At 41.0% G+C, this 132,287-nt stretch overlaps 6 protein-coding genes across 9 annotated transcripts; 4 read left to right on the forward strand and 2 right to left on the reverse strand.

Moving 5' to 3' along the window:
• The first annotated feature begins 40,633 nt into the window (after positions 1-40,633).
• On the forward strand, positions 40,634-50,259 carry LOC141744469 (CUB and zona pellucida-like domain-containing protein 1). The gene is made up of 9 exons (XM_074590403.1): positions 40,634-40,715; positions 42,633-42,768; positions 42,935-43,149; positions 44,264-44,414; positions 45,692-45,915; positions 46,763-46,935; positions 47,615-48,000; positions 48,323-48,591; positions 50,087-50,259. The coding sequence occupies exons 1-9, from the start codon at positions 40,634-40,636 to the stop codon at positions 50,257-50,259; spliced, it is 1,809 nt and encodes a 602-aa protein (XP_074446504.1).
• A 1,374-nt stretch (positions 50,260-51,633) lies between these two features.
• On the reverse strand, positions 51,634-56,879 carry C6H10orf88 (chromosome 6 C10orf88 homolog). Its single transcript, XM_074590404.1, has 6 exons — positions 56,626-56,879; positions 56,287-56,490; positions 55,224-55,296; positions 54,444-54,650; positions 53,214-53,680; positions 51,634-52,186 (listed from the first exon to the last, which is right to left on the reverse strand). The coding sequence occupies exons 1-6, from the start codon at positions 56,802-56,804 to the stop codon at positions 51,958-51,960; spliced, it is 1,359 nt and encodes a 452-aa protein (XP_074446505.1). The 5' UTR covers positions 56,805-56,879; the 3' UTR covers positions 51,634-51,957.
• Positions 56,880-58,913: 2,034 nt separating this feature from the next.
• On the forward strand, positions 58,914-78,253 carry LOC141744733 (disintegrin and metalloproteinase domain-containing protein 9-like). The gene is made up of 22 exons (XM_074591336.1): positions 58,914-58,983; positions 61,737-61,834; positions 63,011-63,087; positions 63,732-63,810; positions 64,768-64,844; positions 66,514-66,733; positions 67,245-67,310; positions 67,393-67,464; positions 68,114-68,286; positions 68,782-68,866; positions 69,906-70,027; positions 70,919-71,090; positions 72,049-72,138; positions 72,654-72,849; positions 72,969-73,074; positions 73,303-73,477; positions 73,894-73,974; positions 74,602-74,707; positions 75,735-75,867; positions 76,307-76,370; positions 76,865-76,917; positions 77,245-78,253. The coding sequence occupies exons 1-22, from the start codon at positions 58,914-58,916 to the stop codon at positions 77,321-77,323; spliced, it is 2,394 nt and encodes a 797-aa protein (XP_074447437.1). The 3' UTR covers positions 77,324-78,253.
• Positions 78,254-78,755: 502 nt separating this feature from the next.
• Positions 78,756-83,671, forward strand: PSTK (phosphoseryl-tRNA kinase). The gene is made up of 7 exons (XM_074593060.1): positions 78,756-78,793; positions 80,300-80,624; positions 80,840-81,122; positions 81,970-82,168; positions 82,615-82,690; positions 83,198-83,291; positions 83,493-83,671. The coding sequence occupies exons 1-7, from the start codon at positions 78,756-78,758 to the stop codon at positions 83,666-83,668; spliced, it is 1,191 nt and encodes a 396-aa protein (XP_074449161.1). The 3' UTR covers positions 83,669-83,671.
• On the reverse strand, positions 81,596-98,356 carry IKZF5 (IKAROS family zinc finger 5). Of its 4 annotated transcripts, none has more exons than XM_074593084.1 (7): positions 98,264-98,356; positions 96,699-96,764; positions 95,726-95,808; positions 95,260-95,423; positions 94,791-94,973; positions 89,115-89,993; positions 84,806-86,710 (listed from the first exon to the last, which is right to left on the reverse strand). In XM_074593084.1, exons 4-7 carry the CDS (start codon positions 95,390-95,392, stop codon positions 86,643-86,645), a joined length of 1,263 nt encoding a protein of 420 aa, XP_074449185.1. In that variant the 5' UTR covers positions 95,393-95,423; positions 95,726-95,808; positions 96,699-96,764; positions 98,264-98,356; the 3' UTR covers positions 84,806-86,642. The 4 variants fall into 4 exon arrangements, with proteins under 4 accessions (XP_074449188.1, XP_074449185.1, XP_074449186.1 ...); XM_074593085.1 differs by lacking the exon at positions 98,264-98,356 and adding an exon at positions 97,875-98,104; XM_074593087.1 differs by lacking the exons at positions 84,806-86,710; positions 89,115-89,993 and adding an exon at positions 81,596-84,083.
• Positions 98,357-98,381: 25 nt separating this feature from the next.
• ACADSB (acyl-CoA dehydrogenase short/branched chain) lies at positions 98,382-117,808 on the forward strand. Its single transcript, XM_074593088.1, has 11 exons — positions 98,382-98,468; positions 102,879-103,038; positions 103,969-104,069; positions 104,854-105,060; positions 105,522-105,692; positions 108,006-108,131; positions 108,527-108,619; positions 111,217-111,306; positions 112,865-113,002; positions 113,686-113,785; positions 114,483-117,808. Exons 1-11 carry the CDS (start codon positions 98,421-98,423, stop codon positions 114,551-114,553), a joined length of 1,305 nt encoding a protein of 434 aa, XP_074449189.1. The 5' UTR covers positions 98,382-98,420; the 3' UTR covers positions 114,554-117,808.
• The last annotated feature ends 14,479 nt before the right edge of the window (positions 117,809-132,287 follow it).

Genomic DNA, 132,287 nt, shown 5'->3' on the forward strand with positions numbered 1-132,287 from the left:
CAGCCACCCCCGTGCCACCTCCTCCTCGGCCACGGGCACTGCCGCTCACCCAGAGCACCAAAACCATATCAGCTGGAGCTTCCCTCTGCACCACCACCTCAGCCCAACGTCTTCCCAACAGATGTTTCCCTAACTTGCCTAGGCAATCTCTTCTCATGCTTAATGAGACTCGCTACTGAAATTAGCATCACCATTGAAAAGGCTTTTCACAATGTCTATCCTCAATTTTCACTGTTGCAGGTCAAGCCCATTAGTTCTTGCCCTGTCCCTCCTGGCCACAGAGAGTCATTTTTTCCCCCTTTCTCTTCTACCTAGTTGAAGACCAACTTTTTTTCCATTAAGTTTTCATTTCTTTAGATTAAATAAATCCAAACTCAAAAGATACCGAGCTGTTACAGGTTGTTTCTTTGCAATATTTAAGGCTGAATCACACAATTTGACATAAAGGCTTGTCAAATCAATTTGAAGCCTTCCCATTGACATATCCTAAACCAGGCAAAACCGTAAATCTCCTCCAAGAGATCAAATCTCAGCCAGGAGACTCAACAAAATATCATTTAAATGTTGCAAGACATTTCATGTCTCCTTTCCAGAAGGGAGAGGTTTTTTTCCAATTTTATTACTTTTGGTTGCTGATCACAATAAAATTATTTAATTTCTTTTTTTTTTTTTTTCCCCTCATGGTTTTATGCTTTGTCATTATGAGGAGTTTGGCTTCTCAGGACTCACCCAGCCTTTCAGAGTGTGTTGTGCACATTCATAAATCAGGCTGAAATACGCTGGAAATGCAAACAGCCAAATCCCGCATAAACATTTACCGATGGTGCACGAAAACATGAAAAGTAAGATCTGGGATTTTTGCCTTTCATGTCCTAGTTGAAAACACAGAGAATTAAAGCCAAAATGTAAACTAAAAGTGTTTGTTTGGTCTTTTGTTTTTGTTTTTTTGTTTATTCGTTGGGCGTGGGATCGCTGTTATGCCAACCACGTAGCGACGCCTGGTACCTGCAAACACGGGGATGTCGAGATCCAGGAGCGCGGGGAGGCCACCGCCTTTGCTCTTTTTAAATGAGCTTTCTGGAGGCTGCAGTGAAGCTTCTGTTGTCACCTACTCCATCATCAGAGAAGACAAACCAACCATCACTGGGCAGGGTTTTGCTTTGAATAACTGTCTGACTTTTTGGTATTAGATTATTTAATTTCTTCCTAGTGTGTCTGTCACTACTCACCCATGCAGTAGGTACATGTGTACTCAGTAGTATGTACTCAACCAACAACCTCAGCATCAACCAACGATGTTGCTTGCAACATCATGCTAAAATCCTTTACCAGCGTCAACCTGCGTAGCGTGAGCTCTGTTGGCAGGGGATAATTACTGAATTACACCTCGTATGTCCTGACCACGTAGCTACAAGTGTTCATAACTCCAACGAAACTGCAAACTCCTGGAGAACTTCCCGGAAGCAGCACTTAAGAAGGTTTTTTAATGGAAAGCGAATGGATCCATAGCAATTTGGTTTCAAACACGTACACCGTTTTTAGTGAAAAAAAAATTTGTTTAGACTCTATGGGTTCCTGCCAGTTCCCGGTGTTGTCATTTGGCCAGCACTGGGGTTAAAGAAACAAAGTTCTTGTTTGCTTGTTTGTATACTGAATTTCCTGGGCTTTGGTGTCCTGTTTATCTTTCTATTCTAATTTTGGATTATGAAGGAGATAATTCAGCTCCGTAGTCCTCCTTCCCATGAAAATACTATAAAAATATTTATAACTGGGTATAAATAAACATTGTTTTGTTTCTGGATCCCATAGCTAGCAAGTAGATTCATTTTCCAGTTGTTATTAACAAATCCTCATGTTTTGTAGATTGAAAGCAAAAAAAAAAGCTAATTTGGGTTCGCAGGGTATGGGTAAGAAACACAATTTTTCTTGTTTTCATTACTTTCTCCCCATGCCTTGCCACAGAAGCCCACAGATACTCATTGGCACCAAGCTGAATTAAGCACCTTCTGCTCACAGTTCTGACTTAGGTGTCCTTTAATGCCTGAGACTGAGCACTTGCACAAAATTCCAATTAAATAACTAAATTAATATACGCTGGAGATCACTTTCACTTGGCTGATCATTTTCTTTCTTGTTTTTTTTTTTTTTTTTAAATAACTCCATCAGACTCGCCAGCCAAGGGCAAGCTGCTTTACCAGGACTGCACTAGCATCTACCTTGAACGGGAAATGAGGCAGACAGCCACCGCGGTGGGGATGCCGAATTGTCCACAATGCTCCGCAAACTCAGAGAAAACACCAAACGCATTTCTTGAGGCTGACCCACCCCCGCCCTTCCTTATCTTGACCAGTTCAAGATAAAAAGAATTGCAACCCTTTGCTCTCCAGCTTCCCTGAACCCAAGCACATTTTTGTTTTGCACAATTTCTGTCCAACGCCTTATGTTACAAGGAGAAGAGATTTTTCCTCATTTATTTGTTTTTCTTTATTTTGGTAGCTTTGTTTTCATGTTTGTTTGTTTTTTTAAAATTTAATTTTTACTCATTTTGGCAGTTTATATCTAGCTGGGAAAAACTAAAGAGATATTGAAATTCTCACAGCAGCTTCTGTATTTTAGGAGATTTTCTATCTCAGACTCAAGAACTACGACATCGAAAGCATATTTTAATGAAGTCATGCCTACCTGAGGAAACTTGTCAGTGATCCAGCTGGATCATTGGGAGTGAGATTTGTTTTCTTTTCCTAGAATAACACTTGGATCACCTCTTTTTCCCTGAATCACCTGGTACCCATCCAAGCAGATTTTTCCTTCTTCTTTATGAAATAAATGAATCAGTCACGGGCTGGAATGTAGAAATTAGTTGTACTGCTGCTCTTCTAAAGAGCCTGCCAAGTTTGAATGACCCCCATCATCTTTTTTTTGTATTTTTTTTTCCAGTTTTCAGAAACTATAGTTTCAGAAAGATGGCTTCTCTCTTTCCTCCTCCTTCTGTTTGAAGACTGTGAGGGCTGTGTTTTGTCCTCAGACACGGCCACACAAACCTGTTGAGCCCAAGGAACTTTTCCGTGGGCGTGTGAGCACGGAATATCTAAACAGAATAGATAAACTGTGGGGTTTGAACACTTGCAGTCAGATGAGTGTTGCCTGGTAGCCTTAGAGGCTGAAACCCATCTACTAGGATGGGGATGAAAGCCCAGAAGAAACCCAGCTACTGGAATGGAGATGAAGCCAGTCCCTTAACATTTTTCCATATGACTTTTTCCTTGTCTGCTTCTTTTCCTTCCTTCTCGTCCCTGCTCCTACCATGCAGATAACTTCCCAGTGCATGTCAAGACCTTGTTATTTTTTGCCTTATATCCTTCATCACTTCTGCTAATTGCTCTTTAATTTAGGCACTGAGTAAAATTGGGCACTCTGTACAAAGACTGAATTTTCTTCTGTGCCTGAGCAGTTGCTAACACAAAAGGATCCTGACTTGAGGGCTCCTGGTTTGCTGAAGTTACCTGGTCACAAAGGTTTATACACAGGTTCGGCCAGGGATGTCGAGGTGTTTCTGAAGCATTTAAGCATTTGTCGTTAATTGTCACCTTCTTCCATTGCTAATCCTGGATTCAAGCAGAGATTTTTTGCACGAGATATGATGAAAACTGAGTTATGCTGATGTGAGGGCTTTGCTTTCCCATGCAAAGAGATGGCAGGGAGCATGACTTAATATTAATGTAGCAAAGCCAGGCCTTCTTTCCAAAATGCTGGATCCTGGATCCTGCCATCCTTAGTCACGGGCTCAGAAAGCCAACCATGAAGCCCCAGTTGCAGGAGGGTGGCCAAAACCTGTTGCTTCAGTTTCTCGTAGAGCTCACGGACAGCTTGGGCCGCGCGCGTTTGGAAGCCGCACACTGTGCTTGTAGAGTAAACACTTGATCTGAGCCTTGCCAGCGCGGAACAAGCCCTCTTTGTGTCATAAAAGTTCACTGGATTTCTCTAAGGAAAGTATTGTTGAGGAAGACAAGCGGACTGCTCTCTGCCAGCGCCGCAAGGATTAATCCAGGCATCACATGAGATGCTTCCCGAAGGCTGTGAAGTGTGACAGCTGGGATGACACTTACAGACCAAGCTGAAAACTAACTGTTTGAAATACAGACTGGAATTTGTACAGTCTTGAGGGGTATTTGGCATTGCATTTTGGGGAAGGGCAGGGTGGGGGGAAAGCAGTTTGTTTCCTAGCAGATAAGGCGGTCCGTTGCCCGGTAATGCTTATATCTGCAGGTGCTGTGGTGCCCAGGGCATGGCTGTGCGAGCCTCGGGAGCGCAGGGCTAGGACCTCAGCTGGCTCGTGGTACCCCTACCCTGAGAGGTTTCCCAGACAGGGCTGTCCTTGCTGGGGCTCGCTCCGTCCATGCTCCTGGACAGCACAAGCGGGCAAATCCCTGCAGCCCTCTCAGCCCACAGAGCCACCACGATGGACCCTGAGCAGAGCCACCTCCGCGGACATGGGCTGGGGGGACTCTTCTGCGAGGGGACGGGGGAAGACAACCACCCCCAGCTCCACTTCGGGACAGTGGAGAAAATGAGGTGGAAAAATTCTGCCATCATTTTTCGCTTGGCATCACTGGTTTTCTCCCTGGCTGCATGCAGCTGGTTCCTCTCGGGCCAGTGGCTGCCATCGGATATGCCAAGGGCAGGGTTTAATCCCTGCTCCCACAGAAGAGAAGGGCTTCAAACAATAATTAAGGTAATCGAAAAATCAAGCTATTATAAACAAACTCTTGCCAAAAAAAATTAAGAGAATGTTTTTAAGAGTTAAAAGGACCTCCATTGTATGAAATCAGTAACTTAAAAAAAATAATGAGGCTGGTCAAACTGTAGAGCACACCCCTTAAATCTACATGCTTATAAATTCTGAAACATGTTTTATCAGCGTTATAGGGAGCCCAGTTAACGAGAGTCCCATGCTGACCGCTGTTTGGATGCTCCTGCTGCACGAAGGATGTCTCAGGGGTCAGGTACTGTGCCTTACGCTGCTCAGCGATACCTCCCTCTCTCTTGTGTTTTCCTCTAAAATCAATATTAGCAAATTTTGTGACCTGTATCAAAGCCCACTCAAACCAGTAGACATCGTGGGTGTTCCATAGGCTTGAAGGACTGAAGATGCCACCAAACGTTTTAATTATTTCTTCTAATGTAATGTAGAAAACAAATATATTGTATTGTATTTGAATGTATTGTATGAAAAAAATACATAATGATAACTAATGAATTTTCTTTAGCGCACTGGAGAGACTTTAGGCAAAATGACATATTGAAAGGGGACCTCAGCAAGCAGGTAAGAGCATTTGGTAAAAGCTTGGTGAGCTGCCTACATACGGCAGGTTAGACACAGCCTAGGTCAGAATTACTGCTTTGGATACACCAGCGTGAGCAGATCTGTTCCTTACAGCAAGGTGCTGGTCTGTGACCGCGTTTCTGTGCGCTTTGGCAATAATATTAATCAAGGGATGTAATAATTTGTAAGTAATTCAGAGCCAAGGAGTAACACAGTGGTCTTCACTGTGCAGATCTTCAGCTGGAACCCACGCAGTATATACGTACCCAGGGCAAAAGTAATCCCTAAGGGGCCACACGCGTTCAATTTTTACTTCAATAAATGAAATACCGAAGGCGGTGACCTTCCGCTATGCTATTCTGAGCTGGTCAGATAAAACACAAGATGACACGCTGGAGTCCCCATTAGATGACGATGGCAATTATGCCAGTGTTACTCTAATTTTATGCAACTGCCACAAGGACACTCAGACGCCTCACCCTTGGAAGCTGCTTTAAAATCAGCCCGAGAACCACAGGAATTCAAGCCTGGTGAGCAGCGCGGGTTAGAGCACACATTCCCTGCTGATGGGCTCCTTAGAAAGCTGTTGTAAAGCATTTCCTCCAACAGCCTGAGACTGCAGGGTCACTGAAAACACATCAGTCACTCTAATAGTTGATATAATTACCTTTTGTCTTCCACCGAGTTGTCCCTGAGGCTAGTGAATGGGTAGAACAGATGTTCTGCAGCTCCGGGAGACGCTCATTTTGGTGACGGCACAGGGGAAATCCTCCTGGACGAGGTGCAGTGCCGAGGGGGCGAAGCTTTCCTCTGTGCTCCCATAACGGACGGTGCATCAATCACTGTTTTCATCAGGAAGATGCCAGTGTCATCTGTGCAGATAACTTCTGGTTTATTGAATCTGATCAAGAATAATGATTTTATCGATATTTTACGGTTTATTGACGTCAGCGATCAATAGGATCTTACACACATCCACCAGACTGAGATTCCGCTGCTCAGCAAAAGGGAATCAAACTACCAAGGGAACCAAAATCATTGTCAAGTTCTTCAGAGCACCCCCAAACTATTCCCCTGAGTTTCACCAAATACTTTTTAAGAGAATACTGTAACCCATGCATTAGCCTCCACACTTAAAATCTTTAAATAATAACCTCTAAGGAACACACCAGTTACATTTCCTTTTTTTGTAGAGTATAATGCCTTTCGGAGGTTTATCCATCTAGCCATTTCCATTACTTCCTAGCTAAAGAATTAATTCTATTGGTTGTTCATAAGAATCATTGAGAAACTAACTAGCAATTTATTCATGTGATGTAGAAAAACATATTTCATGAGACATATTTTGCACATTGTATGTGCAAAATACATACCACTATGCATTTAAAAATATAAATAAGTTTATAAGGACAAAATTTCAATATACCAAGAGTTGAGTTTGTGAGATTTTTTTTTTCTGGCAGGGTGGGTAAACAGATAGTTTCTGCTCATTTTCATGTAGTGCGAGTTGTTCAAAATGTGAGCTTTGTCACTCTTCTTTCTTTTTTTTTTTCTCCAGCTCCTTTGATGTCAGAAGTTCCTGGTAATTTTCATCTCCTATGTATCTTCATTTAAAAGACCTCATTCACCAGGCGTGGTGACTCCACCACTTCCCAGTGCTTCATAACCCTTTTGATGTAGAATTTTTCCCTAATATCCAATCTAAATCTCCCCTGGCACAACTTGAAGACATTTCCTCTTGTCCTATCGCCTGTCCCTTGGGAGAAGAGACCGACCCCCCCTGGCTACCCCCTCCTTTCAGGGAGCTGTAGAGAGCGAGAAGGTCTCCCCTCAGCCCCCTTTCCTCCAGGCTGAACACCCCCAGCTCCCTCAGCCGCTCCTCACAAGACTTGTGCTCCAGACCCCTCACCAGCTCCATTGCCCTCCTCTGGACCCACTCCAGCACCTTGATGTTGGATGTGACTTCCCTTTAAAATAGGGAAGTCCAGGTAGGGACCAGTGTAGTCCAGGTACCAGATGAGCAACTTTTCTATTCTGTTAGGGCTTAACAGAGAATAAAGTCAAGAACTTCCCCAAATCACATCCATCTAAACATTAAGTTGGAATAGGTTAGGCTTTGCTTTCTGTATACGGAGTTACACAAAAGTTCACACCTAATGTTTACTTGGAGGAGTACTGGTGTGGATCCTGTGCTACAGGGGGTGAACTATTCAGGGATATCACTGTCTTGTAGGTACGTGCTTTAGGAGTATGGCCTTGCCCCAGGGACCCTGAAAAGCAGGAGCATCTAAGCAGATTGAAAAAGCATGTTCATACATAACTAGTGAAAGGAGAATGGCACAAAAGACTGTCTTATAACCTGCTTTGTACCACCCTAATTACTCCTTCACTAAGAATATCTTTAAGTATCAGCTAAGACTATGAAGTGCAGCAGTAAAGAGCCAGCTGGATAGACAACACTGCAGGAAAGGATCTGGGGTTCCTGGTGGTCAACAAGTTGACCGTGAGCCAACAATATGCCCGTTGAGCATCACCAGAGGGTCAAAAGAGGTGATCCTTCTCCTTTCCTCAGCACTGGTGAAACATTTGTAACACAGCATCCGGTACAAGAGCACCCATACAAAAGAGACAAGGGCATCCTGGAGCAAGTCCGGCAAAGGGACATCAAGATGTTCAGGGGACTGGAGTATGAGATGTACAAGGAGATGCTGACGGACTTGGGCTTGGTCAGTCTTAAGAGTGTGAAGGGGACATTTTGATGCCATCTACAGTGACCTGCTGGGAGGGTGCAGAGAAGATGGAGCCAGTCTCTTCTCAGAGGTGCACAGCAACAGGACAAGAGGCAACAGGGACAAGTCAGGACTCAGGAAATTCCACCTTGACATAGAGGAAAATATTATTTTTTTTTACCATGAGGTGGTCAAACAGTGGAACAGGGACCTGGAGAAGCTATGGGATCTCCATCCTTGGAGGTATTCAATGCTTTCATAGACATGACCCAAAACAACCTGCTCTGGACCGGCTTCAAGCAGGGGCTAGGGTAGAGATCTCTGAAGGTCCCTTTCGACCTGCATAAGTCTCTGATTTTGTCTTTCCGTGAAGTGCCCAGGTCCAGGGAAATTCTCTTTTTTCCTTTCAAAGAAATGTCAGTGAGGTTGGTGAATGGATGGAACCAATGTGAAGGGCACACTGAAATATTCCACAGAGGAACCTGGGGGACCATTTGTGATGATTTCTGGGGTATAAGTGATGCAGAAGTTGTCTGCAACCAGTAGGTTTGTGGACATGCTGTATCATCTTCAGAAGATGTCACCTTTACTCACAGCCCAAGAAAGATTGTCAAGGATGATGTGCAGTGCAGAGGGAATAAGAACTGCCTGTGGGAACCTTCTTACGAGGGGTGGTATAGAGAAGTGTGACAGCCACCATGATGCCAGTGTCATTTTCTTGTGTACACACTAATAGCCTTGCTTTATCAAGATGAGTCACAGTTAATTTTTAATTTTGTCAAATTAAAAAGTGCTCCCATGAACTAGAAAACCCTTTTCTCAACAGCATTATGGGTTTCTTGCCAGTAACAAGGCTCTTTCCTAGATAGAGAATTTATCTTTTTTTAAAAATCAATATTTGTCATTGCAAACTTCCGCTAAGATTCATAAACTTTTAGGGCATTTCAGTCTTTGTCACTCAGAGTACATCCAATGCTTTTATACTATTATCACATTATTTTAATCATCTGTAATCTGTATTAACCAACTCTATTTGCTTATTACCAAGACTAGGAAGAAGAACTAAAAAGCGATCCCAAGGTACATTCTGTCCTTACAGAACCAACAAGCTTTCACACAGGAGACTTCTCACGAATTTAAGGTCCTAATCCCACGTGCCTCACCTTGACAAAGCACGTACTGAATGCCTTAAGACTACTTATTTGAGTGAGATCATCAGGATAAAACAAATCCAAAGGTTTAGAGTCGTGACTCTTGTGCAGCCCAGGGGCAGGGAGCAAGAGAAAGAACCAGGGCTCTGGTGCCATGCTCAGACTTCTGGCCATTCTAGGTCCTCACCCAGATTTAACCCTGGCAACTTTTTTTTAATATCTGTCAGATGGTGAAAAAGTTGCAAAGTCTTATCCTGCCCTCCACTGATTTTCAAGTTGCTAGCAAGGAAAGTCAGCTCATAATCTCATGTCTCATCATTTTTGCCACCTTCAGAACACATGTATTACAAAGAGCTCAATTAGCCAGTTGTTGAGCACTTTCTGAAACTAAAATAGGTTTTGCAAAGAAAGATGAAGTACTATCATAAAATCATAGAATATCTCGAGTTGGAAGGGATCCATAAGGATCATTGAGTCCACCTCCCTGCTCCTCGCAGGGCTGCCTGAAATGAAACGCAATAACTAAGAGCCTCCTCCAGACGCTCCTTGAACTCTAACAGGCTTGGTGCCATGACCACTTCCCTGCGGACCCTCTTCCAGCGACCAACCACCCTCTCAGTGAAGAACCTGGTCTAAAAATATAGCTAACTTTACAAAAATGTGTATTTTGTCTGTTTCCTCCTCTCACAGCTTCTATGGGAACTGAAATACCTGGCAATTTAAATTTCATATTTATTTAACCATTTCTACCTTGAAATAATTTTCTCTAGCATAAGCAACTTCCTGTTTAAATTATTACCAATTTATATCTTATTTAGTTTCTTCAATAGTTTATACATGAGAAGAATGTCTTAAAATGTAGAATATTTTGACAACAATGAAAGTAGTAATACTGGTTTACATAGCTTTCATGAGGCTTACCATGGATTTTTAATCTTTAAGGAGAATTAATAAGTGAAACTGAAATATGTATCTGGTTTGCCAGAGTAGTGAAAAGATGGGACTTTTCGTCCATGAAAAATTTCTTCATTGGACCAGGTTACTAAAAGTCCAAAGTCTTAAAAAAGAAAAGGCATTGCATAAAGCAGCATTTTTTATTTTATCTGTTGGGTAGAGTTACCTTACCAAATGAAATCTAAGAGATTTTTTTTCCACTTTCTAATGAAACTCAAAGTGATATTAAAGTGCAAGGAGAAAAGCGAATTTAGTTATTAGAAAGTCATAGAATCATAGAACGGTTTAGGTTAGAAAGGACCTTAAAGTTCATCTGGTTCCAACCCCCCTGCCTTGGACACCAGACCAGGTTGCTCAAAGCCCCATCCAACCTGGCCTTGGACACCTCCAGGGATGGGGGGAACACTTGTGGTGCTTCGTCTTGATTAAACTCATCTCTTGGTCACGCTTGTCTCCATGAGTAAAACCTTGATTTTGCTCTACTAATGTTAATACTTCATTGTGAATATATCAATAGATAAATACCCACTAGCATTTATCTGACATAGGTCATTTCTTTCACTACTATTAATTTCATAACCAGTATTCAGCTGGGAATGAAAACCTGATTTAGGTAGCTGTGAACAGTGATCCCCCCCAAGCAGGGGATCTTTGGTTCAAACAACAACCCAGGAAACACCAAGTGATTACAAATCGCCCAACAGTGACAACAAGTCTGCTGGCACTAATCAAATTGCTCTCTCCACCTTCCCTGCAGGGGAAAGGCCAGGAGAGAATCCAATAGCGACCACGATATACCGGATCAGCTCCAGAACTACTCCATAATTTTAACTTAGCAGTTTGACGGCCTACAATAGCTTACCTCCTTCACTCTTCTCTTTCACAGAAGTGTCCATGAGGTTGATAAACAGTAGAAACAGATGTGAAGGTCGCGTCAAAGCTTATTACAAAGGAAGCTGGGGGACAGTCTGTGATGACTTCTGGGACATAAATGACGCGCAGATCTTTTGCAGAGAGCTGGGATGTGGAAAATCTCCCCACACTGGGAAATGCACATTTCATTCCAGGATCAAGGAACATTTTCCTAGATGATGTGCAGCACCGCGGAAATGGATCCTACCTGTGGGAATGCTCTCATACAGGATGGTCAGCACATCGCTGTGGGCACAGAGAAGATGCCAGTGCGCTTTGCTCAGCTATATTTGGTATGGTTTTATTTATGTAAAATTGTGAATTGTGTAAATTGCAAAAGCTAATCAACAGCCTGAGACATGGCTTAGAGCGACAAAGCCAGCAGAGCTGTCAGGGTGTGACACAAGAGAAGCACAGTGAAGGCAGAAGTTAATTGAGAGCCCAATTGCTTCCTTCTGCTCTCCTCCACAAGCCTCAGAGGTGGTTACTGGGAGCAAGAGGTGGCGTTGCACCTGAGGAAAGGTCTTCTGGGCTGGGATGCCCAGAAGGTGCTACTGGTGGCTAGTCAGCCACATTGACGGGAGCGTAGAAAGGAGATGCGTTATGTTTTGTGCAAGATACTGGAGGAAGGAGTGGCTTGGTAAACACTTCACACTTCGGATTTCACAGGGATGTTACTCCCATAATTATTCTAAGGAAATCAGATACCACCAGCTATAGAACAGATTTCCAGATTCCTGGGAGTGTGTTCAAACTGAGCCCTTCCTGTACCTCTGCAGAACACGATTTTTAACTAGATTTTGGGTTGTTTGGGTTTTATGTTAACTTAGAAGGCATTTCTAAAGAATAAACACTAGCTCTGGCTTTTCAACACAAGTTAAAATGTTTGTCTTGATTAAGACAGTTAAAGATGGATTATAAAGAAGGAACTTAGTTTTAGAACAAAATAAACAATACAATCCACAGCTTCTAGAGGAGGCAGAACATCTGCTAAGGCTCCTCACTACTTGCACAAAGCAGACTGAGGTACAAAGTTCTCATCAGTAACATTTTGGTACCACAAAGATCTGTTGTAGCATTTGTGCTGCTGCTGGCAATTAATTATTTTTTTTTCTGAAATACAACCAAAGCTGCTAAGATAACAATTTTCATGTTGTTCATATTTTCACATTTCTAATCTACGGCTTCTAGAGGAGACAGGACATCTCCTGAGTCCTATCATTTCCTTCACTGATTGTTCTAAAAACTGGGTATTTACTGGTAAATATGTTTTGCTTTTGTTTGACGTAAAAAGAAAAAGACAACACTTACTCAAAGAGGATGGAAAAGTGCCACGGTATAGTTCATCAAATGACATAGATGATTATAGAGGACTCAAATGCTGGGAAACCACCTTGAAAAAGGGTGCAAGGTGTGCAATTCAGAACTTCTCACTGAACGAAAATCAGACTCCCTCAGCCTACCTCACTGCCAGCAAATCCCATTGCAAACAGATGAAAATCTTGGACACACTGGCAGAAATTCACCACAGAAGGGCAAAGTGTCCCTCACACGTGCCCACTTAGACTCTCTAGAAGTGGTTCTCAGGGAACACAGCCTTCCGGAAAATGTTGTGCTACTCCAAAGATTCACTGAACCTGCATAGAGCAAATGGCCACTTCTGTCCTTCCTACAAAAATCCGGTCTCTGTACCTTATTGTTTAATTGTGGTGCAAGTACAGCGTAACATCAGAGGGATGTTTGCCTGCTCCAAGTACCACGTCAGGCCGCATGAATGGCCCTTTTCTGCAGAATAGCTGTTTCTCAAGTCTTGTCCACCTTGCAACACAGACCTGCACTTGGCAGAAGTGTAGGGTTACAGTCAGGGCAGGGTGTAATTTACTTCTGCTCTGTCTTTGCTAAAAATATCTCTGTAGCTGAAGAATGGCAGAAAGGGAAACGAGGGATGTCTTGAAACTTTTACGAAGGACACTGGGGAACAACCTGCCATGATTTCTGGGATACGAGTGATGCTCAGGTCACCTGGAGACTGCCCACCAGGAGCTGCCCAGTTTAGGGAAGGCTCTGGAGTTATTGTCCCGGACGATGTGCAGTGCTGAGGGAATGAAGTTTATCTGTGTCAATGCTCCCACAACGGATAGTCAAGACATAACTGTGGCCGCAATGAAGATGCCCATGTTGTCTGCTCAGGTACCTGCTGCTTTATTTTTTTCATTCTGAGACTTTCTCATGCCTTTTTACCTTAGCTAACAGCGCTGTTTGTTCATGTCAAAACACTCTTCAGAAAACAATATATTTATATAATCCATCTAACAATAAATCTTCCCTGCAGTAATCTCACCTTACATGCATTCTGTTGGAAATCCAGCAGTCTTCTGCTTTAATTCTCTCCTCAGGCTTGGAAACAATCGGGTATTCAAATAAACTGAAAATAAACCCGATTATAAGCAAATTGATCCAGTAGAAACATTTTCGTGACTAGAGATTCAGCCCAATTCACGCTAATACATGGAGGTAGGACAGTCAGAAATGTTTTCCATACATACCTAAGGCACATGTATTGACTGATGTGGTTGTAAAATGCCATCAATAAGTAATAAATGCTTCCATTGCGTAACATTGATTACTACTCGTCTTTCTTTTTTCCATACCAAGTCATTGACTAAAATGTTGCAGTTAAGTAGAATATTTGCTTTTTCACACAGTGCCGGTAATGCCGGTCAGAGAGCCCGGTCAGGCCTTGTCAGCCCCTCACACCCATCACCACCACCCAGCGCTGCTCCCCAGGGCAGACGGGTGCATGGGGCAGGAGAAGGTGCCCCTCCAAGGTAGAATCACAGAATCATAGAATCGTTTAGTTTGGAAGGGACCTCTAAGATCGCGGAGTCCAACCATCAACCTCACGTTGACAAAAACCACCACCAAACCACGTCCCTCAGCACCACGTCTGCCCGGCTTTTAAATACCTCCAGGGAGGGTGATTCCACCACTTCCCTGGGCAGCCTGCTCCAATGTTTGACAAACCTTTCGGTGAAGAATTTTTTCCTAATATCCTATCTAAACCTCCCCTGGTGCAACTTGAGGCCATTTCCTCTTGTCCTATGGCTTGTTACTTGGGAGAAGGGACTGACCCCACCTGGCTACACCCTCCGTTCAGGTAGTCCCACTGAAGCACTCCGTGCTGATCCCTTAGCAGCTCCCCTACCTATTGCATGTGTGTTTGCGCAGCCTTACATGTGCAAGCCTGCACTGGGAAAAATACAATAACGATCTACATCTCTCGTTTATGTGCACTTTTTTTCTCTTACATCCAAGCCACTGAGGACTCATGCAGGGAGGAAAGCTCTCCTAATTAATTGGTGTAGTTACACTGATTGTTTCTTGTTGTTTATTTTCTCTACTAATTCATCTCCCCTATTTTGTTAATTATTCATTTCATCATCTTTCACTAGTAACTAATAAAACAAAGCGAGGTCAGCATCAGCTCTATTTACCATTATTATTTCCAGTAAGTACATATCAAAATTTGATGCAGCTTTGCACCTACGCCTAGCATATTCAGTAACAACTACCTTGTGAATCAAGACCCAGAGCATTGCTACATTCATTTCCCAAGGAAAATCAAAGTGTCAGACCATTTCTTTTTGCTCCCTCAGAGGTGCCATTGATGCAGGAACCACGCAAGGGCCCTGCTGAAGTCCTTCACTAGGACTATAAAATGGCATAAAAAATCCTCGAGTCTCATGCAGGCACAATTCCCAGCGTTTTCTCCAGAGAAGCATTTGTGAACTTCCCTCATCAATTTTTTTTCCTTAATCGAATACTACTCATGAGGAGGAGTGTCAGAAGGAGTGAATAAATTGAAATCAGTGGAAACATCGTCTCAGGGTACTGCTCCTCCTCTTCCGTGATCTGAGCTTTGATGACTTTAATTTGGGAGCTGATTGAGTTGGGGTTTGACCATTTATGTGCTAGGTTTTGTGTTGTCTCTGTGCACTTAATCAGTAGTGTATTGATTATTCATGCTTAGAGAGGACTCTGAAGGAAAATCCTCAGAAATTGTTATGGTTTCCTCAAACTCTCAAGAGATAAAAGTTCTAAATAGAAATGTAGCTTTCATAAATGGATCTTATTTCTTGAATGAACCAAACTGACAAAGTTAGCATTTGGTTAGACTTCAGTCATCAATACCTGTTTCTTACTGCATTGATTCTACTATCAAAATCTAGGTAAAAGACATTTAAAGGCAGTAGGAGTCACACCTCAATCCCTAACACCCACAATGCACTAGAAGGACACTTCCATTTTTGTAATAGCAAAGGTTTAAAGGGTGCTGGAGACAGTCAGTGGCAGTCACCTTGTGTGACCCCTACCCATGGCACCTGCTGAGATTGAAGGGATTTGCTAGAAGCTGAGAAAAACCTCTTTATTAAGTCTATACCATTGTCCAGGTGAACACGAAAAGCAGGAAAAGCTGCAAGAACGCAGCAGATGCCAAGATAAGCAACCTGTGTGGACACAAAGCCTTAGCTGGGTAACAGGATGAAATGACCTGTCCTACTGTGTGCAGAGCCAAGATCACCGGTACCCATTTACAGTGGCACAGCCTTCATCTCTGACAAAGATTTTCCCTCACAAGATTCACGGGTGTGAACTGGGGCTCCCAGGGGTTGGATGGTGACATCCTTATCTCAAGGCAATTCTCCTCTGGGACCTGGAAGCACGGACCCAGGACTCAATATTCTGTTTTGTCCACAGAAGATGGCTTCACATGTAAAGTTTCCACTTTACATTACCAATATATTCGCCATAAATGTGAGGAACCTACCAGGGAGGTGATTCGTTTCACCTGGGCTTTGCCCTTTTCTCTATCCATTCTTCAGTGTGCAAAAATCCCTTTCACTTCAGAACTTATCAGGGTTGAATTTAGTGGAATGGCTGACAGAGAGAAAACATGGAAAAAGAATGAATTCAAAGAATTTAATTATAAATGAGAATACGTCTGGACAGCGAAGCAACAACTATTAGGGCCGTACACAATTTCATACCTGTGGCATGGGTAACAGCAGCAGTGACCATGCAACAACATGGGCCTTAATAGGAGCAAGGAACCAGGCACATCCCCAGGGTCTCCAAACCTCAACAGCATATTGCCTTTCCAAATGTAAATCACACACAAAGCTGTACAACAGCTGTTTGTCATCCTCTGTTGCACAGACGTTGCACCCAGCCCCCTGCTAACCCCAGGCGCACAGAGATAGGTGTGGGCACAGAAGCAAGGACTGCTGTTACGGGGTAATCTCTGCTGCCCTTCAGGCGGCAGGGGTTGGGGCTGGGAAAAGCAGAAAAAAGGTAGCCTTTGGCTCCCCTGCTTGCTCACTTTGCCTATTGCATCTTTTCTACCTTCCCACTCTTCGTCAATGTATTATTTTACCCCCACGTTCAGTCCCCCTTTTTTTTTTTTTAAAGTAGAAAAAATAAGGAACCTTCATTTATGTGTACATCTTGAAGGCCTCAAAAGTTCCTCTGAAGTTGGTCCTTCTTCTCTGCTTTTAGAAACAAAAGTTACGACTGATTAGACAATGCATGACATTTCTTCCAAAATCGATGTTTTTGGCTTGTCCTTCTTATATTTAACTCAATCATTTTTCATCATGCTTCAAAATGCACTACTTTTTAAACATCTAAGCAGGTCCTTACCAGTGGCGTTTCATGACCTGAGAGAAATATTTCCCTGCCTCCCCAGGTCAGCCAAGTTCACTTGTCTGAGGATCCACGCTGCGGCAGGCTGCTCCATCGGCCCCACCAGCTGAGAGCTGCCAGGGCTGTTTCTGCAGGGCACCGCAAACACCTTCACTATGTCAGGGCCCTAAATATGACCATTACCAGACTGTTAGGAACACAACAGGCTCTGCAAAAAACAGGATTTGTTGCATAAGAAGTGTTCTCAAAAGCGCAGTAAGGATATTTAAAGAAATAACAAATACATTATTATAGCATGGAAAAAGAAGTGCACCTTTTGGTGAGTTCACACGTTCCAGTATTTTATTTTTTTCAGGGAAGAAGAAATACAGATAGGTATTTGCATAAAAAATGCACGTACAGAAGCAAGGCAGTTGGCCCTAGTTTATTCCTTCGAAGATATTTCGATGGAGCTCTTTACAAACATTAGATATGAAAGCTATCAGGTGTCATGATTTATAACCTCATTAAGTGATAAAGAGTGAAGAACTGCAAGGGAAGATGAAATAGATGCATGCCTGAGGTGGGCCTCGCCATTTGAGCAGAGACATCTCCTCCAACCTTGGCAGAAGACATGTGAGGAATGAAAACAACTGTCCTGCTGTTTGTAGCTGTCTTATACATACGTTTGTTTCCACCTCTGCTTACTTTTAAAGGTATTTGCCAAAGTGGAGTCCTCTTTGTGGACCCTACGAAAGCGCTGTGTTAGACCATCTTACCCAGAGCCGTGCTCGCTCCCTAAGGACAGTGCCTTGCTGCCCTCCAGTGGTGGAAGCCTCCAGACCAGCCTTCCATTAGCCCATTGCTTTTAGCCCCTGAAACTACGTTAGACCCAGATCCTTATGGAAATTATAACAGTAATTTTCCATGAAAATTAGGTGTTTAAATGCCTTTGGTGAGCTTACTTTTTTTTTTGAAAATGCTGGAGGAGTTGTCCGGTCAGAGCCGCAGAGCAGCATGACTTCAGGGGAACTTGCCCCTTAGCGTAAGGTGTCCTATGGACCATATGTCAAGTATACAAATATACGTACCGCTGCGTGTACAGACCTCTGTGTGTTCATATTTCACAATACAAAAGACACACTGAAATTCCTATGCAGTTTGAAAAAGCTGTAAAAAGGTATTTCCAGGGAGGGGCAGTTTTGCCAGTGCAGCAAAACTTCACTCTGTGAAGAAAGCACAAAACTATTTCATTACAGACAAACGCTGTTTGTTTTCCGTGAGCGAATTTCGGTAGATTTGTTTCAGAAGATGTTCTGGGAAACAGTTTTGCTAGTCCAAGGACATAAAGGTCAGTCCTACTGTCTTCACTGCTGCTAGAATAGAGCTATTTGGACAGAAATATATTGATAAGGATCTACCATAAATCCACTTAGTCACTTCAGTAAATGACATTGAATTAAAGTAATCCACACACGGAACTAGGAGTTTAGATACTTGACATGACTGGTTTTGCTCAAGAGGTTATTGTGAAGGTAAGAGCATGGATATCTAGACAGGTATCACGCATCGTAGTGTGTTAAGAAAATAAGAAAAGCATTTATGTTCATTTCTAAATCAGCTAAGAAAATTTAGCTTTGCTTTTTTTCTCTCTCTAGTTGAGACCCATCTTCTCTAAGGATCTCTATACCTGCCAGTATAGAGAGTCAGGGAGAGCTGGAGGCATCCTTTGGGGTGTCGACACCACCACCCCATGCCAGGGAGAAACTTGTGTGGCTGAAGGCATCCTGATGGATCCGTGGCTTTGCTGGAGGCAAATCTTTTCCACTTGTATACCACGGCCTTTCTAGATGGGATCCCCTTTTTTCATGCAAGTCATCTGAACTGAAAAGATACCACAAAGACAGGTGGCAAAGGACAATCTCCAGCATGACCTGTTGTATATTTCCTCTTCACGATGACTTTTTTTCATGCTTTCTCCTAGACCTTTATTAATTTGTATTTATACTGACACTACAATATCTTCTGCCTCTCATCCTGTGATCACATATCTCTTAGCACTAGAATAAAAATCTGTTTCTTGTTTTTCCCCTTCACCTCAAAAAGTATGCTGTGCCTCGATCTTTTGGTGTAATATCTCACAGATCCAAAAGCATGTCTCATAGGTCCTGACAGACAAAGGCTCCCCTTCCTTAGGCTCTGTGCAGTCTATGTTTATGAGGGATGTAACCCACAGGACTTGCAGAGAGCATGTGCGATTGTCCTTTGGAGACAAGGGGAAAATCTCAGCCTACTTTGGTCAGAAACAGACCAGCTGTGAAACTGGTAGATGGAGAGCAGGACTGTGGAGTCTTCATCTTGTTCAGCATTTATAGTACTGTAACAAGGGGACTAAATCCCTTTGGCAACCTCGTGGCTCGTAAGGATCATTTAGATTTTCCCTACCGTGCTCCATCAGTGCTCACCATTATTCTTGGGGATTACAGCAAATCAGCGTAGATGACTGCACAGGGCCCCATGACTTCATGCTATACTGGACTTCTCCAGAACAGGGCACGGTAGCTGGTCATGCCCCTCTGTTTTAACATACAGATTCCTTGACTTGCACAGTTTTAGGTTAATTTAGCACCTCCTGGCACTATCTTGCTCCATTTCCTCGGTTGCTGTAGTTCAGCAACCTGAACTTACTTATTATAGTCCCCACTTATTTATCCCCACATCAGTTCTTCTTACCCAACCACGCCTTGGCCAATATCTCTTACAGCTGTTTTATTGCTCTGCAAGTGAGAGAGAGACAACTGCAGATCTGAAACCTGCTGGAGGGATCTCGTCCCAGGTTAAAGAGGGGTCAGAGAAATATGAAAAAGCATAGAAACTGCTTCTTACAGGAGTAATTCCTAGCACACAGAGAGAATTTGGTTGAGACTTTCCTGACACTTTTAGGATGCTAATCTTCTTTTGGCACAACTCTCTCACCAATTTAATCTGGTTTAGTATGGCTGTAAATTGGAAACGAACTTAACTGGTGGTATGACAGTCCTTACCAAACAGCCTAATCTCCAAAAGTAAATCTCTGCTTCCTGGAACAACCACATCATCAACACAAAGGTGCCTGGGGAGTGTTTGGGAAGATCTTGGTAGCCAGTCCGGAACAGCGCTGTGATCTGGATCTACTTATCCGGATGTCTGGATGTACCCAGAGAAATGAAAATAGTCAGTAAATCACTTCCTTGGCATTGATCTGGAAGTTCAGGAAGAAAGATCAAATTGCACAGCACACACCTTTGCTGTAGACCACAACTCATTGAGTATAAATTCTGAAAGCACATTGGGTTAGAACAGACAACCCCAATGAAAATGGACCTTCGAGTGAGTCTCACCTGGCTGCTTCTCTTAAGTACCTCTCTTCTATCCGAACCAGGTACTGTATCTAAATTTTTTTCATGCTCGCAGGGAAACGTTACAGACAGAATTAGTTACTAATACGGACCAGCTTGCTGGGAAGTGGTGCCAAAGAGTCTCCTAGAATATTGCTGACCAGCTTTGTACCATAAAATTGATGGTTTAATTTGTCTGCTAATTCAAAGATTCAGATCAAATCCACGGGTTATATTTCAAAATATAAGCTAGGAAGGTTATAGGCTAAAGAAGGCTGAAGAATATTTTCTTTGTTTCTCTTTTGTGAGTGGAATAGTTTGGGGAAGTTGTTCTCCAAACGTTCTTATTCTAATATTCTAGTTTTGAATTTAAATCATTCTATACTGTACATTTGAAAATGTAAAGAGAGAAAAAGAAACACAGAGCAGCCTGCCAGACGCAGGTGGAACTATACTGCAGTGCCATGTTCCTTTGAATGTCAAAAAACAATAACGCCAAACCTTCCTTATAATCTTACTAGTTTGAATGAGATAACTTTGATCTTTAATTATCAGCGTGGGCACCATGAATAAAGTCTTGTCAATCCCTTACAAAACGAGATAATTTCATAGAGTGTAGATTAAGGGGTTGGCTATATTGAATTATTTATAAGACAAGAGCAAAAGGCAGCCCAGAGGGAAGTTCAGCATCAAAGAGGACTAAGCTGCATTTCAAGAAGGTGGTCAAATCCCAGCACTTCAGCGACCCTATAAACTTTGTTCTTATTCAATAGCTTCACTGTTGTATTTGATTTGACCTGATGTACGCTAGATTAACTTTGACCGGAAAAATCACTTAAGATCCTGTCTTGCAAACCCAAGACTTCAGTATCACTAGAGTAAAAATCTGTGAAAGTGTGTGTCTGAAGATCAAATGCCAATTTGAAAAAGGAAAAAAAATCCCCAAATGAAATTTCTCCTGATTTTAGTAATTGAAGCAGGCACAGCTCTTCAGAGCATGCCCATTCTGAAAGAGCAAGATATTCTTTTTAAAAGCTGCCATTTGAAAACATTGCTTTGACCCCTTGGCAGCATAAATCGTTTTTTTTTCCTTTCAGTGAATATAAGTAGATTTTCAAAGGTATTTGTGTGACTAAAACTACACTTTATCAAAAACCACACGACCAGCCCGCAGGTTTGTATCCTGTTTTGAAAGACCATTTCATCCCACGGTATTTGAACCATGATGCCGTGGTCTGCTTTAATCAAACATACATTTTTAATTACCTTAAACAGCATATAGTACATTCTTCGCTGTCAGACAAAGTTGGGGTTCCCAGGCAGACCGGAGCAGGCATTTGCAAAGATTTAAATTAATGTGCTGGGCTGCCAGCCAAAACAGCTGCCATGGTCTGCACAGACAAATGGTCCACAGCCTCCCCTGCTATTGTGGTCATCATGTACGGCAAAGGTAATTAACCATTTCCACTGCCCCGGTGAAACCGGGCAGAGCTCTGCTCCCGGAAGCCCGTGTCTTCACCGGAGGTGGGTGTCCGTGAGGATTTATGAGGTCAGATCCCTTTGCTCTTTGTGCTGCCATGAAATAAGGCCCTCCACGGTCATCTTCCACTGAACTGTGAGGGAATGAACACGTCATTCCAGGCACAGGGAGGAACCGCAGAATTGCTTTGAAAATACACCACGTACCGACACTTACTGTATTTAACTCTGTATCAGCACATAGCTAAACATAAAATATACCTAAGATTGGTTATGTTACACTCATGCTAATATCTTTTCTCATCTGCCACAGCAAATGGTTTCTGGTGGAACTCATCGGGAGGCTGGAACAAATTTACAGACTGGATAAAAGACATATTTAGACCCAAAGGTAAGACGGTGAGACATGCTCCTGAGCAAGAACATGCCTGGCAGACCTGTAGAATTACACGAGCCAGCTCTGGATGAGCTGGTTGTCTCACCAGCACAGCCAACGATAACCTACCGTGACAGATCAGGTCCTGCACGCAGCAGAGCCACGTGAACAGGCCTGAATTAACCACACCAATTTGGTTAACCATGTGGTTAACCACGGATTAACGGTTCAGCTCCCTGACCTGTGCTGCTTTGCGCACTGCAGGCGTTCCCCAGTAAGCCCTGGGTACTGGGGACACAGGAACAGCGGGCAGCCCACCCCTGCACAGGTGGGGATGCAACTTTAGAGGTAGGAACTTTAGATATCCTGGGAACAAACAAACTGAGACATTTACCTGTCAACTTTTGCTTTTGTTCCAGAAAATCCACAACTGCGACTGGCGTCTGGAGGGGACCGATGCTCTGGGAGGGTTGAAGTGTACCATGAAGGCAAATGGGGGACGGTCTGCGACGATCACTTCGATCTGAACAGCGGCACTGTTGTATGCAGACAACTAGACTGTGGTCAAGTTGTTTCTGTCTTGGGATGGTCTTACTTTGGCTTTGGCAGAGGAAACATCCACCTGGATGATGTGAGGTGTAAAGGAACTGAATCTTACCTGTGGGACTGTCCGCACAGCGGCTGGGGCAAACATAACTGTGGACACAATGAGGACGTAGGCGTCATCTGTTCAGGTAAAAAAAAAAAAAAAAAAAAAGTTATGCACTCTTAAAAATCTCTTTGGATTTACCTGTTGACCATAAATGCAAGAAACAAGAGAGTAGAGGCTGGAAGTCAGACTAGAGCTGAAATGCGTGCACGTGGAGGCTCCTTGTGTTTTGGCTGGTCTGCGTGACCGAGGAGCAAAAGGACCTCCTGGACAAAATACCAAGATCGGTAGCAGCAAGCGCCGAGTATGAAAATGGTGAAAAGAAGGTAGTTCAGGACCACTTTAGTCAACATCTGAGTACAGCCCATTCCCAAGATAAGAAAGGCAGTCATTTAAGAGGAGAGAGAGACACACCCAGATGTGAACCAGGCATGTCTGAACTGAAAATAAAAATTAATACTCTTGTCATAAACATAACCGAAATCAAAGATTGCACGGCTAGAAGCAGCCTATTTTGAAGCAATATAAATAACTGCACAATAAACGTAAATTTTTGCTTTTTTTTTAATGTTCACAAGTGTGGCACGCTCCATGGTAGCACCGACCGGTAAGGCAGGGCTTTTGACACATAAGTCCATTAGCTCTTCACAGTCTCAGAGACTAATTTTTAACTCAAAAATCATGTGATTACAGTTCCTTGGCAGACTATTCTAGAACGATGCATGCTCTGAATTACCAGTTATTGCTCCAAATTACAATTTAATTATCCACTGTAACATTATTTCTGCTCTTTGGATTGCTCCCAGGAATTGTATTTGCCACTCACCTACTAATAATTAGAGAAAACATAAGGTGAGCCTTAACACTCCGGGTCTAAGTTTCTGACTCCTGGTTTTTTTACTATTCCTGAAATAATCACCGCATCCCAGAAATCTTAAAGTATGGACATTGCTCATGTTTCCTGGGGTTTTTAAGTGTTGAGTTAATTACTAACGCTCTTCATAATACACAGCCACAGAGCAGCAGAGGCAAAAATGCAGTTTTCAATCATATGCAGCCTAGAAGTTCTCTAATAATTTATTTCCTCTAACTTCCAGAATCCTCAATGAATGTCAAAACTACTACTGCATCAACACTCTCCACAGACAGCACTGTTGTGACATCTACCACAGAACCCACGACTTCTGCTGACAAAGGCAAGGGGAAAAAAACACTGCAAATGTCACGTGTGGAAATTTTGAGCAATATATGCAATTTGTTTCGAGCAGACAGGAGGAACACCGGGAATTCAGTAAAAATATTTAATAACTCTGCATGTAATTAGCCTTGGAAGAGCCAATGGCCAACACCATCTTCATTTCCATAGGAAAATGTGGTTGGAGGGAAAATGGGCATGTGATTAAGTCTTCCTGCATATACAATTACCAAGACTGCGTGTATGTATGGTGAGATCTTTACAATCACAGCTCACTGAGGTGCTCTTACCTGGATATGTTCTTCACCTCCAATTCTTTTCATAATCTTGCTTGATTTTTACTGGTTCTTAAGTTAGTCCAAAGGTAGAATGGACGTAAGGTGCGTTTACACCCTTCTGAGAGGTACACCGGTTGCACCAGTCTCCCAAGTTCACTTATAATTACTAATTGGAAGATGTTCTTCCGAGCCACGTTACTGAAAGTTGAAGTCCAAAGACCTGACTTCCTTTTCCATGAAGCCTGAAGTATTAATGATTTCACGGATCCTTGAAATGTCATTTCTTTTCCGTGGTGGTGATTCTGTTTAGTAACATATTTCCCCACCCTCTAGACACCTCCGCAGACCCCTCCTCTGCACCCAGCTCCACCTCCGCAGGGATTGAGACAACGTCTGCTCAAGAGACCTTGACAACCCTCGAGGACAGTGAGTCACTTCCAAAGCCTAAGAAAAATCTCATTCTTTATTTCCCCTACGAACGGTCACTTTGCATCTTTCCAAATGACTAATGCATCTCTAGTAGAAAAAGAATGCAGACAGAAATATCTATTATCATTATCATTAAATATTAAATGAAGGTGAAAGTCTTTTTTTCAGCAAAAATAAAGGGCTATGCATTGACTCACTGTCCCGCAAAGCCCAAATCTACTTACTTTGATCAAGATTTCAGTTCACATGTTCACTCTCAATTGCTGCCAATCTCTCTTTTTTATTTTTTATCTTTCTCTTGGCCTCAGTTACAACCTCTGCCTCCACTATCGTCACGGAGGAAAGTGCTACATCAGCACTTTTTGCAAGTGCTATCTGAAAGAAATATTCTGTTAATTTTGCGTTTTGAGATGGATTAAGATATGACCATGCAAATCTGTAAAATATTCATAACGGACAAGTACGGATTAAACATCTCTGTGAAGGAGCAACGCCCTTACAACATCTTCACTTTAAAAATATCGAGCTGTCAGGACCTATCAGGAATATATGTATTTAATGACTAACACCTCTGAGCTTGTAGCTATAAATACTACATTCACAATTTTGTAAAGCAGAAGTGTCCAGATCATTGTGATTTTGTGTGTCCAAGATACACAAAAACTCCAGAAACATTAAGGAGCACACCTCCCTCGGCTGGACCTCTGCTTTGCCAGTTATTTAGCACACTGATAATGCAGTTTTTTATCAAGCCTGAGACCTAAAGCAAGTCACAAGCTCCTCAAATCACACTTGGGTTTTTAATTGCTACTTGCAACCATTTCATTTCTCGCCCGTACAGCCTCCTCTGGCAGCACAGATACCTCTCTTGTTACCACCACCGTCCCAGAGGAAAGCACAACGTCAGAAACCCCGACTACGCTGCAGACAGGTAAAGGGCATTTGCACGACACGCAGCATGATAGAAAAACGTGGTTATAAATTTTGGTTAGGAGGGAACATCAGTGGAGGTGCCAAGAAACGTAAAATCACCGTCTCTCGGTTCAACTAATGCTTCTCTATGAACTTGACGCGCTTGGTGCCAACAGGCTGGCTTTCTGGCAGCATGGGCAGGCTGTCGCTAACACTGCTCGGGACCTGCCAACGCTGTATGCAAAGCCTGCTTCAAGGGAAGCTGATTAGTGCAGAATTCGAACCACAGAATCTGAACAAAATCGTTACCTTTATTTTTATTTCTTTGAGGAGCCTGACTCAGGAAAAAGCCACTCAGTCCATGTTTCCCACCGTTTCTAACATCACCTAACATCTGGATTCTAAGCAACCTATAAGCCTCCAGGTTTGGGATTTCTTATCAAACCAGTCCAGGAGGAAAGGCAGGTCCTGTAGTCCCTCTTGACGATTTCTCAGCCTCTCCCAACCTGTGGCCCAGGGTGCTGGGGAGGAGAGCTGGCTCTCCCTCCTGCCTCCCTCCCCTCTTTGCCACTTGCTAATAGTGATGCTCCACAGGGCAAGGAGATCCAGCAGAAAATGGCAGGGAAAACAGATGCTGTATTTCAGTGTCAGTCCTGATGGCCTCTCCCTCCTTTCTCCAATGACTACTGTACCCCTGGGAGAAAGACTTTCAGCCAGATAAGCCAGGAACGGCCGTAATAAACCTTTCCCTCTATACAACCAGAACGCCCTTTGATATTTCCCTTTTTGAACCTCTTAATAAAGTTGACAAAACATGTCCCATTGCAGTTTCAGGAAACTATATGCCAAAAATGTTAGTGCCAAATTACGACACTCAGTTTTATTTTTGCTCCTCACGCTCTTTTTGCTTTTCTCACTCTCGGTGAGAGAAGTCTGAAACTTTTTTGATGCCCTTTTGATGCAAAGCATTAGCATGAAGATCCATGTCTGAGCCATGTCAGTGGATGTGGGAGACAGCTAATACACAGAGTCCCTTTTCTACATAGCCTGAAGGCAATTAAATTCATCAAGAGCTGAGCTCAGTCACACAGCCTTACCTGAATGCTCTTTCCCTCTCATTTCCATGTTTCTTCCTTCTCACAGCCTCTGAAAGTACTACAAAATCACGCCCTTCACCCGTTCCACTTAGAGGAGCCGGTGAAACCTCAACTACAGAAAACCCTTCCACGACTGCTAAAGGTGAGAACAGACGCTATGCCATAAAACATAATGATAATAATCTGTTTAAGTTTGTTTAAAATAGATTATATTGGAAGGATTACAATAACTGTATAAAGTTTATGATCACTCAACTGCAAAATAATTGTCTCAGTGAAGAAAGAACCCAGCTTCTAAACCCTTCATTCCTAAAATATTGGGCTGACAAAGTTCAGGAGATACGTAATCATGAACAATTTGGGGCTTTAAGCTGCTTGTACTTTTTGCATAATTTAGGCATCGGCAAAATTGCCCAAGTATCAGTGTTTTTGTCTGGGCAAAAGCGGATACTTCACAGCAGAGACCATCAATGATTAAATCAGGTTGTAAAATCTTCACCTTAAAGATTCAATAATCTTTGACAGTTCTTTCACAGTCCTAGAGACGGAGATGCCACCACCTGATCTCTGTACTTTCTTACTCATCCTTGTCGGATTCTCTCAACAAGGAGATTGACATTTCTCTCCGATAATGTATTTCCTCGACTTTTTCACAGACCCTTCAACACGCTTGTATTCCTCCTCCGCGTCCACTTCAATAAATGAAGAGACTGAGGCAGTATCTACACCGCGAATCCTAAGCACAGCTCTTTTTAGACAAAAGTTAGGGTTGCAAAATCAATTTTCAGTCTAAGTGAGCTAAGGAAAAGCCATCCACTGTATGGAAAATGTACGCAATGAAGTTTTAATAAAAAGGACTAAGAACACATTGCTTCATTCTCCAGCAGATAAAAAGCTTACAAATTCCAATTTTAAATGTTTATTTATCACGGTATTATGTGGTGATAAAGACTCAGGTAGAAGTACAAGGGATAAGTCCATGTTTGTTCTCTGAAACAAAGCTTCCTGTATTTTCACACTTTTCTAGCAAAACGACAAATCCAGATTGTTTTAACCAAAAATTTAATTCTGTTTCCTATTCATGTTTGTTCGTTATTTTTCATTTTTCCTACTGGGTTTTTCCTCAAAGCTTCAACAAATTGTTCTGTCACAGGAACAGACGACTCGACCGCATCCGCCCCGGTCACCACCAATACTGAGCCACCGACGACTTCGGCACCACTGTCTACACCGACGGACGGTAAGGAACAGTCAGACACAACCTGTGTGCTTTGTGTTGTTTAGGAGCAAAAATGTCGGTGTCCTGCATCACTGTGCAAGGCACCATTTGGAGCTCAGAAAGTCCCTGCGCTGCCAACAGGAGGTGGCAAAGAGAGAAACCTGAGCATAACTCGTATGCTTGTCCCGTTCGTGTAACTCTCCTCAGCACCTCTTTGTGGTCCCCGTTGGGGAGGGGAAATTAATTTACACAGAGCTTTGGTCCGGCCCTTCTTCAGTGCTGCTCGTGCCACACGGCGTGCGCGTACATCCCACCATTTCCCCACTGTCTTTGTCGGGGCAACTCTTATTCTGGCATCTGTTTTGTAAGACACTTTGCAAATTTTCAATGAATGAGCTGTTTTAATGAATCTATGAAATAATTTCTTAGGTATTAAAAAAATCTTAAAATCAGAATTTCACCAGATAGGGCCATTTTGCATCAGCCATCAGCTGAGCTGGGACCTTCTTATCCACCACATGCTGTCCTACCTCCTCTTCTAATGAAGCAGAAGTTGATAGCACCAGCAGGCTTTAAACCCCTATACAAATCTCCACCAGGGGAGATGACTATGTGTACTTTGCCTCTGAACTTGACAGATATTTTCAAGACACACAAAAAAATGCGTTGGACACTATAGTCAAAGTCCTTTTATTGACGGACATTTTCTGTAGTGTCTACAGTTGCTGTTTTAGCTCTCTATGGACTCTAGGGAGCAGAGGAACTGGTGGCCATCCTCTTTAGAGCTCTCTTCAGAATAGTGAAAGACACTTCCCACATAAACTAAATTCATCACTTTAAAGCTCTCCTCAGAGCTCATGATTTTCAAGCCTTCTCGAATCATTTATCCAAGCTCTCCCCATTATCTCTCTCTTTCTTAAATGTGCAATCACCAACTGAGCAGCTGAGGTCTCTTTAGCGCCGAGGAGAACAAGTAGCTCCCGTGTATCACCTGAGAACAAGACTGAGACTGGACTGTCTCACTGCAGCGTTATCATCACCAACTTCCAGTTTTCCCATGGTCCTTCCGTGCCAGCTGAAAGGATGATTTTGCTTCTGTGCCTTGGTTTTCTCTTTCCAATGAGCAGCCCATCCCACCTGCCTTTATTGATTTTCAGCTTGCTGATTTTTGACATCTACTCAGTTTATGAAGATCATTTTGAATTCTCATTGTGTCCTCCAGAGAGTGCACAGATCTTGCCTTTCCTTCTGCCGCTCTATCCGTACTGTTCCCGTTTCAGCAGCAAGGGCTGAGGATCTCATTACGGTAGGGTCGCTGTGGCTGGCTGCTTAACACCCATACCATCTGTTAGCCCAAGATGCTGCATAACATGATAAACACTTACCAAGGCAACTGATAATTCCTCTCTTTACAGCATTTTTTTTAACACCGCTTGTCTTCTACAGCCTTATCTGTGCTGTCAGAAGTTCCGAGCTGTGACTCAATGCCAGTGGTAGCAGCACTGGAAAGTGTAATACAGATTTGCTTACTGCTCCACCCATTGACCTTATTTCGAACAATATTTTCACGTTTAAGATCTAGGATCTACCCACCCTAACTTCTACAAACACCTTAGATACAAACAGACAGATCTGCAGCACAGTGAAGAAGAAATTTCAGTCAGTGTTTTTCTACCTTTTTCCTGCCAGTCATTTCACTTTCAAAAGGACAGAAATGAAAACTTTCCTATTTTGAAGAGTGTCTTACAGAGCTTTGATCAGATTTTGCTGCGTTACTTACTCAGCCTGGGCTCTACTCCAGCTGAATGAGAGAGGTCTGCACTTCTTCGCACACATCAGTGAAACGGGGCAATGAATGTGGTCCCTCAAGATTTACTTTTATTCACTTGGCTTTCGGAAGTCGAACGTGCATTTCTTAAAGGAGCGATCTGTTGACTATTATGCAGGCTTAAGGAACTTAATACATGGTGTGTATATGGTTTCCTGAAAATACCTTCATTACTTTGGAACTAGGCGCTTGTAACTATTAAGTGCTTTGCCTATGTCTACTCAACCAAGTACTGGAGCAAACAATTTCATCTTATCTATGCATGCTGTGTGTAACAGGGATGCTGTTCAGCAGTTAAAGGGGAAAAAAGGCTCCTCTATTGTTCTAACTAATAGTATCATTCCTTTCATTTGCACCAGCTGTAGGTAAACTGTTATTTGGGTTAAAAGGCCAGGAAAACTAAGCGTTCCCTAACTCCTTTGATTGTATTCTGCACTTAACTAGGCACAAAGCTTTTACATTGAAGAGACACAAGTATCGATTATTTTCTTTTATTAATTTGCTGAAAGTAAAAAGTTGCCTTTCAGCTGTCCGTAGACACGCCCACAAGAATACTTTAAAGATTATTGGGACTGTTACTTAATCAGTCCTTTATTTTCTGAAAAATTTCAGACTGATGTTTGTATTTCAGATTAATGAAATACTTAATTTACTTAGAAACTGTAATAGGAAAGATTCCTGCCTCCCAAGACAGCCGTTTTTAATATCAGCTGAATCACAACAAATTTATTTCTGCCTGTAATTTTAGTCAAGATCTGGATCTGGATATAGAACTTTTAATCTGCCTCTTTCTCACTACTCCCACCTGGATTTAGACAGCTAACGTAGTTCAGTTCTTAAACTTTTTATTTAACGCCTTACACCATCACTGGTGAATACTCAATGCCAGGATCAACAGCTTAATTATCTTTTGTCTCAACTGGTTTTTTTTCTCCTCAAAATCGCGTTTGGCAGTCTTGTAGAAGTTTAGACCTTGATCCTGGGAGGTGGGCCAAGCACACTGCTGCTGACATTTCTTTACAGCCAACTTTTGCAGAAGTAAATGGTAAGCATGGTACTCGGATGGAAGGAGCTTTGATCATGGTCAGCAAAAAGGAATTAAGGGGAAAGAGAGTCCTAGGAAACATGGCCCTCATTCTGAATGGATGTGCATTAGCTGGTTACAAATGGCTGCCAGGTGACAGCAAAATGTCCCAAAATGAAAACCTCGTAATCACTGGCCCACCAAGGAGTAAGACAGGTGTGTATACTTGGTACAGTTTATGATGGCCACAAACTAGGAGGAACTCAATTATGTTGTCGGCGGTGTCTCTGATTTCTTTCTCTGAAAGAAAAATACACTCCAGGCCCATAAAACTAATTTGGAACTTCAGATCTCTAAAAGCTTTTCTCTCTGAAAGTGAGATAAATGTGTGGAGTATTCCGTAAGTACCCAGCTCCCAGAAATGAGCCTGGGCTGTAGAAATAGCTCTGCTACTATTCTGGGGAAATGGTGCTGTGCCAACCATCTGTTATGACAGAGAGTTAGCAAGGATGGGAAAAGAACCTGAACCAGGCATTATTTAAAGGAAGAAAAAACCCCTAAGCCCCAAACCATACCCCTTAGATTGCAAGGTGTCCCAGGAAAAGGTTGGCTCTGGCTAAAACCTGCAGCTTTGTTTTCTCTCGTGTCTTGCATCATCCCCTGCAGAAAGCACGACCCCTGAAGCAGCAGGTAGGTACGACTTCAGCTTTAGTAGAACCAGTCTAAGGTTTGATCCAGGGAGTAAACTGCTGATTCCCTCCCCAGAGAGCAGCTCTGTGGGAAGAGACCTGGGAGTCCTGGTGGACAACAGGATGACCATAAGCCAGCGATGACCCTTGTGGCCAAGAAGGCCAATGGCATCCTGGGGTGCATCAAGAAGAGTGTGGTCAGCAGGTGGAGGGAGGTCATCCTCCCCCTCTACTCTGCCCTGGTGAGGCCGCACCTGGAGTGCTGTGTCCAGTTCTGGGCTCCCCGGTTCGAGAAGGACAGGGAACTGCTGGAGAGGGGACAGCAAAGGGCTACCAAGATGATGAGGGGACTGGAACACCTCTCTGATGAAGAAAGGCTGAGGGACTTGGGTCTCTTCAGTCTGGAAAAAAGACGGCTGAGGGGGGATCTTATCAATGCTTATAAATACTGAAAGGGGGGGTGTCAGGAGGATGGGGCCAGGCTCTCTTCAGTGGTGCCCAGTGACAGGACAAAAGGCAATGGGCACAAACTTGAGCATAGGAAGTTCCACCTCAACATGAGGAGGAACTTCTTTCCTGTGAGGGTGGCAGAGCCCTGGCACAGGCTGCCCAGAGAGGTGGTGGAGTCTCCGTCTCTGGAGACATTCCAAACCCGCCTGGCCGCGTTCCTGTGCCACCTGCTCTGGGTGACCCTGCTCTGGCAGGGGGGCTGGACTGGATCATCTCCAGAGGTCCCTTCTAACCTCTGCCATTCTGCGATTCTGTGAAGCAGCAGGTATGTACAACTTCAGTTTTAGTGGAACCGGTCTAAGCCTTGATCCGGGGAGTAAACTGCCGATTCCCCTCCCCACTAACAGTCCTTGCTTCGCCCACGCAGCCATGGGACAGTTACTAAAGTGTGGCTTTTACTTTCTCTTGGACAGACACGACTGAGTGCACGACGGCTGAAAAAACAGGTATTTATTTCTGATCATTTCTTGAATTGTGGTGAGTTTACTAGTTTAGCATTTTTCATGTGAGTCAAAGAATCATTTAGGTTGGAAAAGACCCTTAAGTCATCAATGTATTTAAAACGTGGACGATGTTTAATTTCATGTTTTCTCTTCTCATGGGAACAACCTCATCTGCTCCGTCAGTCTCTCCAACTACGGAAGCAGCACCCACTACCACTTGTGAGTAATGCAGCGTTACTCTGGTTTGACTCCTTACTTCTCTATCAAAGTCGTGATCTTGTTGGCAGGACTCCCTGTCTCCATGGTGTGCATAATCTCATGGAGCTAGTAGTTAACTTCAGGGATAATCCCTTTGACTTCCATATAAATCAAGGCATGGAAAATGCTCTTGGTATTGATATGGGAGAAATACCTGCACGGATGAGAGTATTGGGGAAAGGGAAACCACTGGGGCAGACACACCACACCAGTATAAATTCCAATTTGCACTGGATCATCCCATGCTGAGAAAGCCGGCCTCCCTGCACCTCCCAAAGCTGCATCCCCTTTGCTGCACAAACCGAGCTGTGCCTCCTGTGGGAAGGCCTCGTTCAATGCCCGCTGATGCGGCTGCGTCCAAATTGTTGTTTATCAAACATCCCCCGGGTCTCCAGAGCCTTTCACGCAGCAGGGCAGGAGCCTGTTGGAGGCCGTGGCAGAGGCAGCCTGCATGGGGATGCGTTTTTCCCCACTGAGGCTGCTCACCCTCCAGGCAGACTTTGCTGACGCCGGCCCTGGGCAGCGTCAGCATCTTCCAGGTGTTGTGGCTGATCAGCACTCCAATAAGACCTGCAGATGTCCTGTGCTCGCGGTCCCTCACGTCCACCCAGTGCTGGGACAACAGCTAACCTGTGCCTTTTTTTTCTCTCCTGTCTCGCAGCAGCCCCTGCAGAAAGCACGACCCCTGAAGCAGCAGGTATGTACAACTTCAGCTTTAGTAGAACCGGTCTAAGGCTTGATCCGGGGAGTAAACTGCTGATTCCCTCCCCACTAACAGTCCTTGCTTCGCCCACGCAGTCATGGGACAGTTACTAAAGTGTGGCTTTTACTTTCTCTTGGACAGACACGACTGAGTCCACGACGGCTGAAAAAACAGGTATTTATTTCTGATCATTTCTTGAACCACGGTGAGCAGCTCACTATTTTTCATGTGAGTCACCAATGTATTTAAAATGTGGACAATGTTTAATTTCATGTTTTCTCTTCTCATGGGAACAACCTCATCTGCTCCGTCAGTCTCTCCAACTACGGAAGCAGCACCCACTACCACTTGTAAGTAATGCAGCGTTACTCTGGTTTGACTCCTTACTTCTCTATCAAAGTCGTTATCTTGTTGGCAGGACTCCCTGTCTCCATGGTGTGCATAATCTCATGGAGCTAGTAGTTAACTTCAGGGATAATTCCTTTGGCTTCCATATAAATCAAGGCATGGAAAATGCTCTTGGTATTGATACAGGAGAAATGCCTCCACTGATGAAAGTACTAGGGAAAGGGAAACCACTGTGACAGAGACGCTACATCAGTATAAGTTATATTAAGTCTCACATATATCTATAAATGTGTGTGTCTATATATATATATATATATAGGAGTATAATCTCTCTCAATATAAGTCTCACTCCTAGAAAGCCAGCCTCCTGCACTTTCAAAGCTGCCTTCCCACCAGAAGCCAAGTCAGTGGAAATCTTTCTGCCGTGTTCAGTGGTATTTGGTTTGAACTTTAGTTTTCTACAACGGGATTTATCTTTTGAAAAATTTGAATTGCAAGTTCTGCTCATTAATTGAAAATATTCTGCCTCATGCGGATGCTTAGGTAACAGACTAAGATTTTCTTTTAAAGTCTGTCCCTACGAGCTACACACAGGTAAAAGGCACTCAGCTGCATCAATAAATCGTATGCCATTGTGTTGACAACATGGAGGAAACAACTTCAGATGCAAAGCACGCCTTTGAGCATGCGACTGGCTGCCGACACAACGGAATAAACAGAATTACATTGTGTTCCGGTTAATGCCAGTAACACGTCATCTTTAGTGGTCAAGCTGTACACTTTCTTTCCAATATGACCTCTTTGTCCATGACAAGTCTGTTCCTCAGAACTCTTGCTACCAACATTTCCTAGTCTTAATACATTCAGCTGATTACAATGTATATTAATTGATTATATGCAAGCACACATTTTCCTCATTCAGTCTCACACTTTTTTTTTTTTTGTTATTAAAAGACCGTACCAAACCAAAGTCAAGACCTACACCAACACCTGTACGCCCCAAACCAGGACAAGGCCAAGGTAAGGTATTCTCATTCTTTCCTCTTTTTAATGACTTCTCTTCCTAAGGGCAGTATATGCTGGGTAAGAGATGTGAGCTGGGATATCCTGGCAGCTTAGTGGCAGAGGCTCTGAGTGCAGAAGATAGTGGGGAGCAGGCAGACAGCCCGGGGACGCTGAGGCTTGCCCGGGGACCGCACATGGCTGATAGAGCGGCTGGCAGCTGGACCATCCTCAGTGGCAAGCATCAAGGCAATGAGCTGGCCTATGTCTGCAACATTTATGGAAAAAACGTGTTTAAAACATCCAGGCTGCTGGCCAGTCAGTGCCAGAAACAGCTCGATGTCATGGCAACTCACCCTCTTCCCACGAGAGAACGGACGGACGGCGCTAACTTGTGTAACCTCGGTGTTAGTTGTAGGAGGGAGTAACGAGCTTTTAGTGGCACACCATCAAAGAAAGAGAAATTCATTTCCTCTCCGCTCAGCTGCTATTTCCAGGTACAGCAGCAAGGCCCACATTTGCATTTGCAAAACATACTCTTATTTAATACATGCTGCATTTTTCTCTATGCTTACGCATGGTTTATTAACATGAAATTTCTTCTTCTCCAGTATACTATAACTATCTGCCTGAATACATGCGCTTGACGCTACTAAGATACTTGAACGGCGTGTGCGGACTGAGGAGGCCTGGAATGCCAAGGGTACAGTTACAAGGGTAAATATTTATTCATGCATGTGAGGTGTCCCAGCCAAACTGGGGCACCCCAACCGTGGTTTTACACTGGGTTCTTACACCCTTCAAATGTTCGGGTACAACGCGATTTGACTCATCGCTTGCACCCACGCTACCGATTACTAATCGTAGTAAAACTTTGCAAAACAGCTCTATTTCTGCGGCGATCTTGCTGCCTCTGTATTGACCCAGATGTCCCTGGAGTCAGTCTTACTGGAGATCTATGGTGCTGGGAGGGTTTCAAAGAGGCGTCAGAGGGGCTGGGATGCTGGCGTTGTCTTGGTTGTCTGGAGGAATCCTTCATGCACAGCTCTAAGCTTCCACAAAGTAAAGCCCTTCTTTCCAGGGCCGGGCTGTCCTTTAGTTTGTTTTAATTAAGCACGAATAGTGGAGTCTCCAGTAAAATTCCACTACCTCGTTACATTTCAGTTTATGATGTGAACTAATATATTTTAAGAAAGTTCATACACTTTCATACTCTAAAGACTGATTGAGATAAGAGTTAGGGAAGGGAATTTTCATAACAGTGACCACCCTGACAAGACTGCCAACGAGCCTTTGCTGGCCAGGCGACAGTCAGGCAGGGAAGGGTTGTTCTTCCTCCATGGCTCCTTCAAACACTCTCTCCCCCATGCTCAGCTGCCTTTCTCCATGTTTGTTTTCCCTTTAAGCCTTTCTACGCCTCTTGAGTGCATGAGCTACTAACTGAACCCTAATCAACAATAATTGATTCATCAGTAATTTCACCTCTCTTATCTTGCATGGCTCCGCAAACTTTCTCACAACTCGGCAATGTCCTCAACTGGGACCTGCGGTTGGGTCATGTTGGGTGGCCTGGGACCCTCCCAGCACATTGGCAGCTGAGCCCCATTCCCCCTTGGCTCGCCTGACTTTCTAGAGACGTTCAGGAAAAAGTTTCAGCCAAACTTTGCAGCTCTAAACTCAGAGCCTATTGAGCCATGACCTATTCCAACACAGCAGAAAGATCCATGTGGCACCTTCTACACCAGAAATACAGATTCTCTTGCCAAACCCTGACTGCAAAACACACAGGATCGCTTGGTCCTCAAATGGTACCCAGCGTTACAGAGTCTCCATACCAGGAAACTCCATGTAGATGATTTATTGCCAACTTTGCCTTTTATGATTCACCATCTTTTTCAAATTCGATGAGGGCTTCACCATATGTGGTTCAGCCAAACCAGGATTTCTTTGTTCGTGCTACCCGCTACAGCACAGAGCCAAATCTGATGCTATTTACAGACACGTGTGGTCTCTCCAAATCCTCATGACTTTACACTGTGGCATCTGATTTAGTCAGAAGAGGGTAAGGAAAATATCTCAACAACCATTTCAAAATAATTCCTTGCATGTGATTGACTTCATACGGACAACAACAAAAATATACACCAAAGATACACAGACCTGAAACACATTTGAGTTACCTGCTTGCAAGAGGCAGCAGGATTTTAAATGAAGTAGCCATTAGGACAAAACCACATAGTTTTGTTAGTTGGCTTTTTATGTTTAATTCACCATAATGTTCTGCCAGGGAGAAGAATTGGTATAAATTCTCAGAAGGTATTTCATAAAAAATATAAAAAATTTAGAGAAAAGGATGAAAGGGGTTTGGGGTAATTTGGGATATGGAATTGTTTCTTCATAGCTCTTCAAAAAATCTAATAACTTTGGAAAGATAATAGGCCTACACAGTAACTTTTTCTCACACATTTAAAATTCCATCAGATGCTTTACATTTATACATTTACATACATGTGTGATATTCATAGATGTTGTGTTACATATTATACCAACATACATATTTAACTTCCATATAGTTGCATCAGTGTTCAGGAGTTCTGTGCTGTGAACTGGGCTTAACATCACAGTCAGAAATTTCTGAAAGTTACTTGTAGTGTGAGTGACCATGTCAGTGAGTGACCATGTTACAATTTTTGTATGACAATTATATGAGGGTTTTTTTCTTTTTTCTTTTCTCAGGTGTGTAAGGGATCCAACCTGTGGGAACTACTATGTACCAAACAGGAGGATTATCCGGTTCAGGTTCGGATATTCCACATACCCAAGAGTTTGCCTACGGTGCAGAGTATTAGCGTGCAACAGATACAATTATCCTCGCTGGAGCTACCAGGGCTATACGTGGAGAGGCAAAAGAAGCGTCGAAAGTGACAGCGTCACTGTTGTTGTCGTTTCCAAATAATAACAGCTCCAACAATGCTTCTTCTAACCATAACATCATGTTGATCACTTATATACGTGATCAGTGTGTTGCACATCTGCTACTAATTTCTAAAAATACATTGTACTAGGGGGTGTAAATCCAAAGGTATTTTAATCTTAACTGTACTTGTGCTCCTTAATTTCAGATCTTTTGGGTCTATATTCCAGATTTGTAAAACCCTAAACTTCAGTAAATACTCTGTGACAAAGATTAACTGGATCAGCCGGCTGCTTTTTCTCATCAAGACTTTGCTTTCCTCTCACAGTTCTGCCAGTTCTCCCCATTACACCAAACCGCTCAAATACTGAACATTTAAGAAAGATCAACCTGCTGTACAGATGCACACACCACAGAGCTGCTTTCTGAGCTCAGAGACATAAATCAATGGATAAGCATCCCCTGTAACCAGAAATGCCTGAGCAATTACCTTAAATAGGAATTCAAAAATATTTGGAAAAAATATTGTACATGTACTGAGATATAATCTCTGCAATACCGATAAGCTATTATAATGTTTCCATATGTCAGGTTTTATTACTGGAGATTAGAACGGTAAAAAATTATACATGTAAATTTACGTGATTATAAGCATTTGCTGCATCCTTTTCCTTTCAATATCTATTCAAATGATATCACTTTGAGCCAAGAAAGTGTTTCTGTGCTTTAATGTTAAATTGTCCTACTTGGAATGACAGTGAAAAAAAAAAAAAAGGAACTTAATAATTTTCAGTTCATAATAGAGAAAAATATCTTGTCGATTGCAGAATTGTACAGGATTACAGCAGTCATCTCAGGGAAAGGGATGGATTAAATTTTGATTATCTGGTGAACTTGGCATGAGCGTGAAAAGCATCTTTAAGGCCAATATTTGGTTTCCACAGAGGGGGGAATGTGCAGATTACTCAAACTCAGCCCTCTACTGAATAAGGATGCCTAGTGTCTAGAGGCTGTGCCACACAAGACAAAAAAAATCCACTTTTTTCAGCAACTTTTCCTTTTATGCTTCATTCATTTAGAAAAGGGGCTACAGTCATTCCGAAACTCAGCTTCTCCACAAATAACTTAGCCTGCTCTCAAATGCCAAAATCACGCAGGTCTCCCAGGAAGGCTCCAGATCTAATCTCTTACCTGGTGGTTAAGCCTTGGTGTTGGCTGAGCAGGCTCACAGCCAAAGTCCTCATCCTGCAGGACCGTAATGACCATCCTGAGCCCAGAGGATTTCCTAATCATACTTAGTTCACACAAAACTCCATCACGCTCGTAACCCTGCTGGCTCTGCTTCTCACAGATAATGATTTAAAGTGCTTGAAATCGCATTTTCTCTGCTGTTGCACTCCCGGCTGCAGGCAGTGGGAGAAAGTGCCTGCAAATGGCAGTGTCACAACAGCCGAATCCTTATTCCTTTGTGCTAAAATGCACCTTAATTTATTCTGAGGATCTGCTATTGTAAAACACCTTCTGTACTCTTCCCATCTTAAAGGACTTCCATGAAGACTTGTCTGTGCAGGTGTAGCTGCCTTCCCCTCAGAAACACCGGGCCACTGCTCAGGGGTCCAGTCCCTTAATACCAGCTCCAGTGCAAGAAAATTTCCTGATCATTCATATACAAGTAATTCCAAACAGTTTGCCTACCAACCTGTAACTACCAGAGCAAATTACCAAGCTACCATAGCCATGGGCATTTTTTTCTTGGTTCTGACGGACACAGCATTGATTGGCAGGGCTCCACGCACAAGTTGACGCATTAAATGCGTACAAAACAGATGTTAGTACTCAAAAATTCCTTGCAAGTGTGCACGTGGGCTTAAGAAATGAAAGGCTAGACAGAGGAAATGCTAATTTAGCATTTCCAGGAGCTAAAGGGAATTCAAGTTCTATGCAATACCTTTATACACTTATTCAATGTTTAAAGTCAGTATAATTATGTTGTCATGGTGGAGAGAGTTGCATTCAAAATCCTTGAAGTGAGATAAAAATCATAGACAGAATTGTTTTAAAGAAGGCAAAGGTCTGAGATTATACATATAGGATCATTGCAGATGCATCATATTTCAGAAAAAAATGGGTTTGTACAAAAAAATATGTTTCTACAGAAGTAAAGTACCTGGATGTGTTTCACGAAGGTCTACGTTGCAATTTGTCTCCTCTAGTAAACTTGAAAGGAGATCTGTTTGCACAGCTGTGGGATACCTGCTCTCTGTATTGGAAAGAATCACGGAGCCAGGTTCCTGTGTGAATCCAAGCAGGTACCATGCCAAACCAAGGCCAGGGTAACAGCACATCTGTGGCACTGGCACTGGCACAGCCTCACGAAGCTGTAAAGATGGGGTATCCGCTGCTGCTGCACGAAATACTCTGGATTTATTTCAAGAGCTTTGGTCCTATGGAAAAAAGACAAAGTAGCATAAGTATATTAGAGCAGATACTCATTAGGCTTGTGCTACGAAAAATTGAGGCTCTTAGGACTCTGCTTGTCTCCTTATCTCGGGAAGTAAAGGCTGATTCTTTTTTTTTTGGAGCTGCTATTGTGGGACTAAGAAAGTTTTATCCGCAAAGTTCTTCTTTTACATCTGTGACTAATATGAATCTGGTTTTGTTCATCCAGAAACGCTTCAGCAACAGGAAATTATTATTCCTGGCAACCCTGTTGTGATAGTCGCACTCCACAACCTGAGGAATCCTAGGCAAGCACGGGGAATGATCTGCAACCCAAAGGGATAGGTGTGAAAATGAAGGTGGGAAAAACCAAAGTCCTTCTGACCAGTGCTAAGAGCAAAACTGCTGAATGTGTCTCGCGAGGGAGCCTGGCAATCCCTTCCAGAACATTCCTGCTCCTGTCAACACACCCGAACCGATGCTCAATGAAATCAGCTGAAAAATGTGCTTTCAACCCACGAGAGCGGACAAAAGCACAGTTAAACCTACTCCACATAGTACACAATAAAAAAAAAATGGGCACACCTGTTACTTTCTCATTTATATCTGGGAGATTAAGCCTTCCTTCTGTGATACCATGTAATGCAAGATGATTATGAAATAGCGGGGGGTATAAAAGTTAGAAAAGCCTAATCTCCTCAGCTGTCATCAAAATGCAGGCGCTCAGACAGTTCCTCCTCCTGCCTCTCGTAGCTGCTCTCGCTCTCGCCCAAGACAACTCAATAGAATCCACGGGTATGGAAATCTAGTCTTTTTTTTTTCATCTGTGAAATTCTATTAATTTTTGCACAATAGGTATTTCATAGGCAACCGAAGGGGAAAATGTTAAACATATCTCTAAAGGTGTATCTTATTTTAGTGTTCTGCTTCACAACAGTAACACCCACTTGTGCCAACAAGTATTAAAAATATTAAATAACAAAAAAAATATTGCAATTTATGACTCCCTATGGCCATTTTTTAAGAACTTGATTTTGAAGATATTTTACTGTGGAATGGAAATTTACATTCATAAATTAATGCTGTATTGGAGTGACAGGAATAAAGTGACTTAATTGGGAAATTGCTGCTTTTTAGAAGAGATTTGCTTATTTTTCCTTTGTTCAATCAGAAACAATAGGTAGTAATTTTTTGCTCAATTTGGGATCAGCATTCTGCGCTCAGATCAGCAATTTACCTGATTAATGGTGGGTAGCTACTGTAGGATAATGAAGTATTGCTGCTCTAGGGGTGCCTGGCTACACACCAGTCCGGAGGGATGCAGAGGGTGGGTAGGGCAAAGCTGAGCTTGTAATGGGAGGTTTCACATGTGATGAGAAAAGCCTCTCCTAAATTTTCCTTACCCTCTGGAGTTAATCAGAAAGCCTGAACTTTTACTCTGGGACTGCAAACACTATATAGGAAATTCTTCTTGTTGTTTTAGACCATTATTTTTAGATTAATATATAAGGAGATCTTATGCTCATACTGAATTATAAACTTCTTCTAAAGTTTCGTATACAATGGTCATTACCGCAACTACTTCATAACTTATTAACATTCATTAAGCGATGTTAGTGATGTCAGTCATGGTTGCTGTGTGTTTTTTTCAAAAGAGAACTGAGTCAAAGTCCAGCTAGCCCCGCATCCTCAGCCCAGTAACAGTCAGCAGAGGATGCTCAGGCAAGAATACAGACACAAGCCTGCATAATACTTCCCCAGAATGTTCTCCCGGTCACCAACAAACGTGGTTCAGGACTTCCTGAACCAGAGAGGAAGCGCTATCTTTGTCTTTAATGGTCACCAAAGGCTTTTTCTTTCATGGATTTGACCTGTTTTGATGTTTTCCTTTAAATCTACATCACCCGGCAGCAAAGATACGTATGCAAAGAGCTGGTTCCTTTCGTTTGTTTCAAAATTACAGCTTAGAGGTTTCATTCCAGGCCATTGAGCTATTCTACTGGGGGGAAAAAAATCTCATATTAATCTTCCTTCATAAATTTATAGACCTCTACCACCTCCTTTCCCTGCTAGTTATATCTTTTCTGGCCTGAAATGCTTCAGTCCATTTACTTATTCCTTGTCTGGAAGCTATTCTAAATTTTTGATCATCTTTGTTGCCACTCTCTGAAGCTTTTCCTCTTTAGCAGTATCCTTTCAGAGATGGAGGATCAGAATTGTATGCAGCAGTAAATAAAGAGTAATCCTACACATAGTCCTTTAGAAGCTCAAATCTGAAAAGCCTTTTCGATTCCCTGTCCGTAGGTTCCCAAATGCTTAAGGGTTGAAACTTACAACTGGATTCAATGATCAGTGTAGGGGGAAGACAGGAGGCTTGAGGTGCTTGTGGTGGCAAACCTTGCAAAAGAGAGTTGCTGAGGCGTCCTATATCATTTGGCATTTCCAGTTTTGCAATTGGCTTCATCTGTGATACATGTTGCCCTAGGTTCCCTTTGCTGCTAGGAAAAAGAGGATAAAAAGTATTTTCTAATATTATTTTACTATTTGATTCTTTCATAATATAAATGAAAAATAAAAAATAGTAAAACATTTTGCATGTATGCTCCATGATGTCCCAGAGTCTTTGCCTAGTGGAGGATGAAACATTATTGCAAGAGAAAACTTGAGAGAGATCTTCACAAGGTGGTTTTTGTTGTTGCTGTTCTTCAGTAGGTGGACCTCGCTGTGGTGCTTCGCTCCATGAGCAAAACAAAGCATTAAGGATTGAACTAAATGCAAATGCAAACTGCGCCTGGCAAATTCAGAGGAATACAAATCAAACAGTTAGGCTCGTTTTCTCCCATTTTAAGTAAGTATTTCTTCCAGACGCTTTTGTAACATTCCATTCCATTAGAATGCAGCACAGAAAAACATGCCTCCAAATATTTCTCTGTATTGAACCTGCGTTGTGGACTTCAAAGAGCCCGTATATCTATCAGTGAGTTTAGGTAGTTCTCACTGTGTTTTTTCAATAGATTTGCTCCTTCTTCAAGCTGTGAAACGGAAAGTATTAAAATATACGATGGTCCCTCAACTAATTCGCCTCTTCTTGGACAAGTATGTAATGACACCGATGCAGTCCCGGTACTTCAATCATCTTCTGACAGTTTAACTTTTATCATAACAACAAACTCTGTGGCTTTCACGCGAAACTTCTTTGTCTTCTACTACTACTTTTCCCCAGAAACAAGTAAGTCAGAACTTAATGCAGCCATAAAATGCCATTTGAATTGCACCATTAAAAGAAACTTTCTCATTAAGGGAAAGTATAGGACAGCAATCAGAGAGTATTAACAGGATCTTTAACCCGTCTCACTCAGTTCTTCAGCCCTTAGAAATGGTGTGGGGGAAAATCAGTGGAAGGAAAGAGGCAGCAAAACGATAGTGCGCTTGCTAGAGAGCCTAAAAAGTGTAATTTTACTCAGAAAAATGACCGCAATGAAGGCATTATGGGACTCCACTTTTACTTGCAGGCTTCTACTAAATTTACACAGCTTGCAGATATTATAGCGTTTACCCAGAAAGAGACCGTCTAGTCAGAATTTCTGCCGAGTACAGGTCGCAGAAGTCAGTCAGGTGTTTCATTCAACATTCCTTACTTTTTTTTCCTTAAAAGGTAAGAATAGCTTGGGCAAAATCAGTCTTAGCTTGTGACCAGTTCCTTTGCTTCTGCTGATCTGAGTGGCATGACATTAAGCTCCTAAAAGCCCCAATTTTACCGAGTAGTTACCACATCCTAGTTTATGCTGCTCCAGTGTTTAACTTTGCTGCTGAAAAATTGTGTCCTATTTCTAGTCTGCATTTGACTTTCTGAGGTTTCCACTGACTTGATTTTATTTTTCCTTTGTCTATCAAGTAAAATCTCTCTCAAACTTGAAGATTTTGCACTTCCACATCATGACCAAGACCTCATAGATTCCTCTAATATAAAGTCTCTCAGGGTTTCTCTTGGCTGGTATAGCATCTTCATTACCAGTTTTTCAATACGTAGCCTAATTTACCCGAAATACAGGTATAACTAAATTGCTCACAGTATCAAAGCTAACTCGTCTACAGCCATCTCAGATGTCACCACACTGTGCCCTGCAGATATACCATAGTGACAATAGGCTTCATTTTATAACACCCACCTGACCTGAAATTCTCTATAGAAGTTGGATCTTTAATACCTTTAATCATTCCCAAAGGAATGGAATCCTAAAGAAACAGCCCTGCTAGTTACGTAACTTTAGATCTCTAATTTGTTTTTTTATAGTTCGTTATATATACCATTATGTTAACAATGTATCTACTCTTCTTTTCAGGACTAGAAAATTGTGGGGGACAATTAACTGGTCCCAATGGGACATTTACCAGCCCCAACTACCCAGCAGCTTACCCTGCATTTACATACTGCGTCTGGCACATCCAAACAGCAAAAAACTCAAAGATAAAATTACAGTTTCAGGATTTGTTGTGAGTAAATGCCCTAACGCTCTACTACTCTCTTTTTTTCATTCTGTTTAAAGGCATTACTTTTAACCCAGGAAGCAGAAGTGCTTTCAAACTTTTAGAACATCTATACATTTTGTGCTCACTTTTCTGATAAAGTAACAACCATGTGTTTCGCATCACTTTGCATTACCCTGTCGCTCCTGCAGTGCCAGTCAGTGAAATGCAGATAGCATTTCAGGTGACTGGCCATGAGGTGTGAGTCCATTTTAAGCTAGCCCAAATGATCTGAATTTAAATCCATCAGTATAAATAAAGGTTTTGCTACATAAGGAACATGTTTAAACCCATCACGGTGCACTGTAATTGCAACTTAGAACTGAGGCTCAAAAGAAGAATAAAGCAAATATCGCCCAAAGTACATTTTCCTCAGTATTGCTGGCTGTTGGGCGAAGAAGATGGCTTAGGTACTTCCAAGTATAAATGCTAATGGCTGCATTGGCATAAGGAAACCAAACTGGCATGGACTTTTCTGACCCATACCGTGCTTTATCAGGGTTGGTCTCCCATACGTAGTGGGCTGGTAGCCCTTTTTTGGCTTTCCCTACATCAGTTGACACTGAGGAAAATCTCAAGATGAAGGGAACTTAAAGGGTAGTATCTTCAAGAACATTTCTTGAGATATTAAGACCGCAGAGTGCTGTGTAAGAATTCAGTATGGAACATATAGGGTTCTATAGGAAATCATCACCTTGACCATCACCCTCTGAGATGAACTCAGCACAGTGTGGTGTATGTTCTCACCAGTCCCGGACAAGATCCATCTGTTGATGGAGGAACAGAGATGTTCTGCAGGTATCCACCCACCACAGGACAGCTGGTGCTTTTCATCAAGGGTGGCAAGCACTGAGATAAGCTCTCACGCAGACGGATGAAAAGGCAAGAGCCTTCCTCTGGTGACAAACACAAGAGGTTTCAGAGACTCGCGAAAGTCAAACCTAAACTTTAAAAGCTCTTTAAAATATATGATTATTTTTATATATATCTATATATGCAATAGCAAAATGTTTGTTATTTCAATGGAAGCAGAATCACGTTCCTAAGCATTTCTTGCCTTAAAGGTTTTCCATGTTTTATTTAGTTTTAATAATGTCTATTTATGTGTTCTTTTTTTCAACGTTCTTTTATTTCAATTGACTAGAATTCATCAAACACTTCATCTGCACTGGATCCTCTATCCAGTATGAGCAATATTCTCTCTACTCAAGACTTCCCTGTAATTATTTTTTCTCTGTCTACAGCCTGGAACTAGACAAAAACTGCCAATTTGACTTCGCAGCAGTCTATGATGGCCTTACCACTAACACTGGCTTAATAGGAAAAGTATGTGGTGTTGCTCAGCCGAAATTTGAATCTTCTTCAAATGTTATGACAGTTGCGTTGTTTACAGACTATGCCAACTCCTACAGAGGATTTTCTGCTCAGTACACCAGTGTTCCACTGCCAGGTCCTGTGGAGCCCGACAGTAAGTACACTGGCTACATGAATAGGATGCTGTTTCTTATTCGCACCCATGATTCTTCCCTTATAAGTATCAAAAAGAACTGATGGTTGATACCGACGATTTAAGTCTTTTTATTGTGATTAACCCTCTTCACATACAAAAATCCCACATTTGTCTCGCCTATAGAGCGTAAGTTACTACCTGATCCATCTGCGAAAGCCTGTTCTTTAATTTTTCGGTCCTTTTTCTGGCAAGCACCACTGAAAAACCTGAGTCCTTCCTTCTTTTGGACACAGCAGGCAGTTACCATCCTAGAGATGGAAAAATAAACTTTTGGTGAATGGTTAGTTTTACTGGTTTTGTTCCCTGAGACACCACAGAAAATGGTCTGCACTGGTTAGTCAAACAGGGTTAGGTGTGTTGGAATTTCCTTTCCCCAAGAGCTGGACAATTTTCCTTATTGGCTCCATATGTTTGCATGTCCATCTCATCATTAACCCAGGTGGAAAGGGAGCCTCTAAAGCCTTGATGGCTGCCATAAATCAATTTTCTCACTCACCATTCTGCACTGGCGCTTTGACTCCTTTTCCCTTTTACAAAGGCTACAATTCATTCTATGTTAATGGGTTTAAAATTAAACTTTCAGCATGAGATTTACGTCATTTTGCTTATCTAGCATTAAGTCCTGTGTGAAATTTTGTCCCGACTACTGTACGGCCTCAAATGCGCATGAGCCATTTCAGACTCAGGCAAATCAAGAACCATGCAACAGGCTGATGGATCTAGATTGGGTGAGAAATGAATGCAGTTTGTGGTAACGTGTTTTGTTCTGTGTTTTTTTTTTTTTTAATTTCTCTTTTAACTGCAGCACTCCTTACGTGCTCTTCAGATAGCATGAAAATTGTTTTGAGCAAGTCTTATCTGGCCTCCCTTGGTTATAAAGAAACTGACCTGCAGCTGCGTGATCCATCTTGCAGTCCAGTTATAACAAATTCAGTGATCTTTTCCTTCCCATTAGCCAGCTGTGGAACAACTAAAAAGGTAAAGGGTGGAAAAAGCTCTGTGAACAAGCTAACAATAGCTTATCTATGATTCCATGGTTATGAATGATAAGAGCTTGTAAAAGCAGTTTATGAGTGGCATGTGAATAAGCTGATTTACTGTCACTTAGCTCATCCTATTGCATGTTTCCAGTGTTGAAGTAGAAAGAACACTTTCCCTCTTTAAGAACCTGATGATCAATGAGCCTTTCAAAGGAAGTCCAAGGGAGTCCACACAAACTAACCCCAAGTGTTTCATTCCCTCTCCAAACCCAGGTTATCAGAAGTAGCACAATGTTAGGTATATAACTTAAACATTCTCTGCAAGTGATAGGGCTGGCACTTATCCTGGAGTCACAAGGGGAAAACCCTAAGATATGAAGATTCCCAAGAGCTAGCTCACAGCATTATTTTGATAAAGGTGACCGACACTAACTTTGGTACTTTCCACACTCCACACAATCTTGCTTAACATTTTTGCTGCATAGGTTGGTTCAGCGTTTTGAAAAAAACAGGAGGAGGGTAGATAATGGTTTTTGGTTGCGACTTTTTTCACATTTCAAAGGTATCTTGAGCCTCTGATAAGCGTAGCTGGGCAGCTTTGTAACTTTAGTACAACTGCTTTCAACTGCACTGCTCATATAATCACAGCTGAGCACTTCATACCATTCCTTTTACAGGATGACGGTCAGAGCATCACTTACACCAACATCATCTCTCTCTCTCCAACCGGCAACATTATTACCCGCCAGAAGAGCGTACAGATTATTGCAAAATGCAAAATGGAAAACAATTCAACCTTAGAAGTCATTTACGTAACAAAAAGTAATATAGTCCAAAACACAACTGCTGTGGGAAGATACAATGTTAGCATGTCATTCTATGACTCAGACTCATTCTCCAAGCCTATACATCAGTCCCCATATTACGTAGACTTGAACCAAACTCTTTTTGCTCAAGTCAGTCTTCATTCCACCGACCCAAACCTTTCGGTGTTTGTTGATACCTGCATAGCATCTCCACAACCTGATTATGGATCGTTAACATATGACTTAATCAGAAGTGGGTAAGACTCTATTTTATGACTGCTTCCTAATATGTGAGGAAATGTAACCTAAATGTCAACCACAGTTCTTTTGTCTCTCTTCCACTTATCTTTAGTAGACTGTGGTTGGAAGCTGAATTTCATAGAAATTTAAAGGCATTACCTAAACAGAGCTAGGAAAAACAAGCACATCGCACTGGGGAGAGGAAAAAAACCACATAAATATATGCTCACATGTAAAAATAATGCCCTAGTTAAATGCTGTGGTTACAGTTAACAGTAGTTAGCAAGAATGATTATTGTTATGTGGACTACTTCAACAGCTCTGTAAATTCTGTTGCAGCTGCAATAAAGATGACACCGTGGTAACCTACCCACCACTTGAACACTACGGAAGATTCAAATTCAACGCCTTCAGGTTCCTGCAGAGATCTCCATCAGTTTATCTCCAGTGTGATATTTTAATTTGTGACAGCAAAAATGCAAACTCTCGCTGTACCGAAGGCTGTATCTCCAGACAAAAAAGAGCTATTTCTTCATACATGTGGAAAACTAAAACAGTAGTGGGTCCCATCCGCCTGAAAAGAAATCTCAGGTCTGCTCACAACTCAGGTAAGAGGAATACATAAATTAAGAACCTGATTACGCTCTTCCATGGTGCAAACCTGTTACTTTCGTTCCGCTAATGAAACAAGTGAATTACACTACTTCAAAACTAGAATGGCATGAGAGCAATGGGTTAAAAGTTTGTGCTTTGTGAGATCACAGAAGTACTTTTCAAACTGACAGACTGATGGCCTTTTGGGTGAAGGTGTGCTCTTTAAGGTAGAAAGAGCAGCGCTCGCTTCTAGTTATAGAAGCGGTGTATGCAGGAGCTGACTATGTATTCAGAAGCAGTTACAAATGGCAAGAGAGTTCAGATTTTCAAATGCAACCTTTTTTGATGAGGCATACATAGGGACCAGTGCTCATTTCTCAAAGCCACAGAGCACGTTGCAAATCATGGTCAGGCTTTGTTACAAATTTTTTTATCTTCTAACAGCACACTCAGTTTCACTCAGTTTTGTTTGCTGGTACTACAGAAAAGCTATGCCAGATGATAAACAGAGATGACTTACTCCAGAGGCTGCGTTGAATTCTCACACTGTATGTATTGCACATTAGAACAAAAATATGACAAGAACAGCCACTGGGGCAGAAATCAAAATGCTTTCAAAATTAAAGCTGCAAAGCTATTTACGAGACAAGTAAGCTTTAGTGCCCCGATCTGCCATACTCTTTAGCACAATTTGCAATCTGCTCTACAGTGGTCTTGATGAGTATTGAGAGCTAATGTAGAACAGATGGCAAAATATGGAAAAAGCTACTTTAAAGGGCTTGTATTCTAACTCCCACTACACCCATTGTTCTTTTACTGAGCATAAAGCTTCACCTGAAAAAGCACACTGTGACACATGCTTTCAGGTGTCAGATCTAAGAACTATTTAGCATTAATTATGCTCTTAATAGTAATAAAGATTTTCCTCCTTTTTAAAATAATTATTAACCTCTCTGAACTGTAGCAGCATTTTAAGCATGCTCCCATTTATTTCAATAGTGAAAGATTTAGCATCCATATGCTAGAAACTGGACACATGCATAATGTGGAAAGGATTCAGGTGCAAACAGATCACACTCGGAATATTACAAAACATAGATTAATTCTCATAGCATCTTTCATGATTTACAGAAAAATAATGAGTTTTACTAAGGACCAGCTAGTAAATCATTAAAAGGCAGAGTGTTAGAACCATCAATTTCTTTTTTGCCCAGCTTTGCTTCAGCAGTTTGCCTCCCTTCTATCTGGTTCTAAAGATAACAGCAGCACTGCTTGGCAGAAACTTGGCTGCAGTGATACCAAAGAATTTGTTAACATAGCGATGCTCTTCTGCATTATTGTTTTATTACAAATTTTTACAACTCTTCAGTACTACAGATTCAGAATTCGCAATTGGTGTGGTTACACTCCTCAGAACCAAGATATCTGAAAAAAAGCTTATTTAATCTTCATTGAAATGACATGGTATTCGAAACTTTAAATATCACACTTTGTTTTTTCTCTACACAGAATCCCTCGCTAAAGCAGATGCTGAAGACACCCCAAACCCACAACAATACAGCTTCTACACTCTTTCATTTGTGGTTTTAATTTCAAATATTATCATTGTGGTAGCTGTGATACTAAAATATCACAAACGCCAGGCAGGATATGGCTATCAAAAAATCCCAAACTCATATTAACTACTTCAGGATATTTTGAATTTGTGTTAACTTCTATTGAGATTTGTCACCCAAAGAGGGGAGAGCTAAAAAACCTAAACCAACAAAAAAAATAAAATAAAAAAATAAATCAATAAACTAACAGCCTTGGAATACAACAATGTTTGGAAGCATATTTCAACTTTTCTGTAAATAAAAAAAGCCTCTCAACCTAGTACTGTATCTTAAATTACTTAGTTGTAAAAGAATGTGTCTACCTCAGGGTGTTTCTTAGAAAGCATCTATAAAACTAACTTTACACCTGTAAAGTGACTTGTAAAGTAGAAGATACTTTAGGTCCTTTTTTCTTAGAAAAAACCCAACAAAACTCTTTTTTTATTCTTTTTGAATCACTTTGAAACTGCACCTGGCATGAGTTATGCTGAGGGACAACTGAGAGACGTCTGTTCAAATTATCCTCTCTTCAAAAATCTACTCCTCTGGGCTGCTACCATCAAGATCTGACAGTCTTCAAAAGACAGTTTTCCTGGAGAAAAAGAAAATATTAGGTAGACTAGATAGAGATACTAGCTCGTACGTGCCTATGCTGCTTGTTCTGTCAACACTTGCTTCCCCATCAACAGCTTCTGCTCAACGGATTTTAAGACAGTGAATACAACCGATGTCTGCACATCCAACTTTGGAGTTTACCATTAAGTCCTTAATACAATCCAAGTTAAACAGTGCACCGCAGAATTCAAAGAACAATAAACAGAATGAAGTATGAAGCTTGACATTCCACAGAAGAGGGACTTCAACTCACATTTCTACTTCCCCAAATGACAGCAGACCTGATCCCAACAGGTTGAAGTACATATGACGCAATAAGGCTACTCCTCTGGCCTAAGGCTGGTGAAATGCAGCAGATCCTAGGCCAGGCACGTTCTATCTGGCAACAACGTCCCCTTGAGAGGAACCATGAATGAAGTACTTCTACTTCTTACGATAATGAACCATGGTTAAGCACAAGTCTACTAAGTATATGTTCATTTCAGTTGTTCCTGAATGGCTCAATTAACGTAAAGGGGAACAAAATATGACAGCCTTGTTTTAGCTATCACTTAAGGAGCCTGGATCCCTAACTTAGGTGTCTGTACAGCCAGTAACACTTTCAAAGAACCCAGGCTGGGGTTCAAGTGAGCCTGTCTCTCTAAACCTGACTCCTTAAACAGTCTGAGTTAAGCAATGCCAGTATCACCCTTCCTCCTACAGATGGAGTAACAGATATCTTCAACAGCAATGCCATTAAAATAAACCAAAAGCACAAAGAAACTACATTCTGTTCTACTGGTAACACGTTACACATCAAAAATCAAGACAACGAAATTGAGAACTGATTACATGTAGGTAAAAAGATAAGCTGTAACTCAGTTTATTTAGAGTACTTCTCCATTGTTCAAACTGAAACTGGGAAACTGTGTTTCATACGGCTTTTAGCAATCCTCTTTAAATAAATAAGCCACAAAGGGCATACAAAATTCTTATATTTAGGAAAAAACACACATTTTAAAGATCTTTCATAAAACTAACAACTGTGTACAATAGTGGATAGAATTACAGTAACAAAATGCAAGTCAACAACACGGAAGGTCTTTACAGTTACAACTCCATAAATACTAAGCTTTGTAAAGTATAATTGCCCTTAAAGCACTTACATTGAAGTCCTATATCTATATACATCTATCTCTCTCCATTAGAGAACCCTTCGTTAGAATCATAGTGTGCTTGTGAAATTTTGTTTGGCTTTGAGTTCTGAACCAAGTCCATTAAGAGAACCATTTTATTATCTATATGTGTCTGAAGAGCCTGGATTTGGCGATCAATATAGTCCATTAGTTTTTTCTCCATCAGATCCATATTTTTTGAGATGATCTTTTCCAAATAGGAACAAATAGGCTGTTGTTCTACTCTGTGAAAAGAGCAAATATAAGAGTAAGTATAACCTATTTCTTAATGACAAGGATTAGAGATCTGGGCACTTCAACTTCATTTAAATATAAAATCTCATTTATTAGACAATAAACTTCGGAAAGTATTAGATTTTTAGCGCAAGTAAAATACCTTGCTTCCCTGCCACATTTTAAATCTCAGAAATTTTTTCTAAACATGCTAGGGTATATAGTCATCTTCTTTCAACCTTATTTTTTCAAGGGCTCAATTATGCATTAGACAGCTTTGTTATGTGTAACAAAACCCACACAACAGTATACACAGAGTTCAAATTCTGTCAGTATGGCAGGCTTTATTCTTCTCACCTAAAGTGTTTCAAGAGTTATATAAACTATGCAATTCTTTATTTTTTGCATCTGCATTCTTCAAAAATACTGCACTTTCCCAGGAGCTGGAGATATTCAGGCTCTATTAGAACCCAGAATCCTATGCAACATTCCTACCTCTCACCATTTCCACTATTGTTCCTTAGGTATCAAACTGGGTGCACTACTACTACTATTACAAAGTTTGCATTGTAAATGCCAACAAATGAGGTGGGATAGGAAAGATCGGTGGGAAGAGATACACTGAGTACAGCAGAAAGATTGCAGCACCTAATGCAAAAAGAGGAAGAGGTACGAATTTAGGAGGTAGAAGTAGTCAAAATGAAAACGTAGCAACGGATGAGTAAGAGAAACTAAATGTATAGGAAATGGGAGAAAGACCATACTTTTTTTTGAAATCATAAAAGGTGAAAGGGAGGCAAAAGATACAAGCAGTTTAGTAACAACAAATGATCCTGTGATTTCTTCTGAAAAAAATTCCTATATTCAAGCAGTTCATCTGAAAAATTCATTGCCAGTCTTCAAAACCACGTATTTTAAGATTCACTACTGCTGTTAATGAGAACAAAATGCTTACATTATGTATTCTGTTTATGTTTTAAACTTGTCAATAAATACAGTCAAACTATTATTTCAATAAGTGTACAAAATTTAACTTACCCAACACACTGAATGCCTTCCTCTTTAGTTGCTGCACTTTTACCAAAATGCCTATCGCCATCTTTTAGCCGAAGATGATTTACCTGACTACATAAGTTTTGAAGAAAAGGAAGAAGCACCTGTGGATTAGCTACGTTTGGGGTTTCGCTCGCCTGTTCCTGCGCATGCAAAGATCCCATGACTTTAAAATAATTTCTGAGGTCAACTGTATTTTGCTGGATAGTAAGTCTTTCAGAATCAAAAGTACTCCCTCTTTCAGGTACCTGCGTGTTCAGATCACGACTTTTTAAGTCTTCATATACTGTTTCACTTGTTAAATGATTTTTAGCAGACAAAGGTTCACTGGCTGATTGATCTAGTGATGTCTGAATAGCTGCACTGTGCGACCCATCTATTGCATGGTCACCTCCAAAGTCTGAATTTTTCCCAAAGATCCAATTAAGTTTGTCTCCAAGAGGTAAATTGTTCTGATGGGAAGAAAAACAATACGACTAAGTATTAAAACATACTGGAAATTATACAACAGTAACAATATTTTATAACTCAGCATTCTACTAGCGTGATGTAGAGATTTTAAAAGTAGTTCCGAATTACATTCTTAAGGAAAAGCACAGGCAAAGATTTTCCCTGCACATATTATGTGTTAATTACCTTGTTAGTCTCTAAGTAGCAGAAGTTTTACTGACTTCATTTTTACCATGCTATGTCCCCGAGACTGAGCATTAACGAAATGAGATGGATTCAGAATTCTGCTGAAATAGCCTACTTTGCAGGATTAGGATCTAAATCAAATAAATGCTCTGTAAGAGCGCATTCCCCTTAGTTGAAGGTAACGTGTTTTTAATAACCATAAAGGAGACAAACCAGCCCATCTATCTACACCCAAAACATTACAGGGAACATGCCCACCATCCTTGACAATCAGTGACAACAGAAAGAAACAAAGGAGAGTAGGGTGGCAGTGAAGTTTAAAATGATGATGATACAGGGTTCTTAACTCTGTACTTGGTGTATGCACAGTGATTCCTTGAGTACACAATCTTTATTCACTACACGCATTTAAGGGTGGAAATAGCTGAACCAGTATTAAAATGGCAGAAAATGTGGGGTTAAAAAAAGAAAAATCAAAAATCTTTTTCACCAGATCAGTTCAGAACATGCTTAACTGTTACAGAAGGTAAGCTCACAGATCAGTACTACTTATGCTTACGGAAAAGCACAGTGACTTACTTTCTGCTGACATCGGACCATGTCCATGAGTTGCTGAGCACCTGGAGACAACTTAGATCCCATAGATTCCATTATAGTTTGCACTCTGTCTAGATCTATGCTTAAGCCTAGTGAAGGAAAATCAGTTGCTAGTTTTGCAGACACTGTTTTCACTTGTACAATTATTTTACTGATGAGTACTCTTTGTTTCTCACCAATGGAGAGCAGCTATTGCAAGAGGGGAAAAAAAATATTTTGGTTAGGAAAAAAATAGTTTCATGTTTACTTTGAATGTATGGGACAATGCATTATTCTTTGAGACTTGGGAAAAACAATGATGAACTCTTTTCCAGAGAAATTCTCCTTGCTATTACTCTTCAGAAAATTCTGACTGAAACAGAGGTGCCTGCGTAACCCAAAGATAAATCAGGCCTCGATCTTCTTAACACTTAAAAGCAGTGGCCATATAGATTCTCATAAGATTATTTAACTGCATCATAGTTAGCAGTTCTAATTACATAGCGACTATTGATTATCTGCAGTTTAACTGGTTTATGAAGTTTTTTCCTCTAAGACTATGTTATATCTCTCATATAAATAAGTCTTCATAAAAAGAAAGCTGATACAAATACAAAAGGATAAACCTGCTATCAAGACACAATACCACCCAACAGACTTTTAAGTGATTATTGGTTTTATACACTTCATCACTTCATATAATTTGACTACAAGCAAGACAATTTAGTCAATTAAGTGATTAAAAAGACAATGAATAATAAAGCAATTCTGTTAACTCCCTACCTTAATTCTGCAGGAGGATGCAGGGCATTCAAACTTAAGGTATTTTCTGTATAAAGTAACCTTTTCAGTTTCACTAGAAAAATAAAATAAACAAGCAGTGACATCAGAACACAAAGTACTTTTTTTTCTTTAGTAGAAATACTCTATATCAATAAATATTTAGATAAGAAGCAAAACTGACTGGAACATATTTCTAATGTCGTATAGCAGTTTTAATGCTTATATGCAACTTGTATTGAATTTTATTTGATATATATGTAAAAAAGGATTTGTATGTGTACGTACATTATCTACTAGAGAAGCTTTTGAGGTTCAGTACGTTATTCACACATCTTCCCTGAGGCTCTGAGTCGGCTGTTTTATTTAGCTAATTAAGCAGCGGATGTGCCATGTAATGACTTAAAAACAAAAGAGAAAACATTGCTTTAATTCCCCTGGAAAAGCATGGAAGGAAGTATTGAAGGGGAAAATAAATCCTTCTTTTTTAATTTTCTCTCTTGTTCTTAAAAGTGTGAAATGACTACGTATTAAAGAGACAAGAGATCTGGTAAAGATCAGCTAAAAAAGACCTGCTGAATGAGTCGAGCAGATCTGTTGTCCAGAAAGATTAAAGGATACACAGAAAAGCTGCGCTTGTCCTAACTCCTTCTGCAGTCTTACACTACAGAATTTCAAAGTAGCACTTTATAACTTACTGAATTAAACGTTTCACTAATTCCAAAAGAACAAAAAGGTAACTAGCACAACTGCAGCCTTCTATCTTTACCAAGGAGGCAGCATTTGTGCAGGCCACCAGTAAGTGTGCGGGGAACACCAGGGCTACCCCAGGCGACTGCGGTGCCTACGCCCATCCACCAGTATCGCACAGACCTTCAGGAAACACCGAACTGGGTGGCTGGCGTGGTGCAGGCATCAGGTCTTTACAAGCAGCAGCACCTTACGGATACACAGACAGCGACGTTGCCATAAGAGAACGACCAAGCGGTGTCGGGAACCCAGGACCAAACACCCTCCCACACCCCGACACCCGCCCACTCCAGGCACCCCCGCGGCCGCCACTCACCCCGGGGCCCGGGCGGCGCCCAGGCTCTCTCCCCGGCCGGTCCCGCAGTACTCCTCGCCCACGTACACCTCCATATTCCGGGCTTCGCTCAGGATACCGACGGAGACCATCTCCCCGGCGCCGGCCGGCCGGCACTCCAGCTGCAGCATGCAGGGGGCCTGGCCCCCGCCGGCCGCCCGCCTCTCTACCACCACGGCCTCGGTGCTGCGGGTGGGAAGCGCCAGGGATGCGTTGTCTCGCCAGGCCCGCTCCCGCCCTGCCGCCCGCCCCGGCACCCCCTAACGCCTGAGGGGAGCCGGCTTGGCCCCCAGGGTCCCCCTCCACCGCCGCCGCCCTCACCTCGCCTCGCCGCCGCCCGCGTCCCCCCGCAGGCAGAGCGCCCGGGACAGGCCGTCTGGCGGCACGCAGGGCCAGGAGCACCCCACCGCCACAGTGCACGGCTCCCGCGGGCCGCCGGGCGGCTCGGCCGTCACCGCATCCTCCTCCTCCTCCGCCACCGCCGCGCAGCCACTCGCCATCGTAAGGCCGCGGGCGGGAACCGAGCGGCGGCGGCTGCCGTGCACCGCCGAGCCTCAGCGGCGCCTGCGCAAGGCGGCGGGGCGGGGGGAGCTCTGCGCATGCGCCCCGCCCTGCGGCGGGAACCCCGCCTGAGGTACCGCCTGCAGCCCGGGCCGGCGGCGGCGGGCGGCCGGTGGGTGCGCCCCGGGGTCGCTAATGGGTGTCCTCCCCCGCCCGGAGCCTGCTCTCCAGGCCCTCAGGGGTGTCAGCGGGTGCGGGCTGAGCCGATTCCCCTCGCTCACCCGCCTGCCGCGGGGAGCAAGGGCCGGCAGGGACGGGGGCGGCCAGTCATGGGGCAGCCTCATTGCTGCACAGCAGGTGTTAAAATTAACACCCACAGCGTGGGGAAATACCAGTATTGGTCCTTTTTCTAATAAAATAAAGCTCTGTCGGAGAGATGGAAGAGCCTTAAAAGCATGTCAGTGCCAGATAACTTGATGAAATAGGAAAATTGGCAGCAACGCAAGTCTCTCTTCCGAGTTAGGTTGCAAGGGACCTTTAAGATCATTGAGTCCAACCATCAACCTAACACTGACAAAACCACTAAACCATGTCCCTCAGCACCACGTCTGCCCGGCTTTTAAATACCTCCAGGGATGGTGATTCCACCACTTCCCTGGGCAGCCTGTTCCAGTGCTTGATAACCATTTTGGTGAATAAATTTTTCCCTAATATCCAATCTAAATCTCCCTTGGCACAACTGGAAGACATTTCCTCTTGTCCCATTGCCTGTTCCTTGGGAGACGAGACTGACCCCCCCTGGCTACCCCCTCCTTTCAGGGAGCTGTAGAGAGCGAGAAGGTCTCCCCTCAGCCCCCGTTTCTCCAGGCTGAACACCCCCAGCTCCCTCAGCCGCTCCTCACAAGACTTGTGCTCCGGACCCCTCGCCAGCTCCGTTGCCCTTCTCTGGACACGCTCCAGAATCCAGAGTTGCATGCTAATCGCGTACCACTTAGGAAGGTGAGAGACTATAAATAAAAGATGGGGTTCATTTAATTTTCAGTAGGATCCCAGCTTCTGGAGTCGGGGAAAGCTGCTCCTGATGCTGCGGCACCGGCGTAAACCCAGGGAACGCGGATATCGAGTTCTTCTACTTGGTGCTCAGCTAAGGAACATTAATTAGGTCTGTGAAAGTAGGAAGATGGACTTGAAAAGGCTCTGTACAAGATAATATTACAAATGCACTTTTTAATATTACAAATGCTTTTTTTCACTTAAGCCGTTATGTGATTTACTAGCAATGGAAAAATGGATTTTCTCTGTTTTACTTACTGAATTAATTAAAATTAATTAATGTAAATGTTTTAGCATAAAAAATGTGTTGTATCAGTGTCCTTTTTGAGTTTCTAAATGTGCTTGATGCTTCTGAAATGCATTGCAAATTCATCCAGTTTTAGAAACCTTTATTTTCTGCTTTTGGTGACAATGTGGTCGCATGATGCCTCGGGAAATTATTGTCATCCAGGAAGAGCGATGAGCTGCACAAAATTACGGACTTTTGGTGAGGAGAATTATCTTTACCATAGAAGGGACTGGGTAAAATCCATGTTTGGGGGATTTCCGTGTGTTCATACACATTTTTGATGTTTTTAAAGTAATGGTGAAAAAATGGAAAACTAAGAACAAGCTGAAATTTTGGAGGGTAAACTGGTTTATAGTGGAGTTTTTTACTGAGCTGACAATAGCCAGCATAAACATTCTAAACATTGTACGCGTTGGTAGCGATATTTTATGTTTCTTATCTCACATGATCTCACTGTGGTACCAAAGTCCTTTAGAATAAACCAGCTTGACCCTGGCACGGGTTGGTGCACTTTCTCCAATCAGCATTTGAGAATGTGCTGCTTTTTATTTGCGTTAAGCTGTCTAACCAGTTTTTTTGCAAGCCTAATGGATTAAATTTTACTTCCCGTTTCCTTAGCGGAGATGAAGTATCGGAGTGCTTTTTCTGTTGTTTTCCTTTGGGGCAGACGGTTCTCGTTCTTCTAGTTCTCCTGCATAGTGCAGCTAACAGCCAGGTACACAGTGTCTGCTCAGATACTGCAGCAGTTTCTCCAAGAAATCTAGTCATGTTAAAACACAACCTATTTTTCTTCACTTTTGGACTAACTTTAACTGGAAAGCCTTTTTGGATAAAAGGTAAGCTTTCAGTTTTTATTCCGTATTCAGAAAGTTTCTCCAAGTCTTCTTGTACTCTCTGGTCCTGATCGTAACGATGCACACCTTTCAAACAGAGTCACCTCTCTCCCCAGATATTAGGCTATTAGCCGACGTGCTAATTGAGAAAATCTTGTTCAAGAAAAAAAGCGTCTGGAAAAGATTACAGGTTGAAGCTTTTTATAGTTTAGCTCTTTGTAGCTTTTTTTTCTCCAGGAGGCAGCAGGTATGTAAATACATCATCTTCTGTACAGGACACTGCTTGTGACAACTGCAGTTACTGTCACTCTCATCAATCTTCAGTAACGTGAGGGAAATTCCTGCAGTTTTGTTTTAGTTCTTCATTAACTCATTTCCATTTATGATTCGGCTTCAGATTTTAGATTTAGATGTAACACCTGAAATTTTTCTTAGAAAGTGACATTTTTATGACGTGCATTAAAGATGGTTTCCTGCTTTCAGGTGTCTAAATTCTTAGAACTGCATTTCCACTGTTAGTTCAACACTTAGCTCATGAAACAGAATGGATTTTGTGATTTAGATAATAGAATTATTGGCAATTAAGAGTAAAGTCAGAAGTAGATATTGAGTGCCGATATTCTTTGCTGACCTGCTTGCTAATAGCAACTTCCACATTTTGATTGCAATGGCAGTCTTTAATGTTAAACATATGCTACCTGCACCTAGCTTTTAAAAATCCTGATGTTATCTAATAGGTAGAGATCATCATTACACTGACGAATCCTCCTCCTCGCTTTGAATGGGTGATTCCGTGGCATCTTTCCCATTCCAAATTCCTTTCACAGGAATGTGGGAGGCTGAGGGTGACGTTGTACTACTATAAATGAGAATAAATCTCTTTGTTTCCTTATGAAATAACAATTTAAGAAGGAAGAAACCACTTTCATAGTTAAAACTCATGTTATTGTCGATTCTGTAACCTGTTTAAAAGCATTGTTTGTGTCTCTGTTGACCCAAGTGAATACTGCAACCAAACTGATGGGCAGACAAGACAAAGGAAGTTGAATTCAAGTTCAGCCAATTTAAAAAAAAAATCACTGGAGATTGTTTTTGGTTTCATAAAACTGTTTGCCTGAAACCAGATACTCAACAGACTTCTTATCTTTAGCGTCCTACATTAGCATTATATTCTGGAGATTATTCTGATATATTGTAAAAGGCTACAAAACTTTTGCGAAGGTCTGACTGTTGCTGGAGCAAACAAAATGCAGCGTTAGGCAACGGCAGGAGGCAGCCGGTGAACCAAGATTACGCATGCAGCAGGTGGCAGAATTATATCCAGAGGATACAATTGTATGCATTCCGCATTCAGGGCAATTGGTAAAGGAGGAGGAGTAAAGGGATTTAAAAGGAAGGAGAGGGCTGAAGGGGGAGTTGATTTAATCAAGGAAAGGACAGAAGGAAGTGGAGACACGAGCAAGAGGGAAAAGATGAGCAAGCGCAGGACCTAACAGTACTAGCAGACAATACCACAGCAAATGGCTCTGTAACCAGTAAAAAACATTCCCCAGTGTATCAAGGGACAGAATTTATTCTTCTGGAGATACAATATTCTCCAGTTCTCTATCTAGCAAGTTCTGGAACATCCTGCCAAAGTGGGATCCACCATTCCAAATAATTGAACTACACATCCATCAGCCACTCCTAGAGAGCCCTGCTGTAGATTTACAGGTCTGTACAGCCTTCCTGGCACTGAGGAGGTGATTTCACAAAGCTTGAAGGAACTTAATCCTATTTGAGATGTTAGCATCTCTTGCACCGTTGATTTTAACTGTCCAGCTACTCCAAAAATTACTGTGAGAGGACAGATGGGTGGACAGAGAATGTAGCTGCATAGATGCTCTCTGGTATATCAGGTTAAAAGTGTAGGTCATGAAAGAAAAAATGTTTCAAAAATGATACACAAAGTTAATAATCCAGAATATGCGAGAATTAAGATTGTGTTTAGATCATTTGATAGTTTTTCTTTCTGTGCTCCAGAAAACCCGAGTGTTAATCTGAAGTTACTTTTTTTTTTAAATCAGTTTGACCATTCCTAAACTATTTCTTCATCGCTATCAAAGTATGCAGTGAATACAGAAAGGGATTTTTAAAAATCTTTTTCTTGCTCTTGGGATTCTCTATTATGTTATTGTCATATTGGTTGAGAGATTTTTTTTTTCATCAATAATTAATTTGGTTTGATATTGTCTATTTGAAGGAATGAGAAAAAATTGAGCTATTATCCCAGTTTATAAGTCAGTAGGTAAGACCAAGAGTTAAAGCCAAGATTGCCAGCCAGTTTTGGACACCCTGTTTAAGAAAACTTTTCCCTGAATTTGCAGTTTTTAGCAGTTTATATCAGTTGTGTTTGGGGTTGTGTAGTCATTAACCTTGAATACAGTCAAAACAGGATTTCTGCATGTTAAAAATATACCTGTATGTTGAAAATAAATGTATGAGGCCACATATGTGTGGTTTAAACACTCAGAAATTAAGACGTAAGTTGGCCATTAATGAAAATGTTGATTTCTGTCACTTTTCCTAGCATAATCCAAGAGCTCTGGCAGAAACAGACCAAACTGAGCGTGGGCAGTTGGGCCACGTACTGTCTGAAATTATTCTCTTTCCATTTATGGCTGGATCACCGACCTTTCGGCAATCACCACTGTGCAGACGCCAACGTAATGTCTTACTTATCCTGATTCTTTAGAAATTTCAAACTTTATTTTTAGGTGTATCTTCTGAACAGACATCCAGACTTTCTACGTTAGAAATAATTATTCCTCGAAGTCTGACAGGCAGAGAGAAACATCACCCATTCTTTCATGAGGTTTGTTATTCTATCTGATTTTTTCTTCTGGTGTTGCTGTTTTTCACAATACTGTCCTACATTACACACACACAATGTATGGTATATATGGATTATTTCTGTCATGAAAAGTGCGCCACACTATCTCTTTAGATTCTAAGTGTTTTCAACTAGTTTTGAGTAAATTTGTTGCCACAAAAGTCTGTGATTTCACTCTAAGTTAACTCCTTTCAAACTTCTAGTCCTGTTAACAGCCTTGTAAGACAGAAGTGGGAAGGAACGTGAAGATTTCCATTTCCTCCAAGTCAGATCTGATGTTGAACTCCAACTTGAACTAATGTCCATGCTGTATATGTTCTTTTTCTCATTGTACCTGGTCTTTGGACAACCAGAGGATTTCAACCATGTAGCACCTAGAGGGCTGATGCTCACTTTGTAGAAATGGTGCCACAGAGTCACACAGGTTAAATGAATGAGTTAAAAGAGAAAGATCCATGCCTTAATTCTTCAGTCCTGAGGTAACTTAGCTTTGTTCCAGATAACCGAGTTAATTACTGAAGTAACTGTTACTGAAATAGCATTAGTCATCTTTGTGCAAACTGATTAAGGAAGGAAGAATCTGTGAGTTGTTCATCCGTCTGCCGATAATTTACATAAGGAGTGTCACAAACATGATGTGATAGTTGGGCATACATGGGCTGTGCCCTTCTTGGGCAACTGAGTTTGGCCACCTTCATCCAAGCAATATCTGCCTCCTCTCCACTAGCCTCCATCTCTTCCTCAGCCTATAGAACTACAGCATGCTCGTCGAGGTTTAGCTTTACTAACGCTTCTTTTTTTGTTCTTTTAATACCACAGATTTTACGTTTTCATTTCTCTGGAGGCTTTATATCTTCTACATTCCCTCCACAAATCTGTAATGGCAGACATATTGAATTTCTTGTGTACTTTGTGTACTTTTTCATTCTGTCTTCTACATGAAAATTTTTACTTAGTAGAATTTAAACTTTCCATAGGAAGGGATATAGTGTGCGCCGCTGAGAGTTTGAAAGGCACAAGGGCTAGGAATGTGGTTTTGTAAATCTGGTATTTAAGACGTATATAGTAGTTGGACTTCTCTTGTCAAAGAAAACATGAAACTGGCACAACCAAGTACAAAATCACCTAATTAAGTGATATCTTTTACTCTGTTTTCAGGAGCATTCACATGACAACCTTTCTTACTCAATTAAAACCAGAAACGGAACATACCTCCTAAAACTGAAGAAAAATAAGTATGTGATAGAGTGTTTTAAGAAATCATTCCATCTTGGGATTTAGTTGCATATAGCATGCAGACTATAAAATACAGACAGGTATTTTTATACTGACAAAAATTCAGAAGAAACCATTTAAATGGCAGATGGCAGTAATTACAAAATGACTCTGTTAAATAGTGTCTGTTACAGTAGTAGCTTGCAAATAGAAGGGAATAATATTTTTTCTAGTTGTGCAGAAACTTTTTTTTATTTTATTAGCACTACTCAATAGTAGATTTCAGAAAATCCTTATGGAAAATTAGAATTCAGCTCAATGTTAGCTTTTTAGTAGCAAGTAGGGGAGGGTTGTTAGCTGTGTTATACTTGAAGAAATTTGTCTATTACTGTTGTTCCTCATTCCTGAGCCTGTAATAGTCCAGGCCCTGATATAAGATAGACTGCTTACGTCCTACTCTATGGATATTTTAGTTAAAATATTTCAAAATAAGTTATTTTCCAAATATCGCATCTCATTTTTGAGGTATTTTGTTTCCTATCCGTAGTTTTTAATAATAATTTAGGATGAGCGTGCTGCTAACAGAATGTAGCACTTACTAGGATTCTTCACTTCTTTCTTGCTTTATAGACTTAAAAGAGCAGTAGTTTATTTTTGTTTCCAGAAAGCTTGTTAGCGAAGACTTTGTGCTATATACATATGGGGAAAATGGGAAACTGGAGGCAACACAATCAAAAAACAAGGTATTGTACATAATAAAATTCCCCTTTCGTATAAGAGTTTCCTCAAACCAGGGAAGCCAAGCTTTATAAATTGAAGCCATACTAACAATTTGATAGAACTGAGGATGACAAGGATGTGTATTCATCTAAATATGTTTTCAAAGCAAAAGTGAATGCACAACCATTAATTCTGAGTGTCTTATCTCTACAATAGGACAGTGAAAATTGGTTACATTTTTGGCAGTGGAGGAGAAAATGCAAGTGATGCACATAAAGTATCTACAGAAAAAAGCGTTTGCTGGGAAAGAGGCTTTTGTGAATTTTCACATTTGTAGCGTTTCTGTTTAACTGTCACCACAAAACATAAGGTTCTATGTCTGCTGTGGGAGCGGGCTGTTTATGGTGATACAGCACCACTGTCTTCCAAGGTGCAAAAGGAGATGCCAGGAGATTATGCCAAGGCTGAATTTGAGCTACCTGATTAGGTCACCTTTGCATATTATGCAATTAAATGTACAGTGGCAGCATCAAAGCTCTATAGTTTTTAAGTCCTGTATCAAATAAGACTTATAAATACTTTTGAATTTAGTTTCAACTTTCAATCGCGTGTGAGCTCAGTGAGACTTAATTGGGTGCTTTGTGCATGGGAGATCTTCTCACATCAGCCTTTGAGAGGAGTCTGTTTAGGAACAGGAGGAGCAATGTAGATTACAAGATTTTGCTACAAGATGATGATGGGTTAAGCTAAAAAGCTCATTGTTTTCTAGAACCAAGAGACCAAATGCTTTTGTAAGTACTCATGTCAAGTAATAATCTACTCCAAGAAGATTGAGATTCCTTTCAGCATAGGGAACTCTATACATTTGTAACAGGCAGCCTTAATGCCATGCAAATAAAAAGGTTAGTTAGAAAATAAGTTTGCATTTGAAGGCAACAATCTTATTTTGTCATTAATTATGTGGTTTTGTTGCATTTCAGACGCACTGTTATTATTATGGCACTGTTGAAGGAATTGCTGACTCGATGCTTGCTCTTAGCACGTGCGATGGCCTTAGGTATTACCTCTTGCTCTTTACTTCATTGTGCGGTACCAAAGTAAAACAGTAAAAAATCCAGTTGCTATTCATCATACAGCTGGGGAGAAAACACCATCCTATCTTGTGGGTTATTTTTTTATATTTCGCCTTTTGATGAAGCTGAAACTCATTAGAGGTTTTATATCTTCCCTCAACTACCACTTTTTTCCCTTTTCCCAAAATTCCTTTACAGAAAAAGACAACGTGAGAGACAGCATAATCAAATATAGGCAGAACATGGGCATGAACTGAGGCCTCTGTAACTAGACGCGAATTTCTTGACCAGAGGTGCCTCTGTAGAAGAAACACACTATCTGATTAAGCTTTTGCTGAACTTCACACATTCCTGTGAACAATTCTGTCTTACGGATGGGCACGTTTCAAAAGAAAAAACATTTCTGTGGAAAAAAGTTTTGACCAAATTTGAAAAGGTTTTTTTTTTGTATTTCAAATACAAGAAAATTACATTTATTTGAGAAACATAAGAGGGCCAGATTAATGCATAAAAGAAGGTGGTGTTCTCCCCGCAGAATCAGTGCATGTGAGTTGTCAAAATGAGATGGCATGCACAGCAAATTGTGCAGATATTCAGAATGTGCTCAGAGCATGTCCGTGCTCCCCTGTGTTCACTGAGCTTGGCTCTTCAGCTGGACTTTGGATATACTTGTCGGTTGTAGTAGCCTTGTTCAGTTTGATGTTTTTTTTCACAAGCAGGGAGAGGCAAATGGGATGAAGTTCACCCGCATAGCTTTCATGTATTGTATCATGGCAGGGGGTTGGAACTAGATGATCTTTAAGGTCCCTTCTAACCCAAACCATTCTATGATTCTATGGTGAGATGCAACTCACAATAAATAATGACATTTCCTGGCATTCCTTTAAGTGAAGAATAAAATGGTCAACATACTGGTATTTCAGGTAACGCTGGATCGCACTAAGCACAACAGATATTTCATTTTGGTTGTTCCGCAAACTTACCCGGACTCAAACCCTTTGGCTACCTTGTACTCACATTTTTGAGGATCTTCTTTCACAAGATATTAACTAGACAATTCTTGTTCTAAATATAGTTTTGAGATTCTGGAGAACAAGATAACAGCTTCTGAAAGATTCTGGGACAGCAAATGGGCATGTAGCAGCTGTTTCTGAGCCATGGACAAATGCAAAATCTTTACAGTTAGCTGCACTCAGCAGTGCAATACTGCCGTTGCCCTCGTAAACACCCAGGTGATTGCTTTTAGCCTCTCTTTCTGTCTTAGAAGATATCTTTTTCTAAAATGCTAGATTACTTTAGCTGCATGGGGCAAGGACTGAGACTAGAGATAAGGACTAAAAGTGACCCTTTGCATCAGCTCTACCCACAGTCCAGACCCATTTTGTAACAATTTGGCTTTCCCGATAACTGATTCAAGGAGCCCACACTTGTGTGTGATTGACTACTTTAAATTAAAGTTCTGTTTTGTCTTTTGAGATCCTGTTGGGCATTTGAACTTACCCCCTATATTAAGATAATTTAGGATCATAATTTATTTCAATGTAGTGGTATGAAGTGTTCTAGTTTTTACGTATCCAGCTGTCATTCACTCATCTAGTCACAATCACGAGGAAAAAACTGTGGAATAATTTTTCATTCTTTTATGATTATTAGAGGAATTCTCTACATTGGTGGCAAATGGTATGGAATGGAGCCGCTCAACTCATCCAGGACATTTGAACACGTGTTCTACCAGTTAGAAGATATGCAGGGTATCCCCTTCCGTTGTGGTGTGCTGAATGGCAGCCTTCATCACGAGAAGATGTTTGTGAAGCAGTCTGTGAAATATGAGTTTTTATCAAACAGTACCTCTAGCAGGGAAAAGCTTTTGAGGGTAAATACCTTTCTGTTTCTCTCTTGAGTCCAAGCCTTCTCGTCAGCCTGTTCCAGCAGCTAAGGGTCTCCAGAGCTGTTGCTTTGGCACGGTATCATTCCAGGGCGGTTTGGCCTGGCAAGTCACTTCCTTGTTGCCTTCATTTTTCATGGCCCCCGAACTGGTGAGATTACAGCTAAGGAAACCCTGAAACAGAGGAACAGCACAATGGGAATTTAACATAGCTTGAAGCAATCCTTTAGTGGAAGAGCAGAGCTCTGCCCAAGACAGTTGTGGGTATGATGTGAAAGGCATGAAGCTGCCATTCAGCTCATGCATCCCAGAGCCTGAGCAGAAGTGAATTACTGACATACACGTATTTATCTGGAAATCTAAGGCAAATTGATAGGCCACATTAAAAAATACTTAATTGCTTTATAAATCCATGAAATGAAAATCATAAGAAAGATAATTTAAGAAACCTTGAACTCATTAGTCATTATATTAACTTACTGTGTTCTCTGATTTGCAGAAGAAGCGAGCTGTCCTGCCACAGAAAAGCTATGTGGAATTATTTGTGGTTGTGGATAACAACAGGGTAATGATTGCATCCAATGCTACATACATTTTATTAAACCATTACAATCTTTTCTCTGATATTTTCATATGATATTTTACAGTTTTTGATGAAGGAATCTGATCCTGCTGCGGTGCAAAAGGAAACAGTTGAGCTGATAAATTATGTTGATGGGGTAGGTCAGACAAGTTGCTGAGATTCAGTAGTTTTCTATTTTATCGTAGTTTTCTGTTTTATCGTAGTTTTCAAAAGAACAGCGAATGCAGTAAATCTGAATAATTATGTTTTCAAAGTATATTTGGAAGTTATACAGCAATCTGTAACACATTTAAGGCACCTCATGAATCTATGCACAAGTCTTATAGAGGTGTAGACAGAGGGAGAGATGCAAGATGTTTTTAAAGCACTACTCTGTGCTCCCAGATTTTGGCTGCTCCAGGAACGTGAGGTATCCAGTAGGTTTTACATTTCCAGGAGGAGTATTTCCTGGATGTATGTAGTTCTTTTTTATTAAGCAAACTGTCAGCGCTGTGAACAATTCCATAAGCTCTCTGATCATCTGTTCTCAATTTCTCCTCAAGACAATTAGCTAAGGAAATGAATGAACGTGGTCTTTCCAACTTCTCCAACTGAAAGATTGGTTTAGGTACCTTCATGAAGTAGATTGCCTTCAGTCATGTATTCTTTCCTCACATCAAACTGTTAATTATTCAAAGAAACTAAAGTTATATTCAGCTTAATGTTTACAGTAGTAGTGATGTAATCTTTCATAATTCAGTTGAAACAGACCGATGGACAGTAATTATCATTATATTTTTTTTCAGATGTATAGAGCATTAAACATCCAGATTGTTTTAGTTGGATTAGAGATCTGGACGGATACAAACCGCATATCTGTAATGGATGGTTCAGCTGGAGATGTACTGGGTAGATTTGTTTCTTGGAGACAGAAAAATCTTCTTAAACGATCCCGCAATGATGTTAGCCATCTCATAATGTAAGCGTTCGTTCAGTGGAAAAACTCGCCATGCCACAGCGTTGTTAATGCATATGATTTGGGGTTTGTGTATGAATGAATATATAACTAGAGTAAAATTCACTCAATTTCCAAAATGTTTTAACTTGGAAAAATGTCAAGAAAGCGTACTGAATTCTTTATAGATCATCAACTCCAGGTGGCTCTGCTTGAGTAGGGGGGTTGGTCCAGATGACCTCCAGAGGTCCCTTCCAGCCTCAACCAGTCTGTGATTCCGTGAACTCAGAAGCACTGACATAGCAGATTTAGGTCATTGGTCATTATTTTCAAGCTCTTTTATTCAGATTTCATTATTTATTACAGTGAAACCCTGACAGGACGATAAATTTCTTCTTCACTTCAAGAGACCAACTCTTGTCTTGGAGTATTTGTTTCAGACTCATCAGTGTCTTTTAGTAGAAATCATGAACTTTCAGCCCCTCTTTCACCACCACCTTCAAACTGCTTTTGTTGCAGAGGGAGAAGCTCTTATGGTGGATCCATCGGAATGGCTTTTGTAGGTACCGTCTGCTCACAAGTCCAGGGAGGATCAATCAGCACTGTAAGTACATAATGGTGGAAGAAACTAGCACTTTAGGAGCTGCTAAACTATCGTAGATAGCTGCTAGTGAGGCCAAGAGGCACCTGAACCATTGGAAGCTTTCCCCTGTGCATTTACACAACCCATTACAGAGTTGTAGCTACTCCTATTGCCAGACATTGCTTCCACAGAGGTACCTTCCAGAACATCCGAAATAAATAATGTGCAATTTGTTGACCTGTTTGCTCGAGTCACTCAGGTCTTGGAGTCGTACTGTTTTCCATGGGATTTCTGATGTAAAGACTTGCACACTTTTTTATACCTATATTAAAAATAAATTTTAAAAAGGCTTTTTTTCCAATTTCTCTCTTCATCTTGTTCCAGTCCGTTTGGCTGATTTAGTCCTGAAATAATTTTTTATCCCCTTTTAGTAATTCAGCTAGTTCAAGGTTGTATAAGAAAAGCCCATTCTTGTACCGTTAAGGTTCATACTCACAGTGGTTTTGGGATGGGAATGCAGCTACAAAATAGTGTGTATTTTTTGATTGTTTACATGGATGGACAGTGAACATAATGCACTCTATTCGAAAGTGTCTGGAATTCTCCACAATGAGGCTGTAAATGGGCAAGAATTTTAAATTTGGCAAAATTAGCCAGAAACTCGTTTTTTCTCCTTCACCCTTGGGGCAGCACCAGTATCTCCAGACGTTCCTGTCCTTACAGTCTGGGTGCCACAACATCATGGACAATCTTAAGAGGCAGATTCTTTTCTTTAAGTCTTTTTGTCTTTGAAGACTCCATTGAAATCAGTGTCATGACTGATGAACTGTGTTATTATGCAGAATGTGATGCTAATGGACGGAACAGAAAGAGTGGCTGAATCTGGCCTTACTGGAAAAACCGTGACAAATTGTCTGTTCTTGCGGCTTTCACTTGTCAATACAATTTAGTATTCTGTCTTCGTAGCCTCTGAGAGACTTGTGGCTTGAATAAATTAGTACGTAGAAACTTAGTAATGTCTTTAGTTTTATATTTTTTTAACACTGATTCTTTTTATTAGTTGAATCATAACAATGTGTTACGTCACGCTACAGTAGTTGCACATGAACTGGGGCATAATCTCGGAATGAAACATGACGATAAAAGGTGTCCTGCATCCTATATTATGCACAGCACAGATAAGTAAGATTTCCAGTTCTTTTATTTTAATAATTGTTATTTACCTGCAATGACTATGCCTTATAGGCTGTGAAACTCCCATGAATCTTGAAGAACTTTTGTGAATGGGGAGTTGTTTGAAAAACTTAATCACAGAGGTGAATTCACTGACTTAGGTCCTGATGTCATTTTAATTTATTTGAAATACTACCTGTTTTCTGATCCCGTCATTCTTTATTTGTGGCATCCCTAAAAACTTTTTTGGATTTTCTTAATTGTTATTTTTTAATGAGAGAATGTTGCTTTTTTTTGTTTTACCACCCTGAGAATGCTTTACATATATTCACTGGGTTTGTGCAAACATGCCGTCCTTCACACAGATTCTCTTAACAGTTAATTTAAACAAAAACTATCAGTCTAGATTTCTTTCAGATAATTTGTTCTTTGGCTTCCCCTTACAAGAAAAAGATCATATTATTTTATTTATCCACATTTGTATTAATAAATCAGGGCAGTTAAAGACTGGATGAAACTACTATAAGAAGCTGCGTTCCTGAGTTCTTCGGGAGTCCAAGATAAGGCAAATGTCTTTTTGGAAATTATTTTTTAAACAAGCATTTTTAGACCCAGTACAGACAAGGAGTTTCTAAGGCCTGTTTTATATAGGACGCCAGAATGGATAATCTGATGATCTCTTTTCCTTCTGAAAGTGCTTGCATTTTTGTTATATATGGTATTTTTCACTTCTAATACTGTACTCCAATGCAAAATAAAGTAAAAATCAGGTATTTCGTGATCTCCTAATGCTATGAAACACAGTCTTTATTATAGATTGACAATATTTTAAGGGCATGAGTTGTGTTTTTTCCTGTAAGCAAAGTATTTATAATAAAAAAATAATATTATGCTTTCCAGTGGATCCAGGAATTTCAGCACCTGCAGTGCTGATGATTTTGAGAACCTTATTCTAAATGGAGGTGGAAACTGCCTTAGAAATCCCCCCCAGACAAGTAACGTTTACAAGGAACCTGTCTGCGGTAATAATGTGGTCGATAACAATGAAGAATGTGACTGTGGCAAACCGCAGGTAATGAATTAAATTCAACTGGATACTTGTTGTTGTATCGTATCATATCATATATCATATCATATCATATCGTCCTATACTTGTTGTATGGCACTGGCCTTTTTGTATACCTGATTTGCATTAATAATTGAGGAGTTTTCCTTGTAATTTTACATTTTTGCAAGCAATATGAAGATCAATTTTAGAAAAAGCCTAAAATCATAACTTTGATTTTGATGTGAACTCAGTTAAGGGCTACTGGGCTTCACAAAACTTTGAGCCAATGCCTAAGAAAGAAGAGCATTTCAGTGCAGAGTATGTGGAAACACCAGTGTTTTTTGTGCTGGTTTTAGCAAAATGGATATTTCTCTTACATAAAAGAGACTACTCATCTACAGAGCACTTGCAGGTTTCCTAACTATAACTTCACCCACAACAAAGTTACTTTTGTTGGTCGTATTTGCAGTGTCAAAATGTCCCTCAAATAATGGGCTATATTGGCTCATTTCTTAGAAAATAAAGGTGTCTCAAAAAAACCACCAATAAATCGAAAGGCTGTCAGCAAACCCAGGTTCCATCATCACAGGCCGCCTCCTAAGTCATGAAAAGGTACCAACATCTCTCTACATCAGCTGCTAGTGTAGTGGAAAAATAAGATGAGGGGAGGGGTGATAAGAAGTGTTATTTAAAAAACAAAGTCTTCTGCTTCTTTTAGTGTCCTTTTAAAGCGTAAACCTAGCCTATACCCCTGTGCCACAACACATCAAACCAGATGTCTTTCTGATGACTTCTGGTAAAAAAATACAGTCAAGCTGTACGCTGGTTTCTGTGAGAGCAGAAGGTTCTCAACCTCAGAACATGCCAGACAGACGGTGTATTTCAAGTTTGGTTTGTCCGTGCGCTTGGTTTGATGATGTACTTTCCTAGCTATATACCAAAGTAAAAGCGTTGTGTCCCCTTGTCCACGGCTGCTCTTCAGGAATGTACTAACCCTTGCTGTGATGCTGCAACCTGCAAACTCACGCCTGGATCGCAATGCGCTCAAGGACTGTGCTGCAAAAATTGCAAGGTAGGCTGTGCTTTATTAAGCTAAATTGATACGATTTACTAGTATTTCTTAATGTTTGAAAAGAGCTATCATAGTACTCTTGACATGCTTTCAGATTATCAAATTACGTTCACCAGTAGAGAGCATGTAAGCAGAGAATTTGTGTCTAACAACTCTTGGCCAGCAGCTCAGAAATGCAATGTCATCCCTGCGTCACCCCTCGTAGGAGGCCAGAGCAATCAGGGGATGCAGTAGTCGTGATCTCCATTATGCAACACCAGGCTTCCCCAAAGGCTATCACACTTGGCTGCTTTTTAATTTGTGCTTGTGTACGCATTTGTACGATCTACCCAAGTGCTGTGCAGGCTCAGCTCATAAACTTTCCGCCTACACCATATGAAACTGAGGGAAGTTGCGGATATTCCTTAGATACTGATCTGAGAAACTATTTTGTCTTCTTTAAAGTCACAAAAGGTTCCCAGTTGTCATTGTTTCATGTTGCAACTGCCACTGTTCTCTGAACTCTCTGGTTCTAGTTTAAAGTGGCGGGAGCAGAATGCAGACCAAAAATGGATTTCTGTGACCTACCCGAATACTGCAATGGAAGCAACGCCTACTGTCCAGACGACGTTTACATCATGAATGGTTACCCTTGCGACAACATGAAGGCATATTGCTACTATGGAGTATGCCAGAGTTTTGATTCACAATGCGAGTCTATATATGGAAAAGGTATGTTTATAATTTAATGTTAAAAGACTTGTAGTCTCCTAATAGACATTTCAGAATTTTCTTTCTCATATTCTTAAATCACTGTAGTGGCTTACTAAGATTCACTGTTTTTCATACAGGGGCACGAAAAGCACCTGATGTGTGCTTTGAAAAAGCAAATATTAAAGGAGATAGGTTTGGAAACTGTGGGATGAGAGGCGGAGTGTACAAGAAATGTCCTGTTCAGTAAGTCACCAGCAAATAAAAGCTAACCCTAAAACCTTCATTGTAAAAAACAGAAACCTAAAATCTTCAATGTAAAAAATATATTCTGTTACAAACTCTCAGAGCACGATATTTAAAAGAATATTTCCTTGAAATGCAAGCTAAAAAGTTTGGCTGGATGGTGTATTTGCACCGATCCTGGGTTTTTTTCTGCTCACCTTGTCTGTGAGTGTCATTTGTTCAATACAGGCACAGTCTGTGCGGCAAGCTCCAGTGCACATCTGTTAGTCTCCAAAATCTTCCTGCTTGGAGTGTTGTCCATAATGCATCTGGGGTTTTATGCTGGTCTTCTGACTTTGACTTAGGATCAGATGTCCCTGATCCCGCTCAAGTTCATGATGGAACAGCCTGTGGAGAAAAGAAGGTAAGATGAATCACAGCAACATTACAGAATATATTCCACCAACTGAAAAGTTCATACCTTTCAAAAGCATTACATAGTGCTCTCATTTTTATGCCATAATATACTAAAAAATCTGCTTTTTGAGACACACACATAGAAACAATCAGCTCTTCAAAAACTGGGATGCTACAAATCAATGAACTACATTATCAGTAATCCAAATTACTCCATCAAAATGCATCCACAGACTTTAAGAAAATCTGAGACAAATACAGCTATAAAATTGTGACGTACTGAATGTTCTATCAGCCCTTTTTCTTGACACTTAAGTAAAAACTGTAGGCTTGTAAACATATACATTTATAGAGTATATTTATAAAAGGATGGGATTTTTTTTAAAGTTTTTGTGTTTGAAAGACACTAATGACTCTTTCCAGGCCTGTGTCAATTTTGAATGTATTGATGCAAGTCATCTGGGCTACAGCTGTGATGTAAAGCAGAAGTGTAACGATAACGGGGTGAGTAGATGGTGTTTTCATGCCCTGCTTCTCAAAGACAGAGGCAGGTGCAAAATCCCTGCCTAAAAGCAATAACCAGCCAGATGGCTTTGTTTTTTTCTGATCTCTATTAAAAGTTGTCAACTTTTTTATCTGTAATTCATGCTATCGGTATACTGTAAACCTCTTAGCACTAACATTGAAAGCCATTTCTTCTGAATTTCCCTAGGGAATTTTCTAATAGTACTGGGCTGTCGAGTTGCAAAAGGAAAATATTTCTCTAAGGAGGCCAGTCTAGTGATTCCTGATTTATATCTTTCTCTACGAAAAATCAAAATGGAGTCCAAAGGTTGTAAAACTGAGACGTTCTTTGGATTGCAATCTGTTGCAGGGAAATAACAAAGCAAAGGCTAACTTCTATAGAGGATGAACTTCTGGTGTCAGTAGCACTCAGTGTTTTGGGGATGTTATGGAGGGGAAAAGCTTATTCCTGATTAATACTTCATGTATTTCTATGCGATAATATGCAGTACTTCTTGTTTCCATGTGCAATGCTTAATGTGTAATCCAAATACATACCGGAGGTTGAAGTGGCCGCGTCCAGAAAGGCGTTGTTCGTTTGACTAATCCCTGTTGTATCGACTGTAGGTGTGTAACAACAACGGGAACTGCCACTGCGATTCTGGCTGGGCACCACCATTCTGTAACCAGTCGGGCTACGGCGGCAGCGTGGACAGTGGCCCAGCTCACATAGGTAGGACAGTGAAACTGGCCATCTTTTTGCCTCCCATGTCTGATAAAATAATCTACTGATAACAGGGGTTTTTTCAGTCTCTTTTCAACTGGTTTTTTTCCACTGCATGGGACACTTAATCATGGACTGACTTGAAGAACAAACATTATTATCTGATGTGTAAGTTTGCAGACAGCAAGGAAGTTGGTCCAAGGGAGAATTTGGCCTCTATTTTGTCTGAGATAAAAAGCAATACATTGAATTACTGAAATTAAAAGCAATACATAAATTACTGTTACATTTTGAAATAGATATTTACTTAGGTATTTAAAACAGAGTTCTGATAAAATGGGCATCACAGAGGAAGACTACAGCTTGAGAATTAAACCAGCAGCCTTTATATAAGGAATATATAGAATATATTTCCTTTATATAAGGAAAGGGTCTCACAGAAATGAGAGGGGTTAAGGAGGCGCATGCAGCAAGCAGCAGTTGGCTCGTGTAAGGGCCAAGAAATTCTGCAAAGGGAGAATGGAGTAGATTTTGCTGCCCTTCACACTAAAAGACCATGAAAAATATCTTCCCTCTTTGTTTACAAGCAAAGTTCATCCTCCATAGCTTTTTGAGGCAAAAAACCCAATTCATATTTTATCGCATTTTACTCAATTCATATTTTGGGAAAGGGAAAAAAATGTTTTGTATTTATTAATAGTTTAGGAAGGCAAAGAAGATGTGCAGAGCAATTGTGGGTAAGCAAATACAAAATTGTCTGCTTTAGAATTCTTGAAAAAATACATGGACAAGGACCAAGTTTGTATATAATACAACAAGGGGTGGGTAAGGCAGAAAGAACTTTGGATAACGTAAGCCCAAATCCTACTTTTCTGATCACAGCATTTTATAAATTTCAATGGAGTTACTAGTTTTAATCTATAATAATTTGAAATTGTAGTTTTTACAACAGAAAGGTGTTTTAAACAGAAAAAGTGCTGTAATATGAGGTTAAACGAGATTACTGTCTGACATGACTTCAATTCTTTTTCTCTAGATACATCACTTCGGGATGGTCTGCTTATTTTTTTCTTCCTTGTGTTGCCAATAGTAATCGTTACTGTATTAGCAGTAATTAAGCGTGATGCAATAAAAAGAAAATTTTGCAGGAAAAGTAGAAGACAACACAGGTATTTCACTTACTACAAATGCATATTTCAACACTTGAGAGCATGCTCCAGATTAATTTAGCAAGCCAGTTAGATGCTTTATCTATACAAAGAATTCCATATTTCCTAGAAGAAAAATGACTTCCCTGCTAATAGCAGTGGTAGGTGTTTAGTAGCCCGTACCCTGCTATTAGGTAGTTTAATCCAGATGCTCCAGTTGTCAGTTCTCAAGCATTTTTTCCCCCAAATACACTGCACGTTCCTAATTGTTATTGATAATTGTATTGCATGGACACAGGGGCATAGCACATCATTGAAATTATTTGCCAAGGCCAGAAAGGGGTGGAGGCAGAAACAGAATCCAGACCTCTGAACTGTGGCCTCGTCCCTTGGAAAAAACCACATCCCTGAAGGTAGATAAACCATGGGCGTTTGCCTGATGACACGCTTTTTATTTCAGGGATAACAATGTGCAGCAACCAAAGCAAAATAACACTGCGAGTCATAACACAAGAAATAATCAGGTAAGATAGATCCATACTTGCATTATTTCACGTTGAGTAATCCAAACTATACAGTGCCTTTTCTTTTAATACAGCTACTGATGACTTTGGAGCTTTTTCATACATTGAAACCATCTGAAATTTCCAAGTATTTATAACAATTTATAATGTGTTAGACGGGATTTCTCTTTGGGGAAGTAGGAGCCTCGTTGCCTGCCCTGTTGACACAGGCTGTGAGTCGTATGGGATGGAACAGGCTGCTACTTAGCAGAGCATCCAAAAATTGCTCTGAATTCTGCGGCCAAATACCAGAGAAGTTGCTTAGCCCGGCTCTGGATCTAGCGCTGACAAAACAAAATAAAAATTATCAAAACAAAATGTTGCAATAGAATACGAAGAATGTCACAGGAAATGAAAATTAGTTCTAAAATGCCACTAGCTTAATACTGGATAATCAGCCACACTTTGAAATCCGAGTTTTCTGTTAACTCAATTTTCTGCGACATCTTTTCCAGCCTGCCACGTCAAGTCCTGATTTTTTTACCATATCGCATTTCCCCAGTCCAAGGTTTGTAGTGTTTAAAAACTTCTTTACTTCATGTTTGCTACATTTCCATTGCTGTGTCATTGTAAGTGAAGTTCCTAATGCCTCATGTTCTGCTTAGGAGCATTTTTCATGCAGCATCATACGAGATAAAATAAGATTAAATGCTTGAAGGAGAAATGCTGTTTTAGTGCTTGTATAGAAAACAGCATAACGGGACATGTACATGCTATGAGGGCGAGGGAGGGGCAGAGAGTTAAATATATGTATAAATGCTAACAATTGTTTAAAAATGGTAAAGAACCCGTTGTCTCGACTCATGAAATACTTCATGTGTTTTCCACACTTCAGGCCGCCAGTACAAACCCAGTCTCCTGCAGTTCCTTCAGGACCTCAACGGCCCGCAGTGCCCCCTAGACCAGCTGTCTGAAAAGCCTCCTGGGAACCCTCACCCAATTCCGACAAGTAATTGTTCTGAAAAAAATTACAGATTGCAATCCTCCAGTCCTCTCCTTGTGCAGCCAAAATGCCTTCTGAAAGGACATACCTCCAGAAAAGACTTTATGCTAAGAGGCACTGAACACAGATTTTGTAACGTCCCATTATTCTGCTAATTGCTGCTGGCTGTATTTGTGCCTCTTCTACCTCACCTCTTGTTTTTTTTTTTTTTTTTAAATCAGAAGCCTGAAGTTTAACTCTTGTTAGATTAAACCTATAACAACATCAGAGAACAGGACTCTTCTGAAGTGCAGCCTTGCTCGCAGGCCAAAGAGAAGTGAATTCAGTTATTTACAGACATAATTTATTCACCTCTAGCCACACATGGCTCCGAAAATGAGACCGCAGACCAACCTCTTGGGCAGTCTGCAGCCTACCTCCCGGACCATCTCCTTGGTGGTGCACTGCCAGGGACCCTCCGGTGCCCGCTGAGAGCAGCCGTAGCCCACACGCCAGGCTCGCGGGTAGTCCCTGTGCCTCGCTCTGAGCCTTCTCTTCAGTGCAACACTGTCAATGCTGGGACCTTGATCCCACCTCTCATTACCTACTGGCTGCATTACCTTCCTGCTCAGGTAGTTTATAAAAGTAACCTCATACAGGGAAACTAGCAATGGAAATAATCACAGAATCACTGAATGGTTTGGGTTGGAAGGGACCTTAAAGATCACCCAGTTCCACCCCCCTGCCCTGGGCAGGGACACCTCCCACCAGCCCAGGTTGCTCCAAGCCCCGTCGAGCCTGGCCTTGAACCCCTCCAGGGATGGGGCAGCCACAGCTTCTCTGGGCAACCTGGGCCAGGGGCTCACCACCCCCACAGGAAAGAATTTCTTCCTGAATATCCAATCTAAATCTCCCCTCTTCCAGTTTGAAGCCATTACCCCTTGTCCTATCACTACATGCCCTTGTAAAAATCCCCTCTCCAGCTTTCTTGTAGGCCCCCTTCAGATACTGGAAGGCTGCTCTAAGGTCTCCCCAGAGCCTTCTCTTCTCCAGGCTGAACAACCCCAACTCTCTCAGCCTGTCCTCACAGCAGAGGGGCTCCAGCCCTCTCATCATCTTTGTGGCCCTCCTCTGGCTCCAACAGGTCTGTGTCCTGATGTTGGTGCCCCCAGCGCTGGAGGCAGCACCGCAGGGGGGTCTCCCCAGAGCGGAGCAGAGGGGCAGAATCCTCCCCTTGCCCTGCTGGCCACGCTGCCTTTGGTGCAGCCCAGGATGTGGTTGGCCTTCTGGGCTGTGAGCACCGTTGTCAGCTCACGTTGAGCTTCTCATCAACCAACACCCCCAAGTGCTTCTCCTCAGGACTGCCCTCAATACACTCTCTGCCCAGCCTGGATTTGTGCTTGGGATTGCCCAGACCCAGGTGCATGACTCTGCACTTGGCCTCTGCAGAGAATGTATCCGAGTATGAAAGAAACAGGCCATGTCTGTTGTTATAGAAAATGTGGTATATCACAACATACATTATGTAACTTAAGTGTTTTAATGTTTTGCTGGTTATTCCACCTTGAGATTTTTGCTGGAAACTGATTCCACTACAAGAGCAACAGCTAACTTCTGTCATTCTAAAGGTGACAGTTACAAAGCAGTACCGATTTAAAAGAAAATATATGAAGTTACGTAGTTTGTCAAAATGGGAACAAATGGAAAAGCAGCTGCTACGCAGAAAGAAACCCACTGGCAGGAACAAAGCTGTGGATCCTAATCTGTCTGTATGTGGGAGGATGAATCACACACTGACTGTGTCCACACCTAAACTCTGGGAATACAAACGAGCAAAAGGAGTGAATAAATTATGGAATCGCCTTGCCAAGAAAATATTTCTAATCCCTTAGATGGTCATTTCACCAAAGAGCGGGACCAAAGAACCCAAAATACATTGCAGGCAAAGATCTGCACTGGCAAGGAGTGTCTTCTGAAGAAGTGTTGTCTTTCTCAATTCCTTAGAATCCTAAATTGTCATTATGAATTAATTATTCCTATAATTTAGACCTTATTAACAAGCACATTACAATAATACAATTTAATGTAAATCATCAGGGTCAGCATGCTTGGCAGTATCCTGATTTTATGATGGAAACAAAATCCGTGGCTGGGCACACCTGTGATCATTCAGCCGGGTTCATAGAGCCATAGAATTGCCCAGGTTGGAAGGGACCTTTCAGATCATCGAGTCCAACCATCAACTAACACTGACAAAACCACCACTAAACCATGTCCCTCAGCACCACATCTGCCTGGCTTTTAAATACCTCCAGGGATGGCAATTCCTTTGCAGCCTGTTCCAATGCTCGATAACCCTTTTGGTGAATAAATTTTTCCTAATATCCAATCTAAATCTCCCCTGGCACAACTTGAAGACATTTCCTCTTGTCCCATCGCCTGTCCCTTGGGAGAAAAGACCGACCCCCCCCCGGCTACCCCCTCCTTTCAGGGAGCTGTAGAGAGCGAGAAGGTCTCCCCTCAGCCCCCTTTTCTCCAGGCTGAACACCCCCAGCTCCCTCAGCCGCTCCTCACAAGACTTGTGCTCCGGACCCCTCGCCAGCTCCGTTGCCCTTCTCTGGACACGATCCAGCACTTCCATGTCTTTTTCGTGGTGAGGGGCCCAAAAGTGAACACAACATTCGAGGTGAGGCCTCACCAGTGCCGAGCACAGGGAGACAATCGCTTCCTGCTGGCCATGCTGTTCCTGATACAGGCCAGGCTGCTGTTGGCCTTGGCCACCCGGGCACGCTGCTGGCTCATACTCAGCCGGCTGCTGACCAACACCCCCAAGGTCCTTTTCTGCCGGGCAGCTCTCCAGCCACTCTTTCCCAAGCCTGCAGCGCTGCACGGGGTTGGTATCACCCAATTGCAAGACCGAAATGCGTAACTTAATGTATCACTGAATTTATCATCCAAATAAACCCAGCAAACCCGCGCTCGCCCCGCCCGCCAGGGGACGGGCCCGCGCATGCGCACAGCCGCGGCCTGCAGCTGCAGCGGCGGCCGGCCCTCCGTCGGCGCTGGCGGCGGAGGAGGAGGGGCCGGGCGGCGGCGGGCGCGCCCGGGGGGGGCTGTGCCTGCTGTGCGGGCTGCCGGCCGCCGGCAAGTCCACGCTGGGTCGCGCTCTGCGCCGCCGCCTGCCGCGGCGCCCGGGCTGGGCCTGCGCCCTCCTCAGCTACGACGAGCTCATCCCGCCGGAGGCCTTCGGGCCCAGCGAGCCGGGGGCGGGACCGGCCGGGCCGTCCCCATTGGTCAGTGCGGCGCTCTCTTTTGCTCTCATTGGCCAGCCGAGGCGCCGCGCTTCGTAGCGTCACTGGCGGCGCCGCCGGCGTTGCTAGGCAACGCCCTGACGCGGGGCCTGGCCGCCATGTTGGTGCTGCCGCCGCGGCGGGGCCCGGGCGGGGCGGCGGGGCGGGCGGGTGCGCGGGCCCTCACCCCCTCACCCCTCCGCTGCCTCCCTCCGCAGCTGCCGCGCTGGAAGCGGAGCCGGCGGGAGCTGCTGCAGTGCCTGGAGCGGTTCCTGCAGGCGCTGGTCACCGGGGAGCCTCTGTCCGTCCCCCCCGCCGCCGGGCAGCCGGGCTGGGAGCGGTTCCTGGCCTGCTGCCGCGGGCAGGGGCTGCTCGCCCCGCAGGAACGGCACGGCGGTCCCGAGACACCCGCAGCCACCGCCGGGCCGCTCTACCTGATCTTGGATGACAATTTTTATTACCAGAGCATGAGATACGAGGTGTACCAGCTGGCTCGCAAATGTAATTACTCTTTGTTCCTACGCGGAAAAACGTTTTCACTTTTGTTGGAAATTCCGTGCGCTTTAGCTGCCTTTCTTTAAGTGATCCTGCGGAACATTTGTTATTCTTGCTTGCTCGATTCCTGCAGTATAGTAAGCATCATCTTAACTTTACTACTGTATTATTAGAAATAGCTAAGTCACTTAAAGCCTTTCTTATGCACGTTGATCTCAGAAATTATTACTTGAGCGGCCTTGAAGGTAAAATTGTATTCTCTTCAGGCTCAGAACTAGTGTAGCAGTTACTCATTCATCTAAAGCCTTTCTCATGCATGTTGCTCTCAGAAATATTTGCTTGAGTGATGTAAAGGTTAAAGTGCTTGTTGTCATGGTTTAACCCCAGCCGGCAGCCAGTTCTCCCCCTTCCCCCAGATGGGCAGGGAGAAGAGGAGGGGAAAGGGGAAAAAAACAGCCAGGTTGAGATAAACACAGTTTAACAGACCGATAATGGTAAAGGAAAATAATAATAATAATGGTAAAAAAATACACAAGACAGAAGCCACTCTCACCGCCCAGCGAATTGGTTGCCCATCCCAGGCAGCGATCGCCAATTCCCACCCCCCAGCAAACTCCCATTTATATACTGAGTATGACACCTATGGTGTGGAATATTCCAGTGGCCATTCCATCTGTCTATGCTCCTTATCAGCTTCTATGAGAAGCTGAAAAAAGTCCTTGCAAAGTATAAACATCATCTGGCAAGAGAACTAAAACAATATGCGTTATTGACATTCTGCTCACCGCAATCATTAGAAAGAAAACTGACTCTGTCCCAGCTGAAACAACGGCATCTCTTTATGTTCTTTTAGATTCCTTGAGCTTCTGCCAGTTATTTTTAGACTGTCCACTTGAATGCTGCTTGCAGAGAAATCGTCTAAGAAGTCATCCGTTACCTGACCAGACAATATGTTTAATGGCAAGAAAAATAGAAATGCCAGATCTCAAGAAAAACGCTTGGGAACAGAACAGCCTCATTCTGAAAAGTTCTGATTGCACTTTGGAGGATGAGTATGTTACCGGATCGATGCTAGAGTTTTCAATGAGTTGTGTTTTCAGAAACAGGGGGGTAGGAGCTTTTTACTGTATCTAAACAGTGTGTAAAAAATAATCAATATGGTGATTTTTGGAAGCCAGTCAATTACACGGAACAGGTGCCAGTTGTTGGGAACTCACAGCCACCATTCTTTGCAGAGGTAACCTCAAAACTAACTGCACTTCTAAACTGTTGTTGAAAATCTGTGTAAATTGTCTGAAACATTAAGACTGGAAATAATTGGCTGTAGTTTTAGTTGGAATTGTTTTTCATCTAACTTGCTGTATAAAGATTATTTCATTGATTGCCTCATAAGTTTAACTGAAAACGTGCTTTTTTTTTTTCCTGGGATGAGGTGTTGTAACAAAATGAAAGAAGGGAAACTGTGTAATGTGGTTTACTCTGTTATTTGTTTTCTTAGTGAGCAGATAATCAGTTTGCTGGCCACTGCTTTGGAAAATCCAGTCAAGCAAAATGAGGAAAACCTTGAGCAAAAGGTAGCACTGCTTGTCCCACAGTCCCTGCTCTTTCAGCTGCTGGTCAATGAGTGAGTGAGTTATTCCCGGGCTGGATTCAGAACACTGTGATGACAGAAACTGGGAAATCCCTATTGCAGTTCTTGATCGGAAAAGCATACACAGAAAAGTTAATCCTATTTGAAATGGGTACTTTTGGTACCTTATTAAGTTAAACCACTGAACTACCTTTAAGAATACTGTTACGTGTTCTACTGTAGTAAAAACAAAATACTTTTTGGAGCTCTCGCATCGCACTGAGGAATATAATGTTCGCTTCCTAAAGTCACACACACACCTGCCTCTGGCAGTCACCCAGATATACATACCGCCTCCGAATTCAAAGGAGCAGCTGCGCAATGCACCAGTTGCCGAGTTGCTGCTGCTGTGTTACTTGTTTTCAAAGAGTATTTCAAAAGTTCATGGCAGTTTAAATCAAATTTAACGTGTTTGCCTGTATTCTTCCTTTCTGTTGGTCCCCCTGGATAGGAAGCAGATCGAGCAATCTGTGCGGCGAGTACTGTCCATCAGGCTGACCAGGTTTGCAGACGCGTCATCTCTCAGGCAATGAAGGATGCCAAAGGTACGTGTAGCATATTCAAGCTGGCTGGCAACGTTACACTAAACCGATGAAAACTGGGATAAATTAAGGAACCCCAACCCTGCAGGTGCGACACAAGCAATCACCTTCAGAAGTCTGGTCAAAGTTACTTGTAGAATGTGAGCTAAAGTCTAAATTTTGTCAAACATGAAATGAAAAGTTTCAGTTTTAATTTTCTTCTAGATAAAAACATACTCCCAAGTGAGATGAAGAGTCTGGCAGAAGAACTCAACAAACTCAAAGCAGAATTTTTGGAAGACTTGCGTCAAGGAAATAATTTGAAAAGCCAAACTTGCAGCGTAACTTCTTCATTCCAACATGAGGCAACCAATGTGGTTAATAAATATATTTTTAAATAATGACATAGAGAATGTTGGTGATTTTTAAGAGTCCAGCGTCTTTAAAATGCAGTACTCCTTCAGCAGTACAGCTGGATACAGCTGAGACACAGCTTCCTTCTCCGGAGGCTTGTGCCACCTCTAACTCCTCTCCCTGTATTATGGAAGAGAAATCCAGTCTAGTGTGCTGTCACTTTGAAGGTCAAGCCAACAACCAACCCTCCTTAGATTTTAAATTTCACACCCTCACAGCAAAAGTTAGGCTGGGAAAACACCTAGAAGTCTTCTCGTCCCGTTTCCTGCTTACAGCGGGACCAACTTCAAGCTGGATCAGCTTTCTCGGAGCCTCCTGCAGCCAAGGGTTTGAAGAGCACCTTGGGTGATGACCTCTCTGCTCTGTCAAAGGGGCAGCTGGGCATTTCCAGAGAACTGGTGCCTGGGAAGGTATCAAAACACAAAGTGAGATGATGGAGGGTTGACGAACTACAGCATCCAAAGTCAGGATGTCAGCACCTGAGTTTAATCCATGTCCTGCTGCAGTTTCGTAAGTCCCTTTTTTAGATCAGGCTCTTGGCTTCTTTGCTGGTTTCCATGACAAAAACCTTGCAAAGAACAATAAATTTGAGAGGCAGTTAAATTAAGGCTCTTAAGAGTTGCATGCACGTACACGTACATGTAGGATTAACTCCCGTGTCCCAGGGAACTTAACACTCGGTGTTGCCTTCCAAGTTGCTAACAACATACATGGGAGTTCCATAGACAGTGACAACCACCTTACCGGGATAAGACCTCTCATTTCAGACGTACAGTCACCCTCAATAAGGAAACAGGAGTTTGAGGAAACAAAGAATTTGGAAAATGACCAAATATGCAAGATTAACAGCAGAAAGCAGTAACGGCGTGTCCTGGTTCAGCTCTAAAATTAAGCATTCTCAACTTAACCAGACTGAAACATAAATGCCCTCTTCTGTGCTTACCCAAAAGATAAGCTTACCTTCCATACCTTACCTAAACCACAGCACCACCTGTTGAAGCAATTAAGAATTAACAGGAGACTTAATTAGAAAGTGTTATTTTATTCGTATCTTACAAAAGCAAAGCTTCACAACATGAACTACACCAGATATAGTTATTTCGGAATTAACCTTGTCATCTGAAAACATTCACTACACAATAAATTTATTTTACAACTCTAACAGGTTTCATTTTTTATTTTGCATACAAAATATGCTCTTTACGCTGAAATACATATTATTAACAAAGCAGGTACTTAGAAGCACATACACAAAGATTGCTCAATGAAAAATGCTTCAGCAGGGAATAGATTTCCTGCAGCAGAACATCCATTTGCTGTAGATTTTCAAAGAAGCTTGAAATTAATAGAAAACTTGCCAGTGAAGACTTCTAAATTACATTCCCTTCGTCAAAAAGAAACAAAAAATAAAAATAAAAAACCCAAACAAGCAAACCCTCCCAAACATTCTGGAACAAAACAAATAGCAACGGTTCATTTTGCTAGGAAACACTCTTGGAATGTGTCTTCCAGCACTGAGTTTTCTGTTAAAATGCCAATCAACATTTTATCTCAAAATCCTTTTCACCTCAACATTGCATCTGCAAAAAAAAAACCAACCTATTATTCCCTATTAGCTGCTTCACAGTTGGTTTAAGTTATTAACCAAGATAATCGACCAAGATCTTCAGTCTGATATTTGTATGTTCATTGGAATATTCGGTCTCAAAATAATAAGCCTGTATTAAGAGGACTATAAATAGTGCATGTTAAAAATGTCAACAAATCTATAAAATCATCTATTACAATAAAAACACAAACCCCACAAAGTTAATGGTTTGCAACTACTGAACTTAAGAGAGTCAAGCTCCGGAAAAATTTCAGCTCATTCCCGAACTTCCCTGTTAACACAAGTTAAAATGCTGATCGCCACCTTATAATATAAGGATGTGAGGGGTTTTTTTAAAAAAAAAAAAACCACATAAACCCAAGTTAGTGCAGTGTAGCACGTGGAGAACTCATTATGAAAAGTCCTACTAACTGAGGACTCGATCCTATAATTCCTGACAAGTATCCCTCACCGACTCCGAGTAAGGCCTGCCCCTGCAAGGGAATCGTCAGCATCGCACTCTCAAACAGTTTTCCAGTATTAATTCCGGTCTTTAAATTATAGTAAATAGTATGTACAACATCAGGAAAAACTAATATGAAAATACACCTTCCAAACCTACTCAGTAGACAGAAGGAAATGTAGTCAGGGTACTGTTTGGCACAAGTGAACACACGGCAACAGGTTGAAAAATGAGGAATCCCAGTCCAGAGGGTGACCCTGTGCGCGGGACCAGGACGTCGGCGGGGACCCACCCCACACATCTGGCTGCAGAAGCAAGGGATGAACCCCAGAACCTGCTCCTGCCTAAGAACCCCCCTGTGAACAGGGGCCTGCGCAGGGAAAGAAGGGAAAATAGCTTTGTCACTGTTCAACAGTTTCTAGGTGTTCATCATTTTATTTTCCTTGGGTACCTCGAAGCAGAAACAATGATATTAAGCCAGCAGTATTAAAATACTTCTCAACAACTTGTAAGGTTTGGGGTTAGATTTTTTTTCATACCGAGTTCTATTATTAAGAACATACGTTCCCCGCAACAGAGGATCCCCTCCTAAATAAGGGCCGCTTTAATAAGATCGTGCAGGCTTCCTCTTGCTGCCAGCTACCCCTATTAGTGACCTAACTCTTCTGCTATTCAGGGGTGTCGTGGTTCAGAAGTCATTTTTCTAAATCACCAAATCATGAGCCAACACAAAAAGAAAAGAAATGTTTACAGGCACTGCCAACGGAAGTCCCAACGGACCAGAAACAGCGTAAATGGAACAAAAGGCTGAAATCTCCAACGTTTGGAGTTAATCTCCCTGCTTCTCCCCTCCAAGGGGGAGAAGGGCTGGAGGCCCAAACCAAGGAGAACTTGGCTGTTGTGATGGGCATCATTCAGTATTGGGTGGTGCTCCCTGGAGAACCAGCATTCCAGGAGTTTCCTTGGAGTTGATAGAGCCTGGGAACAGAAGTTCGCATCATCTATCAAAAGGCAAGGAAAATGACCTCTAAAAATTACTAATTGTAATGGTCTCTAACAGTAACATTTGTAGTTCTAATATCGTATTTTAGCCAAATTCAGATTTTGGAATGTGTCAATATAGGATCATTGTTCTTTGACTGGAAGGATCATGTTGCAAAACCCATACAGGAGCAGTAACTTCCAACTGGATTCCAGTTCAGTCAACTTTTAGTCCTTAAAATAAAGGATTGTGTATGTTTATGCATACAGAGTTGCTGTTTTGCTTATAAAATACATTTTAAAAGAATAAAGCAACAAAGGTATATTTTGGAATTACAAAGAGCGTCATTATGAAAAATGAAAGTTACATTCTGTTTTACAAATCCACTGAAATGGATTTTGACAAGGCCTGAAACCAAAAACGTTTTTAGGAGCGATAGCGTGTTATCATTCCTCTTCACTACACTGGAAATACTTCAAAGGCATATTTTTTGACCTCCTTACAACAACATGCAGCCAAGAATCCAGTTCCTTCAACTGGTTACTTCAGCACAGAAAACTCAACAGTAAGTAAGTTAGGGAGAGAGAAACATAAGCGTTCCCAAATTTCTAATTCATTTAAGTCAAAATTACTTCTAAGGATAAAATTCTCAGAAGGGTGGTTTTTCCTGCGTCAATCTTATACTGAAGTCATTGTAAGTTCTTCCATCAGCTCCAGGAAGCATAAATTTGAATAAGCCAAACATTTGCTATTCAGATTCCAACCTCTGACTTGCAGAACATTAACAAAATCTTCCTGCTTTTAACAAAACATATCTGCTGCCATATTTTGCTGACAGTAAAAGGGGAGTATGTAAGGGAAGCTTTAATTTGTCTCAAGTAAGACAAACTAAGGTAAAAGTGCATGCCTAAATATGGGAAAAGTAACAGTTCTTTACTTTTGGAAACATTACAAATTCCTGTGTAGCGTATTAAGAGCTTTTATTAATTTTGCTAGGATGTTTAATTTAGGTTTCTATTAAAGTGCCTGTCCGTTAGCCTAGGTGCTTCTAAAGTAAGATGTACAGTATAAAAAAAAACCGAAAACAAACATGTGCAACGGACTTCATGTACATCTCTAGTTACCATTTGCCACCTACAATTATTAATCACAATGACTTCAATGCAGCCAGCCAGTACCCCTTTGCCTGCCCGTCACACCCACAGCTCAGAAAACCCAGAAAACACCTCAGAAAAACCCTTCCCCTTATTTCTAGTACACCGAAAGGACAAAAATCCGGGTGAAAGGACAAGACAACCTGACTTCCAAAGTTCACAATAAACTAGATTGTACAACTTTCAAACACACAGGCAACCTATCAGTTGTAGCTCGGCCCGAGACAAAACTGAACAGATGATTTTTAATTTGTAAACCTCTAGTTTGTTTCTATTAGAACTCCCATCAGCAAGACAGAAGTCTAATTGTGCAAATTTTAAATATCTGTACAAATTAGTTTAAGGCAGTTAAAAATCTCATGGAATATATATTAGTTCTACAAGCTCTTTATTATGACTGTTTAAAAATTACCTCCTTTTTAAAAGAATGACATGTAAAATTTTGGTAAGTGTAGTTTAAAATGTGTCATTTAATTTTTCTTCTGTATAACTAGTGAGTGACGAGCTTTAAACTCTTTTTTCCTACCAGAGTTTCATTCACAATCACCTGTTATCTTCTCGTTTTGTGATGAGTTTTAAAAATAACAGTTAAATTAGTGTTTGAGCTCTAGCATGAAGAATTTAGACCATACTAAGCAAAAACTTATTATCAACCTCCACCAGATTAAAGAAAGTTTTACATCAAGTTGAATTTGTATGTGAAAGTTGCTTCTATTTGTTTTTCCAGTTTGGAGTAGCTAAGTTTTTAAGGATGTCTCCAAAATAACCGTATGTGTCATTGCATCAACCTTCCGTATTTCACGATTCATGTATTTTGTCTTGCCTAGTAAATAGTCTAATAATTGCATCCTATGTGTCAGGACATACGCTCTGCTTCTACATTTGTAGAACATTTATTGGGATTAAGTGCAAGCAACTTAAATTTAGCAATCAAAGCACGTAAATGCATTCGAATTCTTAAAGCACTCCCTCAGCTTTTTTGAAAGGCTACCTATAAAATAACCACCACATCTTACACAAAATTTCCCTGGCAAGTTTTACGACAACCTAGAAATAAATTTGCCTCCTTTGTCAAACTGATTAATGTGAATATTCCTTATGGGAACGTGCAAGCTTTCCTTCAGCAAGTATGAAAAATATACTGTAATATGTTAAAAAACTAAATGAAAGCGTGTTCTCAGTCAATGTTGACTATGTTGGCCTCTTGCAAAATGGCAAGCAAAGTCATACTTATTTTTACACTTACACCCACATATGTTGCACTGAAATGGATTTTCAAATCCATGACATCCCATGTGAATAGTATAAAGAATATTGTCCGCAAAGTACATGTCACAGTGTTGGCAGTGATGCAGAAGCTGAGGGTCCTGAACCGGAAGGGTCGGAGCTGGAGTACTTGGCTGACTGTTGCTTATGCTGGGAGTACTGGTGTGGGCACTGCGATCACTGCTGGGACCTGCCACGGGACTATAGTTCCTTTGATTGTGTGTAGGCCGAGGATCTGGGCTGGTCGGAGATGAACTTTGAGGAATATTTGCTGACACAGCTGAAACCACCGCAGGTGCGGCAGGCTGCTGTATCATGAAAGGCTTTTCATCTTGACAGGAAACAACGTCAGGAGAGGCTGGATTTTGGTTTTCAGGTGGCAAGCTAGATAACTGTCCGGCTAACGTAGAGAGCTGGTTTAAAGGATTATCTACCATGAGGTCTTGTGGATCTCTTGGCAACCCACCGCTCTGGGTTGTTTTCGTCATGCTCTCATACGCTTCAGTCTGGATATTTGGGATTTCATGAGTGAAATCATTAAGGTAGTCTGGTTTCTGAACCACCATGGAAGGCGGACTCAAATTAATTAATGCTCTTCTGCTGTACCCCAAATTACTGGTCTTCTTCTGCAAAACCCCCCACATTTTCTTGCTGCCCAGGGAAGACCTTGTACCCTTAATAGGCACCATTTTATGTTTGCGCCTGCGGTGGTGAGACAAGTTGCTTCTGTCACTGCAGCGAAAGGAACACAATTCACATTTGTATGGTTTTTCACCAGTATGCGATCGCATGTGAGCTTCCAGATGACGTTCATAAGCTGACGCAAAGGGACATAAATGGCATCTGTGCGGCTTCTCACCTGGAAAATTAAAATAGATTATACTATAGCATCTCTTGTGTGCTTGAAAAAGGCTTTTTGTGGAACAGGAAGTAGCTAACTGGGTGCTGCTAATCAAACAGTTCCGTTTCAGATTCAGTCAGGGCTAGTCGGGAGTTTAGCTGGGTATTTGGTGGAAGAGTGGAGTAAATTTAGACACCTCTGCTTCACCCAAGTGATAGAAAGCATAAGAAAAAAAACGTGACCAGAACAGGCGTAACAGATAACCTGACTAGGAACTAGAGCAATGATGGCAAGGACTTAACACAATGCTGTTTGTGTGGTGCTCTTAACTGGATCCAAACTCTACATCACCCATAAAGCACGTAAGCACTTGGCTGCAGGAATGTCCGCACCACCAAAAATTTAACTGTTCTTAACTGTAACGGTGTTTAAACACTGAGGGAGGGTATCCTTTCAATATCTTCCAAACATTCCTACTTTTAAAGATCCTGGAACTATTATCTAAAAAATCCTGTCCACACCCACCCACTCAAGAAATGAATTTTGAAAAATGATTCTGTGGGAAGAGAATTATTAAAGAAAACAAAAGCCAGCTAATCCCTGGACAGCTGCGTGCTCTCTCACATGATAGTACCAGACATTCTCCTTTCTGATAGGTAGAACTTTGTTCTTCTATTAAATGATATTTACAGACATTCACATTAACACTTTTTAAAGTACTCAGAAAGCTTTCAAACATAATGTCAGGCCAACACATCTGTAACACAATACTTTGCAACTTTTGATTTTCTTTTCATAGACTGATCTTTTAGAGTTTTTAGATCCAGGTCTCCAATGTTAGAAATGCCTAAAGGATCTGACTCATGTTCAGGTGCTGAAATGAAATATCATCTTATCTCCCCATCTAGAACGCCGGGTCAATTTCTACATCACTGTTGTGCAACTGATTGTCTTGCCACACAGCACAACAAACTCCAAAAAAACGTAAGCAAGCTCCTTCTCTTCAGCCTTTATGGGTTTTTTTTGAAGCATTTTCTACTATTTTAAATACAGGCCAATACATCTATTTTGTGGCTTTCAAAATCCACCTAGAACAACTGTAAAAGCCAGAGACTGACTGCAGCGAGGGCCACTATTACACAGTACGCAAGCACGGTACAGGCCCTGCATGATGGCACGTATCTGATACAGAAAGCCCTTCCCATGTTGAGCATCCCACAGTTTGGAATCACAACCTGGGATACTGAATAGAAGATATTATTTTTTTTCCCCATCGCTGGCTCTTCAAGAGAAACGCAAGCAATTTTTATGCTACCTTTAAGTACCTTATTTGCATCAACTGAAACCATGATTCCTCTATAGGCATATATAAGTATTCAGATTATTCTATGTGTGTAAAGGTCTGGAGCTCTGGTACGAATGAAGATGTAAAAAGACTGACAAACTCCCTGCATTCACAAAGAACTTGTCAATATGAATGGTCTTATTTAATTGTAAACTGGTTACACAGAGATAAAGAATTGCATCCCATGTTGCACACCCTTAATACGACACAGCTGGTGAACTACTAATTATACTGCTGTCAGGCTCAGCACGAAGTTAATTCTGCAGTAAGTTGCACTTAATGGTTGTGTGATCATGCCTGGGTCATAATTACTTTGGCAGATACCTGCTGCACTTGCGTGTTATGCAGGATGCATTACTTGTTTACTTACATTGCTCTGAGGCTACTAGTGAGCTATCAGTTCCCTATTTTAATGCTGATTCAGTCCCTCTGAGCCTTCATAGTCCATGAAAACCATTTCTTGGCCCTTTGCCATGCTTCCCCACCATGCTTCTGAGCAAAACAACACTCAGGTCTTGGATCTCCTTGCCCTTGAGTGAAAGAAACAAGAAAACAAAACAAAACCAACCAAACAAAAAAAAACCCTTCCTTGTTCTAGAGTCCCCTGTCTATGTACAAAGAAAGAAAGCAGAACTTTCTGAAGAGCCATTAAGGTAATGGCAAAATGGTGTTGCCGTCAGGACACCATGCAGTGCTGTATTAAGGATATGAGACGTATCATGAAAAGGCAAAGGGGAAACTACACAGAGAACAAAAAGGCCTCTGGCAGACTGAGATTCTTGTCTTTATTATAAAACTGAACATACTGGTATAGGGAAATGAACTGTTATCATTGTACAGTTACTGGTACTTCATTAGGCATCAGACATGCTTGAACCAGTAATCTGGCTATAAAGTGTTCACTCTGTGAAGGTGTGTCCGAATTGCTGAAGGTCTTTGACAGACAGTAGGCTGACACCCCCTGCATCCCTCTCTCGCTGCTAGCTAGCTTTCTGAAACAGAAATATTTCAGACTGCATGATTTTGCAGCAGAGTGATGTGTGCCTTCGATTTGGCTACCTTTTCCTAGCATCTTTGTGAAAGCTTCTTTGATCAAACGAGTCATGTATATACCCTCTGATAACAGGAATACTGAGAAAATAGTCATCCCACACGTAAAGCTCTGTTCTTCTGGTATAAGGCTGACAACATCATATACTATGACAATGAGAAACAACTCAAAATGTTAGTCAAGGGACAAACCCAAAGTATTATGCTTTGCCCTAAAAACCGAATTTGTGTTGCTCATGGAATGTTTGCTTCTGAATAATAACCATTGGGTCAGAGATTTTTGAGGACATTTCTCAGCACCCCAACTCTTGGTTGGAATCTTTCTTGCTTTTATATATATTATGCTGCAACCGTGCTGAAATCATCTTAACCTGCAGCAGGAGTTGTTCTGTTACCTCTAGCTGCTTAGTGATCTCTGCTCCCAAAAGCAGCAGCAGGATCAGAAAGCATTTTGAAAACACAAAAGAACTGTTACCTAAGATTTGAGAGTATAAAAAAGGTAGGCAACTTCCTACAGTAACAGAAGGAATGCTGATACTATACCAATATCCACATTTTAATACTTAAGGAAGATTTATTTTTTGCTCTCTAGTATGGCTAAAATTTACGATGTGATATTAAGTAACAACACATTATTTCAGTCATTCTGTCTGAGAAACCCCATGCACACCAAAGCCATCAAAAACATCTCAGGAATCAGCAAACACACAATACAAACATCTTCTAGTAGCAATTTATGTCCCCCATCGCAGCTCTAGCAGTCCATCTGCTCGTGTTGACAACTGGCCAACAGTAGCTGTGGGCTTGGGGATGCAAGTTTTTAGATGGCAATAGCTATATGCTGCTGAAAAGACACGGAGTTTTAAAGTTGATGTTATTTCTGCATCTTTAAGTACCATTTAAAAATGAACTGTGTAAATCTGCAACACTGTTTGTCCCACTACATGACCCTCATTTCACAGGCTCAGAAATAGCACTGCAGAGTAAAGCTGTTAAAAGAAAAATATCTCTCCTTGTCCACATGCCATGAGGCAAATAGTAGGTGAAGCTGTAACTGCTTTATAAAAAATTAGACAAAAAAAATGCTCCAAAACACATTGCTGCTTTGCAGTTCTGCAGCAAGCCATAGCATTAATGTAGTGTCAACTGCAGGTACACAAGCCACAGCATTTTATACATTATTGAAACTTCACAAAATTTCCACTGGGAATATGAAAACAGCAACAGCTACACACAGAGGTAGCTCACGGTATCACAAGAGAAGAATTTACAAAATCTTCAGAGTCTAAACCTCAGAACTCTTTGATTTCTAGTTGGATGCCATTTACGATCCCATTACACCTCGTTGAAACAAGCCAACACTGCGGGGCCAGTGCAAGGAGCACTGACTCCCTCAAAAGACATCCTGGGAGTTACTATGTAGAATTCACAGTTCACAGCAAAGTGAGAATCTTGACCAACAATAAACATACCCAAGGAGAGTTACAATCATGTCCAAATTACAACAATGTGTTTGCTTTGAAGTGAGTCCCAGAATGCCACCTACCCAAGACCACTGAAATGACAGACTTAAAGTCTTGGGACAATCTGTACCAGACTGGAAACCTGTAAAAACTTCTATTCCTTGCAGAACACAATTGGTTTTCTTATTACTCTAGTTAATAGCCATAAAGTCTTCTGTATCGGTGTAACATACTCAGCATGCAGCAAAGTCAGACTTCACAAGGACCTTTCGTTTGTTTTCTCTCATTTACTCAGAAGTTGGAGCTGACTCCACGAACGATTTAGGATATTCTAATCTTTATTGCAAGTTTTGCTTTTCAGCTTTATAAACCCAACAGTGGTAAATACTCTTAAACAAGCCACAGTAAGTATTCTTTATTTTCATTACTGTTATTAATCACTTATTTGATGATATGCCCTCATGTTTGAATATTCTACCAATAAGAAACCTTTATTCTTATTACTATGTTTTGTACAACATTCTACCTGTGGAAGTACAAAACAGGAATATTTTCATAGCTAAACAACAGAGGAAGAAAAGGCCCTATAAATTTCCAAGTGGCAGGATGTACATTTTTCACTTTTCTGATTAGCAAGGAAAAACTATAAGTTATGGTTAGGGCCCTTCAATTTACACTGATGCTTTCACGCTATATACTCCAATTTATAGTTACTTCAGACTCAGTAGTCTGCAATAAAAATATAAGTAGAAATCTGCATAATTTAAATAGGTACATGGCACACCTTTAAAAAAGTAGTCTATTAAAAAAAAACCCCACACCCAAAACTATTCAACAATTAGAACTGGCTTTTAAGAACTATCACCCTGCTTGCAGATGCTAACTTCTCACATGCAAATATAACATTGAGTTAATACCACAATGCCTCGCAGGGAAGCACTGCAGAATATTTCATACCTGTATGAATTCGGATATGCTCTATGAGCCGTGCTGTTCCTTTGCTGGCATAGTTGCAGTATCGACACTTTAACTTTCCATCAAATGTCCTTTCAAACCCATCCACTAACATTCCTGAGTTTTCATCCAGTGAAACTTCAACAGAAGGATGATCCAGACCATTCTGATCACCTTCTGTCCCAGCTGTGAATAATGCAACAGAGTTTTCAATCCATGAATAGTGGGATCCTATTGTGCTGTGAGAATATGCCAAATACCTTTTGCTTCTGTATGCCCTTGGTCTTTAAACATACAGAACTATAAGAAAAAGCCCTGGTTAAAACAAAGGTAGGTACGCATCTGTTGTGATATGAAAATGACTATCAGAAATACTTCCATACAATTATAGTAGTCCGCATAATTATCCAGAACGTCAACAGTGCAGTCATTCTCAAAAAAATAAGATTTGATAGCACTGAAATTAGCTTACCTCCTGGAAGAGTCTCTGCTTCCTTGTCTCCACTAACTGATCCAGAAATCATATTTACATGGTGAGTCTGCTGTGTAAGATATTCCTGAAAATCTTTTACAAAGTCCAAAGGTTCTGGCTTCTTTTCACCCATATTCACTCTTTATGTTTACAACCTCTTGTGCCTAGAAAGAAAAATATTTTCAAACCACAAGTGTCACTGAATTTGAATGCATTTCTAAAAACAATGGGGTTTTTGGTGTTTTTTTTTTTTTACATAAAGGATTACTTTTATCACACGACATGACTCAATGCACAAATTGACAACCATAAGAATATTTTTAGAATTTTTAATTCATTAAAGATCACCAAATACATATTACTGGGGAAACCGTTTTCAGCAACAGTAATATAACAATATCAGATCGCATAAAATGACATAATAATCAAAGTCAACATGTTTGTGGGTTTTTTTAATGGATCGTACCTGAATTTTAGTTCCCTGCTAAGTAGCAAACATACTCCAAACAGGTCGGATAGAAAGCACAGGACACAGCTTGTCCACTTTCCCTGGAAGGAAAAAAAAAAAGAAATGTAAGTCCATTATTCTTCCCAACCCCCATGAGTTTTAAAAAAGAAAGATGAAAAAATACATGTTTTGAAACAGAGGTTCTAATGCTCTACTGCTCTAAGTTTTATTAAAACAATTACACTTCCAGCAAAAGCTTTTAAAAAAACGCATCTATTCCTTCATGTATCTCACTGAAAGACACTTATGTCTTACTGATTATTTGAGTAGTTTCTCTTGTAAATACATGGCTCCAAAAAATCCCAGAGTTGGGTAAGTCACTTACAGCAACTGTAACATTGAGAAACCAACTGAATGTCACTGATTAGCAAAGATGGAAAAAGCCTTACAGAAAACAGTATTTCATAGTTCTCCCAAAATTTTCGTTTCCTATCCTGCATAAAATCTTAATCCATTTCATTATTTTGCATTGAAATAATAAAAATATTCACTAGAAGTCAGTGGTCATGCTCTTTTCTGGGACTGTAAATGACAGACTGCTAAAGTATCAATTTGCAATGAATTTGTGAAGACAGAACCTAGGATACAGTTGGAAAGAGAGCAATGAGTCAGTCACATTGTAATCTGCAGGAATAATAATAATCAGAAATAATTAATGATGCTGCATTTTCAATAAGAATTTATTTTTGTTTTCCAATAGCTACTAAACAAAACATTAGGTGTCCTACAAAAACTCAAGTCCTGAGTTCACGACCACATTTAAACATTCTCCTATATTTTTAAAGCTATTCACAAATGTTAATTAATTTTTTGGCATCCGGATGTTATTTCACATCATACCTAAGTGTGCTCAACTATTATCATTATTATCTAACTATTAACCAACATTAAGTTAGTTTTGAACACATCTTTACATATCCATTTTGCCTACCCTCTTTCAGGTGTCACCAGCCTCATGTAGGCTTAAGTTAATTTGTGTTCCATTTGTTGGTGTCTCCTGCAATGAAACAAAGATATCAGAATACGAATTAAAGATATGGAAAAGAGAAATGGGACAAGGTAATATAGAGTCCTAACCAGGCCAACTTTCTCCACATTATAATAAGAAATAACAATTGATGTTGAAAGGTTCAACATCAAACGTTAAAGGTCCATGTTTTCACAGAGGAATCTGTGTATCTCTCTGTTTAAGGCACAAAAAATTATTTGATTGATTACTTTTATAATGACATTTAATTTTTAGAGAAAACGACACAATATTTTAAAAATCTGACTGGGGAAAAGACATTATTTTGGGGATCAACTGCATAAAACTTCCTTTCTCTACCTCATCGGTTTAATTTGAAAACATTAATCTTTCTTTTTTTTTTTATGTCAATGTAGGTTGAGCACTGCCTCAAACCTCTACATTTGTATGCACAAAAGAACCTTTTGTGATTTTATACAGACATAAAACCAGCAGTTCTCCTTTTCAGGGAAGGACGATACAGATCAGATGCCTACTATGTCACCACTGCAAATGAGTAATTGCAATTCGAATTATCAGAAACCTGAGCAGACCCGCTCGTGTTTCCTGCTCCTGCCTGGGCTGATCACACCAGATGTCCCTCAAGTTCTACCTATACAGAACATTTTCTGCATAGACAAATATATCTTCTCCAGCTTTATACACTGACGGGTAGGAAACTGGTTATTCATTTGCGACACAGGCGCAACTGCTGGATTTAACATTAATTATGGCGCTGATGTGTACTAAGTTTGTTGTCTAAGAAGCACCACTGGATGTGCTAGGATGACAGGCGTTATAAATATTTTACCTGAAAAAATCTGCTAAAGAAAACAGTTCAGACATAGTAAAACTAAGAGTTTAATACACACAGTAAGAACTCATTACTGCAGTAATTAGAATAAAATACGACTACGAACACATGTATATATCTCGTTTTCTTTTCAGGAATCAAGGGGAAAAAACAAGGGGGGGGAGGGGGGAGAAGGGGGAGGAATCACTCTGCCCCAGTCTCATCTTTTCCCGTGCAAATGACTTAAAATCAACATCACAAAGAAGGACGGATCCCAAACTTTTATCCAAGCCCTTCCTGCTCCTTACCGAGGAGTTTTGCGCCGGGGAAGGGGAAGATCATTCGCGGCGCTGGCGGCGGCCGGGCCGAGCCCCACGACCTGTCAGCAGCCGCGGAACCCGCCGGGCGCGCCGCCGCCCCCGCTCCACGCCAGACGGTGTCAAAACCGCCTTTCCTCCACCCCTCTCCACCTTCACGCGTGGGCGAGGAGCGACACGGCCACGACAGACCTCCACCGCTGCCTCCCCTCTCCTCAGCTTGCTCCCCCACCGCCCGGCCCCCTCACGCCAAAGGGAGGCCCCAGTGGGGACAGGCGTGTCACAGCCACCGCTGCCGCCCCGGGGAGGGAGCGCGGGCCGCGCTGCCACTGAGCCCCCTCACGGCGAAGGGAGGCCGGCGGGGAGAAGACGCTACTCACCTCCGCCGCCCTGCGCCGCGACCGCCGCCCGCTGCCTCCGCCGCCGCCGCCATGTTTGTTGTCGCTCTCGCGGCCCGGCCCGGCCCACCCCGGCCTCGCGAGACCGCGCCCGGGGGGCGGTGGCTCGGGGCGGGGCCGGGAGGGGGCGGGCGTTAAGATGGCGGCGGCGGCGGCGGGGGCCGGCTGGCTGAGGAGCGGCGCGAAGGTGAAGTGGGGTGATGCAGGGAGCGGCGGGGCGGCTGAGGGAGTGTCTGGGGATCCGGCAGCGCGGGGTCCTACCTCACCTTACGCCGCCGGTTAAGGCTGCCGGGGGGGCCGCCGGGCGGGTTGTGGTGTCTGCTCGGCCGCTTCAGGTGCGAACTGTAGGGAGTGAGGGGGAGTTCGGCAATCCCTCTTCTTCTGTCTTGCGGGTTTTTTTTTGTACGGAAGGGTGGTACTGGGTAATTTCTTTCTAAGAAAAGCAAGTCTTGTGAAAGGGCTTGTAGTTGGGGCAGCCCGTGGCTGATGGGCCTGTGAGAAGGCAGCACAGCTCCAGTAGCTGAGGTGCTTGGATGTCTCCGTTACTTACCTAGACAGACTTGTGGTACTGTAGGGGTGATCAAAAGGTAAAGGAAACAAGCAGAGAATTTGGGTTTACGCCACACTCGTTTACTTGCTGTGCGGAGTGAGAAGGTGTGCTGGCCTGGGACCTTCTCGTGGCAGCTTGTGGGTGCGTTGTGACAATTGAAATAAAGAAAACCAACCCTGTAAAGGAGATCAAGCAAGTGGAACTTCTCTGCTGAGAAGTGGGAGCTGTCTGGAAGGCAGCTAGGGCAGGTTCAGGAGGGGAAGTCATCAAGGAAAGCAAAGTGAGCTTTGCAAAATATACTGCCTTGGCCTTTTTATGTTTATATCTTAGTGCTGCTGCCAGGTCCGCCAGCATTAAAAGCTCATTTTAGATTGCAAAACAAACAGACGGAAAAAGAACTAATCTTTAAAGAGCTGCGGTGGAGGTAACAATTGAGATAAACAGAAAAATCAATGTTATCAGCAACCCAGAAACTAGTTTTCAAATGCACATGTTTAGTAGGGCAAGCAGTCTGAATCTTGTAGCAGCGTAAATCATTACCTTACCTACAGAAAAAGAGGGGGAAAGAAAAAGCAGGGAAGCAGTATCAAAGCATGTGAGTAACGTACACGGACTTTAAATAACCATCTGAAAGTTAGTAATACTATATGGCTGCATGAAAAAAAATACAAACAATAATGTGGTGACTTGATTATATTCTTTTAAAAATCTAAAGGTTGAAATAAAGAATCATTTCTACACTGTGCTGTTACTCTGGCATACCTGTAGGTTGCTGCTCTGCGTGTGGGTGTTGCCAATGTAGGCCCTGGCCCTTGGGGCCATCCTACTGGTTTTAAGACTTTACAAGGTAACCTTGTTATGAATATTCCTTTTGTCCTGTAGCGCCATCTCAATCAAGTATCAGACAAACGTTTATCAAACCGTGTCTGCATAGGTATGCTGAGGGTTACCTTTGTTTCTCCTGGTGTGGTAGGACACCTTTCTCTGCTGCTCTCAAGTGGGTTGGTTACAGTGGGATATCCTTCAAGTGAAAGCTCTGGGGAGGAGGAAAGCCTGGGGTGGTTTCTACTGAGGCAAAGTGAAGGGAGAGTTACTGTGGGCACTGACTTTCTCAAAACCTTTGGCGTTGTTGCCTGCTGTAACCTGTAACAAACCCTGAGCTGTTTACCGTGTTTGAAAGCTACTTGCTAGCCAGGCAGGTCACCTCAGCCATTACAGCCCTGCACACGTGTGCTTGACCTTGCTGAGCTGCTGTTAATCAAGTTTGTCCAGCTTTCTGTTTTCATTAAAGCACATAAGAAAAATCTGTGTATTTTCTGTGGTCTACAAAATCTGTACTTCGTGCTTTGGACACAGCAGAGCTTTCTGCCTGCATTTAGTGATGTGTTCACCTACGTGGTCGATAATTCTACATCCAAGTGTCAGGTGCTATTAAACAAATGTAGAAGTGATCCCAGAGTACCACCTGTTCTTGTTTCAACAGTACTGGCTTATTGCCTACAGAGTGTACCTACTTGCAGCTTTTCCAAAAGCTTTGTGTTTTTAAAAAGGCACCATGCATTTTTCCTGACAGCTCTTGGTCAGTACTGGTGAAATATTCTCAGTGATTCATCTTTGGTTATGCCGCCATGAAAGAAAAATGCACTTTTCTTTTTACTTGGAAATAAAGTAGTGGAAGAAGCAGGATGTGTGTGTGATTTGTAATGGTATGACTACTCAGGAAGCATACTGTGTTAAATATATGTGTGTATGTATCTATATTTATGTTTTTCCTTCTCAGACCTTATTAAGAGTATGGACTTATGCAGGTGGATGTTTAGTAGTCTTGCACATCTGGGTGTTGAGTGACCCTACCATAGCTGGATGTTCTGTAAATAATCTATTCCTGACTGACAGCTTCCAGAACATGGTTGCCTTGGATTTTATCTCTATTAAAGCAACTCTTTCTTTTTTTTTTTTTCCATTAAGACCTACAGTGACTCCAGTAACTTAGTCTTCATTTGAAAGTGTTGCAGCTATTGTTGGTCATCCGAACTTTGTATTCATGAATTAGCCCCACTAGTCAGTATTTGTTTTATGTGACCAGAGGTGTTGAATGTGAGTGAACATTGAATGTTCACAGCAATATTTGTTTTCTATATTGCCACTTCTTATGATTATTATTTTTCGTTGTGCATGACCAGTTGTGCTGAAGTCGGAGTTTCCTTACCGTAATAGACTTGTGCATCTTGTCTCTAAGAGAAAAGGAGTCCATCAGTTCTTCAGCCAAGGAGATGACAGGTGTTGGAAGCCAACATGAGAGAGAGCGAATTATTAGAAGGATCAAAGGAATTTTTACTTCCTGACCCCAAAGTTTCTGCCATTTTTTGAGGAATGCTGCTATCACAGTATGCATTGCAAAATTGTCCTGCATTCTGTGAGCTAAACAGCAGCCTGGTTATGGCACAGTCAGTTGGTCTGCTCACTGTGGGGTTAGGAGTGTGTGCTGGCAAAAATGTGTGTTGGCAGGCATCTGCTCGTACATACATTATTTTTATTGCACAGCTGTGTCTCTACTGGGGGCTTCTGTCAGCAGTTGTCTCAGTAAGACATTAATATCTCCACGCTTTAGACTGACATAGCAATGGGGATGAATATCTGTAGCAAAGAACTGATCTATAGATCTTAGCCACAGAATATGTTGGAGTTTGGGAGCTGTAAGAGCAAAGCCATTTTTTTGTCTTGCCTCTTTTGAAATCAGTCAGTCAAACTATGCTTTTTTTGAATATTGCTTTTCGGGAATACGTTTTGCAGCAGTTTAGCTACTGTTAGCCTGTTACATTTTGAGCCAGATCATATTCATTATGCTAATTTTTTTAAAACCCTAAGAAATTATTCTGTGGTTAGAAGGTATATTAACTTTCAAACCAAACGTGTTCCTTTCCAACACCTGCTGTTACCTACTTGAGTAAGTCTTTGAACACTAAATACAGTTCTCCAAGGTACAAACCAAGTACTTGTCACATTATCCATGTCCACCCACCCGACAGTCACTGTGTGCAGCTTGCTCCCAAAAGCCACTGTCTGTTCTGTTAATTTTTGTGACTTTTGCCACATGTGCTTAATACCACTCCCCTATAGTAGGATGTTCCTCCACTCTCTTCGTTGGATAACTAATGCTTCTTGATGTCATTTGGAATTATTGTATGTCATGGATGAATTGGGAGATGTTAAGCATAAATTAATAAATTTTAGTTCCTTCCTGTACTTTTTTAATAAATCAACCAAATAAGATAGAGTAATTATTTGTTACGTAGTACTATCAACATACTTACTATAGGATTTAAACTAATTATATAGAAATTAACTACACAGACACAGTCAAATGCCAGGGCTTCATCTATGAAACGCGTGTTCACTCTGAAAATCATGAAGTGGTGGATAAGAACTCAGTTTGAACACAAAAATCCACAGTGCTGTTAAAGGTACACCCTTTCACAGCAAAATACCAATAATCCAGGTGAAATGCTATCAGATTGCTTTAGAATTGAGAGTTACTGGCCCCTAGAAAGTCAGGGAGAAAGCTGTCTACCATTAAAGTTGACTGTTCTTCTGTAAGAACATTTGTATGTCTATTTTACATTTACTGTTATCATATTTGTTAATGAGGAGATTAATTCTAACGAAATATACACTTACTACTATTGCAGCAGGCTTACAAAATGATCTATAAAAATAAATACTATCAGCAGGGTTTATTTGCTGTAAACACTAAAATGGACTAAAATTAATATTTCTGAATACTTTGTGAAAAAATATTGTGTTAGCAAACTTCCTGAAAGAAAATTGCTTAGGGTTAAAAGAAAAGTAATTAAAGGACATATTATTTTAGGACACTGGGAGGGTGGGTGTTATATCTTCTCAAAACCCTTCAAACTAGACATTGAATGTAAATTGTATTTCCTGTTCATTCCTGAATAAAAGCACTGGGTAATAATGTGTATTGTTGTCTGTCTACAAATGCAAGTTCTATTAACTGTTCTGATGTTCTGTGTTTATTGTCAACAGCTGAAAAGAAATTTGCCATTGTACTTGGCTCCTTGGAGGGCTTCTCCATGTGTCTTTAGATCCTCCAAATCAGAACTTAAGCCAAATCTAGCCGGTGATGGAGTTGTCTGTGCCCCGCTTCAAACATTCACCGAAGAGGAGAAAATGCTGAAAAACATGGGTACCTATTATCTGTGTGGTTAAAATTCAGAAATGTCAAACTAAAAGTGAAATTTTAGCTTAAAAATTTTCGTTCATTCTTTATTTCTAGTTAAATGTTGAGATTGCTGTGTGGGATTGTGCTTGATTTTAAAACTGCTTTAGCTCACAAGAGAGAAATGTAATGCTTTTTTTCCACGTTACCATAGCACAGTTCCACATACCACAGTCCAGTTTACTCTGCATAAATATTAGTTGTTTAAAACTGTTGCTGTCACAGAAGTGTAGTTGCCTGGCATTGACTCCTTCCCTTTCTGAAGTGTTTAGTTTGGCTACAGCTGGTTTTTGGAGATTTCAAGTATACCCAGAACAGTAACAGATGTGATGTGAGTGTCTGCCATGCAGCCAGGCCTGCATGAAGAAGACCGTGTTTCAGAAGGGATCCTCAGAGCAAAGGTGAAAGAGTGAGAAACTGCACATCTGGGAGAGAGCTTATAAAAGGCTCTGAAGAAACAGGAGCAGTCTTATAGGATTTTGTGCATTCAGAATAACACGCATTAAAGCCTGAGAACATCTTCCCAAACAAGTTTCATTTATAAAGAAATGTGATACAGCTAACCAAATAAGGGATGTATTAGAAATATTTTCTATAATTTTTTTTAGTCAACCAATGTTATGTAAGTGTTGCTGAGATGTTTTCAAAGTTTCTGAATTTATAGGAAGTATTTGTTTTGGTTTAGAGAGTTGAAGCTGAGTTCAGAAAGCAATTATAATTGAGCGTGGTGGCACATCACCTTGTTTCACTTGGGCACCAATTTGTCCTTTTATTAACTTGTCTAGGAGAGTCAGGGAATACATGTGTAACCTGTCAGAAGTACCACATGACTGTTATATTGATCTTCAAGGAGAGTATTGGAATACTTACACGTTTTCTTTCTTCTCTTCATTACAGTGACAAAATTTGCTCAGGAACGAGTTGCACCTTTGGTGCAAAAAATGGATGAGAATTCGAAAATGGAAGACTCTATAATACAGGGATTGTTTGAACAAGGGGTCTGTACACTTTTACTTAATCTTTTATTCAGAAAGTGACGTCATTTTATGAATCTCTAGCAGTGCACTTTCCAGATTTTTAGATTAAGAGATTGAGGGATATAATTTGAATGAACTAAGGAATCACTACAGCTATTGGGTTTACCAACCGCAAGGCAACTTTCTTCTCCATCTTTTACTGTAATGTTCTTTCCATCTCTCCCTCTCCCATACCACATTCTTCATCTTATCTTTGAGTTCCTTGTCTTCCTCCCCCTGCCCTTTTTTATTTTTTTTTTTAATTGGATAAGCATAATTGCATAGAATACTAGAACCAGCATCACTTTGGTAAGTGTTGCTGGAAAAGTGTATCAGGAGTCCTTTATGCCCTTACTGGCCAATCACAAGGACTTGTTTTGCAGATATCCTGTTGATCATTCCTGGCTTCAATTTTAGCCTTTCCTGCTATCAAACCTAAAGCTTGCATGTGTTTAGAATGTCATTTTATACAACAACACACTAAATACTAGAATTCTATTGAGATTGCCATGGTTCTGGAAAATGTAATTAAATTAGGGTGATGATCGGCCTGTATACTGCATGAATTCTTGCATGAATTGAGTATCAACTTCTGTGAAGAACTGTTAGTTTGTTAAGAGTATTGAAGGAAAACAAGTCTTTGGGGAAGGATATGGAAATACTTACATTCTGTCATTTTCATTTTAATCTTTTAAGTACCATCTTGAACTAAAAAGTTGTTGAAAGGAACCAGCAGATTGATATATTCGTGTGTTTTATATTGCAGCTGATGAGTATTGATCTTGGGGAAGAATATGGAGGAACTGGAGCTTCATTTTTTTCAATCATATTGGTGGTAGAAGAATTGGCCAAAGTTGATCCAGCTGTAGCTCTTCTATGTGAACTCCAAAATACACTAACAAATAAGTTGTTTACCACATATGGAACAGAAGAACAAAAGAGAACTTACTTGCCCAGAGTGGCTAAAGATACAGTGAGTCAAATTCTCACTTTACTAAACTATAATATAATTTTTAATAGTTGAGTAATGTTAGTGGTGTGGGTTTTTTTCAGTAACTAAATGGGTGGCTGCAACATTGGAAAATACGTGTGAACTTTGAAGCACTGGTTAGAGCTGAGATCTGTGGTGATATAGATATGCCCTGTCATCAGTAGCTGAGAGGTAAAAGTGGAAAGGTGCTTATTAGTTTCATTAAAATTTAATTTACTGTGGAAAAGAACTTTGGAGTAGTTGACTTTGAGAGACGTGATTACATAGCGTTTCTATTCTTCAGCTCCATATCTGAAACTTAAGTTACTTTGATGCAATCAGTTAAAATGTTTGAATTTAAGAGGCTTAAGCTTCTTTATAACTGTTTTTGTTGCAGAATTTTTTATATGTTGTGCCTATATGTACAGTAAAAATGAAAATGAATTTTTCCCTTCAATTGACAGATAGGCAGTTTCTGTCTTTCGGAGGCTGGATCTGGCAGTGATGCTTTTTCTTTGAAGACTCGGGCTGAAAAGAAAGGAGACTACTACATCATCAATGGCTCAAAGATGTGGATTAGCTTAGCAGAACACGCAGGAGTTTTCTTTGTGATGGCAAATACAGATCCGTCCTTAGTAAGTTGCTAAAGAATAGTTGCGTTTCAGTGACAGCTGATGATATATGAAACTGTTATTCTATTAATAATTTGATGTTAAAGGTTAATATTCTTTGAACTTTTTCCTAGCTGACGGCAAACCTTTAAAAATATTTCCCAACAAAATTGAGAACTTGCTGAGCAATTTAATAAATTCCTCCCACCAGGGAAAATAAAAATGTCAGCATCGTAATTGCTTAGATGAAGAGCACAGCATGCATTGGTATTATTCTGAGTAACAGAAGAACAGGTAGTCTTTCCAGCCCTTCTGGCTGAACTGACAAGTTGCTGTTGTTAAAAGGCAAAATAGAGCTTAGGCTACATGTACAGGAAAACTAAGAAGAATACATTAGCAAATTATGCTCAGGTAAAAAATACATAGCTGAATATGTGTGTTTCAAGTTTTGCCATCAATTTGCGTATAGGTAGTAGATTCAAAAAAGTCAACTGGAGGCTTTAAAATGTACTATGCCAATACAGTAGAGTGATAATCAAATACAAAACTCAATAGTTTAAAATTTTTATTTCTTTTTTTAAACTACTTCCAGTATCTCTTAAATTTTTAACTTGAAGGTATTTTTTTTTTAAATCAAAATTTCAGGTTTTGACTAAATAAGAAGAGGGGGGTTTCTTTTATTATATCAAACAGTTAAACATCATGTCACTTTCTGAATTTTTGTTAATTTCTTCACAAGCTGGTGGGTGAATTGAGCACAACATACAATGAAATATCCAAATATGTTTGATAAGCCAGTTTCTGTATTTAACTGCTGTGCTTTGCTGTGTAATCTGGAGTTGTTTCTGCGTTAGTGTAACGTTTTAGAAATATATAATACATTGTGTGCTTAAAGTTAAAAATTTGCTTTTAAATATTCAAGAAGGAGATTAAAAGTCAATGCTGCTCAAAGATTAAATAACAGTTGATGTCAGTATAAATGAGAAAACAGACCAGTGTAGAATTGTGTACTGAAATGTACGCTCTGCACTAGCAGCCCCCGTTCGGTGAGATGGGCTGTCATGGAGGTGAGATTGAAGCACCAGCCGCCTCTTCAATAAGAGGTGACTCTTCCAGAAGAATCACAGGACTCTTTCTGCCTCTCAGTCTCACCCTCTTAGTGAGAGGAGGTGCTGTGGGCGTTAGGGGCAGCAAGAGGTGGGAACATGGCCAGGAACACCTCGTGTTTCTGTCTCATGGACCTTGTAGTATGCTGCATAAGAGACACTGCTGCCGTTTTAGCTGGGGCAGCAAGAATGAGTGCTGGAAAGGAGGGAGAGCTGGGAATAAGAATTACACAGAGGGGAAAAAGAAAGTGACAGCTATCAGGAATCACCGTTCTGTACCTCAAGAATATAGTTCAAAAATTCAAAGATGTGAAGATTGTAAGCCCGTATGTAGGAGATGCCAGGATTTAGATTGGCTATACGATCTACGTGTTGTCACATGCGTTATTTAGTGTCCTGTTCAGATCATTATCTGAACACCAAATCAACTCTTTGAGCTTTTTAAGAGCAACCATCATAATGATTTCAGACTGCTTTATTAATTATATTCCCACTACCTCTCTAAAGTGATGAGGCAGTGATACCAGTGTTCTGCAAACTGGAATCAGAAGGAGAATGTGGGCACCAATTCTGGGTGTTAGATTAGGTCTGTTATAATACTTAGAGTTATGCTGCACTTCGAATATTCAAGCACAGTTCGCAGTGCTGCCAGTCTCAGTGCTCTTACTTTGGATAACCTTAAAAGGAAGAGTATATATGCAGCATTCCATGAGGAAAGGTAGCTGAAGTAATTGGGCCTGAATAAAATCCTGCATCCTATAGAATCGTCTGACAGATGGGTTTAGAATCATTATTCGTTCAACCACTTTAGTCTAAAGATACCTGGTGTCTTCTTGCAGTCCGTTGTTTGACTGGGATGTATGTTCCAACAGCAAGCAGTAACTTCACTGCACAGCAATAACTTGCTTTCCCAGTGATTTCCGGTATGGACAAGTAGCACAGTCCCGTCTGTTTCACTTACATAATACCAGTCCCCTGTCTTATCAAGAGAACTTTTAAGGTTGTTCTGATTATGTTTTCCACATGGAATATTTTAATAGAAAGATATCTCTGGCCTTTGTTAAACCATAAATAGCAGACATAGAGGGAATAGATGACGGTGCCGGTGTTTTATTTAGTAATATAATACTAAGCAGTTGTAAAGTTTCAGTATTGGAATGAGATGTTTTGACTGCCATTTGGTGATATTAGTATAAAAAACAGTTCTTGATTATTTTTTAATTCGCCCTAGGGATACAGGGGAATTACATGCTTCATAGTAGATCGTGACACAGAGGGACTACATGTAGGGAAGAAGGAGGACAAGCTTGGAATCAGAGCGTCTTCTACCTGCCCAGTAACATTTGAAAATGTTAAGGTATTATAAGTTGTTTACTTATTGAAGCATAATTTGTGTATAATTGGAACTGGACCACATATAGGGAAGGAATGTTAACTAAATTCCCATTATATTTTTCTTAGACATACTGATTGTTTGGCATATTTTAACTTTTTCCTCCCTATTCTTTCACAGAAGTCTGAGGGGGATTGGGTTTCTTGAATTTTGTTAGTTTTTCTCAGTCATCAGTTTATAATCACATGTATCAGGAAGTGATTAATCAGATATTCTAGGAATCAAATGTCTGATTTATGTTTTGTGCCTTCACTTATGAGGAACATTAAATAAAACATTTACACTGATTCACCCATGAACCCTACTAGCAGTTGCAAAGCAGAGTAGAAGAGAAATAACTGAGTGGTTTTATTCTTTAGGTTCCCGAGACCAATATCCTGGGACAGGTTGGACAAGGCTATAAGTATGCAATTGGAATGCTAAATACTGGCAGAATAGGTATTGCTGCACAGGTGGGTAACTTTGTTTAATTCTGAATACAATCAGTATACAACTTTGAATTTGGATTGAAATTCAGAAAATATTTAAAGCTAATACAAATAAACCATTTAGAAAATACTTTATTAGAACCTAAATTGCCACTAGATGTCACTATTCCTGTATCTAAGTTACAGAAAAATATTGAAACAACTGTAAATGGTAAAATTCTCCTTCAGTGACATAAGCAATAGATTTAGAAAACATTAAATGGCAATTAGTTTGTCTTTGGTGGTTAACTTATTGCTACTGAAATATATCAACATTTTTTTTCTTCTATTATGCAAATTTATTTTACAAAGAAGACTAGCTTTGGAAAATATAACACAACTGAAATGTATAATATTAATGCTTCTAACTGTGATTGTGTAGCATTGCCAAATGTGACCTTATGATAATTGATGTTTTCCCAACAACTTAAAAGTCAACTTCTTTTTAAAATAAATATGATTTTTTTTTAATAGCAGAAGTGTCCTAATTCATTGTTGCGTTTGAAAATTGGACCTTATGTCATCTTAGGGAAAAATATTTGCTGACCTTGGAGTTATTTGAGAATGTTGTATTTTGTTGTAAACTCAGTTTGGATCTCAGATTGCTGCTGATTTCAGTGGAAATCAGGATCAGCCCTATAATAAAATGACTTATGGCAAGTTTTTATCTTTTTAATTTACTTCTGAAAGTAATCTTTTCTTTGTTTCTACTTTGTTGTGGATGTAGTTATGCTGTGTAGGGTGTAATGTGTTTGTACTACTGATCTCCCTTATCATTTGCCCTAGTTGCAAACAGACCAGAAGTAATAATCCTCATGAAGTTTAGACTTTCCACATGGCAGTATACTATGCTGCTAAACGGGTTGGCTTTTCTGTCATTTCTAAATATTATCTGTGATTAAACTTTGTCTGATATGACATTTAAAAACTAGGGCTGTGGGCCCTATTTTTCCCAGAGATATAAATAATGTAAAGGCTCTGGCAGTAGAATACATGGTCTGGATTTTACTCTTAATTACTCCAAGTTACACTTATAACTTAATTAAAAGTTAAGGTCAGGTAGTTGTTACATCTTAGTTACTACTTTCTTGGCACCTTCAAATTAAGAAAAATGTACTTGAATGTACAAGAACAGCAGTTCTAAAGCCCTGTAGTATTGAATTTAGTTTTTCAGTAGTAATAGTTTTAAAAGATAATGAACATCTTATAAAGTGTTATTGTGGCTGTGAAAACAGTTTCAGATAGTTTTAGTGCAAGGTGGCTGCATATATTGCTACAGATGCTGAAGTTGGTATACTTGGTTTGTCTATGTGAGTTTATGCAAGAAGGCAACAAATTGGGGGATACAGCTGATTAGCAGCAGACTATTATTTTCTTATGTTTTTTTCCCCCCACATACTCATTTTCCTGGGTATTGTGTTTTGGTTTTTTTTCCTAGAATCTTAAATGATTAAGGAGTAGGTGTCTGAACCCAGTCAGAGTCATGTTTTTATTTTCTTGGAGCCCTTGGCTTTCAGCTTAATATGTAGGTCTATCCAAAATACCCATACGCTGTTGTACATCATTAGAAGTAGTTTGACATAAGCTGCTTGATGTGACAGCTGACTGCCACATTGTAGCAGCCCGTCTTGACTTAAAAAAGTTTTATGAGATTCTAATCTTACCATATAATGTTACCTTGCTTTTTGATAGTTCTTCAGGCCATTCATTTCCCTTTTATTCCCCCCCCGCCTTGTTTGATGCTTCCCCTAATTTAATTTCCTATCTTTATTTTTCCTAGGAAAGAAACCAGGTTGATAGAATACATTCAGATGGATGGTAGTTATATAGCGAAACGAACTGATCTTTACTAATAACTATGTATGACAAGATATATGAAAGATAGGATCCTTTCTTTAGTATCTTGTTTGGAATGGAATACACTTCTCAAAATTTGGTAGTTAAACTAACGTGAAACTAGTTTACTTTCCAAATTTCATAATGTTTCTTTAAGCTAACAAATCAGACACTAAGGTAGATTTGAGTTACTTCTTTATAAATGTTTATATGTAGTTTTCACAGATGTTATCCTCCAAGATAACAATTGTGTTTTTCTGTCCTTGCTGCCGAGTGAAAAGAATGTGTAAAAAGACAATGGATCTTCTAAAATTGTTATGTTGAGTTGTTTTTTTTCCTAGAAAATGCTGGAACAAATGTTATCTCTCCTTCCAGTATATTCATTTTCTAACTTGTGAAATAAATTGCTAGTTCTTCTATACTGCTAAGTCTTCTATAAAATTAGAAATTATTTTTATTATGAAAATAGCTTTGAATAATCATTCAAATTATTTTTCCTTTAATTGTGTAACGTAGATCTATAGATCTTTAGTTTACAGTATATTTCCTATGTAATTAAGAATTCCCAGAAACACTTAATATTTGCACAACCACAATTGACCCATAAGTTTTGTTCAAAAATTAGTGATAGTCTTTTCATACATATTTTGCCTTTAGTAAGAAAGTTTCTCCTCAAAGTTTGATTTATTTCTTCTATTTTTTTTTTTTTTGTCCTAACTCACCTCAGTATGTCTTATTTCTTACAGATGTTGGGACTGGCTCAGGGGTGTTTTGACCATACAATTCCCTATACAAAGGAGAGAGTCCAGTTTGGGAAAAGCGTATTTGATTTCCAGGTACTTGTTAATGAACACATGGGAAGTTTCCTCCAAGAAAATAGTATTCACCACAGTAGTAGTAACTACTGTGAGTAGATGATGTCAGTAAAATGAGTCATCTGATTTGCATAATTTGTGCTTCACCTTGTGTCATGTCCCTACTTCTCAATATTTGAGAATTTTTCAAAAGAATGTCAGATGAGCATTCATCTGCCATGTGAAATATATACCTTCAGTGCTATGTTCCTTTGCAAGTACCATATAAATAATTTAAAACTTCAAAACGTTATTAGCAGAACTCCTTTTGCTTGATACTGTATTCACTGCCTTTGAAAATAATACACATGGAACCCTTTCTCTTCCAATTTTAATATCATAGTATGTTGAATGTGTTTCAGTTTTTATAGCCTTTCATGAGGTGCAGGGGAAGGCCTTTTTCTGGAGACACTAGAAATTATAAAAAGATGAGGAAAACTGATTGAATTATTAGATTTCCTGTGCTATACAAAGACATTTAGTTTTCATGATAATATCTGTATCTTAAAATGAAAAAGACTGTTGCAAAAATGATGTATAGTTTAATAAGGAAGATATATAATTGTAATTACTATAGTAATTTTCTTGTTAAAAGAAACCTACATCTCGTCTGAAGAGAAGGAACATTAGTACTACTCATAATTTATACAAATTTTAGGAAGCACCCACAGATATCTAGGAAATGATTGGAACTGCGTCTTTTGAATGGGAAATGGAATTTTTAATTGCCAAATCATTTTGTTATTTTGACCTGCATATATATTTTTGCAAATTTTAGGGAGCAGTATTAGCAAACTGAAATATTTCATTGTGTTTTAGGAGCAAGTTAGGCTACTAAATGTTCATTTTCAGTCATCATAATGTTTGAGTCTCCTTAAATAAACCTATTCTTCTGTAATACCTACCATTTAGATGTGAGCTCCATCACCTTTTTCCTTCCCTTTGAATCCATTCATCAGTCATGTCCTCTATACTTCTATGCTGCTTCTAACTCTTCTCTCATGGCTACGGGGCATGGGAAGAAGTGGTTGTCACCTTGCTAGTTCTCCACTTTATTTGAGGTACTTTTTTCAAGTCTTTCTTGGTTAAGCTCATCCGGGAACTAGACTTGTTGAGTATGAATGTTCTCAATAAAGAGCTGCAAAATAAAAATACAGCTTTGACCTACCCATGTCTCTGTGGTGCTGAAGAGAACATGAAGATTTGGCTGAAACTTTCCTTGCTATTCATGGGTGCAGATAGGTTCATGTAGAACCCTCCTGTCCAGCCGATCAGGCAAATAGTTCCCCCATACTCCTGAATCCAAGAAGAGGGAAGGAGAGAATGGGACTGTGATTCCTAGAAGGACTTTGGTGGCCCAGAGGTTTTCCAATGTTGATGTCATAAAGGCAGAGATGTGCAGAAGTACTAGTCCATCTAGATGTTGTATTTTTATTTTACAGTGTAGGTATGTTCCCTGGTGAAAAGAATGGTTCTTCCTAGAAATTCCAGCTGAGTACTAGGTACTGGTTCTGCCTGACTTGCTTCGTGCGTGTTTCAGGGGATGCAACATCAGATAGCTCAGGTGGCCACGCAGCTGGAGGCGGCGAGATTGCTGACCTACAACGCAGCCCGTCTTGCGGAAACAGGAAGGCCATTCATAAAGGAGGCAAGCATGGCCAAATACTACGCTGCTGAGGTAACCCGCATCTTCTTTATGCGGTGGATCTGTTTAAATGTTTCTTCTGTTACTGAATGTATAACTTTGAATTCATGTTTTGCTGTGAGATCTGTGGAGGTACGTTGACCTAGTTTCTCGTTCTCAGTCCGTGTATAGAATGTAAAGTAGGCCATCAAAGAATATACTGTTCACACCCCTAAATAAAATTTTAAAAAACAAGCAACAACATTAAAAGAGAAAGTGAATTAGTATTTTCCCTCATCTAGAGAGATTTAACTTTCTCAGAATTCTCTTTATGTGTCTGGAGAAACGGCATGATGAGACTCCATTTGTGACCATTTCAACTCTGCTGGTCACAACTGCGAGTCTTACTATGTTTCCAAACTGGATTGCTTCTGCCCCTTGGTAGTTGCTGTCTTGCTAACCGCTGCTCGTCTTTCACAGTGCAGCATATGAACTATCGCAATAACAGTTAGTGAATTCTTGATGTCCTCTGATTTAGAAAAATGTCACTTTTATTCTAAAATAACTTGCATAAAGAAAATGAATACAAAAATATGGGTACTTCCTCTTCCCGCTTGCTCTAGTAACTGCTTTAATTACTGTTTTGTTTTCACTTTAAGTAGCTACAAAGAATAAAAGTTACAACCACCGGCATGAAGTTGAATTCTGAAATTGTAACTCTGAAACTATTCTCATAGGTTGCAACACTGACAACTAGTAAATGTATTGAATGGATGGGTGGTGTTGGATTCACAAAAAATTACCCAATAGAAAAGTACTATCGTGACTGCAAGATAGGTGAGTGGTAGTTTCTTAACAAGTATTTCTTGTAGCACTAGTAGTTGTAAAGTTTGGGGATGAATGACTGGCTTTTTTTAAATTTTTTTTAATATATTTTTTATGTGAGACCGTAATCAACACGGATTCAAAGGCTGAGATATGAAATGTAAAACTAAAACTTTTGGTATAAACACCTTTGTATGTAAGGCTAGTTAAACTGTTTCATTAGATACACCAATAAAATACAGACACACACACTGTGTCCCATTCTATTAAGAAAATTCCAGTTCAAAAAAACTGAAAATACTTTCTTTGCCTTTAAGATCTGAATCTCTGTGGAGTTTTATTTTCAGGACTTCCTTTTTCACCAGGATAATCCTTGTACCTGACAGTTTAACATTTCTAACAAATTACCCTTTGACTTTTATTGCTGATAGCATTTGTAAATACTTAATTTTTGTTGGTTATTTAGGAATTGCTTTTCAGGAAAGAGCCTTGTCATTATGTTGTAACAGCAGAAGAGTATTTTTATTGTTGCAGATAACAAAATATGAACATTTATGTAAATAATAATTCCGTTTCTAGAATTTGCTCAGTAAAGCTTCACTTCATAATTCTAAATGGTCTAACTGGACTGTTAGAATGATATCTTGGTCTCTCTTCATGTACTCGCTGTGGTTTACTAGTTCTCTGATTTATTTTCTTCTGATTTCAGGTACAATATATGAAGGAACTTCAAATATCCAGTTGAGCACCATTGCAAAAAGCTTAGCACAGGAGTACTGAAACCATAAGGACTTCTGACTGTTAACAGGAATTGTTTCACTGAACACTCATTGTGAATTACACATTTATTTATAACTGTAAAAATCATAAATAAGAATACAACATCACAGACAAAATCGTAAGGAAAACCATGAATGAATTCCCCGTTTCAGGACAGTGAGCATGCGGTTCATGTGAAATCATGAATTTCATGTTCAAATCCAAACTATGGGTTAAAAGTATCTCTTTCTGCCTGAGACACTTGTAAGCTAATGTATTGTCTGAAATTATTTTGTTGCCATAGGTTATGCAAACAGTGTATCTCCACCTTGAGATTTCAAAGTGAAAACAAAAGCAGCCAAATCCTTGGTTTGCGGGACGTGAACGGTTCTGTTAAGCCATCTGGGAGAAGGGACTCTGCCCGTGCAGCAGAACTGTTGCATGGTGTGAAGCTGCTGTTTGGTCATGATGCCCTTTATTAGCATGGGGCGCAGGAGAGGTATGTGGAAAGAGACAGAAGTGATGGTTTCCTCTCTCCCAGGTGGAGCGATGTGTGTGGAGCTGCTGTAATTGGAGTAATTTTTATAGCAGCCCTTAGTGTGTTCTTAAGTATATCTTGGTAATTAAGCCCTTCCAGCCCCAATTTGTAGTACTGAAAGGTGGATAATATCTACCTCCCTTTCTAGCCTTCTCAGCTGTTAAGGGTTTTAATCTAAGAGGCTATTTATAGTTCTCCTTTCGTAAGAGGTTGAGTTGAAATCTTTGTGAAATGGGGTTAAAAAAGCTCTAGTAGTTCTGCAAAAAGACAGAGGTACAAGCTAGGTAATAGGAATGCTGTGATACTACATCACAGTGGCCTTTCCATGTTCAGTGCATTTTACAAACTTTAATCCTCAGAGCCTTCCTGGGAGTTAGGGAGGGACTGTTAATTTGAAGCTTGGGAAACTCACTCGTGGAAGTTAGAGGTTCCCTACAAAATGAGGAAAGTTTTTCTCCTTTTGAGAGAGAGAGAGAAGGGGTGTGGGGGGGTGAGAAGTATTTGCTTTTTTATCCCTCTCTGTTTGCTTTAAAAGTAGACATTTTATTTACTGCAGAAAACTCTTCAGTGCTGGAGAACTAATTGACCAAGAATCAAGAGACTGAAAGCTTAATGTATGAAAAATTATTATAATTGCTGTAATTGGCAATTTGTTTCAAGTGGTTTTGGGAGGGAAAGATTTGGTTTCTGGTTTTGGCTGACTTAAAAGAATCTCATTTTTAAAGCTTGCTAGTCACTGATTATTCACTTTGAGTGCAGCTGAGATTGCTACAGTCTGAGACGCCTAAAGGATTTTCTAGCAAAACTAGGGTAAGTGACACTTAACAAATACAATTTTGTAAAACAAGCAGACTGCAATGCCTTATACAAAGCAACAAGCAAGGGCGAAAAGCACTATTAAAAAGTATTCTGACTTGCTGTGAGCTTCAAAGGGAAGTAACTACTTTAGTGAATGTCTCCCCCACATACATGTTTTGCCTCTTGATAGGCAAAGAATTAATGTGGTAGTTATCCTTATGCCAATAAAAAAAAGCACCTCCCTTATCAGTTTGATCAACAGCTTTGAGATTTTGAAAAATATAAGAGTAGGAGGGTAGACTAGATAATTTCTGAAGGTTTGTCATAGCTACATTATTATTGCTGCTGCTGCTGTCATTATTATTATTAGTAATGCATTTCGGGTTGCTTGCAGGCTTTTGTTTAGCTAAACTGAAACAGCTGGGGAGAGTGTTGGACTAGAATAAAGACTACAGACACCGCAACAGTTAACTACAGTTATTCTGCTCACAATAGTCTGTCATAGTCTAAAATAATCATAACCATACTACAAAATGCTTGAGTTAACATTGATGAATACGATGAGTTGTGCTTATGTGAGATGCAGTCTTTAGCTGCTGCAGTTTAGCCTGCTTTGCTAACATGAGTGTCAGCAGACATCAGGTCTTGATTCGTACTGTTTGGTAGGTCTCCTTGTTTGAGTTACTATCTTAGCTTGGCGTCTGTAGTTTCGCGAGAGGCTAAGAAGTGAATAACAAGACTTAACTGATTTAATATAGTGCTAAAAGCAAACTCCTTATGGAGGAAAGTGCAGAGCTCTTTGAAGGACTGTTAAGGGCTGGATATCCAGGATTATGTAAAAGGACTGTCTCTTTGTGTAGAATTGTGTCAGGCATCCCTTTGAAAAAATAATCAGAAAAAAAAATCAAAATAATGTGATTTCCTTCAGCCTGAACTTGGGTGCCATACTCCAGGAAACAATCTGAACGGCCTCGTCAGCTACTCAACAGTTTTTCTCAGAAAAGCAAGGTCAAGCCTTTAACTAATGTTATAGCTGTAAATATTTCACGTGTCTCAGTCCTATATGCTGTATTCTGTATGTATTGAATGTATGTATTGTATTTTTTTTTGTCGACAAAATTCTGTGGAGCAATATGCGCACAAATGAAAAATGAAACTGAGTTTCTTTCATCGTTGTTTTAAAGGGGCACGTACCGCTGTGGAGAGCATTAGGTATTCTGGTTGCTGGCTCTGGGAAGAGTTAACTTGTTTCATCCCCTTCAGTCTGATTCCATTGCTGCACTAATGCAGCCGTTGGTTTAGTAATAAAATTACCGCGCCGTTGTCCAGGAGCTCTTAAGAGCTGCCTGTGCTCTCCAGCCCCTGTTCAGTTTGGGACAGGCGTTTATGAATTGTCATAAATTGCACGTCTGCATTTGGCACTGTGGGCACAGGATTGTTGATGGTGGCTGGCCACACCAGTAGGTGTAGGGCCACAGAGCTGGCGTTGTGAACGCTGTGAGGCTTTCTGTGCTGATGACAGGACTCAAAGCTGCTTTATACACAATAAGTATTTGTATTGGTGAGTTTTCCTTTTATATGCCCTTAGTCAGACCAGTCAATCTAGTCTGAAACAGCATTTTAGGTATCAAGTGTTGCATTTGGGTTTCCCTGGTTAGAAGAAAAGACCTGTATTGAGAATGTATTAATAAGTGCCTGAGTTTAGCATTGTATCAAGTCAAATGTCAATCTTCTATATCGGGTGATGGTTCTCTAATAATCTGTCATTTAAAACTTTTCCCAGATCTTGCCATTTTTGTACTGGGAGAGAATGAGTATATCATCTGTCAAGTTTCTTCAGTATTATTCTGGTTTGTAATAAAGGTCTGAGGCAGATTTTCACAGAAAGGTTTAATTGCTACTTGGGAAATACTCAAATACAACATTTTATATGTTTTCTATGCTGTTGTTCTTTCTTTCATATTTTCTTTTCCCCATATAAAGATTGTGTTAGAAAAGGCTTATGTGAAATATACAGTAATTGTTCATTGGGAGCCTTTTGCTACGTAAAGAATTTTGTAATTAACATATTATTGCATTTCCGTTTGGAAGTTTTTTGGTGAGAGACACATTTCAAGTTATTCCTACCGAGCCAAGCTCAATTTGAAAGGCAGTCTGCTTCAAAAGCAGCTGTCTGACTTTCCTGAGCTTGCTTATTAGATACATGAAAGCTGAAGAAATGTTTTTCTTCAACGCCAGAATGTATTCAGTGTACCACGGCGATAGATCTTCTCCTAAGAGAATTACGTGAAAGTGGTTAACAGCGACCACAAATGCTTCATAAATATTTACCTGTTACATTATCACTGTGCAAACTGTTGGCGGAGGCTGACGGGCAGATGAATATGTATTGTATGATTCCCAAGAGTTTTCACACAATTTGTCATTTTATGTTTTATCGAAATACAGTCTTTGCAGAGTGTTTTGCAAGGAGTTGTCTTCTCAGAAGTGTAATGCCTTGGTCTTAGATCTAGGTGAGGAACATGGTTAGTAGCCCAGAGCTGTGTAGCATGATCGGCTATACACGCAGGGGAGAGGAAGCAAAAGTTCTTTCTGAGCCCACACCAGAGACAGTGAAACATTGGTGCATCATGAATCCAGAGTTCCAGGCTAACAAATAGGTATTACAATCATTATTTCAGTTAAATATGCCAGTCGTAAGATCAGTCGCTATAATTAACAAAGTCCAGCTTGGTGGCATTGAGGGGAATTTCTCGTTATCTGATGCTAGAGACATTATTAAGCTGCTTTGAAATCTTGGCGTTTGTTACCCTCTAAAAATATTCTGTTCATGTGCAATAACTGTCCAATGCAGGAGGTGACTGGAGCTAATCAGTGTGTTTCCTAATGGCCTTGTTTCATAGATCAGAGCATTCAAATGTTGATTTGTATTGGTGTATTAATGCTCAGAAGACATGCAATGCACAATCCAACGTTTTTTCTGATAAAATACTTTAAAATACAAATGGAAAAGAGGTAGAGTCTCAACAGGCAGCAATAGCATTTTTATATATTCTTTCAAGATCATTTACATCTTTCTGAAACTATTCTTCCTCTGTGTGTCTTACTAGCTGTAGAGCTACTTGTTCTGGAAGACTATACACAGAAAGAAATCTCACAGGTGACTTCACTAAAGAAAAAGCATGCCCCACCTGACAGAAAGATGTGTCTCAATAGCCAAGTAACCAGCACTTTCAGAGCAGGATTTATTTAATATACACAATGAGAACTTCTGAACATGCAGAAACATACGTTCATCAAACATTTTGCAGGGATCTCTGTAGAAAGGGAAGGTATTGCAAGTTGTAACCACTTTCTTACAAAAAAAAAAAAAAATCCCCCAAAATTTGAATAACAACAGGAAGACCTAAAATACAGCAATAAATCCCCACCTTCCGCATTGCAAGGTCGTGTTGTCACCTAACCAGGAAATTAGCATATGTGGACTGAAAAGTAAATTGTGCTCTCTAACCAGCCAGACCTGGAGGTCTCTTACAGCCTGAAGTGTTGCACAAACTGTTGTCACAGTTTGTGACAGCTTTAAAAACATCTGTTATCGATCACCAGATAAGGCAAGGCTGGACTGCTTTGGATGTGTGTTATAGAGGAAAGAAGTCAACTTGCAGACATTAGCAAAACTTAAAATGAGCTTTTTTCATCTGTAACGATGGCTGGAGAGCGATGGTGGGAAAGTGCTTGTCCGTGGGAAGCACCGAAATGGTGCGTTATTGCTTGTTTGGTTTGGGGCCAAATACAGGTTGGCAGATCAAGAAACGCCTTAATGTTCATGATGACTTTTTTTCCTAATATGAAGAGAACAAAGGGAAGAGTGGAGCTGAAATACGATGGGTTGTTTTTGAGTTTGTGTCCCATGCCTTTCTCAGCCCAGTGAGTTTGATTGTTCCGGTTTTGAAAAGTGTCTGTTTTGCAGAAGTACTCTGGTGGGGTCTCTCTCCACTTCGTAGGGCACAAGAAGCTCTAATACGCACCCAGAGCTGATGCTCTCCTGGTTGAGGGGTTGTTTCCTGCCTTCTCTTGTGAGCATTCAGCCAAGACTTTTAAATGATGACCCACCCAGGAGAGGAATAATTGAGAACAGAGAGGAATAGGAGAATAATTTTCTGATCATCCTTTTCATCACGTTGTTTACTGCAAGTTTCTTGTATATTTTCAGCCTGAATTATTTCCTAAAGATGCAAATTAAATGCAAATTTTTCAATATAACCAGAGCAGTCATCCAGTTTTAATTTGATACTGTGTGGCTGAGTTTGTCTGCCTTTGTTTAGATGGTACATAAAGACATGATAATTACATTTTAGAAAGACACTCACTTCTTGGGATTTTTATTATGTGTGTGTGAAAGGTTAAGAGTCGCAGAAGCTGCAAATGTTATTTATGCTAAAAAGTATTAGCCGATATAACTTTGTTTATGAGAGTCACTGTATCACGCACCCAACATCAGCTAAAGGGCCAGCTGAAGCAAAAAATCCAACTTTGAAATGATACCAAGTTGCAGGCGCTGTGTTTTACATTTTTTCTGCATTTTATCTCATACGGAACAGCTATGTGTCAGCTCTGCTAAACTGACCTAAAAAGAATTAGGGAATAATTCAGAAATTAAAGTTAAGGTTCTGGAAATTTAGTTAAATACTGAAAAGCTCCTTAGAACTGGTTTTGTTAATGGAGCCATTGAAGATACGGTTAGTACAGGGCAAATGTGTTTTAGTGGAAAAGCTGATGCTGTTTGTTTTAGGAAAGAAAATGTTAGACGTTCTGTTCCTGAGATGGAGGATGTTTACACACCAAATGCAGCATTTGCTCCAATTGTTCCCGAAAGAATTGAGGCAAAGCACTTTTTTCAGCTCAGGTACTTTTTGAACTTTGAAAATGTTTTATGACTCCCTATTATGTACTAGAAGATGGTTATATGATATGAAGGCTGTATTTACGTTCATAGTCTTGTTTTCCCCATGTTCAGAGGAAAAATCCTTATGTTCCACTGTATTACTTTTACCAAACATAAACTGTTATGCTCCCTTCTTAAATTCCAAATTACTTTGGTCTTCTCCATGTCTGTCCAACCAAGCTTTAAAGAGAAAATAATTTGCTCAGCTTAATTGCAGCAATGTCTACATTTGATTGATATGGCAGGTAATTTTGATTGTTGCTTGAATAATAAAAGGTAAATTCAGCAAGCTATTTGTCATAAAATATATTTGACTGCTGTGCAGGATTCACAGTTTCCAAGGTCCAAAGTAAGGTGCAGCAGTAGCTCTTCCATTTTATGATGGAAGTATTTTAGCTCTACTGTGCTTTGACTTCAGTGATTCAATTTGCAGAGATAAACAATTCTCTGGAGGTAATACAGCTTGTCATTATTTAATAGTTATTTAAAATGTGCCTTGTTACCCTTGTGCAAGAATCGGGGCCACAAGAGAGTTGTTGTTGTCCTCTGATTCATCAGGGTGCTGACACAGCACTGGGTTAAAGCACCCGGTGATCTGGTGTCTCAGACTATTGTAATTTAATAGCCAACCTTCTCTATACTGCTGCTTCTATTTAGAAGTGTCCAAAAATCTTTTTTTTTTAAACTGTAAAAGCCTTCTGGCACTGAATTACATCTATTTCTTGACTGAAACATATCTGCTCTATGCTAACCTCATTATCCAGGAATGATTTCTAGAAGAGGAAGTGAAGAATAATTAAATCATTCCTAACTGAAGGAAATGCTTCGCAGAACTATGCAAATTCCAATTTGGCCAAGATGCTGTGGTTTCATATTCTATTTCTGGGAAGGGCAGCAGGAGAAACTGTTATTTTTGGAGTTACAGATAACCGGGTTCTGGCTTCATTTTTCTCTCTTGCTTCGAGATCAGAGCACACTGGGACATCCCTGTTCGGGAAGGAGCACGGTACCTGCCATCGCCTGCTTCCCCGTGCCTGTCCTGCTGTAAGTGCTTCTAAATTAGACTTGCCCTGCTCGCTGCAATGTCATCTGCTTTGGTTGACGCCTGCTGAGGTCCCTGAAGTGAGGGATTTTTCCTGCGTGCAAAATTAGGGCTCAGCCCTCGTCTGAAGTAAGCGCTTCTCTGCAGTCCTGTGCAGCCCTGGCTGTCCGCACAGGGCAAAGGTACGAAGGGATGGACCCACTTCCCCTCGCTTCTCAGCCTGCAATACACTGCCCGGAAAACAAAGGGGATTGCATTTTTGAGTCAAAAAATGAGATTTCTGTGTGTACACTCAGGAGGAATGCCTAGGGGAGCCCATGGGCTGAGCACCACCCTCCCTTGGCTCCGGGGCTTACGTCTTTAGATTTTCACATTTTCCCATCTGCAAATCTCACTTTTACACGGCTTAAGGCAAAAAAGAGTGTAAAAGAAAAAAAACAACCCTCACACAACTAGCTATTTTTACATGGGAATGTTTGCAAATACATTAGTGGTGTGTAATTGAATTATTAACTGGAAAAAATATAATTAGAGTGCTGGAAGAATGGCTTTTCAGTGCTCTACAACTTTTGTCTTTCAAGGAATCAAATTGCTAAAATGAGTTATGCTCTCAAGAAATCCGCTTAGAATTAACAACATATGTCCTACTTTTCCAGCTTTGCCTTTAAAAGTTACATATTACAATAATGAAGTGTAAATAGCGAACTTCAGTGATTTGCAAAAGGTACCAGCCTTGCGACTTTTCTAAACCGGTTGATTTATGTGCTGTTTGCTGTTTTTGAGAACACAAAACAATTAATTTATGTGTGAAAAGAACAGTGAATTAATCCTAGAGAGCCCTGGAGCCTTTAAAGACCCGAATCATATGTTGAGCTCGTTTAAAACTTACATAAGAAATTAATGTAGAATAAAGCCCTTTAATTTGAAAAGTGCATCTATAGTAGGTGTCCCTAGGATATCTTCTGGATCATTATTCAGAAAGGTTAAGGAGGACTTTATTTTTTTCTTTCTTTCTTTTTTTATATTCAGTATGTATTTTCCAGTTTGCAGCTCAACATGGTGCATTTCAACTTATAAAGAGGCAGAGATTTTAAAAAGAAACGGGGAGCTTTTTATTCACCTTCCACTTAATTTCCTTGCTGCCTTGCCAGTCCCGGCTTAATGAATGTAATTGCTACCTTTGATGAAAATACTATTATCAAGATCACACATTACATTGGAAAACAGTTTTTCTTTAAACACAGCTACTGCGGTCTCTAATTATGCATGTAACAAGTGGCTCCCGAACAAAAGAGCATGTTGTCTACAATTGCTAGGAATTGGAGCAAGGCAAATTTGAACAAAGAACAGATTAGATTTGCTCCATGCTCCACAAAGCCCATTCCCCTGATTAATTTCCTGCAAAAACTAAAACAATTCTCTCTTAAAAGAAACTAACCCTCATCCCCAGAATGATCCATATGCCATTTGTGTCAATCTATATGATGATAATGGCTACAGATTTAAATTATTAACTATTAGATGTAGTAAAATAGGAAAGCTCTTTTATAAACTTACCTTTTCATATGTAAATAAGCGGTACAAGGACTTAAGGAACAAAAACCTGACTTTTCTGTGGAAACCAGGAGCAAGAAAACACCCAGTAACTGAAAGTCTGAATTGTGCATGTATAATCCAATTATTTTGTCAGTTTACTCTGCGCTCCGTATTCTGCGCAGGCACTGCAGCAGGAGTATCGGGTCTCCTAACATCGTGTTGGGTTTTCCAAGAATGACATATTTGAGGGCTGCTTCCCATGTGTGCACCTTGCGGAGAGTTATTCTGAAAAGGATTTCATTTAATTCTTAAAACAAACCATTTTGTCGACAGGATTTAATGAGCCAAAATCAGAATTGGAAATACATTTTGCTATTATTCCATGCAAAAGCAGGCAGACACTGGTAACATTAGTACTGAATACAGAATCAACCTTTGATAAAATCCTGTGATACGGATTGAATTGTTTTTTATATTACTAACACAAGGAATTAGTCATAGCGATTTAAAACACAGTGTTATTTTTCATTCTTATTTGTATTGATCTAGGATCCCTAGCTGTGGCCCATTGTACAAGATGCATATAATCCCCAGTTATCTGGGTAAAGGCAAAAAACCAAAGGAGTTCTGCTTCAAAGTGTTTACAAGCTGGGTTAGGATTGGATGTGGACTAATGTAAACTAGCGTCTAGATTATTTTTAAGAAAAATTAGCGAGCAGAAACAGTGTACTGGTAAAAAAGCATCCCTAGGCCTGCATCCTCTCGCTTGCTCTAGTGAAAACGCTTTGTTCCTGCCAGTAAAGTCAGATGAGTCGCAGCAGAACTGGTCCTGCCACTGTGGTGAATGGTGGTGTCTGCTTGGCACCACGCTCTGCCAGGTGGGATCCAAAGCTTCAGCATTTTGGAGGAAGGTGGTTTGAGTGGTGTCTTTGCCTGGCAAGGCTGTAGACACGGGCACATGTGAACTCTTCCCCTGGCCAAAGCCTTCAGTACGCTCAATACACAGGGAAGCCTATTCATGGGCTCACTGGTGCTGAAACAGGTAAAACTAAACGTATTCTCTGTCATAAGCCAGAGAATACGTTTAGTTTTACCTGTTTGAACTATATCTTAATAGGGTTGCGTTTTAATCTTGAAACTTGGATTTCTAAGCAAGACCCCGCTGAGAAATCTCCAAGCTTCACAGCTATTGCCTGCACTCCCAGTCCCTTTACATAAAGCAAGGTCGCTTCATCCGCGATGTATTTTCATGACTGCGTATCTGTGTGTCAGCCCCACCCCTGCTCTGCTCTGTGATGTCTAGTTTAAGTCCCTCTCAGACTGAGTAACTCCGGTCTGTAGTGTTATGCTTGAAACAGGCGATGCTTCCTGTGCCGGGATGACACTATAGTGCAGTGTAACGCAGGACCATAAGATGCAGCGGAAGAGAAATGATTCTAAAATTAATGATGTGCAATGGCCAATAATAGGTTCCTCACTGTGAAGCTATTTTGCAAGAGAGAATGGCAGGGAGGGGAAGGAAAAAAGATACCAATTCTATTTTTCAAATTAATATTAATTTGTGAGGATTTTTCTGAGTATCCATAGCCCTTCCTCTTCCATGGGACTCACCCTGCAAGGTCCTATGGTCTCTTGTTCTCATACAAATCCCCAGGGGATGAAGGCCATGTGGAAACTTCCAGGAACAAGTTGTCAGGGCTTTCATTAGGGGCAGACTTTGCCAGTGCTGGGGAATTCAGCATTGTTGAACCCACATTGCAGCACAATTCCAGGAGGTAAAAGCTACCTCCTGCAGCCTGCGTGCCTTCTCTTACTTCTCTTTGTGGCTACAAACTCAGGAGATCCACTTACAAGTCTGTAGGGGTAGGAAATTACAATTTTACTTTTTTAGAATACCAACTAACCATCAAAAAGTGGTGTCAGCTGGCCAAAGTCAAAGGATTTGTCCTGGTTTCAGCTGGGATATAGTTAATTTTCTTCCTAGTAGCTGGATTTAGTATGAGAATAATGTTGATAACACATATTGGTTTAGTTGTTGCTAAGTAATGTTTATATTAAATCAAGAACTCTTTCAGCTTCCCATAGAAGGACAAGCACAGACAGGACCAGCCGGCCAAAGGAATATTCCATACAATAGACACGGTCAGTGTATAAATGGGGGTTGGCCGGGGGGCAGGAATCCACGATCACTGCTCAGGACAGGCTTGTTAGAGTGACTTGTGTTGTATCACTTTATTTTATATATTCTTTTACCATTATTGTCGTTAGGGCTTGGGGTTTTTTTCCTCTTCCGTTACTGTTCTGTTAAACTGTCTTTATCTCAACCCACAACGGTTTTTTACCTTCTTCCCCTCTCCTTTTTCTCCCTCTTCTCCCTACCTTATGGGGGAGAGTGGGTGAACGGCTGCGTGGTCCTAGTTGCCAGCTGGGGTCAAACCACGACAGGATTAAAATAATCTTAAATTATTTTAGAAAACCTACAGGATTCCAGGTCTTCCAGCCTGTCATTTCAAAAGTGAGTTACGCCACGTGGGGCCTGCGTCCCACTGGATGCTGCAGAGCTCCCATCTCTCATTCAACATGCAGCAAATCCTTGGGAGCTTCTCTCCGCGAAGGAAAGATAGTAACAGACGTGTTGTGTTCGGTGCCAGCGGTGGAAGAAGGGAGGTGGCAGAGGTATGTGTATTAGCAGCATACTTTTTTCTGCGCAATAGCTTCCAGGGTCTTTGTATTCTCAAAAAGTCAATGCAGAGACTGGGGGGACAATCCTGCCTGTTATAGCTGTCATTTATCCCTTCTCAGTCACTAAAGGTGCTTTGTTGGCAGACTATCACAGTTCGTCCCAACTTGCAGTTAATACAAAATCTTTAAAATGTACCCTGCAGATAAGAAAAAAACCCACAACTCATAATTTTCCATGTGGATAGAATTAATCAAGATGTAATTATGACACCAAATGAAATTACTTCAAACATCATAAAATCCTTATTCATCTCAGCATCACTATTTAAGAAACTGAATAAAAGAAAATGTAAGTCCTTTCTGTGGAAATTAAAATAATTTTGGTTTCCAGACACTTTTTCTGCAGTGTTTCAGATCCCATGGGTGTTCTGATGGTGGGACCACTGCAGAGCCTGCACTGGTGGAAAAGAAACTGTAAATATCAGTGACAAAAAGGAACTGGATTATAATCACTACCTGGGGAAGTTGGAGAATAAAACTAATACATTGAGAAAATCCAGAATTACTTGTGGTTTAGTTCCTTGTCTTCCCTGAAACAAGTTGAAAGTAACCTCATGAGTTTAGGGAAACATATTTGTGTACTTTTCTGAAGAAGTGTTAGGCTGTGAGGTTTTCTCCTTTTAGAAAGTAATCCATTGTTCCCCGTGGTGGGTGTTAGGTTCTTGTTTTAGTGTCACATTTAATGCAGCACACTGTAAAAAGGTTGGCTGGAGAGAAGAGGTGGCACTTGGACAGCATGAATATTTATCCCTTCATCACACCATCTCTGCTTCGGTCTCGCCACAGCCAATTTCAGAAGTTTAGCACAATTACTAGCGTAACCCCCAGATCCGTAAGCGTTCTTCCAGGTGCGATGTGGCACCTAATAATGGATTTTTTTAGCATAGACATTGTCTGGAATAAGCATTAATGCACAGACACCTTCACAGCCCCTGGTACGGTAGTTGTGTGGGGATGCAGGAGAGATTTCTCTGCACGTGCTGATTGCTACGGGGGAGCTCAGCATCGGTTATTTTCTATAGGCAGATTAAAGCAGGAACTGAAGCTCAAGCCCCCAATATTGCACATGGTGCTACAATGAATGGAAAGGAACCAGCCAGGAAAGGAAACCTCTTGTTTCTGTACAAAGTCCTCCTCGGTCCCTCCCTCTGCACAGGCACATGTGGTAGCACGATGCTGTGATGACCACAAACTGGGATCCAACTATTATATAGCCAGTTGTGGGGCAGGGTGGGAGGCTCAGGATGTCCCTTCGAGGGAGAAGGGCTTGCAAACAGTGGACCATGTTGCAGACGTGGTCGTGAGGGACATGGTTTAGTGGTGGTTTTGGCAGTGTTACGTTGATAGTTGGACTCAAGGATCTTAAAGGTCCCTTCCAACCTAGGTGATTCTATGATTCTGTGACCAAAGAATGGTCAGAAATGACAAGGAGGAGGCATCTAGTGAGTTTGTCTCCAGCTCAGGCTCCTTCCCTTCTCCATCAAGCTCTTAAAACAGAGGGCAGATCTTGCATTTGCTTTTAAATAATCTCAGGGCGAATGCAAAAGGGAAAGAGTAGTCGGTGCAAGGGGCCACAGAGCTGTGGAGATCGCTTGCCTCTGCTGGACTGACGGAGCTGAGAATGGGCCAGCTCAGTGCACCTTGGCTTACACGCACCGATCGTTTATTTCACGCTCTTCTCTAGCTAGATGTATGATCTAGAAAGAAGGAAAAAGTAGTTGAGGTTTAAGCTCTTATCACTAAAGTGAGTCTCCCTCTACATTAAAAAACTATCCAGACATTGTAACAGGAATGGGTTCAGTTCTTAAGTCATAAATTTGTGTGTGTAGAAAAAAGACTTATTGGTGAATTTAGCAGTATTTTTCGTTGAACTGGCAGTTGCTAACCATTACACCAGTATTTATTTGATTCTTAAAGAGCACAAAAGCATGGACTACAAATAAAGAAGATGGAGTAATAGCTTTTGACTGGACCACTAGCTTTAAACTTGAAATGAAGTGTCCAGTTTTGAGTTACTGTGTCCAAATGCCATTTGTACAGTTTGAAAAGTGGGGGCATTTTTCCAGCTTGTCACTGTTAGCTGTAGTTCATTCCAGTGAATGATATCACTGAAGGAGCAGTTGTTCTGCTATAAGTACTTCACTCATGACTGGAATGTATTAAATGTATTAATCTGTGCCTCAGAGTGTAATTTAGGGAAGCCCTACATTTGACACATTCTTGTACATCCTTATTTTATTGCCTTATCCTGCAGGTAACAATGTCTCAAAAGCAAAGAGACTGGATGAAGTTAAAATTACATGTCACCAAATATTATATGCACTTTTGGTTGCTCATTTCGCTGTCAGAATTACGGATTTTCAACAACATTAGTTTAAATATGTTTATGACTTGATTTACACCTCTGATGTCAAAATAAAATCCCAGGCAGGAATCCAAGGCTGCTAATGAGCTGGGAGGCGAGATGAAGCCATGAGGGGAATGTCCCCAGCCTCACAGCTACATCTTTCACTGCAAAACTCTGTCGCAAATGGCACCTAGGCCAACCAAAGATAAAACGTGAGGCTTGAGTTATCCTGGAGAGTATTTGTCAAACCTGCTTTAAGTGAGCAGAATAAAAATGTATTTTTGTGGCAAGGTTAGACCTTATGTCAACTAAGTGAACTCGTAAAGCATTTATAGCCTGACCTCCTGACTATTACCTATCATAAATTCGAAACACTCTTAATCCATAGGTGTGTAATTTTGAGGTACTTTGAGATACTCTTACCACCTTCTATTTGCAATGTAACAGTTATGCGTATTGCTGTTGGCCGTTAAAGAAGGACGTGAATAGTAGTAATAAATGGCATTTTCTGTACTGTGTAATGAGTTTACGCACCTGCAAAAAGAAATATACCCACTGCTGCCCAAACCAGGTGTGGGTATCGAGGCCCTAAATATAGAGGCATATGTGGTGATGTGGTTATCAGATTCCCGTCAATGAAGGCAGTTTAAGTAGTTGGACTGAAAGTATGGGACTGTGTGCTGAAAACTAACTGCCCCCTCCTTCCTTCGTGTGATGTGGAAAGCATTCGACGACCAGCACGTCCCTTATTTATGTTTAATCAGATTTTCCCTGGAAGAGCTGAAACCCCCGGTGCCAGCACTGCACTAAGAGCCGGTGATATTTATTCCAAACACACTGGGCTGCTTTTCTTGTATTGACATCCATGTCTTACCCTGTATACATTTCAAAATGAATATCCCGAGCTAGCCACGGCTTTTCCTATGCGTCGGAAAAGCCTTCGCTACAGAGCGAGGCAATTCATAAACGTAGCCGAGTGCCCCCGCTCCACCTGCAGGCATCGTTAGCTGGCAGTGATGGGGATGATCGAGGAGATGGGACCAGTGACTGAACTCCGACCTTATCGATCCAGCCACCTCCACCCAGCTGAGTTGCTGCGGTCCAGTCAGCTGAAAAGGAATTTAAAGGGCAGTCGTCTTCCCCGCTCAGCCCTCCTGTCATTAATAACGTTTTCATCCATGACAGTGATAAACACGCGGTACTTGAGGAGAGTTTATTAAGGTCAGTCTATAAATAAAAATTAAAATTTAAAAAAATGGGTTTACACAGATGAACAGATGGATGAATAAAGTGATTGGTAAAACAATAAATATGAAAATAGACAGATGGATGAAGTACCTGGCAGCCATCCTCTAAAAGCCCAATGCCTCAAATGCTGGCAATGTTATACCAGACCCTTCTCTCCCCTCTGATAAAAAACAGATTTAATGAAGCTGCTGCAGAACTTATAGGTTTCGTGGATCTATGGCCTGACTAATATTTTGTCATTTAATGCCTATTCTCCAGCCTGATAAAAAGGATTGCAGCCATTTCTCTATGTCAGGTATATAACTGAGTGCTACTAAAATTTAAATGTCTCATCTGTCCTTGGATTTAAATACAGATGGCCTTAAACCTCCCAGTTTTTCTTAATGCAAGATGGTATACAATGCCCTGCCTGACTTCTCTTATCATTCTCAAAGAGACAGAGATTTCTGCCTCAGTGGAATTCCGGCTACCAGCAAGAAAATATCCTTCTTCACTTCCAAAATCTGAGTATCATGCAGAAAAACAGTGCCAAAAAGCCCAATAACATTTCAGCCCCCACCAGCTGAGGAACGCTGGCAGGTCTTTACGCTTTATAAAAGGCAAGTCCACTCCATCCAAAACTTCCTTGGGAATCGTTTCATGGCTAGCTATCGTGAGAGATAAATTATAAATTTTATCTTTAGTTTAGCATTGTTTAAAAGTGATGGGAAGTGAGCAAAGGAGAAAAGTCCATTGTAATTTCCTGTGATTTTTTTATTTGCGTGCTGGCTCTGTAGGTAACTGAGCTCGACTGGGGGGAAGCATCATTTAGGGAAACTTGTACAATCATTAAGGGCAAACACTTGACTTGGATTCAAGGCCACAGGCTTTAAGTTTGCAACATCAAAAGAACCTTAATTGTTGCCTCTGGTTAAATATTTCAAAACCGTTATTTAGATCGTTGCGATTATTGATCCTTTATTATGCCTTCATTCCTTGATGGTCATGCAGACATTAACTTGCATTACACGGAGTCACGTGCATCGTTGTTTGCTGCAAATGAAGATTTTTGAATGCAGAATCTGAACGTTGGCTCAGGACTCACCCAGCCCGAGCCCGCCATCAATTTCCATGGAAAGTGACTGCCTAAGTGAAATGGATGAGAAGAGAAGGTGCCCGGCGCCTCGCAGAAACCGCGAGACTCTGCATGATTTGGTCCTTAGGAAGCAATTCAGTCTAATAATGAAGAGGTGATGGGGCACATAACTACTGTTAGTTAAATCCAGGTTTAAATGGAATAAACCAAGAGTATTGCAGGTCCCTAATGAACAATCAAAAAGGTGGTTAGGATTGTGCAGAGCAGCTGTATTACTTAAAAATAAGCAACAGTTAGGGGAATAATGGCTTTCAGCCAGTTGTCGAGTAGATCTGAATGGCAGATTGGAGAGGAGGCAGAGATCCTTCCGTCAGCTGTCCCCATCCAGCCCGGGACTGAGCTGGCCATAATCTGTGACACAGGATCCTGGCATGGTGGCTCGGTACCCTGTGGGCCCACCAGGCCACCCGGCATGGCTTCTTCTGCTTAGAGGGAGCAGAAGGCACTCCAGGGTCCTGGCCACCAAACCCAGGAGCTGGAGGGTCTCTGCAAGCATCAAGCCTCCAAATTTGCTGCCAGATAGAGGAGGGTGAGCTCTCTTCCCAGCAGCAGAGAACAAATCAAGATGCAATATGCTCATTTCTTGGGTTTTAAAACATTTTTTAAACAGGAGCTTGCATTGTTTTGATGATGGGGTTATGTTCAGCAAAGCCGGAGTTGAGGCTATAGGAATTATAACACGGGAAAAATGGAAGGACGCTTTTGAGGCTTTCTCTCATGGCATGTCTTCAGTTCCCTTTAAGACTCCTGGAGTATTTTAGGAAGACTCCTCCAAAAATTGTGACTGCATCCGAGGACTTTCGGAAGATTTGCTGGTTGCTGCCACTGCCTTGGTGAAACTGGTACAGAACGGGTGAGTAGGGCTGAGCAGTGGGAAGGGGACAGTATCAGGCCTTTGGTGGTTTTGTTTTCTTTCTGAAAGTTAGCACAATAATCAAGGTTTCATACGTCAGGAATGTTCTCTTGCTGTGCAGTGCCCTGGAAAATGCCCTTTCTTCAATTTTTGCCTTCCTACTTTGTCACTTAGTCTCCAGGTCTTGTACCCAGATGGGATTCAAGGCAGAAGCTGTGGCTGTCACCATTTAGGCGTGAGGCTGACAGTGGTGTGAGGAGTCTTCCTCTGAACATGGGACTGGGACCGCAGGTCCCCGTAGCACCTCCGTCCTGTTACCTGAATAATTCCCATCCTCTGCAATCAGCTCCTGCACCCTCCTCGCTGCCTTCCTCTCCCTGGATCTGTCTGAGGACAACTGCTAATTGCATTCAGTAACTATTTGCTGCTGATCGATGCAGGGATGACAGTCACTCCAGTAGCAACGTTCTTGGGTGAAAGAAGAAATTCACAGATGTTTCCTTTGAAGGAGTGTCACGAATAACCCCCTGAATGTACGACATGCTCTTGCCTTTACTTCTCACTCAGGCAA

This window comes from Larus michahellis, chromosome 6 (genome assembly GCF_964199755.1).
Source record: "Larus michahellis chromosome 6, bLarMic1.1, whole genome shotgun sequence".
Taxonomy (NCBI): Eukaryota; Metazoa; Chordata; class Aves; order Charadriiformes; family Laridae; genus Larus; species Larus michahellis.

Coding starts and splice junctions, on each gene's coding strand:
- LOC141744469 (XM_074590403.1), top strand. CDS start 40,634: ATGCAGGCGCTCAGACAGTTCCTCCTCCTGCCTCTCGTAGCTGCTCTC. Junction 43,150..44,263: donor CTACTTTTCCCCAGAAACAA/GTAAGTCAGAAC, acceptor TCTTCTTTTCAG/GACTAGAAAATTGTGGGGGA. Junction 44,415..45,691: donor TTACAGTTTCAGGATTTGTT/GTGAGTAAATGC, acceptor CTCTGTCTACAG/CCTGGAACTAGACAAAAACT.
- C6H10orf88 (XM_074590404.1), bottom strand. CDS start 56,804: ATGGCGAGTGGCTGCGCGGCGGTGGCGGAGGAGGAGGAGGATGCGGTG. Junction 55,297..56,286: donor GGCGCCGCCCGGGCCCCGGG/GTGAGTGGCGGC, acceptor TTATTTTTCTAG/TGAAACTGAAAAGGTTACTT. Junction 54,651..55,223: donor CATCCTCCTGCAGAATTAAG/GTAGGGAGTTAA, acceptor CTCTTGCAATAG/CTGCTCTCCATTGGTGAGAA.
- LOC141744733 (XM_074591336.1), top strand. CDS start 58,914: ATGTTAAAACACAACCTATTTTTCTTCACTTTTGGACTAACTTTAACT. Junction 67,311..67,392: donor TGGTTGTGGATAACAACAGG/GTAATGATTGCA, acceptor GATATTTTACAG/TTTTTGATGAAGGAATCTGA. Junction 76,918..77,244: donor TCGCATTTCCCCAGTCCAAG/GTTTGTAGTGTT, acceptor TCCACACTTCAG/GCCGCCAGTACAAACCCAGT.
- PSTK (XM_074593060.1), top strand. CDS start 78,756: ATGACTCTGCACTTGGCCTCTGCAGAGAATGTATCCGA. Junction 78,794..80,299: donor TCTGCAGAGAATGTATCCGA/GTATGAAAGAAA, acceptor AAATAAACCCAG/CAAACCCGCGCTCGCCCCGC. Junction 80,625..80,839: donor CGGCCGGGCCGTCCCCATTG/GTCAGTGCGGCG, acceptor CTCCCTCCGCAG/CTGCCGCGCTGGAAGCGGAG.
- IKZF5 (XM_074593084.1), bottom strand. CDS start 95,392: ATGGGTGAAAAGAAGCCAGAACCTTTGGACTTTGTAAAAGATTTTCAG. Junction 94,974..95,259: donor AGCAGAGACTCTTCCAGGAG/GTAAGCTAATTT, acceptor CATTATTCACAG/CTGGGACAGAAGGTGATCAG. Junction 86,711..89,114: donor TCAGTGCAACATATGTGGGT/GTAAGTGTAAAA, acceptor TTCTGTTCCCAG/GCTCTATCAACTCCAAGGAA.
- ACADSB (XM_074593088.1), top strand. CDS start 98,421: ATGGCGGCGGCGGCGGCGGGGGCCGGCTGGCTGAGGAGCGGCGCGAAG. Junction 103,039..103,968: donor GAAAATGCTGAAAAACATGG/GTACCTATTATC, acceptor TCTTCATTACAG/TGACAAAATTTGCTCAGGAA. Junction 104,070..104,853: donor AGGGATTGTTTGAACAAGGG/GTCTGTACACTT, acceptor TTTATATTGCAG/CTGATGAGTATTGATCTTGG.